This window comes from Pleurodeles waltl, chromosome 4_2 (genome assembly GCF_031143425.1).
Source record: "Pleurodeles waltl isolate 20211129_DDA chromosome 4_2, aPleWal1.hap1.20221129, whole genome shotgun sequence".
Lineage (NCBI taxonomy): Eukaryota > Metazoa > Chordata > Amphibia > Caudata > Salamandridae > Pleurodeles > Pleurodeles waltl.
In genome coordinates this window covers 612,729,749-612,873,927 of record NC_090443.1, presented here as the reverse complement: position 1 = coordinate 612,873,927, position 144,179 = coordinate 612,729,749, and positions in this window count along the sequence as shown.

Below are 144,179 nucleotides of genomic sequence, written 5' to 3'. Positions count from 1 at the left end.
AGCACTGGCCAATAGAGATAGGGAGGTCCGCTACCGCACCCTAGAAGACACGATCCAACGCCTCACCAAACAATACACTACTCAGCCGTCCCCAGCGCTGCGCCACTCCCTCGAACAAGCCCGAATGGCTCACAACGATCTTTACACAACGCAGGCAGAATATGCACTACAAAGATTACGTCACCGCCACTATGAACAAGGAGAAAAGGCCGGACGCCTCTTAGCGGCACAGCTCCGACAGAGAGATGCTGCCTCAGCTATCCCAGCTATAATGTCTCCCTCCGGAGCAGTATTGACCTGCCCGCAAGACATTGTGAATGAATTTGCTACATATTATCAACTCCTTTACACCCCCGAAACCCTGACCAACCAGGCATAGACAGAGGCATTTCTGACTGCGGCAAAATTGCCCTGCCTATCAGAAGCCGGCCGAGCTCTCCTTGAGGGCGATATAAGCAAGGAAGAAATTATACAGGTTATCACAAAATTCCCATACCATAAATCCCCGGGCGAAGATGGATTCCCAGCGGAATTTTACAGATGGTCAGGAGAGGAGACAACCACGGCAGTAGACGAGGCACTCATGGAGGCGTGCCAGGAGGGCTCTCTGGGTGCCCTGTCCAACAGGGCCACGATTGTCGTCCTGCCTAAACCTGGAAGGGACCCCCTACTTTGCAGTAGCTATCGCCCCATCTCCCTTTTAAACGGAGACGTTAAATTACTAGCTAGTGTCCTTGCAGCACGTCTATGCAAAGTCATACCGTCCCTAATCCATCATACCCAGGTGGGATTCGTACCGGGCCGCACTTCCAGAAACCATATGCGCACACTATGCCACACCCTGCTTGAATCGTTAAACCTACCAGAAGAAGCCTTGGCACTATCCCTCGACGCGGAGAAGGCATTCGACCGCATCGAATGGCCCTATCTATTCACCACCATGAAACATTTTGGTCTCGGAGATCAATTTATTTCTAAAGTCCGATTATTATACGATCACCCTACGGCACAAGTTAACTGTGGGGGCTTTCTGTCGGACCCATTCCCCATCGGAAGGGGCACTCGACAGGACTGCCCCTTGTCTCCGCTCTTATTCTTACTAGCAATGGAACCGCTGGCGGCAACTATAAGGATTTCTCAACCGATAACAGGTATCTCCTTACCAGGGGGTTCCTCCAAAATCTATCTATATGCAGACGATATTCTGTTAACCTTGTCTGACTTAGAGAGATCCATCCTATCCCTACTCTCTATCATAGAAAGCTTTGCACCCTTGTCCGGGTATCGAGTAGACTGGGACAAGAGTGAATCGTTGCCCCTATCTCGCGTAACAACGAGAGCTGCAATCCATGGCCGCCCATTCAAATGGACCCCAACCCACCTCAAATATCTGGGGACATATATTAACCGAGGCTTAGAACACATGGTCAGGGACAACCTAGACCCTCTTATATCCCGGATGAAACAGGACTTTGCCAAGTGGACCTTTCTCGGCCTATCTATGTGGGGCAGAACACAGGCGGTTAGGATGGTCACCCTCCCCCGCTTCACATATGTTTTAGGCATGCTCCCCCTACAGATTCCGCTCTCTCTTCTCCGAAGGATTGATACTTTGATAAGGTCCTTTGTCTGGGGTTCTATACGGCCAAGACTAAAACCGGGGACAATATTAGCGCGCAGACCCTATGGAGGACTAGGTCTACCCTCAGTAGAACAATACGCTCTAGCCCTACAACTATCACAACTAGCCTACACACTACCAGGCACTCCAGACCCCCCACAATGGACAATCACGGAGAAACACATACAGGGACAAGATTCCGAACTAGGCGGGATATACACCGACTACTCTCACTCGTCCAATCCTATCCTCACGGCCACAAATACAGCGTGGCGCAGAGCCCACCGGCTACTGGGAGTGCACCCTTCTCTACATGCTCAAGCCCCTTTAGCGGGAAACAAATGTATAAAAATAGGGGGAAGTACCCTAAGATAGCCCCAGTGGAATGACGCTGGTATCCACAACATAACTCAAATAATAGATGGCAATGATTTCCGGTCCTTTGAATCCCTACAGGAAGAGTTCGGAATCCACAAAAATCAGGAATGGAGGTACAGGCAACTCATGCACTGTATGCACAAGGCCCTAGGACCCCCCCGTGGACGATTAAAACCTCACCCGTTGTCAATTACCTACAGAAATGGGGCCGGCACAGAGGAGTTATGGCCGGTCTATACGAAGAGATTACAAACCATCTTTACTCGCAACCCCTCCTAGAACGACTGCGTCTCAGATGGCAAGATCGACTAGCGATAGCCTACACAGTAGAAGATTGGCAAGACATAATCGAAGCCCTAGACAGAGGGGTCTGCGAGGCCCGCCTGAAATTCTGACTCTTCAAAAACTTCCAGGACTGGTACTGGACCCCCACAAAACTCTTCAGGGCAGGTCTGATACCACATGCGAGGTGTTGGCGATGCGCAGAGCTCCATTGTGATCTACTTCATATTCTGTGCCACTGTCCGACGATACAGCCCCTATGGGAAGCTGTGTTCCAGACACTTAGGGATTTCATATCAATACCAAACCCGTCACCGATAACACTCATTATCTTACACGACATGTGCCCATACCCCTCCCTATCACGCCCCCATAAACGACTACTTCACACAGCAATTGCCACAGCGAAAATCTGTATTCTTTGACACTGGAGGTCTGCTGTTGCCCCAACACCAATGGAATGGATGACAGCCATGTTCCAAACAGCTACCCATGAGCGAGTCATTTATAACCTACAGGATCAAGCGGCCCTATTTACAGAAAGTTGGAGGCCCTTCCTGACAAGACCATGAGGTAGCTGACTGATGGTCAGTGGATGGCAGTTGACACCCCACCATCTTCCTTTCTCTCCTTCCCTCGCTTCCCTCCCTGCTCTCATACCCCTTTCCTCCACTCCAGAGACTATTCATCCCAGAGAACATCCTTTACACCATGCCATATCGACCCGCTTAAATACGTACTAGAAACTATCTTTCCTGGCTTTGCTCGATCAGAGGCTAACTGTCCAACATTAGTAGGCAAAACCGGATTCTTTATACATCTAATCCTGAATCCACACAGATACTCTCCCTTGTCTACCCTCCCCTGGAATGGCCCTCTCCCCCCCCATAAATATATCCTCTTGGCCCATCCTACAATACACGTTGATAAATGTATCACATGGCACAATCCTATAAGATCGTCAGCAAATGACGAGGAACAACTGGAATATCCATCTAATAACCCAGAAGCACGGAGCCAAAATATTTGCCTTTCCCCCCTTATATTCTACCTAACCCTCCTACTTCCCCGTTCTCCTCTCTATCACTCTTCTCTCTCCCCTGCTCCCCTCTATTACAATTTGACCCCCCAATAACCTCTACCCCCTTCCCCGCACCCTTCCTAATTTTCAAACCATAGTCTATGTCGAAGAATCAATGTACCTATTAGACAATGTACATTCAGATATCATTTGTAAAATTACCATCTGAACCACGGATTACTGAAAAATGTCAATGCATACTGTGTATCGTCTTATGTTTTTCTCTAATAAAAAAAATGTACAAACAGAAAAAAAAAAAAAAAATGGATATTTAATACATATTAAAATAGTTGTTTCATTATTTTCCCAGCTAGTCTCATTCCCAAGATATATTATTAGGATCTTCAAGCTGTACTCTGGTTTTCTATATAGGACAGGTCAGCATACCACAGTACAAAGTAGCTTTTGGGTATGAGTCATTGTAAGGAAATGTTAATGTAATGCCATAATGCCATGCACCCTGCCATGTGCACAACAAAGCCTATATAGGGGTTTTCTTTCTAATATTTAAAAAGGGAATATTTAACCTGTCAAAAGGGTTTATTTTGACAGCTCGAATGGCAAAACTTAAACTGCCACAGTCAGGCTAAAGTTGCAGGTATGAAGTAATTGTTTACACTGCCGCTGTAGTGGATGGCACAATAGGTGCTGCAGTCGTGCTAGTGACATTTAACTTCCAGGCCCTGGGTCCATATAGTGCCATACACTAGGGGGCTTATTTACTAGCCCTGTGGCGCAAGGCAGCACAACAAGTGATTTTGCTGTGTTGCCCTGCACCACAGGGAAAGGGCAGAAATGTGCTGTATCAACAGGAAATGGCACATTTCTGTGTTCACCTCCTTCACTGGTGCACAATGGTCTGCCTAACACCGACAAAGGGACCCTTGCACCATGGTGCAATGATGCCTGAGTCACCTGTGGCACCTTACTGTACAAAAACAATCCATGGAGGCTTTGTCTTCTTTCTATTCTGCAGCACACATAGAAAGAGGAAAAAACGAGGAGAAATAAAATGTTTCTGCTTGTTGTCCCTTCCCTGGGGAGGTATAAGATTTTGACGCATTTCCAGGTTTAAAGATTCTGGGAATGCATCAAAATACAAGGGTGTTTCATTGGAAAACCCACTGCAATGCCCATGGAATGCCTCGCTGATGCAGTGTAAGGCAACCCAGCGACTTGCGCTTTGCTGCATTGCACCATAATTACAAGGTCATGAAAATCCACACCGAGTGGCTTTGCTTGGCCATGTAGATAAGGGCATGTATAATGCACTGCCAGTGTGTCCCAAAAAGTGATGCACTGGTGGCCCACAGGGCAAGTTAAATATACCATTTAGGAATATGCCAAAGAAACCATGGTTTAAAGGGAGCACAGGCACTTTACCAATGGATAGCAGAGTTTTAAAGCTAACAAATATATAGAGTCCATCTAAAGGCGAAAAATAGAGGGTCACAGCACAAAATGGCAGATTTTCTACATTCCTTTTATATTTTCCTATAATACCGATGGCCCAAAATATCCCAGCGTGCTCGATGTAGTGACTACAAACATGACTAGTAGAAAGGAACCATGATGATAACATTGAATCACTTGACAGCTATGCATTTAGTGAAAGTTTGACGCAAGGTGTCTCTATCCATTTGTCTTTATTGTAAAGCATGCGAGGATCCCAAGAATCTATAGCACTTGATGGAAAGCCCATGTAAATACTTTCCGATTTAAACTGCCGTCCTTGTTGCTTCCTTTCAGCAATCTGTATATGTACTTAGACACACTGACCAGTTAATTTGGGTCAAGCAATTGCAAATAAGGAACACCATGTCACCAGGAGCCATGGCTCGCACAGCCACTGTTTAATAGATGATACACATTATGAAAGTAAAGGAAAGACAGGGGTGTGTGACAACAAGCCAAACACGACAATTAAACGGCCAAATACGTAATACTGTCTTATCAACTATTTACGTGAAAATACGGATGAACACACGGGAGCAGCAAGACAGGAAACAACATAGCTGGAGTTAAAGCACCGTGGGGATTGCAAAAGCAGCGAATCATGTCAAAGTTAAATGAAAGCCAATTTTTAGTACGGAGTGTGCCTCTTCTGTTTATTCTTGTAGCGGATGCTCTGCAAGGAATCATTAAAAATTGATGGCTTGAGCAAACAGTCCTGAAAGAGTAACAAGGCAAACAACGGATATTTGATAAAGGAATTAATTAGCGACTTCTCAAAAAATTCAAACATTTAAAACCAGTTAGTTCGACACATCCAAATAGCAAACTAAGTAAATCTCATAAAAATCAGTCACATTATTCGGCAGGTGTTCTGCACAGAGACAGAGTCACGGGCCAGTGCGCAGAGATTTTGAAATGAGAACAAATCTCCCTGCTAACATTCTGCGGATGCCTCTGACTTCAAATTTAATTTTGTCAATGTTTGCAAACTAGAGATTTAAGAGACAACTGATATAAAAATGCTATCTCGTACTAAACTGTCTGTTGTCTCTCGGGCACAATCAAGTTGATAGTGTTTTGCTAGTTTATTATCCTGCATTTCTCAAAGTTTCGAAATGTTGCAGCCCAAAAAATCATTGCAGTCACGTCATCTATAATGTTTTATGCAACACATTAATTTTAGGGATTTAGTCATCCACCAATCAAACTTGCAGCGAAAAAATAATAATAAATGTAATGCATGAATCTCTGGTGCACTTAGAAATCATTGTCAAGTATAGTTTACAAAGAGCACTGTTTGCATAAATTCAAGTAGAGGGAGTTCCTTTACTTGGTGTCACTCTTTCTTTGATCTTGACTACGGACTTTATTTAGTGTGATGGAAGGGATACTCCAACAAACCCCAACTGTTTGTTTTTCGGGGGCATTATTGTTTTTATTGTTTTGTTATTAGTATTTGAGTTTCAGTTACTGGACCCTCCACGTCGTTTGTGTTTTTCTACATTTTGAGCACTCAGACATTAACATATTCAGGAAAGCCAGGTTCAAAGATTAGGAAGTGGGTTTACTCATCTAGTAAGTTACAATTTACATTCATAGAATGATGGAGTGAGGAGATGAAGTGCATCCTTTCTAGGACTCGAAGCCTGTAGACCAATGTCGTCCTGGAAATGGAAAGTAAGGCTATCATGAATGACTCAACAAAAGTCACCTGTCACAGTATCTGGATCCAAGTGCTATACCTGCCAACAGATCACACGGTGATAGTAAGCATAAATAGGTTGCTCCAAAAGAACAGCCAAGAACAGCTAAGTGTTAAGTTGTCTTATCTTTTATGAGGTTGTCTTGTATTTTTTTGGCACACTTCAGGTATTGGTACTGCAATGTAGCTCAGTTTGAGTCCACAAAAATGGTGGTGTGAACTGTAGATTTAATCGTGATCAGTAGGGTTCTCGCAATTATCCTCAGGCAAGGGTGTTAATTTCAATTTGTGTGCGTGTGTGCCTTTTTGTATGGTGTCTTGTGTGTTCGCATTTCCAGTATTTAGTGTGCCTTTTGTTCCTGGTGTTTTGTGTGTGTCTGCATTTCCGGCATTCTGCATTTGTGCCTTTTATCCCTAGTGTGAGGTTGAGGCCCTCCTTCCCTGTATCTGTTGCCTATGTGTTTGTGTCTGCCGTTGGCATCTCTGGTTATCCTTGATCTAATTTCTTTCTCTGTCCTTTGTTATTATTATTTTTTATTCTATATTCTGATATCAAAAGTTTAAGGTACAAAATAGAGGCTCAACTGAGCAGTGTTTTGGGATATTGCAAAACACAACAGGGATCAATGTATTCAATACCCCAGCATTCCAAATTAAATATAGGGCCTGATTTAGATAGCGGATGAAATTGTCTGTCAGCTGTGTTACAAACTCCATAGGATTTAATGGGATTGTAACATGGCGGACAGGATATCTGTCACTATTGTGACAGAGTAGTCCCCTCCGCCAAGATTAAAATCAGGCCCATAATCTCTACGTAGAGGAAGAAAGGTAATGGCTGGGAGGGGGGATAGAAAAGAGGAAAAGAGGGGTTGGACAGACAGGAGGGGGTTTGTCGGCATACCTTCCACAGCAGGAATATAAATGGAAGGAGAAGGAGAAGTACAGGAGTGCATGGAGTCCCTTGGTACTTCTTCTCAGATGGGGGTGGGGTATGGGTTGTGTGTCCCGAGTCTGAGGCAAAAGTGAAGCTGTGAAAATATATGTGCAGAAGGTCTTGGAGGGCCTCCAGAGGAGTGTGATGAGGTGATGATTGCCCGATTGGAAAATAAGATTGGGATCTGAGGGCACCCAAGATCATCTTTGTTCCAGTTATGTGTCTTCAGTTAGGAATGGGGCCCACACCAGCTGGTGTGTAGATGAGCTTCTCAAAGGACACTGCTGTAAAATTTTGGTGAGTCATTCCACATGTGTGGGTAGGTGTTGGGAATGCTAATGCCATAGTATGCCCAGTTTGACCCCGGTTAATGCCATGGCAAAGGAACGGTGCTCATGATGTGTTTTCGGAGGAGTATACATCAAGTTGTGTGGAAAGACTGTTCGTAGAGATAATGGGGAGGGAAATTATAGCGTTTGGACTAACATGGCCTTCACCACCATCCATAACCCTCCAATGTCCTGGCAGTCGTACAGGATGTGTGACTTGTCGCATCCCGGGAGGTTACGTCGTCAACAGTGTAAGTGGTGTAAAGACCAGAACATTCTAATTCCGAGGGTGTCCAGTACCAACCCTCCAAAATTTCATCCTCGGCTCCCACACACCATGGTCCAGGTTTTCCAGGACCTCAGTCCAGTACCCTTCATCATGTTTTTCCTGCCAGTGCACTTGCCATGGTGTATGTAGTCAGCTCAACCGGGGAAGGGAGTATTTATGTTGCATCATAGGGTTGTACAGATGCACTGACATCAATCTGCGGTAACAGCCCCATACCCACAAATAGGTAACAACAGGAGAGAGTGCTATTTTCCATGGTGGCGCGTTCAGTTGAATGAAGGACATGTGCCCGCTTCTAGGTCAGAGCGTTAGCCCGGATCGAAGGGTTGGCAGAACATGCCTTGAGGGTGCAATACATATAGAGTAGTTTGAGGTTGGGTGGACTCTGAGATAAAGTTCCTTTCTATCAGGACCCAGAGAGGGATTGATTTTCCCCTTCAGCATGAAGACGACTTGCTCGAGTTAAAGCACTAGAGAGTAATGTTCAACCGAGGTAAGCCCCAGGTCACCATGGTTTCTATGGGGGGGATCAGCTTTGACACCACTAGCCATGGTTTCGTAGTGCCCCAGATAAAACCCCTGATAAGTCTGTCTATGGATTTGAACAGTAAGATTGGGATTTAAAGTGATAACATGCCTAAGACATACATGAGCCTTGGGAGGGTAACCATGTTAACTGTCTGCCCACGTCCCCAGAGTAAACGAGAAAAATGTGTCTATTTGGCAAAGTCCTCTCGAGTCTGTTGCAGCAAGGCTTCAGTATTGTCCTTCATCATGTGGTCCAGTACTCTGCTAACATAGACACAGAGGTTTTTGAAGTGAGGCAGGGTCAGGTGGAATTGGAGGTCCTGAATGGCGGCTGCCATTGAGGATAGAGAGAGAGAGGGGTAGTACTGCATTCTTCCCCCAATTAATCTTTATCCCACTGTAAGACCTGATAGCCTTAGGGTGGTCACCTCTAACCTTTTGCCTGCCTGCCTCCCTCCACCTTTTAGATACTGTTTTTGCTGGTTTTAAGACTCTGCGCACTTTACCATTGCTAACCAGTGCTAACATGCACATGCTCTCTCCCTTTAAACATGGTAACATTGGATCTTACCCAATTGGACTATTTAATTTACTTATAAGTCCCTAGTAGAGTGCACTATATGTGCCCAGGGCCTGTAGATTACATGCTACTAGTGGGCCTGCAGCACTGATTGTGCCAAGCACTTCAGTAGCCCCTTAACCTTGTTTCAGACCTGCAATTGGAAGGCCTGTGTGTGAAGTTTCAATGCCAATTCGACTTGGCATTTAAAAGTACGTGCAAAGCCTAAAACTCCCCTTTTTCATCATATATGATACCCCTAAGGTATGCCCTAGGTAACCCATAGGGCAGGGTGCTGCGTAGGTAAAAGGCAGGACATGTACCTATGTAGTTTACATGTCCTGGTAGTGTAAAACTCCTAAATTCGTTTTTACACTGCTGTGAGGCCTGCTCCCTTCATAGGCTAATATTTGGGCTGCCCTCATACATTGTTTGAGTGGTAGCTGCTGATCTGAAAGGAGTAGGAAGGTCATATTTAGTATGGCCCGAATGGTGAGATTAAATCCTGCTGACTGGTGAAGTTGGATTTAATATTACTATTTTAGAAATGCCACTTTTAGAAAGTGAGTATTTCTCTGCACCTAAATGTTTCTGTGCCTTACAATCCACGTCTGGCTGAGTTTAGTTGACAGCTCCTTGTGCATTCACTCAGACACACCCCAAACACAGGATACTCGGCCTCAATTGCATACATCTACATTTTGAATGGATCTTCCTGGGCTGGGAGGTTGGAGGGCCTGCCCTCACACAAAGGACTGCCACACCCCCTACTGGGACCCTGGCAGACAGGAATGAACTGAAAGGGGACCTGGTACACATCTAAGCCACTCTTTGAAGTCTCCCCCACTTCAAAGGCACATTTGGGTATATAAACAGGGCCCCTGCCCCTACCAACTCAGACACTTCCTGGAGAAGAAACTTGTAACCAGAACCTGCATCCTGCCAAGAAGAACTGCCTGGCTGCCCAAAGAATTCACCTCACTGCTTTCTGTGAAGGACTGCTGCCTTGCTGTTGCTCTGCTGCCTTGCTGCTCTCTGGCTGAGGTGAAGAAGTGCTCTCCAAGGGCTTGGATAGAGCTTTCCTCCTGTTCCCTGAAGTCTCAGGATCAAAAATACTTCATCTCTTCAAGAAGGAATCCTTGTACAGCAAAATTCGACACACATCCTGCCAGAAATGACGCACAGCCTGCACTGCAGTGAAAATTTCACCGCACACTGTACCGGAGCGACCAGCCCGACTTCGCTACGAAAAGATCGACGCAGCACCAATGCAGCGACCGGAAGTTCGACGCACGGCCCACTGGATCGACGCACAGCCGATCCGGAACGACGCAGCCCGACTTTCAGAGAGGAATCGACGGAGCACCTGCCATGCGGTAGAAAATTAAACGCAACAGCCACCGGATCTATGCAGCTCCTGTGACTTCAGGAAATCCACGCATTGTCCCCGTCTGAAAACCCTGCAACCCGAAGAGAATCCACGACCGAGCGCCGGAAATCGATGTACAACCATCCCTGCGTGAAAACTAAACGACGCATCGCTGTGTGCGGCCCGAGAAATCGACGCACACCCCTTTGTTTCCACATTTCTCCTCCTCTGCGGTTCTTTGCGGAGATTTTTCACGCAAACCAGGTACTTTATACTTGAAAGAGACTTTGTTTGCTATTTAAAGACTTAAGACACTTTATATCACTTTTCAGTGATATCCAACAATTGAATTTTGATCGTTTTGACCTGCATTTATCCAGATAAATATTATATATTTTTCTAAACACTGTGTGGTGTATTTTTGGTAGTGTTATATTGTGTTATTGTGTGATTTATTGCCCAAATACTTTACACATTGCCTTCTAAGTTAAGCCTGACTGCTCAGTGCCAAGTTACCAGAGGGTGGGCACAGGATAATTTGCATTGTGTGTGACTTACCCTGACTAGAGTGAGGGTCCTTGCTTGGACAGGGGATAACCTCACTGCTAACCAAAGACCCCATTTCTAACACCTACTATCTGTGCAAATCTGTCTGTGAGGGCCAGAAGGGTTGGGAGAGGTATAGCAAGGTCTTTGCAAGTCAACAAAATGTCATCTGCATAAAGGAAGACGGAGGAAGAACCTTCAAGGTTGCGATGTCCACAATCTCTGACGCTTGACTTATGACTGCAGCTAATGGTTCTAGGGGAAACAAGAACAGGGGTGCTGAGAGAGGGCATCACTGTTGCATTCTGCATTGGATTCGGAAGGGCAGACAGGAAGCCCCTGCAATTTACCTGTAATAAGGGGTTGTCATTTGGCCATTGGGCTCATGCTATGAAGTTATCTCTCAGACCAAATTTGGGAAGAACCAAAAAGAGGTAGCCTCATTTTCTACTGTGGGACACCTTTTCAGCATTGAGAGACAGGGCAATTGCTTCAACAAGCATGTCCCTAGCCAGCCAAAGGGCATGAGCTAGGGTTCTAAGGTGGCTCTGAGAAGTCTGGCCTGGGATGAAGCTGACCTGCATGGGGTTTGTGAGTGAAGGGATGCCTTTCCTGTGCCAAGTTGCCAAGAAACTGGCCGATATCTTGACATTCTTGTTGAAGTGTGATATATGTCAATAGCAGTCACAAGACAGTGGGTCTTTACCTGGTTTGGAGAGTACTGGTATGAGGGCCTTATTGGGGATCAGTCTCAAGCCACACATCTCCTCTGCCTCCTTGCAAACCACAACCTCCACGTCAGTTAAGGTCCATTTATCAAAATCTGTAGGAAAGCCATCTTCCCCAAGAGATTTGCTGTAAGGATCAGCAAAGATGGCCTGTGCAATCTTCTCTCTGGTGATCAAGCTAGAGAGTAGGGCTCACCCTTTATCATTCAAACTGAGAGATCAGTCAATCCTGGACTAGTCAGTGGTAAGTCTGGAGTGTAGAGGTTTCTGTATTGGCTATGCTTTGGGGTTGTACCATAGGATGGCCAGTTCGGTCTTTAATGGCCGGGAAAGTGAAGGCTGCCTGAGCTGTCAAATTCGAGCCTCAAGCACTCTGCCAGCTTTCTCACCCTGTTTGTAATGATGATATTTGAGTTTGTGAAGCACATATTCGATTTTAGAAGTGAAAAGGCCATGAAGGTCCTCTTTTGCCTTCTCCAGCTGTTAGCAATTGGAGGCTGTGAGATGTGAGCAATGCAGCCTTGTCAGGTTTTAAATTACCGATTCCAAGTATGGACTGTTGTACAACTCTTTGCTTATTATGGAGGGCTGCATCCTGCCTAAGCTGGCCCCTGTTAGTGGCCTTCATTGCCACCTAAATCATCCATGCTGATGCCACAGATCCCTTATTGTTGGCAAGATAGGTGGTAAAGGAAGACTGGAAGCACAAATGTTTTTCAGGCAACTTATAATAAGAGATGTTGAACCTCCAGGGCTTATGAATCAGTCATGTTTGTACGAGGTTTAGCAAAAGACTGATTGAAAAATGGTTGAAGAGTGAGTCTTCCACGATATGGGTATTAAACACCATCGGCATAAGGGACTGAAAGATAAGGAAGTAGTCCAGCTTAGAACTGGGTGTCATGTACTGGCAAAAATGCATATAGGGCATGTTGATAGGATAAATAAGGCGCTGGATACCTTGCAGAATAGTCCTGTCCCCATTGGCAGACCTGTCCAGTGGGACAGTTATATTAAGTACACCATCCATTTGCCATATTCCAGTCCCTGCCCAGCAAGACTGGTGTAGAGCCCAATTCCATAAGGATATGGTTGAGGTGGGGGAGGAAAGTTGCCTTGGTCCCTATGAGGGCATAGATTGACCCCACACACAGTCTCATCTAGGACCTTTAGGTGAGCAAAGATACATCTCCCTAGGGCCACCCACATCCTAAGAACCGGTGGTGGGAAGGGGTAGCCAAGAAGTGGAGAGGGGTGTGGGAAGGAGAAAGTGTGCAGGCCAGATGGGTCAGTGGGGGAGTAGTCTACACCTCTCATGGGGGCTGTGGGGTACAAGGGGGAGTGATATATTTTTAGTCAGCCTGGCTTAAAGCTACACGCAAACCAGGGCCCTGAATGCCATGGCCCCCAGGTTCATTTTGGCCCCAGGGATCCTGGCCAATTATTGTTAGGTGGAGGGGAGCTACATGGTCCCCCTCCAGTGGCCGATTTAGGACCCAGAGAACCTATCGCCCAAGGTCCGTCCAATTACTAAAAGGGGGAGAAAAGTCACACAGCCCTCCTCCCTGGACAGATATCAGCCTCAGTGACCCAATTCCACCGGGGTCCAGCCACTAGTGCCTGGGTGCCCTGGCCCAACCCTGTGTGCTTTATTAGGAACCGGGGGAGGATGAAGGCCCTTCTGGTCCCAGCCAGCTCCCCACCTCCTGTGGGAGCCGGCATTGCTGCTGCATGCAGGTAGATGCTAGAAATGCAGCTCCCTGCATGCAGGAGCAATAGTTTCATCTGTTTCCCTGCCCACATGACAACAGAAAGAAAAACACATAAAAACTCCCCTCCCACAGAGCGGGAACAGTTTTACAGCTCCCTCTTGCTGGGAGTGGAGTTAGTGTTTGCTCTTGCTTCGTGGGAGCTGTCACCGCTCCTAACAAGCAAAAGCAAACTGGGTGGGCACCTTGGGAGATAGCTGGGTCCACCCGCAGACCCAGGGACCACCATTTCTATAGGGCTAAACTTTATTGGGATGTGGGTGGGCCATGCAGCTCCCAAAAGCCCCTGGGAACACCACCTCCCCAGGGTCTTTAATCAATTAGAATGACAAGGCTGCACTCTTTACCCACAGCCCCCTGGACCTCTAACTCCCCAGGGCTAATAACTGATTGAATATGGGGGACTGCACTGCCAATGCCACCTCCCCGGGGCTTTGATCAAATAGAATGCGGGGCTGCATGGCCCCCCACAGCCCTGGGGACTGCACCTCCCCAGGGCTAATAACTAATTGAATGTGGGGGTGGCACCTGCCCCCGCAACTCCGGAGACCACCACCTCCCTGGGGTTGAACTAAAATAATGAAGGGGTATGTTAGAGAGCCCCTGACCTGGGGACCGCCACCTTCCAGTGGCTGTATAGGTTGGAGGGGAGTCACACGGCCTCCCTCGAGGAGCCAATGATGGCCCTGAGGACCATCCCCTCCAGTTCTGGCTCCTGCTATGTCGTGGGGTGCCCACTCCTGGGACACAGCTGATTGCTCTGACTGGGCAGAAGCTATGACAGCTCCCTCCAAGTCAGAGCAAAACTTAGTTCCAGCAAGTGAGATCTGTCAAACAGCTCTGATTTGCTGGTAAGTGGAGAATTCCACTGCTTCTCTGCCTGCAGAGATTCCAGCAGGGAAACAGAAGAAACATTGCGCTCACGGAGAGGGAGCTGCATGCAGCTCCCTCTCTGTAACCGCAGGAGGTGGGGAGCCACCTGGGACCACAGGGTCTTTCAGGCCCCCCCACAGTCCTCAACATTGAGATTGAGTGCACTGGGGCACTCAGGTGAAATGTCCAAGTTCCAGGGGATGGGGTCCCCTGGGCTGAGATCGGCAAGGGGAGGCCTGCCTCTTGGCCCGTCCCACCCATGAAACCATAATATATTTATTCTGGTCCCCAGGGGTAGGGTCCTTGGGGCCAAAATCAGCTGGGGATCGCCCTCCTCCGTTTATTGAAGGCCAGGCCCTGGGGGATGGTGTCCCCGGGGCCAAGATAGGCCTGGGGAGGGGGGTCAGGCACACCTGCAGCCAACTCCCACTGCGCATGGATGGTTAGGAAGCTGCCCGCAGAGCCTGGCCAAAGGCTGTGTGTGGTGCAAGGTTGGGCGGTTATAGGAGGCTGTCTAGTGCCTGGCCACAGACCAGGCCCTGAGGCTAACTGCCACTGCGCACGGCTGAAGGCCATTGGCCATGGTGGCTGGATTAATGTATAGTAATGAAGCTAATAGAAAATTACAAACCCATAGATCTCAACTGTTATAGTTATCTCAAATACCTCGTGCCGAGCTTCTGTGGAGCAATAAGAAAGTGCTTGTTTATAGGCACGGTGGCATGCATCATAAATGGGCACCACCGGTGTTTAGGAGCGGAGTGACCACGCTGCATGAGTGTTGATATGTATTGTCAAAGCCCAGCTCACCTGAGTTCTTGTTCAGTTCTGATGGAGGTTGAAGACAATCCGACCCCACCCTGAAACTGCTTGTTCCAGCACACTAGTTTTTAAAACAGTGCACTAAGAACAGAAGCTCAAGGGAAGGGGGGAAGTGGATAAAATAAAAAAGAGAGACAACACCGTTCTTGCGTTTCCACTGTTGAAGTGCTGCACAAATCTGCGGCCCTTTCTGACTTCTGTAGAAACTGGTGCCTAATGAAACATAAACAAAGAACAGATAAGTGCAACCTATTCCTAAATGGGTTCCTGACTATCCCTTTATTTATTAGAAATTCTCTTCTAAAAGTACCTCTTGGATCCTGGTCTCTAGTTTCCAGGTTTGGAATGTGTTACTGCTCTGGGATGTGTTTTCTATTACTGTAAAGCTTCTAAAACATTAAACAAATACCGTTATCAGAATTACCAATATCAAACATTCATCATAATATAACTAAAGCCTAAATTCCCAATAGCAGACTCATTTTTCCCATATTTCCAGAATCTTTTATAAAACAAATACTGTACTTTTACATCAAAATACAGCATGTAATTTGTGCAAGTCCTTGATTTACTGTTTGCCTTGCTGTTAATGGTTTCCACTGTTCGATTCTTAAAAGTTCCATGAGAAAAAACAATGTTTGCTTCACAAAGTTCTGCAAAATATTCTTGTAACAAAGAGTTTGAATCACAATGTTCGTGGAAGGTATTTTGTTTCAAATTGTCTATACACGAATCCAGAAATTGTTGTCAAAGTTCTTTCAGGTAATAAAAGGTTTTGCACTTACTTGTTGTTGGCAAGAGATACTGATCAGTCTAACCTTGTCTTCTTTCTCTTTTGCAGGTTACTCATAGGAGAGAGGCTGAAGCAAGGAGGAACCGGAAACCGGAAGAAGGAAGAGCCAGAAGCTGCGCCCATTGAAGTCAATGAAAGTCTGTAAAGAGCAGGAGTGCCAGCGCCGAGGGATCTGTTCTCAGGTAAGCGGGAGGTAGACGAGCACAAGCACTGGGTGAGGCTCGGGGGATGCCTTTTATAGACAGGGCTGGGTGTGGTTTGAAGGGCTGGGTGTGGTCCTCACATGCTGCACATGTTCTTGGAAGGTGTGCAGAGCTGGGTGTGGTTTGAAGAGCTGGGTGTGGTCCTTACATGCTGCACATGTTCTTGAAAGGTGTGCAGAGTTTCAGTTATTATACAAATGAGTTGGATTAACACATGGCCTAGGGAGGAGTATTTTAAAGAAGCCTTGGTAAAAGCAAGGCCCAATGTGTAAACAAAACAGCACATTAAACAACATACACAGAAGCCTAGGGGGGGGGGGAAGGTGAGATAACAAGAAAAGCATTCAATAGTAAGTTTAAAAGGGAGCTATTACAGAACCCACTAGTGCCGTGAGAGGGGACATGCTCTTTGCTGTGTACAAACCCTAACAATTGCCCCCCTCAAAGGCCCTCCTACAGGACGGGGTTTTCTTGGATTTTTAAATAAAACCGTCTAATCAGCTGTTGGGCATGTACATATGATACTGGTTCCCATGAATTCTCAGATTCATCATATCCTTTCCATTCTACTAAATAAAACAGACGTCCACTAATTCTTTTTGAGTCTTTTATGCTTTTCACTTCATATTCCAGATTTCCCCTAATTGGTATGGGTGGAGGTGGTGGTTCAGGTCGGGTTTTTGAGTTGTACGGCTTAAGCAAGGACACATGGAATGTAGTATGTACTGGACATTCTTTTGGTAAATCTAATTTTACTGTTACCGGGTTTACTATGGAAGTTATACTAAAGGGTCCAATGAAACGTGGTTGCAGCTTTCAGGATCCCTCTATGTTTAGGTTCTTTGTGGATAGCCATACCTTGTCACCAATTTTATACATTGGGGCCTCAGACCTGTGTTTGTCTGCTTGTCTTTTCCTGCTTTCCTTGTACTTTAATAAATGTTTCCTGGCTTTGTCTTGTATGTCACCTAACCTCGTTAGTCTATCCGTTACTGTAGGCAACAGGGAATCTTCTAACAAAATGGGTATAGCTCTTGGATGATACCCCTGCAAGAAATAGAATGGTGAGCAAAGTAGAGCTGAATGCTCAGTATTATTATAAACAAACTCTGCTACAGGGAGAGCTTCCAACCATTCACTAGAATAATCAGCCAATAAACAACGTAGCGTTTGAAGTAAGGTTTGGTTCAGTCGTTCAGTCTGTCCATCTGTCTCTGGGTGGAAAGCAGTGGATAAGGCCACATCTATTTTCAGTTTTTCACATAATTTTTTCCAAAATCTGGAGTTGAACTGGCTCCCTCGGTCTGACACCACTTTGCTTGGCAAACCATGTAAACGCACAATTTCCCTTATAAAAATATCGGCAAATTCTGCCGCCGTGGGTAATTTCCGTAATGGTACAAAACGTGCCATTTTAGATAAAAAATCCACTATAACCAACACTGTTGTGAAGGATTTTACAGGTGGTAAACCTACAATAAAGTCTACGCTCACAGTGTGCCAAGGTTGTTTGGGTGTTGGCATTGGTATTAACAAGCCGTCAGGAGCCTTATGAGAAGATTTATGTCTTGCACAAATTGGACAGGTAGTGACAAATTGCTTAATGTCCTTTCTTATAGTGTCCCACCAAAAGTGTTTTTGCACATTTTCCAGGGTTTTTACCCAACCAGGATGACCTGCCAACGGTGAGGCGTGATGCCAAATTATCACCTGTGTTTGTAATTCAGAGGTGGGCACTAACAGCATGTTGTCGTGATACAATAAACCTCGTTGTATTGTGTTATGGGAATCCTTTAACCCTTCCTGAGGTGCTATTTGCATGTGTGCATTATATAGATCTGTGATGAAATCCTTCTGTTGTACTGGTGCCAACAACTTTTGGGGAGGAATAATGGGTTCTCCTATTTTATCTTGTTTCATGTCTGAGGTATGTCCGTATCTAGATAACACATCAGATTGAATTTGTTGTGCACCTGGTCTATAGGTTATAACAAAGTCAAATGTGCTAAAAAAAATTAACCAGCGCATCTGACGTGGTGTTAGTGCTTTAAGTGATCCAAAAAACTGTAGGTTCTTATGGTCAGAAAAGATTGTAACTGGGTACTTGGCTCCCATTAAATGGTGCCTCCATTCTGAAAAGGCTACTTTGATAGCTAGTAGTTCCCTTTCAGCCACAGTGTAATTTTGTTCAGCTGGCAATAACTTTTTAGAATAGAAGGCTATAGGATGTAACTGGCCATCTACTGCATCTCGTTGAGAGAGAACTCCTCCTAAAGCTACTTGTGAAGCATCCGCTTCAACAAAAAAGGGCAAGTCAGGATCAGGATGTTTCAGAATTGGGGCTGAAGTGAACTTTTGTTTTAGGAGTTGAAAGGTGTGTGCCGCCTCATCAGTCCAAAGAAATCGTTGCCCTTTCCGCAACAAGGTAGTTATTGGGGCCGCAATGTCTGCAAAATGTGCAATAAACCTCCTATAAAAATTGGCGAAACCCAGAAATTTCTGAATATCTTTTACAGAGGATGGTTCTGGCCAATCAGCAATAGCACTGATTTTCTTTACATCCATAGTTATTCCTTGAGGTGACAGGCAGTATCCTAAAAAGTCCACCTTGTTGACATTAAAAGTACACTTTTCTAACTTAGCAAAAAGATTATTTTCTTTTAACTTTGATAATACTGCACGAACATGTTGGGTATGTTCTTCTGAGTTTTTAGAGTAAATGAGGATGTCGTCTATGTATACTATGACACAAACGTCCAGGAATTTGTGTAGGACCTCATTTATAAAGAACTGAAAGGCCGCAGGGGCATTACATAACCCAAAGGGCATTACTGTGTACTCAAATAAACCAAACTTTGTCTTGAAAGCTGTCTTCCACTCATCCCCCTCTTTTACTCGGACCAGGTGGTAAGCTCCCCGCAGATCTAGTTTAGTGTATACAGTAGAATGTCTTAATTGATCCAACAACACAGGTATTAGAGGAAGAGGATATTTATTCTTTATTGTAGCCTTATTTAGTCCTCTATAATCGATACACGCGCGCAGGGATTTATCCGGCTTCGGGATAAAAAAGAGTGGAGATGACACCGGAGATGTGGAATGACGGATGAACCCAGACTGTAGTAGGTCATCTAGGTAGGTTCTTAAGTATTTGGTTTCTTCGTCAGTCAAAGCATATACTCTGTTATTAGGTAAAGGGGCCCCTGGGATAAGATCTATACGGCAGTCATAAGACCGATGTGGGGGCAGCACACTAGCCTTTACTGGATCAAAGACGTCTTTAAAGTCAGAATATTCAGGAGGGAGACTTGGTTCATCTTGTGTAACACTAGCACAGTGTAATACTGTGCTCTGTTCTGTACCTGCTTCTTGATAGCAATTGGTTCTACAGAAAGAGGAATCCAAAGTAACAGTTCTATTCACCCAATCAATTTTTGGGTTATGAGTTGTTAACCAGGGTACCCCGAGAATCAAACCAAAATTAGGAGTATCTATCAGATCAAAGCTAATCACCTCTGTGTGCCCGTTCTGACAGACCATAACAAGTGGACTTGTTTGTTTTGTGATTAATCCAGAGGTCAATTCTGACCCATCCACTGCACATACTGCTTCTGGACAAGGCTTTAGGCACATAGGAAGTCCTAAGATTTCAGCTAACTTATTATCCACAAAATTTCCTGTCGCGCCTGAGTCCAGTAGGACAGGGAGAGAATGCCTCACTTGGGTAGTAACAATTAAAACGACCTGAATTATGAAATGTCTAGGTATGTGCGGTACCCTGAAGGCTGCAGCATTAGAGGTTTGATTAAGATGTTTTCTCGAACAAGTAACCTCTCCCCTTGTCGAGCTTAATCGTTTCCCGATTCAGTTGAGGAGGTGGAGGAAACAGCACCCTTTCGTGGAGTTTTAGGCTTTACTGGACATTCTCTGGCAAAGTGACCTGCCCTGCCACAATATAAACATAATTGAAATATTCTCCTTCTTTCTTTTTCCTCTGATGTGAGTGGACCTCTGAGTGTCCCTATTTGCATAGGCTCTGGTTCAGGGAGTTTATTATCTGTGTCTTTCTTCTCGTGTCTAATAAAAGTTAACCGTGATTCCAGTTTGTATTTATCTCCCTTTCTTTCTCCTAGTCTATGTTCTAATTTCACAACTAAATCTACAAAGTCCGAATTGTCTTTTGGCAAATCAACGATATGAGCCAGCGCGTCTTTTAACTCGTCTCTCAAACCTTTATAAAAAAGGGAGACACGCTTTTCTTCTGGCCACTGTGTCTCGGTGAGTAAACGATTAAAACTAGTGAGATAGGTCAATAAATCCTTGTTACCTTGTTTAAGATTTAAAAGCTCATTATCACTTGCCTGCATGAAAGTGTGTTTTGCAAAAAGGCTGGTCATGGTACGTTTAAATTGATTCCAATTATGGAGGATGGGATCATCTCTATCCACGAAAGGAATTGACCAATTGGCTGCTGTGCCACCCAAATAAGACAAGACGAATGCCACTTTCGTATCATCAGTAGGGAACTGTTGTGGCTTACAAATGAAGTGTAATTGACATTGATTGATAAAAACATGGAATTTGTTACTATCTCCATGAAAACGTTCAGGTGCTGCTAAGGGCACAACATTAGGAACATTAACAGTAACCTCAACTGGGGAAGGCAAAGTTGTATGTTTTGATGGCGCCCCTGTCTCTGAGGAGGTTTTAAACAAAGGCGTAGAAGCTGTGTTCCACTGAGATCCCCTAAATTTATACCTGCTTAAATCCTGTTTTAAAGAGGTATTCTCCATCTTTAATCTCTCTATTTCCTCTTGCATATGTTGCAAGATGCCAGACACTGATTCATTATGAGCCAAGTCCTCATTTAGGGCCTGCGCCATATCCGTGACGTCAATGCCCTCTATTTCTTCCCCGGTATTCATCGTCCACCAGAACTGAAATTTTTTAAGGCTTGTGCTTCTGTCAAAGCCCAACTCACCTGAGTTCTTGTTCAGTTCTGATGGAGGTTGAAGACAATCCGACCCCACCCTGAAACTGCTTGTTCCAGCACACTAGTTTTTAAAACAGTGCACTAAGAACAGAAGCTCAAGGGAAGGGGGGAAGTGGATAAAATAAAAAAGAGAGACAACACCGTTCTTGCGTTTCCACTGTTGAAGTGCTGCACAAATCTGTGGCCCTTTCTGACTTCTGTAGAAACTGGTGCCTAATGAAACATAAACAAAGAACAGATAAGTGCAAACTATTCCTAAATGGGTTCCTGACTATCCCTTTATTTATTAGAAATTCTCTTCTAAAAGTACCTCTTGGATCCTGGTCTCTAGTTTCCAGGTTTGGAATGTGTTACTGCTCTGGGATGTGTTTTCTATTACTGTAAAGCTTCTAAAACATTAAACAAATACCATTATCAGAATTACCAATATCAAACATTCATCATAATATAACTAAAGCCTAAATTCCCAATAGCAGACTCACTTTTCCCATATTTCCAGAATCTTTTATAAAACAAATACTGTACTTTTACATCAAAATACAGCATGTAATTTGTGCAAGTCCTTGATTTACTGTTTGCCTTGCTGTTAATGGTTTCCACTGTTCGATTCTTAAAAGTTCCATGAGAAAAAACAATGTTTGCTTCACAAAGTTCTGCAAAATATTCTTGTAACAAAGAGTTTGAATCACAATGTTCGTGGAAGGTATTTCGTTTCAAATTGTCTATACACGAATCCAGAAATTGTTGTCAAAGTTCTTTCAGGTAATAAAAGGTTTTGCACTTACTTGTTGCTGGCAAGAGATACTGATCAGTCTAACCTTGTCTTCTTTCTCTTTTGCAGGTTATTCATAGGAGAGAGGCTGAAGCAAGGAGGAACCGGAAACCGGAAGAAGGAAGAGCCAGAAGCTGCGCCCATTGAAGTCAATGAAAGTCTGTAAAGAGCAGGAGTGCCAGCGCCGAGGGATCTGTTCTCAGGTAAGCGGGAGGTAGACGAGCACAAGCACTGGGTGAGGCTCGGGGGATGCCTTTTATAGACAGGGCTGGGTGTGGTTTGAAGGGCTGGGTGTGGTCCTCACATGCTGCACATGTTCTTGGAAGGTGTGCAGAGCTGGGTGTGGTTTGAAGAGCTGGGTGTGGTCCTCACATGCTGCACATGTTCTTGAAAGGTGTGCAGAGTTTCAGTTATTATACAAATGAGTTGGATTAACACATGGCCTAGGGAGGAGTATTTTAAAGAAGCCTTGGTAAAAGCAAGGCCCAATGTGTAAACAAAACAGCACATTAAACAACATACACAGAAGCCTAGGGGGGGGGGGAAGGTGAGATAACAAGAAAGGCTTTCAATAGTAAGTTTAAAAGGGAGCTATTACAGAACCCACTAGTGCAGTGAGAGGGGACATGCTCTTTGCTGTGTACAAACCCTAACATGTATATATATATATATATATACGTATATATATATATATATATATGTACATATGTATTTGTGAGATGTTAGCAGTGATACAATATTTATATGTAAAAGAGATGTCATCAGTGATGTCACTAACCATGTCATGAGTGATGTAATATGTAAGGTCATAAGCAGTGCATAGTGAGGCATAAGTTATAGTTAGGTTTGGTAACTATAATTGCTGAATTTCTATGCTTTTTTGCAACTGAAATCTAAGCTAACTATAATGTCCCCGTAACCTTTGTTTTTTCATTGAATTTATGTTTTTTTAAGCCCTTTTGCTAACATTATCATCCCTGTAACCTTTGTTTTTCACAGAACTTCTATGTTTTTTAATATTCTATTTCCTAGCTATAACGTCCCTGTAACCTTTGTTCTGATTAATTGAATTTCTATTTTTTTATACTCTGTATCCTATTATAATAGCCCTTTATTAGTCAATGTACTGCAGATGACTGTTTTTTTATCAGAGAGCCATAGTATTGAATAATATTTGCAACATTTGAAAATAGTGACCTGTGTATGTTTAGTACTAATAGATTTCATTTTGTGATAGAAAGCCCTGTTACTATCGATTCAATCCTTTACACTTGCATTACTTACAATATGAAATAGGGTGCTACAAAATGGACAAAAATTGTTAAAGATATTGAGAAATACTATCATAATATATCTCCATGTCCTTGCCCTGCGGTCCAGCTCATTTCAACCATTGCAACACCTGTGACTTATGTTTACCTAGGCTAGTGGTCTCAAGTCCCTTTCAGCTGTGTACCCAAGGAGTTGATTTAGTGTTTTGCTTACTGTTTATTTCATTTAAAAAAAAATTATTTGCAAATTCTGTATGAAAAGTTGTGGTAATGTAGATTCTGGTAGTGCAATAATTGTGGATTAGGCGTGATTTTTAAAAGTGTAGAACACATATATACACAATTGTAATTAATGCTTTAGGTTTGTAGCTCACTAATATAATGCATAAACTGATATTTTATAAACAATTTTATTGTTAAACACTTTTCTATTCCATTCCCCATATTCACAGTGATGCTGGCATTCACGACGTCGGCAGGCACTCGGGAATATCACGTGACTACAAACCAAAGGGTTTTCCTTGAGCAAGACACTTTTCATCATTCTACAAAGGTAGTCCCCACCCAGTTTCTTCTTTTTCACACTTCCAGTTGAGCGATTGGAAGCACCTATTGAGCTATCTGTTATTTTCCAAGACTGGAAGGACATTTTGAGTTTTTTTTTTGTTTTAGTTCCTAAAATAAAATGGCATCTGGTGGCAGTGAACAGTATAAGCCAAACCCTGAAAAGGACCTCCAGCAAAGCAGCAATTTATTGTCTGGTATTTTTTTACTATGCCCTCTGAGGTACTGGTTTTTCAGAACCGGTACTGATCCGGTAACCCAGTGGTGCCAGGGTACACCCAAAGACCTCGGGTACTTTCCTGATTCAGACCACAGAAACTCAGAGTCTTCTAGGTGAAGTCAAAGATCGAATTTATTGGCTGCAACCAAGTAACAAGCATCCTAGAAGTACAACAGCACGGTTTGTATGTTCTCAGGAGACTGTGTTTCAATGCAAAGTCAGGTTTCCTTATATACAGTTTTTTAAGCTTCAGGCAAACATTCTTGACATTTTGGTTGGTCATTCACATGTTTTCACTACAAAGGAAAAAACAGTGTCATGATGAAACCTCATATTTCATGTCATCCAACCCATAATAAATTACCCGGCAAGGCCTAGTATTTTACATCAGATAAGTGTGGACCCCCAATAAAAACGGGCACCTCCCCCTCGTAAAGTAAGAAGAAGAAAAGAGCAGGTGCAGGTGTGAGCAAGATTAGGCAGGGTGTGTGAGCGATAATATGGGTTTTACGGCATGGTGTGCCTTGATGCTATCTGATTCGGCCACTGGGAGAGGGACTGACCAAACAGGTTTGGCCTGAGGCAATGGTTCCAGCTTGCCCAGGTCAGAGAAAAGTCAATCAAGGTGTACGTGTCCTTGGAATCAAATCTGACTGTATTATAAGCCTATGTGAGGGCAACTTTTAAAAATGGCTGCCGTGTATAAAATGGGAGCCACGAGTGCAGGACGAAAATGGCGATTTCGAGGTGAAAACGCTGCTGGAATTGAGCGAAAATGCTCATGCTTAGTGTACTAGTCATTATCGGTCTTTTGATACTAAAATCGTACTGCTGTGGCAAAGTAAATTACATGGGTCCAGAATTTTTAGAACCACAAACCCTCCTTTTGCCCTTACATAGGCAATAAACCTATTCTCATGCTAATCTGAGTCCAGGTCTATGTTTCTAAAGTCGTTGAGATGTTGCTGTAACATCATCCTAGTATTTAGCTTGTCTCTTGGTGCAGGTTTCCTTATGCATGATGTAACACAGAGGCCACATATCGCAGGAGCACACTGCACGCATAGACAGAACAGGAAAAGAATGGCCAAGATCATCCCAATGACCATCAGTATCTTCCATCCCCATGCTGATATCAGTTCCCAGAACCATCCCATTAATGACCAATCTCCTCTATCTAAATGAATAGATTCGGAAATTCTATGCAGTTTGGAGATGGCCTGGTATACTGTTTGAGCGTTATCTGGGACAAAAACACAGCAACTCGATTGGATCAATGTACATACTCCACCCCGGTCTGCAAGTATGACATCTAATGCGACCCTGTTCTGAAGGGTCATAAGACGATCCGACTGGAGCTCAGCAGTCAAGTTACCAAGGGCACCAGCGGTTTCAGCCACAGTGGATTCAACCACTCTTATCAATTGCCTTATGCTCCTGCTGTTACCTATTTGTCCCCAGAACGGCAGAAAACCCTTTACAAAGTCCCCAAATTCTTGTCCTGCAGTATCTTCTTCACTGAAGACGCCTCTAACTATCCTTGTCTTGTGGTAATCTGCTGCTGCTGTGTAGGTAGGGGCAACAGGAACGAAACGAAGCATGTGCCCGAAAAGTCAGGGGGCAACCATGTAAAGGCTCTATCATGGCAGATGAAATAGGTACCCTTAGCTGCCAAGAGCGGAGGGGAGGTCTGAGATGCGAAGACATATGTCTCAGTGCAGACGCTTTCCCCTAGCTGAGCTCTGGGATTCTTGCCAGTACCTTGCAGACACAGGTGACCCTGATGGGGTACAACCCAAATCAGGGAAGATATCTTAGCTTGCTGTTTCTCACTCATTGTGGCTTCATATCCGGTCATGTTCCATCCTATATATGCTATTGTCTCATCTCTGGGGATAGTCTCGTAGAAGATATTGTCCTTCATCATGTCTATAATACCTTTAACTAAAGCATTTTTCTTAGGGTTGTCTTCCGCAAAACGTAGGGGGTAGTGTGCATAGATGAATATCGTTCTGAATGCCCACACGGAACCATTGTGGCTGAAAGGCAGGATCAGATAAGGGATACCTTTATCTGCTGTGTGAGGCATAAGGCCACACACCCAACAGTTAGTTGTATTTATCACTAGTTGGTGATGGTGCAAAAGCTGGATGAAGGAGTTATTAATGAACTCTAGTCTCCTAGCAGATTCATGTTTAGGGAGGAGTTGAAAAGAATGTGGGGAAACAGTGGAAGGAGGAGGTGTAGATGAGGTAGTGGGTGCCAATATCACGTTAAAACAGAATAAAACATATCCTATAAAAACCATAAGTATACTAAATAACATAAAAATGCACAGCAGCAAAAACCGTTTCCTGGTTATCGTTTCACATATTCTCTTCTTGAAACTCAGTCTTTCAACATGTTCTCCATTTTGGAAAGATTCCATCCTCTAACCGTTGCCGTTCGTGGAGGTTGGTTTACTTCACTTAGGAGTGTTCTGAATGTTCCAGGCCGCCCTAGAACAAACCAGACCTGTAGACCTTGTGTCCACAGGCTACCCCCCTAAGTCTTTTCAGCCACGATCCTACAGCTGAACCCGGATGGAGGTTCGAAAAACACACAAAAAACAAAAAGTCATTCAAAAATAATTTTCCATATTGGAGAACTTTGCTAAAGGGAAGAAAAGTAAACTGTTTTATTTGTCCTTTATTCTTGGTCGTAGATTATAACGGTTAGTCCCAGGTATCGTGTGGTCCTGAAAAAGGAGTTCAGGTTCTGTAGTGTCCAATCGAACTGACGGTGATACTGCTGATTGTAAAATGTCATTACTTTCTTTCTCAGTGAGTGTTCCTTTTATTCGTGCATCGCAGAAAGGCAGAAAACGTGGCACGGTTTCAGTCTCTGAGTCGGCGACACCTTCCTGGACCCACCGGTCATATGGCAGAGGTAGGGGTACCCTTTTGCAATGGGTCCCATGGATCCAGTGTTTCTTCCCTTCTACTCGAACAGCTGATCTTGTGGAGAGAAGAACGAGGTGTGGTCCGGTCCACCTGGGCTGCTCGTTTTTGGTTCGCTGAAAGTTCTTTATTAAAACCCAGGATCCAGGCTCAATGGGATGATCTGGAGATTCAGAGACCGGAGGCAGGGTGTCGTGGACCTGTTGATGTAAAACACGCAATTTAGCCGTCAATTCATACAGATAGTCAAGCAAAACAGGATGCTCTATCTCGCTAAACTTCTTGGGCCTGGGCACTCCCCATATATTGACCGGGCGGCCAAAGACTATTCCATAAGGACTAAGTTTCACTCGTGAATGCACAGTCATTCTGGTTGATAGGAGTGCTAGGGGCAAAGCGTCAGGCCATTTAAGACCAGAGCTCGCTTGTATCTTGGCCAATTTTAGCTTTAGAGTGCCATTATAGCACTCCACTAATCCAGCTGATTGGGGGTGATTTGCAGCGTGAAACTTTTGGTTTATGCCTAGCCCTTCGCATACTTTCTTCATCACTTGACCCACAAATTCACTTCCATTGTCACTCCAGATCATTCTCGGCATTCCGAATCTAGGGAAGAACTCTTTCACAAGGGCTTTGGCTGTGGATAGCGCAGTATTGTCTTTTAGGGGATAGGCTTCCACCCATCTTGAAAAGGCACAAACAACAACGAGTACGTATTTTAAGTTGTTGCACCTCTCCATGTGGATGAAATCTAGCTGCAAAACCTCAAACGGATACGTAGGAGGTGCAAAATGACCAGCTGGAGTTGGGGTTCCTCTACCAGGGTTGTGTTTCAGGCATACCATGCAATTTTTAACCACATTTTCTGCGCACTTGGGAATTCCTGCATTTTGCCATACTGGGGCCAACAACTTACAAATCCCTTTCACACTGATGTGAGCCATTCCATGAGCCATTGTAACTACTGCAAGCACATACGCATCGGGTAGCAACCATCTTTGATGTTCTGACAACTCGACCCAACAACCATTCGCATCCAATTTACCCGTACTTTCTCTCCACACACTCAATTCTCTCTCTGTGGCTTCAGCTTGAATCGATTTCACGCTTTCTATCGTATCTTCACACATTCCAACATCACCAATCCATCTTGCAGGGCCCGCGACATACATTCGGCTCATCACATTCCTTGCCGGTTCTTTTGCGACCTCGTCAGCAAATGCATTCCCACGACCAACATCATCAGTCACCTTTTTATGTGCGCTACACTTCACAATCGCAACTTGCAACGGTAAAGTAAGTGAATCAAGGAGCTCATTTACCAACTGACCATGCTGTATTTTAGTTCCATGCGAGGTCAGGAACCCACGTTCCTTCCACAAACGCCCAAAACTATGGGCCACACCAAACGCATATTGGCTATCGGTATAGATAGTCACTTTCATTCCTTTTGATACTGTACATGCTCTTGTTAGGGCTATTAACTCAGCTGCTTGGGCTGAATTGTGTGGGATACGTGCAGCTTCAACAATCGTACACAAAGTTGTCACAGCATACGCCGCAGTCATGTCACCATTCGTGAGCTTAAAGCATGAACCATCCACCCACAAAGTACCATCACTCTTTGCAAGGGGAGTGTCCAGAAGGTCTATTCTCCCTTTCGTTTCTTCTTCTGTTCTATGGAGACAATCATGTTGTTCAGAAGTATCTAACTCCGTCACAATTGGCAATAACGTAGCTGGGTTAAGTGTAGTGCATCTTTTTATATGTACATGGCTTGCTAACAATGTCAACTCGTAACCTGACAATCGAGCACTAGTTAAATACTGTGTCTTGGTTCTGTTTAACAACGTGTCCACTGCATGTGGAACTATTACGATTAATGTGTTATTCATCACTAAACCAGCAGACTGTCGGATAGAAACAGCAGTTGCCGCTCTTAAGCAGCTTGGTAGTGCCTTAGCTACTGGGTCTAAGGTTGAAGAGAAATAGGCGCATGGACGCTCCCTGTCTCCAAACTGTTGTGTCAAAACTGCTAATGCACAACCTTCTTTCTCATGGACATACAATGTAAAAGGCTTGCTGTAGTTGGGGGTACCCAACACAGGAGCTGAACATAATGCATCACGTAATTCGACAAAACTTTTCTGACAATCTTCAGACCATGGGTCGGGATTTGATGTATCTTTACAAGTTAATGCCACCAAGGGTTTGGCTATTAACGAAAAATTAGGTATCCATTGTCTGCAATATGATGTAATACCCAAGAAAGCACGCACTTCTCTCTGTGTTCTTGGCACACTCATTGCTGCAACAGCCCTGATTCTCTCTGGGGTCAGTTGCCTTCCCTCCTTCGAAAAGAGATGACCTAAATAGGTCACTTCTTTTTGACAATACTGTAACTTTGAAAGGGACACTTTGTGGTGTAAATCAGACAAATGACGCAATAATGACAATGTTGCTTCTTTGCAGATCTCCTTAGTATCTGCAGCAACTAGCAAATCATCGACATATTGAATGAGAATGGCGCCATCAGGTAACATAAGAGTGTCAAGTTGTGCTTTCAAAGCCTGACTATAGATAGATGGACTTTCACAATAGCCTTGAGGAGCTCTCTTAAATCTGAAGCTTCGTCCTCCCAAATTGAAGCCAAAAATGTCCCTGCTCTCTTCTGCAATAGGGATGCTGAAGAAAGCATTTTTCAGGTCTATCACTGAAAACCAAGTGGCTGAAGCTGGAATCATTGTCAACAATGCAGTGATATCGGGGACGACTGGAAACTGTGGCACAACGATTTTGTTCACCTCTCTAAGATCAATTACAAACCTATAAACATGTGGCTGAGTAGGGTCAGTATGCTTCAAGACAGGCAAAACAGGACTATTGCAAACGTTGCCTCTTGTCTCTTCAATTACATCCTTCTCAATCAGATCACAAATAATTGCTAACAACGCTTTTTCCCCTTCACTAGAGATCTTGTATTGGGGAAAACGTGGCATTTTAACATTGGCTTTTAATGTTATCACATATGGCTGAATTTCCAAAAGACCTACATCATTAGGTCCAGTAGCCCAAAGAGTATTAGGAAGAGACAAAAATTCTGGTGGAAATCTGTCCTTTGACAAATACATTGGTGAAACCAATTTCTTACCCAATGTGAGTTGCACTCCAGAAGGAGAGCAATACAATGTCGCATACAATCTCTTTAACAGATCTAATCCTAACAAGTTCTCGCCACAACCTGTCGTCAAAATAAGGAGTGTTTAAATTTACAAGGTCCAACAGAAAGAGATATAGGGTTAGAAATCGGATTTCTAACTGGGGCGCCGGAAAACCCTACTGATACATTTGTTTCGCCAGACAAAGGTGCGCCAGGGAGTTTTGAGTGCATAATAGAACTCTTGGTAGCTCCAGTATCCAACAGAAAAGGTTCTGACACACCTGATGCAATCACCTTAACATAAGGCCCACTCTGATCTACTGGAACTGAAACAACTCCCTCTCTTTGTCTATGGCTATCCTAGAAATCATTACTGTCCAAATGCTCATCCTCTGTATAGTAATCATCAGTATAGTACTGAGCCGTCCTACCAGATGCATTAACCTGTTGATCAAATCTGTTCATTGAGTTTTGAGGGAGGAATGGGCGCGCGCTCTGGGGAACATATCCATGTCCTCTTCCTCTAGGTGCTTGTGGAACACCTCGACCTCTTAAACCAGAAGTACCATTTGCGCGCTGTAGCAAAGCAGGGCAACTATACTTGAAATGACCCTCTTCCTTGCAATATGAACACTGATTGGGACCTACTGGGATACGTGGTTGAGCATACTCGGCTCTTTGCGAGTTTCTCTGAAACGGTTGGGGCTGATAGTTATTCTGATAGTTGTTCTGATAGTTACTCTGTGCACCACTATTTTGACCACCATGTGGCGGGTACGCTTGTTGTAACAGAACCTTAGTTTTCAATTCTTTAGTTTTCTTCTCTACTCTATCTCTCTGATCTTTATCTCTATTTTCGTAGTACTGTGCAGTAGCCAATATCTGCGCTGAAGAGGAAACTGCCCAAGAACTTTCTGAATCTTTTAACTTTTTACACAACTCAGGAAGCAGATTATGCACAAATTTATCGACGAACAAACGTTGACCACCTTCCGTGCTCATATCTTGACCACTGTGGTCCACAAATGTTTCTTCAAACCTGGTGAAGAAATCTGATACCGTTTCTTCTTTCTTTTGCTTACATGCAGACAATTTATCCCAGTTTACACGCATCGCAGGCATTATAATTTTCATGTAATCAATAATCCTACAAGGAAGCTCTGTCACTAAAGGCTCAGGTTTAGCACCACCAATTTGTCGTGCATCTGCAGCAGCAATATTAGCCCATGTGTCACCTAACTCTTGAGCATGGTCTGTATGGCGAATCTTTCCCCATAAAGGCTGTGGAACAACATTCCCAAACAACATGTCTATGTCAGGTAAATTCATAATGCAAGACCCCGCAGTCTGTGACAATTCCTTGTAATACCCTGTAGGATTCTTACGGGGATCAGGCAATGTCTACTTAAGGGCTAAAACTTCAGCTCGCTTCCATGGAACGTGTACCCATACACGCTGGAAATGAGGCAGGACAGGTGGATTAGCATTTGGGTCCCCTTCCCTCCATTGTGGGGGAACTTCTCTCATGGGGTACTGTTTCCTTTTCTTTTTAACAGAAGAATCATATTTAAACAATAACCTGGAAACACCTTGAGTCCTAAACGACAATAACATCGCAACTGCTTTCTCGACATCTGAACCCACAATCAAACCTGTCGCAAAATCGAACCGTACACGATACAACTTAGGCAGATTGGGCTCCAAACCATTTTCCTCTAAATCCTCAGAAAGAAAAGTACACATTTTCTCAAAAACGTATCTCTGTTTCGGTTCTTCCCACTGATGGAAGACATCCATAACAGACTCTAGTTCATATCTCGCTGGTTCAGTAACCCATTTATGCGCCAAATAATTCAGTGTCTCTTTCTCCCTACCATCAGGCAATTGGCTATGCAATTGTTTACGCTCTGAAACTGGGGTCGTAGCTAATGACCCAAAGAGAGGGGATAAAAGACTAGTCACAGTGTTTGTCATTCTCTGACGGATAGAGGGAGAGGTTGACAAATGAACAGGAGGAAAAACAGAATGAGACAAGGCAGAGACAGAAGCAGTGTCAGAAACAATACCAGGAGTGGTATTCGCCATAGTAGTCAAAGTTGTAGGAAGTAAAGGCAGAGCAGATGTCAAAGCCGGTGGCCCTTGAGGAGGCTGCACCGGAGGAATAGGAACCAACTGAAGAATAGCTGGTGGGTGCTGTGGAGGAGCAGGAGGCAATGCAACCACTGGTTGTGCAACTAGAGGTTGCGGAGGTGCCGTGGCATTCTGCGCATAGGGTGGTGGCGAACTTAGCAAATGCGACATTAGGGGATCTTTTTCAGAGTCTTTTGCTGCATCTTGCTGAAGAGGCGGCAAAACTGGATAGCATTTATCTACTGTCATTTTATGTCGCCTATGCAACTGCTCATTCAACTGTTTTACTTCGTTATCTTTAAACTGTATAGCAGCTTGCATAATCGAAATACCTTTTTCTCTCTTATTTTTCTTAGCTAATTTAATTTCCTTTTGCTTGGCTTCCTTACGCCATAAGCGGAAAGAATCAAACATTGCCGGCCGGGCTTTCTTCTTAAAAAGTCTAACTTCGAGGTTATCTAAGATTTCTGTGTCAAAGCTACCATTTTGGGGCCATTTTAAAACACCATCTTTTCTGGTGTAACGGATCCATACTTCATTATCTGTGATGGGGCCTACTCCGTGCTTCACATATAGTTCATAGGTTGGAGTTCCAATCGGAGGAACCGGACATGAGTCCTCCAACCGGGAGTCCCTTTTACAACCAAGACAAAACAAATTTCCAAGTCTGCTAAGACCAGGCATCTTCGCTCACTAGTCTAGCTTCAAACTTCAAAGGATTATCGTTTACGATAGTCTCGTGAATACACGAGTCCTTCGGCTTTGGTACTTGCAAGTTCCAAATCAAAGTGATCCCGAAGGGATACCAAACCAAATGTCCAACTAAGGACCAAACCAAGTGTCCAACTAAGGACTGGGAGACGCTCCACTTATACTTAACTGAAAATATCGATGACGTCACCAGAAGATTCGTCTTATCGTTTCGCTCTACCAAACATCAAGGGTCCAAATCAGGGCGATAGCCAGGGCAGCAGTCCTTCGTAGCCGCCGGGAAGCGGGGAACCTCGCAGCAAAGACTTTCGGACCACGTCGACATGCAGGGGTCGATGAAGTGGCGGCCTTCCTCCAGAATTTTCACACGAAGCTCCTCACGGACCTCAGGCTTGGACCGGTACCGCTGGTATCGCCCCACGTTGGGCGCCAACTGAGGTACTGGGTTTTTCAGAACCGGTACTGATCCGGTAACCCAGTGGTGCCAGGGTACACCCAAAGACCTCGGGTACTTTCCTGATTCAGACCACAGAAACTCAGGATCTTCTAGGTGAAGTCAAAGATCGAATTTATTGGCTGCAACCAAGTAACAAGCGTCCTAGAAGTACAACAGCACGGTTTGTATGTTCTCAGGAGACTGTGTTTCAATGCAAAGTCAGGTTTCCTTATATACAGTTTTTTAAGCTTCAGGCAAACATTCTTGACATTTTGGTTGGTCATTCACATGTTTTCACTACAAAGGAAAAAACAGTGTCATGATGAAACCTCATATTTCATGTCATCCAACCCATAATAAATTACCCGGCAAGGCCTAGTATTTTACATCAGATAAGTGTGGACCCCCAATAAAAACGGGCACCTCCCCCTCGTAAAGTAAGAAGAAGAAAAGAGCAGGTGCAGGTGTGAGCAAGATTAGGCAGGGTGTGTGAGCGATAATAAGGGTTTTATGGCATGGTGTGCCTTGATGCTATCTGATTCGGCCACTGGGAGAGGGACTGACCAAACAGGTTTGGCCTGAGGCAATGGTTCCAGCTTGCCCAGGTCAGAGAAAAGTCAATCAAGGTGTACGTGTCCTTGGAATCAAATCTGACTGTATTATAAGCCTATGTGAGGGCAACTTTTAAAAAGGGCGATTTCGAGGTGAAAACGCTGCTGGAATTGAGCGAAAATGCTCATGCTTAGTGTACTAGTCATTATCGGTCTTTTGATACTAAAATCGTACTGCTGTGGCAAAGTAAATTACATGGGTCCAGAATTTTTAGAACCACACCTCTGGGGAAAACTAACAGTTGCCAAACTTTTGAAGTGCTCTGTGAGAAGACTCTATCAAGGGGGACATCTAAAAAATCCTCCTGTTGGACTACCAGTATGTTGACGCACCTGGAGACATTCCACAGCAAGCACCTGGCTGAATGCAGAGGGAGCACAGTACAGCAGAAGCATCTGCTTCAACTGCAACACTAATTACACTGGGAGAGACAATTCCCACTGAAGTAGAGCAACATCTCCCAGAGAAAGCCCTCAGGGATTAGAAGAATTTGGACATTTTGTTTGGACTGCAAAAAAGTCCTCACAATGGGGGAACAATTGGTACCGCATTTTTAGAGGCAGCAAAGAACCACAAGTGTTATTTTTTTCATTATGCATTATTCATTTATTGCATACATGATACTTGTTACCCCACTTTATTTATGAAAAAACAAAGAAAAATACAGAATGATGAAAACATTCCAAAAACTAACAAAAAAAGGCTCTTTCATGGTTTAAAAAAGATAAATTGCATGTATGTATATGTATAAGAAAGAGTACACGTTTGTGTAAAAATGATTAAGTTGGTGCATGAGTAATAAGCATATGTGTAAGTGTTCAATTGAGAGGGTAGTAAATGGTGTGACAGTGCATGCATGTGTTCCTTAATAAATGTGTGAATTTGTGTATTGGTACGTCAGTGGGTCCGTAAGAGGCTGTGTTGGTGAGTGAGTAGGTGTGTGAGTAGGTGTATGTGTGTGTGTGTGTGTGTGTGAGTGTGTGAATGGTGGATTGGTGAGTGACAGGGTGGGTGAGTGTCTGTATGAGTGAATGATTGGGTGTGGGCGTGATTGTATAGGTGACTGACTGGGTGTGTGAGGGCTGTACGAGTGACTAACTGGGTGTGTGAGTGGCTGTATGTGTGAGTGAGTGGGTGTGTGAGTGACTTTATCAGTGATTGAGTGCCTATGTGAGTTGCTGTTTGAGTGAGCGATATTGGGTGTGAGGGACTGTATGAGGAAGATACTGGGTATGAGTGGCTGTATGGTTGACTAAGTGGTAGTGTTAGTGGCAGTATGAGTGAGTGATTGGGTCAGTATGGATATGAGTGGCTGTATCAGTGATTGAGTGCCTGTGTGAGTGGCTGTATGAGTGAGTGACTAGCTGTGTGAGTGGCTGTATGAGTGAACAACTGGAGGCGTGAGCAGCTGTTTGATTGAGATACTGGGTGTGTGAGTGGCTGTATGGGTGACTGAGTAGATGTGTTAGTGACTGTGTGGGTGAGAGGCTGTATGAGTGAGACACTGAGTGTATAAGGCTCTATGGGTGAGTGAGTGACTGTGTGAATTGTTGTATAAGTGATTGTGTGGCTCTGTGAGTGACTGTATGAGAGAGTGAGTGGCTCTTTTGACTGGCTGTATGGGTTAGTAAGTGACTGGGTGAATGATGGTATGATTAATTTAGGGTGTGTGTAAGTGGCTAAATGCCTAAGTGAGTGGGTGTGTGAATAGCTGTATGGGTTAGTGAGTGTGTGTGTAAATGTTTGTATGGGTGAGTGGGATGACACATGAGTCTCTGTATGGGTGAGTCAGTGGGTGCATGAGTGGCTCTATAAGTGAGTGATTGTGTATTTGAGTAGCTGTGTGGTGAGTAAATGGCTTTGTCAGTGACTGTATAGGTGAGTAAGTAACTGTGTGAGTGCTTTTATGGGTATGTGAGTGTGTGTGTAAGTATCTGTATGGGTGGGAGAGTGGTTGTGTCAGTGTATTCATAATTGTGTGTCTGGGTGTGTCAGTTTCTATATTATTGTGTGCCTGAGTCTGATAGTGTGTACAGCAGTGTGTATCTAGGTATATCAATGTATGTATAGGTGTGTGCCTGGGTGTGCAGGGTATGTATCAGTGCATGCTTGGGTATGTTACTGTATGCATCAGTGAATGCCTGGATGTTTCAGTGTATGAATAAGTGTATTGCTTGATGTGTCACTGTATGCATTAGTGTGCGTGGGTGCGTTGGTGTATGCATTAAAGAGTGCCTGGATGTGTCAGTATATGCTTAAATGTGTTTCTGGATGAGTTAGTGTATGCATCAGTGTGTACCTGAATGTGTTAGTGTATGTACTAATATCTCTCTGGTTTTGTCAGCGTTTCCATCAGTGTGAGCCTGGCTGTGTAAGAGTATGGATCAGTGTGTGCCAGGTTGTGTTAGTGTAGTCATGACTGTGTGCTGTGGTGTCTTGGTATAATGAAGTAAATTAGACACATTCTGTCCATATATGCATAAGTTTATGCCTGTCTGCGTTAGTGTAAGGATCAGTGTATCCTTGAGTGTGTGCCTGGATGTGTCAATGTCCATGTCGGTGTGTGCCTAGGTGTGATACTGCACGTATTAGTGTGTGCCTGGGTATGTCATTGTATGCACCAGTTTCTGCATGGGTGTCTCCATATCTGCCAGTGTATGAATGAGTGTTTGAGTGTCTATAAATGTAAGTGACTGGGTGTGTTAATGGTTATAAATGGTGAATGAGGGGGTGCATGAGTGTGCATATAGGTGAGTGAATAGATGTGTGAGTATCTATATGGGTGAGTAAGTGGGTGTGTGTCTGTAACAGAGAGTAAGTGGGTGTGTGAGTGCCTCTGCTGGTGAGTGAGTGACTGAGTGACTGAGTCGGTGCCTGTATGTAATACTGAGTATGTATGACGCTAGCTGTATAAGTGATTGACTGGCTGTATTAGTAGCGTCACAGGTAAGTAAGTGACTATATACGTAACTGTTTAGAGGAGTGAGTAGATGTCTTTTTTGCTGCATGGGGGAGTGATTGGTTGTATCAGTTATTACATGGGAGAGTGACTAGGTGTGTTAGTGAAGGTATGCGCCAGTGAGTGGTTGTACGAGTGACTAGGAGGGTGAGAGAGTGCATGTGTTAGTACCTGTATTAGCAAGTTACTGAGTATCTGTTTGGGCAAGTGAGTGCATGTTGTAGTAGATGCATTCATAAGTGACTGAATATGCTACTGACTATATTGGTGACAGAGTAGGTATGTGAGTGGCTCAATGGGTAAGTGACTGTGTGTATGAGTGGCTCTATCAGTGTGTGTCTGGATGTCTCAGTGACTTTATGAAACATTACCTTAGTTCATACCTATACATTATTAGTTTATAGAACTACTGAGAAATACCTAATCAGGAAATTACTTTACTCCAATAGATGGTGCCAGTCATCTGTTTAAAAAGAAATTAAATATAAGTTAGAATTACTTTTTCAAAACTCCATGATATATTTGTTGTTTCTGCAATGCATAAGTTCATACTATCAATCAAGCACTAAACATTTATTATGGTGTAATAGTATTTCACATTAAATCAAAGCATTTACTTTTTCCCCTGTTTTACTGTTCTCAGATTTTGTACTTGTACACCATAATGAATGTACAGTATAAAGTTTCATCCTTGAATAGTGAGAAAAAAACAATCATGAAGATTGTAAAACAAACACTGTTCTCAATTCACCACCTGCTCTTTTCTTTTTCTCAATTAAATGTTGGTGTTTTTTCCATCATTTGCCAATAGAATGGCATCTGCTGGCACTGAGGATCATTTGCCACACCATGTTGAACACAATTCTTTGGAGGAGCAACCCCCAGCAAAGCGACAATAAATTACATGGGAGTTTTTCACCATCCTCTCCGGGCAAAGGAAAGTAATGGCAAAGCATGTGAAGTGCTCTTTGCATGTCAAGACCCTCTCCAGGGGTACCTCAAACAAATACTTGTATGGCACTACAAGTCTGTTGACACATCTGAAGAGGTATTACTTCAACCATTGTTGAAAAGGAAAAAGAACATAAATGTAAGTTAGTATTACATTTACAAAATTCCAGAAACAACCAGTGCATATTACTTATGGTAACACAGTATAACACAATATAGTAAAACATTTAATTTAAAAAAAAATCTGTTTTCAGCTTTTAAACTTATACAACTTAAATGTTGTTGTATTGTATAAATATTAATCATTAAACAGTGGGGAAAAACAATTGCATAGCTTGTACAAAAAAAACACAAAACTGCATAGTATATCACTACAAATAAGCAACACTTTTCATTGCACTTACTACAATTACTTAAATAATTGTTTTACCTACAATTACTAAACAAATCTTAACAAACATGTGCTAAAATAATTATGTTATTATACCTGGTACAATAGAATTAATAGATATAAAGGACACTTGACTTTTAGAGAGCTTTTTCAAGACATCACCCCTGGAGGGCTGAATGATGTCTAAAACACTGACGATCCATGTAGATGAAATATTTTTTCCAGAGATACTCCTTAGAACTTTGGTTGAAGAAAATGATAAGACATCCGTAGATTGAAAGGCAGGTTTTGTTTCAATTTAAAGTTGCTGTCATTGTATTCTGTCCATCCAGTTTCACTCTTTATTTAGACAGAGTAGTGTCCAGATGTTATAATAACTCCTTATTGAGAATAAAAGGACTCTTGAATTTGAGAGGCCTTTTTTAAGACATTCCCCGGTAGTCTGTTTGATGTTTAAAACACTAAGATCCACATAGTGGGAATACTGTACATTACTTTTTCCCAAAAATACTCCTTAGAACTGTGGTTGAAGTAACAAAAGGTAAGAATTTCATAATTTGAAAGGCATTTTTTGTTTGAATTTAAGATTGCTATAATTTATTCTGTCCATCCAGTTTCACTCTTTAAATGCACAATATAGTGTCCAGTTGTTATATTAAACCCTTTGTGGAAGATAATAGCTCAGGTAGTGAAGTTCTTCCAGAAATTGATGCTTGTCCAGCTTTGAAGTTTTTATTTTCAGTTTCCAATTCAGATCCATCTGTTATGCATTGTTGTAATATTACTGTAATGTATTTCCACTTCTTCACACAAGCAACGTAGGCATAACATCTGATCTACAATTTGGGCAGATCTTATTTTGGTTTGAATGTTTGATCAATCTGTCAAAAGGCACAGTTTTGCTCTGTGGTAGTGTTAAGTATAGAAACTGCTCTGAATTAATTTGAGTGGTTGATGTAAAACAGAAATCTTCACAGTCATGGTTCCATTTGTAAATCAGTCCAAATAACTCATCAATGTTTATTCCTTCTTTTACAACTCCAAAGGTCACCACTATAGTTTTTTGTGTGTCTTGTTGACTGTTGGGAGTTACTACTACAGATCCACTATATGTATCTAAAAGGTTGAATGCCTGAAGTAGAATGTATTAGATTCCGGACACTGAGTAAACGTTGGAGCAAATGATGCAGTGCAGAAAACGATCTGTTATCTCTTTTTTGTTGAATTCCATTTGCAAGATGTGTTAAATGAAAGAGTACATTGAGAATATTTGCACAGCAGTTGACACCTGAACTGTTTTCCAACAATAACTCGCTCATTTTCCATTTTTCTCTTTTTAACACCTTCTAGTTTGCCCTTTTTTTCTTCTTTTCATGAACATCCATCAACTCTTTTATAAGCTTCCACTTGTGGACAAATTATCTGTTTCTCATAAATAGGATACTGACCTAAATGAGGAACATATAGACTTCTTAACCGATTGTACTCTCTTACACAGCCTACATCAGCACTTACTTTCTTATCATTAAATTCCACCAAAAACAGACCGGACAATGTTCTAACTCGAGATAATGCCACATATGACATACCTTATTTAAATTCTGTACTTCCAACATTAATTAAAGCTGCATATACACTTAAACCTTGGGATTTATAGAAAGTTAGAACATACGTTAGAGAGAGTGGGAACTGCTGCAGCCGGAAATATAATCCATTTACAAGCAATAAACATACAGTACATCTGCCATTCTGCTTCACATCATCAATCTGATCACAATTTACAGCTATATGTTCGACCTTATCCCTATTTAGAAAATTTATGGAATCATTAACTTTACTCATAGCAACATTTACAAACCCTTCCTCAACATTTAAATTATGCTGCAAAATTACTTGACACTTTTTGCAAACACATAAACACTTTTCTAATCCTGCAGTCCTAGATGCAGATTCCTCCAAAGAATCCAATTTTAATTGTAGTTTTTCCGTTAGCAGTATTCTCACTCCCTGGTCTTCCATTTTATTGATAGCTGTTATTAATAGCTGTTATTTCCAAAATATCTTCTTTCTTGGTTGGAGCACTCTTGAAGTGTAGGTATTAAACAGACTATGGATTTCTCTTCTTAAATGACTTTGTACATTAGTTGTGATGCTGTGTTCTTAGATGGAAACAGTTTCTTGATAAGTTGACTTTCTGAAGTACATTTTCCCCTCCTTTGTCAGAACTCCTGCTCTAATGTCCTTCAGAATATGTCTATATATATATCAGATGCTTGATGCATATTCTTCACTAGTTCCTTATGTTGGAGGTTTAACCAAATGTTTACATTGCCAATACTTTTGAAAGAATGTAGTGTTTAATTTTGGAGATGTGTTGAGAAGACAGGCTGTCCTTTAAAAGGGGTGAGGTTCAGTAGGTTACTGAAGACAATAAGGGGCAGATTCAAGAGCCCCTAGCGCCTTCTTGTGCCACATAGCATCATCTTTTACGCTAACATGGCTGAACGAGACCAAAATCGCTGCACCCAATTTACAAAGTGGTGCAATGTATGCATTGTGTCACTTTGTAACTTTTGCGCCACATAATGCCTGTGCCAGATTTCTTTGCATAATTTTTTGGCATTTTTTTTTGCACTCAGACCAGGCATTAAAAGAGGTCATGTCATTGTTTTCAATGTTCCCCAATGTACTGTTAAGGGTTAGCTTCAAAATGTTTGTGCACAGTACATCAACAGAGCCAGAAATTCTGACGCTATTGCCCCTACCCTGCGCCATGGTGTGCTGTATTTTGAATACGTCGCACACATGGAGGTGGTAGGGGGGTGAAAGGGGCCACAAAAATAGTGGTGCTACATGTGACGTAACGCCACTTTTCTTAAATCTGGCCCTAAATATGTTCCTATGAACAGTTCATCAAACTCTGTTTTTAAAAGCTGCTACATTCTTAAGTGTATGAAGGCAAGCATTAAGTTTGAAACCATGCTCGCCTCATCGATGCTCAAAAGTTTCAGTTCCTTAAATACTCTTGACACCTCATGACAAGCTAGATAACATCTGGTATTCCGGTTTATAGTCATGTTCAACAGATAGAATAAGTAGTCAATGTAAAGTAATTCCTTTAATGTTGTGTGCAGCTAATCCAGTTGGTGATGTTACTACACATGATATGTTTGATTTGGTTGCCCTCTGTAGGTAAGCAGTGTGAACTTTAATGAAAAAGCTTTTCCTGGTGCCAGCTTGACCACTGATGTATAATAAGATTGGCTTAAACGAAGAACATTTACATTATTTCTTCTTGTGCAGTCATTCATTCTCTATTTTGTCTTTTACCTTAATATACATTTCTTTCTGTTCATCATTTAGTTGTGCAACCAAGTGTTTGAAATCAACACTTTCCTGTCTCATTTGTTCCATTGCACTTTCCATCTCCTTCCTGCTATTGCAGCTTCATTTTCAATAATTGGTTGTCCAAGAGGATCTTGACTCAGTATTCCAGAACATTAACTGCTTTGTGAACTCTCCTTAGCTAACTCATAGCAATGGTCTCCTATCGTTGAATCTCCTAATTTAACATTTGCAAGTAGTTTGCAAAGACTGAACACTGAATGCTGTCTTTCACAGCATTGAAATAATCTTCGTAGCAGTCATTGTCTCCAAGTTATTTGGGTTCAGCATCCGAATGATTGACGAGTTGTAGAAGTTCCAAATAGAAAAACTCTCTTTTGTCTGGAGTTTGGCAACTAAGTTTTGTGTGGTTAATTAGATTTCCTTTGGTATGTCTCAACAAACAACTATCACGTTCAACTACTATATAGTTCCCTTCTTCTAGGTTTTCTGTTACATTGCTTTTACATATGTAGTGTTGAAGTACTTTATAAAGTCACATGCTTTCTAGATGTGGACTCCTTCTCGGATATTATGTATCCAACATATTTGATTTGACAATGTCTGTACTTTTTAGATCGAACTCTGGCAGACACTGATGTTCCGAGAAAGACTTCAAAACTCTATTTTACATACTTGCAAGGCCTACACTTACCCAAAAGATTCGGTTTGACTTTGAGAACAAACTAGTCAAGTTCATCTGATCTGAGCACTCATGGGACCCTATCACTCTTTGGGAAAGCTTTTTCAAGCTGAAGGTATGCAATTTGTTGGTAAGATTGTTTTCTGCAGAAGTCTCCTCTCGCATCTCCTTCATCTCTCTCTTCTCAGAGTTTGTAATATGTGAAGTGAGTTAACGAGCAACAGCGATGGAGTTGTCTACAACAACCATTCCTTTTCTCATTCCACAATTTGAGACTGACAGGATTATAGTGATTAATATACTTGGAGGCCTCTGTTCTTCTCAGGTTGTATGTGCTTTTCGGTGATTCTTATGTTAGTGTATGCCTGACTGCAGATTAAAAGCTGTTTACCCTTCCTTGTGACTAGTCATGAGAATCCAAAATGACATCTTGGGTGCAATTTACCTTTGCATTTGTATTTTCAATGACAGTATTTTCCACATCTATACGTTTGAAAGCACAGAACTTGTTGTCTCAGGCCTTTTTCACCACCATCTTTTTTGATGGTGCATGCCACATAGTGTTCTATGAAAGAGAGGGCAGACTCATCACCTTCTGTTCCAACTTTTGGTGCAACTTTAATCCATAACAGCATGTGAATATGAGGAGCACCTCATGTGTGGAACTCTTTACGGCACAAGAAATTAGCTACTTCACCAAGAGAAATATTTGTTTTGTTGCAGATAAAAGACATCATGCCTTGAAACCTATAGTTAAAATATTCACAAACATTAGTAGGATCCAAGGAACAAAGTTCTTTAGCTGTCTTCACTTTGATGTCCTTAATGTTTGAGTTTGCTTCTCTCAAAAATTCAAGCAGGTCATCCCATGCACACTCAGCACAACTGAATGTCAGAAACCACGTAGGTACACCTAGGTTTCTCAGCATAAATTCAGCTCACACTGGCAACAGTACTAATTCCAATACTCAGTAGCATGCTGACATACCATCAAATTAATCAAATTGTATTCCAGCTTTTCATCCTTTCCTTAAACTTTGCCAATAAATTCCCTTGCAAAGAGATTTTGCAGATTCTCTCCTGTCTTTAGAATATGGTTTACTGCATAAGAGAGTCCTGACCAGTCAATCTCAAACAATAAATTGAATATATAGGGAATACACTGGTGACATCTAGAGTCTTCTGAATATAGCCTAGTTGATTTGTACTCAGCTGATAGTATTTGTACATGCCAGCCATCATAACAACCACCCTCTCCATTGGGAAACAGTTGTGGAAAACAGCGAGCCTCTACACATTTCTTCCACATACTCATAGGAACTCCTTTGCTTGTTTCATTTGAAACAAATCAAAAGCATCACCAATAACATCTTTAGAATTCAGAGGATGGATGTAGTAGTGTTCATAAGTTTCTTATGATCTAGATTGATCCACCTTTTCAATAAGACCTCTTGAAGGTAATGTTTCATCCTCCATCTGTGTTATATATTGACCAACATCAACATTTTTATAATAAGTATTATTGTGTGCCAGGTATGATGTTTCTTTTTTTTACTTTCTTAACATCCACTAACGTTTGCCATTTTTTTTGTTCTTGATAGGGACCATTTACTAAAATAATAAGCTGTTCATCAAAATATCTCTGCACCCCTACAGTTTCAATATTCTGTATGAAATCTAATGGCAAGTATACAACTCTACCTTTAAGCCCTTTCTGTACCACCTCCCTGGGGCTAAAATACAATAATGAGGATGGTCTGTTTCAGACCACCTCCATGGGGCAATACTCATTGGAGATGGGGGCACATGGCCCCTCTGGGAGCCAATGATGACCCTAGGGACCACCACCCCCTGGCTGGCTCCTGCTATGTCCTTGCGTGCTCACCTCCAGGACATAGCTTTTTGCTTTGCTTGGTGGGAGCTGACAGCATCATGGGGTTGGGTGGTTAGGAGAGTTGGCCACAGGTCCTGGCCACACTCAAGCCCTAAGATTACCATAACTCACGCCCTCGCCATGAACTGCTTATTACCCCACAAATTATAGCACTCATGACATCATTGGTAACATCATTAATAATATTAATGTAATATTTGCAGTAAAATGTTTGATGAAGAAAATTGTGCATGGCGGTGGCACGAGTTATAGTTACCTCACGGCATGAGTAATATTTACTTGAGATAACTATAGCAGGTGAATTTCCATGGTTTTGTAAATTTAAAATGTGAGCCTAACTATAATGTCCCTGTAACCTTTGTTTTTTTAAGTGAATTTATACACACACACACATATATATATATATTGATATACATGTCTGTATGTATATATAAATATGTATATGCATATAAATATATATATATATATATATATAGTGATATATATGGATATATATATGTATATAATATATATGTATATATCTATATATGAATATATATATGTTTCTGCCACTTTCAATATATTCATGTATTTATATATAGCGATATATACATTTATTTATATATATATATATATAAATATATATATATATTCACTAAAAAAACAAAGCTTACATAGATGTTATAGTTATGTTCAGATTTTATACGCACAAAACCATAGAAATTCAGCTGTTACACTTAGAGGTATTTCAGGTATCTATAACACGCGCCCTCGCCATGCACAGTTTTCTCATCAATAATTTTGCTGCAGATGTTATAGTTATATTATTAATAATGTCATAGATGATGTCATGAGTAATGTGATATCTGGCGTATAATTACTAATGCATGGTGAGGGCACAAGTAATAGTTACCTTAGGACATGAGTTACAGTGAATTTCTAGTTTTTTTTTTTTTTTAACATTAAGTAAAATTCCCATCCCAATGCATGGTGAGTGGTGGATTGGACGCAGGGCCTAGACTGGCTTTGTGCTACTACCCACCAAAATTGTAGCTCCTTCCCTCTACATCCTTGCCATCCATTACCCAAGTCCGTGCCCCTGCTCCCTCATTAAAGTCCTGTGTGGCTGTTGTTCTACCACTGTCACTCCATCCTTCCCTGAATAGTTAGGTTGCTGCCCCATCCACCACCTCCCTTCCCTCTGTTTTCCATGCATTAGCTCCCTCCTTCCTGCCTTGCAGGGTCTGATGGGCTGCCACTGCCCTACATTTAGCTTGCTATCCCTTCCTACTCCTCTTTCCCTCTGTTGCCCAATTCTATGCACCATCTTTACACTCCTGCTTAGCCTCTGTGCTCAGCGTGAAGTCTCTACCCTCCTTCCCCCAGCCCTCTATGTGCATACACCTGCTCCCTCCTTTTTGCCCACCATGTTCCATGGACCTGTCACTTCCCCTCCTATCTGAGTGTTCTGTTGAGCTGCCAGTGCCACTACCTAGCATGATCAGATGTCTGCCGCCAGCCCCAGCCACCTCCACCTTGCCTATCCAAGTTCTATGCCCTATTCCCTCCCTCCTGTCCTCCAGCATACATTTTGGTGCCACTCCCTTCTGCCCTCCATGCTGTGTTGTGCTGTAACTGCTCATCCAGCCTGCCCAGCATGGTCTGTTGTGAAGCCCCTATCCTTGCCCTCTCTTGTCTGTGTCCAGCCCCTACACCTCCCTTCAGTCCTCTATGGTCTTTCGTGCATGCCCCACCCCCTCCCTCTTGTCCACCTGGTCTTCTGTGCTGCCATAGCCACTTTCATCAGCCCTGTGTGGTCAGCTTGCGACCTCTGTCCCACTCCCACCTTCCCTCGGTTGTCTGTGTGTATGCCAATATAGGCTCACTGTTGCTCTCCATGGTGTGTTTTGACTCCTAGGCCCATCCTGCCTGCCCTCCATGGTCAGCTTGCTGCACCTTCCCTGTCCTCTTGTCCCCTGTCCTCCATTTTCTATATTTGAAGGCCCCTATGCCCTCCCTCCTGCCCTGTCTGGTCCGTTGTTGTGCTCCTGCCCTTCATGGTCTGTTATGTTGCAACTGTCCCTCCTATCTGTCTGATAAGATCAGCTTGCTGCCGTTGCTTCTTTTGGACCTGCTCTGTCCTGTCTATGTGCCTAGCTCTGCCTCCCCCCTATTGCTTTCCATGGTCCATTATGCTGCACTGCTGTCCCGCTTGTCCTGTGTTGTGTATTGTGCTGCAACCCCTGACACCTGCCCCGTAAGGTGAGTTTGGTGTCCCTGCCCATCTTCTTCCTGCCTTCTGTCATCTGAGTGCCTGTCCCTATCCCATTCCTCCTGTACTCCATGATCCAATGTACCAAACATGTCTACATGTTGAACTTGGTAAGAGGGAGATTTTGAAAAAATCAAAACTGGGGAATGGATTTTCCCCTCTGGCTTACATTGAAAAAGTGGACATTTTAAGCAGTAGACATAAAATAAAGCCCTTTTGAGCTGAAAAACATTGGGAGTCTCCTGCTTGAATCGGGTCTGTTGGCATGTACGGTTGCACTGCCACAGTAGCTTCCTTCTGCCCAAAATGGTCAGTTATTTTGCCAAAGCCTCTCTTGCCAGTCCTGAATGGTTGTTTTGTTCCCCCTGCCTCTCTTTCTCCTGTCCTCCATGCTCGGTTGTGCTGCCACTGCCCCTCCTGCCTGCCCAGCATGATCAACTTGTTGCCTTCATATTATTGCCCCTGCTCTCAGTTATCTGAGTACATGCCCTTGACCTCTGCCTCCCCACAGTATTCTAATGAACAACTAGATTTCTAACATTCTTTATTTGTTACAAAAGCATGGCACACATGGCTGTACTTTACAAAGCTGCAAAAAAAAAAAAATGAAGGGCCAGATTGAAGAAAAGTGGTGCTACATTACATGTAGTGCCACATTTCTTGTGGCCCCTTGCTCCCCCCTACCGCCACCATATTTAAAGGATGGCACACCATGGCAGAGGGTAGGAGGCAACAGCATCAGAATATTGAAAACAATGGCATGCCCCTGTTAACAGCTGTTCTGAGCAGGCATAAAAATGCTGAAAAAATGATGCAAAGAAATCTTTTAGATTTCTTTGCCCCATTTTTTGCCCCTCTCCTCCCCCCATCAGGGGTAAGCCTCCCTTGCATACATTATGCCTGGTGCAAGCATCATGTGGCGCAAGGGATTACAAAGGGGTGCAATGCATGCATTGTGCCACTTTGTAAATTTGGCCTGGTAATTCTGGTCTCATTGGGCCACATTAGTGTAAAAAGAAATTATGTTAATGTGGTGCAAGGAGGGGCTAGGGGCTCTTAAATATGCTCCCAAATCTGTTTAATGTGAACAGAAATACCAATGTGCACACCTTTGTCCTTGGGCTATACTTGGGATACATTTGGGTGATATTTGTGCTACATTTGAGGTATATTTTCTTTGGTGGGCAACTTGGGAGATTTATTTGTTATATGTGAGAAAACAGGGCTGACTCCAGAGGCCCCTTAACTTTTTGCCCCAATTTCCAATTTTTGGATGGGATTTTCCTGACTCTGATGGTGTCCTCGGCAGTGATAACCAGTCATAGGGTCTGTGTTCTTTGTACAATGAGGATGCAAATTAGGCTAATTATAATTGGCTATGTCACCCTACCTACGAGTCCCTAGTACATGGTGGGGCATGTATGTTTTGGGACCCCCAGCATAGGTGGTGCACCCATAGGTGCAATGCTGGAGTGCCTGGGATCATTTTAAACACAGGCCTGCCTTGCTGGCTGTTTTCAAATTAAAGATACATACAAATTCGACTTTGCAATTAAAAGTACTTCCAAAGTCCTAAACTACCTTATTTTTACATATATCACCCCTAAGGAGTGCCCTAAATGCCTGTAGGGTTGGGGCGCCATGTAACTATAAGCAGGGACCTTATTAAAATAGTTTTATAAGCCCTGGTGAGGTAAAATAGCCAAATTCATTTTTCCCTCACTATAGTGAATCACTTCCATAGGTAAAATAGGGAGACTTTATTTTAATTGACAAAGTCCCCATAAGTGAGAGATACTTTGAGTTTGGTATCAAATTATGTATTATAATAAACCCCACAACTTGCCAGTGTTGGATTTACTATAACTAGTTCAGATAAAGAGTTTTAAAACTCTACCTAAAAGTTGCTAACTACAGCTCCGTAGTGCCCTTCACTGATTGGCCAGCTCCTGGCAGCCTGGCCAGACTGCCTTGATGATGGTGAAGTGGCCTGGGCTGAAAACAAAGTATGTGCCTGGGGTAGGGGGGGGGATCTGCCTCAGCAGATGGGGAAGCAGGATGGGGGAAGAGCAGCCAAACTGGTCTACACAGGCAGGGAAGGACGTTTGAAACAGCTCAGGACCTCACCCATTTCCTGCAACTCCAGACAATTGGGTGCCCTCTGATTAGATTAGGAGAGGGCAGGAGAGGTGTGCGTTTAAGATTTTTAGCCACAAAAGTGGGTGGACTCAGACAGATCTTTCCTCTAAAAATCAGTTTCAACCATGTTGGATTTTTTAAGCTTGTTCCCTCTGAGATTGATTTTTGCCATACTTCAAAAGAAGTGGTCATCAAAAGGGGAAGGGGCCTGCCTGTGACTGGACAGTCAGGCCCTCTGCTTTTCACCCCGGGAGTAAGGATAATATATGGCAGAGCTGCACCCACACTTCAGAGCTCTACAAGGAACAAGACAAAGAAGAAGAAGGACTGCACTGCTGGACACCTGCCCTGCACCTGGACACTGCACTCTGAAGGACTGCACCAGCTGCACACTTAGGCTTCACCACTAAAAGGACTTTGCCTGTATTCTCCTGCTTCAAGAAGGGATTCCCTGTTTGTTACAGGTACAAAGGAGCTGCCCAGAGTCCCCTGCATCAAGTCCTGCAAGAAGAGGCCAGCTGACCAGCGTCCAGTGGCCATTTGAAGATTCTGACTAGGTGCATTCTGGGAATTATCGTCCCAGCTCCCAAGGAGCAACTCAGAGCTTCTAGAACTTTTGGATCAAGCTATGGACACCTCAAGGACCCAAAAAGGACCTCTGGGAGAAGGTCCAGAAGTTTGGAGATGTTTAAAAACAAAATCATAAGTTGAAGAGATGCATTCTGGAAGTTGTAGTTCCAGACCCCAAGAGGCAAACCAGAGCCTCTGAGCCATTGAATGGTACTGTGGAACACTTTCCTAACTCAAGAAACACTTCTGAAAGTAACTGTAACAGTGGTACCTCGTGGGTGGCCTGAACTCTGGACTTTGTCTCTGTCCAGTGTGACCTTTTTTAACCCTGTGAGAGCTAGTTGCTTCTATGCTCTAAAAAACATTAATTCTTTTAAAATTCATATCGCCGGTTCCCTTTATCCAATTGCAATTGTTTTGGATTTTTCTTGTGTTTTGTGTTTTACTTATTTACTGTTTTGTGATTTTTAAATGCTTTACACAATTGTCTTCTAAGTTAAACCTTATCGCTCGTTGCCAAGCTACCAAGGGTTGAGCTGGGTTTAATTTATTGAGACCTAACTGGACCTAAGTGGGGGTTAGTGGCCTATTACTAGGTGTAGGTAAATACCTGCTCTTATCAATAATCCCCTTTCCAACATTATGAGGCTCTCTAATATCCTCATTTACTATAACATCCTCAGTAAAAAATGCTTTCAGTTGTCCACTTCTTTTCCATCAAGATGGCATTCAGATGTGCCACACTTTTGGAATGAATTCCGAATGATAGGACACTAGTTGCTCATTAGAAAACTTTAGGAAACCTTCTGTTCAACAGGGAGTAAACTGGCAGTCTGATGCTGAAAGTACATTAATCACACCCCCATGATATACCTCTGTAAAAACATTGTTGTCCAGAAATTTTCATTTTGGCTTGTGTAGAAATTGCTGATCTGGGCCAAATTTGTTCTGGACCACATTTTTTAAAATGGCAGATGTGTTTCAGTAGTGATGTAATATTTCAGAACCATGAGACCTATCTACTTCATTTTGATATCAATCATTGGTTGAGGGGGTTAAGTAGTCTTATAGAGACAGAAGATAACTTCACAGAACAACTCTTCTGTCATTTTCCAAATTGGGGGCTAGAATACAAGAAGAATAGACATGTATGGAAATTAAACACATGTTAATGTTTTTTAATAATTGTATGTATACACCAAACAATGTGTATGATCTGAATATGAAAAATAATGTTTAGACACATTTTCAGAGTTCACTTTATTTATTTGTTTCAGCAATCACTCATGGTACATTAGCAGAATGCTGAACATTTGAAAAGAGCATTTCAACAGGGACATCTTTTTGAAGTACTGGTTTTGCATGTACATGTACGTGTACATTCTGTGGGTAGAGGCTTTAGAAATGTCCTAAGTTTTAGCACTCCATTGATATCTTCCCAAACAAATGTATACCAATCTTTCTCTACTTGTGCATGATCCAAAACATTTACCCTTCTTCTGATCAAGCAGAATTATATTTTAATGTATTCACAAACAGAATATGATGTTGATGAAAGGTCACTTGGCGGGACTCTCTTGAACTCACTTTTCCAAAGATCATCAAAAGGGTGAAAGTCAGAACTTATTTTTGACACACTCACAAGGTATTTTTTTATGTCTTTAAAGCTACATTCTTCTCCTGTCATAGCAAATCATTTAAAAAACTTCACAGTTTCAACAGTTAAAGCTCCAAGCTTTGTTGAAATTTGGCTCATAATGTCATCACCCATAACAACATTTGCCTTGATAAGAACACTGGGCAGCTCTGTATCAAGTTTGTCGCACAGAATATAAAGCAGGATTAAGTACCTTTTCTCGCCTGTTCGATAATGTATCTGTAACTCTGAAAATCTTTGACTTGTGGACATTGCAAGTAGCACAATAATATCATCTGTGTCATTTGATAGCACAAATAGATTGGAACCATTTCTAACAGCGCACTCAACATGTGGCACAACACGAAGGTCAGCTTCCTCCAATTTGCTGTTAAGTTCTCCAGGGTCATCTTGTTTGATAATGATGATCAGAATGTATTAAGTTGCACAGGTACAGCTGTCAAACATTTGATGCAGACAAGGTCAATTGTTCCCCTTGTAGACATTTGTCTGATTCTCTCACATTCTTTGACAGATAGTTTAAGATAACTGCCAAAGACAATGTGCAGTTCTTGCAAGGTGCACACTGACTTAGATATTTGTAGAACAGTCTATAACAAGCCTCCGAAGTTTTGCATGGACGAAATCTTGACCATTCGCAATTGTGACATATAGGTGGTCAATATGACACTGGTGGTGAGTGATAAAGTGGCAGAAATATTGCCAACAGGATGGTGGTAATTTCCGTCAAATTATGACCATGGCGGAGAGAACTCCCATAGATAGCCAATGTACCACACTATCCACCAGGTACCGCCCACCATATTATGACACAGTACAACGCAACAATTTCCGGGTCGATTCATGGGATTGTCTTTCACTTCTTTGCTTAGAACTTCAAAGCCCGCATCAATGTTGTCAGCTTCATTTCCAAACCCTAGAACTTTAGTTTGTTGGAATATTGCTTTGATGATATTAAACAGTGAAGTAAAAAAATGTTAAGACAACATCAAGCATTCTTGACTCCCATGATTTGGGGAACTCTGGGGCATCACAAAATTTGTCATTAAGTGCAAAATCTAAATCTTTGAGGACATGCCATAAAATGGTTCCTGCTGATTTTACTCCACCCTGTGATCCTTGTTTTTGGCAGCAAGAACCTTAGGGGTCAAATCAGCTGAGAACACCACAAGTGGCTCATTCTTTTTGTTAGACTGACAAAAAATGAATCCTGTCATTGTACGTTCTCTCCAGAAAAAATCTTAATTTCATTATTATGGATCAATAGAGTATCATCAATGTTGACCGTTATTTCCCTGGGTGTGAACCCGTAGACAGCACTCAGAAAGAGTGGCTTTAAAACTTCATGTGCTTTTTCAAAGAGTGCAAACTTAACTGAAGGCAGGCAGTTATTCTACTGCTGGGAGCTCATTTTACATTCATATTTTTGAGTTTATGCAAACATGGGGGTCAGGTGGGCATGCAAATCTGCAAATATATTCACCTTGCAGTTTAGATCAGCTACTTGCCTGAAATTTCATGTTGGAGGAAACTAGCTGAATATAAAAGCATGTTTGCTCATTAAGACTCACATACTCTGTACTTTGTTCTTTCATTAATCCCCTTTTTTGCTAAACCATAGATAACACATTGAAGGTCCTCTGCTTTCTGATTAGTTGTTGGAGGTGGGATGAGGGGTAGCCATCGATCTTCTAAGTGGATGGGCATTGGGTTTGGTCGTCATCACTTCCTGAGAAGACTCATATTTGTGTGGTGAATCACTGATTTCTGCTATTTTTTGACTATTTTTTCCAGACTTTTCCATTGGATACAACTTGTAGAACTTGTTGCTACAATGACAAAATATTTGATCCTCTTCACCCATTAGTTTTAATCTTTTGTGAACTCCGTCTTTACGTATTCCTGCAGCATCTCAAACTCTCTTTTGTCCAGCCATAGTTGATGTTAACTTTTCTTTCCGATTATTTTGGCATTTGACAAATTTTTCTTTGCTGATGGAGCCCTCAGATTTTGTAGCAAGCGGCTCTCTGTAAGAAGGTAAAGATCCTCTGCTACCACCTGCTTCATTCATGTTTATGAATTTGAATCAACTGAAAACCTAAAAAAACAATATGAAATTAAATAACCAATACGATGGCTAAAACACATCAGTATAGTGCTGCCATTTTGGAAAATGGCTGAAGGGTTGCTCTGAGGAGTTATTTTCTGTCTATATAGGACAACTTGACAACAAAATTGATGTATATAGGTCTTGTGGTTCCTGAAATATTATATCATCACTGCAACACATCTGCCATTTTTAAAAATGGAGTCCAGAAATATTTGGCCAAGGTTAGCAATGCCTACCCGGGCTAAATTACTTGTCTAATGATACAAAAACACATATAAAAAATAAAAATCTCTGAACAACAATTTTTTTATGGCGGTATATCAATGTACCAGGACTACTTGTTTTAGTCTGCATGTCAGAATGTTTTAATGAAATAGAAGAGGAAGATATTTGAGAAATCACTTAAAACATGTTCCAATTTTTCTTTCTACAGCACCAACCATAATTCCTTTGACAAAATAAACCCCCTTCTTCTGTTTCTTTCTAAATTAAATGTTTTAAGTTTTACCAGTTTGATTCAATCAAGATTGCTTGAGGTGTGAGAATATTTTTGGCATAAGTACGACTGTTAGTGCTCTATTCGTTCTTTAGAACACTCTGAGAGGATGCAGTAGAACACAAGGGAATCAATTGACAGGCTGCTCCTGTTGGAAGTACATGTTTTACTGAGAATATCAGAGTTCATTCTCATATGGCCAAGAAAGATAGTGTGAATTTACAGAAAATACGATCTCATTTTAGATTCTGGAGCACCTTCTACCACCTCTATGGCAAAAATCATGAGAAAACAGTTTTCTCTCAAACAAGATTTATGAAATCTAAGCAGAAGACTTATTCGCAGGGTAAAAGCATCTTACTACACACCACAATTCCAAAAACTACCAAGGTTCCATTAACAAATGATTCATATAGTAACTAAAGTCTATTATCACCCTTTAAAAGTTCTCCTTTTTGTAACCCTCAAAACCCACCATGCACTACAATGCATTTCATTGGGGTGCTACCATGTATATTGGTCCTACGATGGCTGCCAGCACTTCCTGGTTAAAGTGCTGACAGCCAATCAGATCTCATCATAAGATCTGTGCTTATATTCTTCCCAGATAGCTATATTTATTTTTCTTTTAATAACTCCAAAAACTACTGAATGGATTTACACCAAGTACCAAAAAATGTATCTGCGCTCCAAGATCTGGCTTCCTGACAAATTTGGTGTAATTCTTTTGAGCAGTTTGGGCTGTAGTCGTGTCTAAAGACCGTATTGGTAGTATCATGGGAAATGCACTTTTTTAACCCCTTTTTCCCTGCCCTACCTTGACGAATCACCCCATAACATCCCATGTGCAATAAGACACAGTAGGACACTTTTTATGGCAAATTTTGTGAAGATTCGTCAAAAGACTCCAAAGTTATAGGAAAGACCAAAAACTCTTTACCTATGGAAACAAGTTCCTAACTATAACTACCTACTGGTGACCGTCAGTAAGTAATACATACCTATGTATTTACCTCAGCCCCTGCTTGACAGTTCACCCAAAAAAATTCCAGTTCATACTTAGAGTTATTTCAAGTAACTATAACTCGCCGTCTAAAGTAACTATAACTCATGCCCCTCCATGCACAGTTTATTCTTCAATAATTTGACTGCTAATGTTTCATTTATATTTTTGTTGATGTTATAAAAGTTGTCATGTGTGCTGTAGTATCTGGGGTAGTTGGCAGTGCGTGGTGAGTGCACGAGTTATAGTTACTTAAGGCTGCAAGCTATAGCTACTTGAAATAACTCTAACTGTAACTGATGAATTTCTCTGGTTTTATGTGAGTAAATTCAGAGCTTAACTATAACATCCCTGCAACCTTTGCTTTTTGTGTGAATTTCTAGGGCTTTTTTAATTGTATTTCCTAACTATAATGTCCCTACAACCTATAGATTTTTCAGTGAACTTCTAAGTTTTTTTTTAGTTTTATTTCCTAACTGGAACCACTAACCTTTGACAGTAAATGTGTTTGGAAGTACATAAGTGTCTCAGTCGGTCTGTGAGTGGGTGTGAGAGTGTCTAAGTGTGTATGTCAGTGGGTGTGTGAGTATCTGAGTAAGTCTGTGAGTAGATGCATGAGTCTCAGAGTGGTTCTGTGAGCGGGAGTGGAAGTGTCTAAGTGGGCCTGTGGGTGGGTGTGTAAGTGTCTGAGTAGGTCTGTGAGTGTGTACATGAGTCTCTGAGTGTGTCTGTGAGTGACTGCATGAGTTTCTGAGTTGGTCTGTGAATGAGTACATGAGTCTGAGTAGGTCTGTGAGTAGGTGCGTGAGCCTGTGAGTAGGTGCATGAGTGTCTACAAGGGTCTATGAGTGCATGCATGAGTGTTTTAATGGGTCTATGAGCGAATATATGAATCTCTGAGTGAGTTTGTGAGTTAGTGCATGAGTGTATGAGTGCATCCATGACTGGGTGTGTGAGTGTGATGAGAACCCCTCCCCGGACCCTTCGTTACCTGAGGTATCCTTGGATCAAGTCTCAACCTTTTCTCATATCGTCAGCATTGATCCAAAACTAAGAGAGAAAATCGACTCCAATTACGACGAGACAGCAACAACGTTAACAAAGGACTTTTGTTTCTTGGGACGGGACCCGTAAGCACTTCCTCAGAGTTCAACACGCATTGGAGGGAAATCCAAAAGGGGCAGGCCAATGGGGAAAAAACATCTGGATCAGGGGATGCAAGGGAGAGCACCAGGGCAGCTGATGAGGAAAGGCATGCCAGTCAAAGACACAGGGAGAATTCAGAGGAGATGGAACTTCTCATCTCAGGGATGGAGCGTCAGGGCGAGAAAAGTGAAGCAAGAGACACCAATGAGACAGAGGAGGCCAAAACATGGATGGAAGAATGGTGGCATCCAGGGCCATCAAAGAAACACTAACACCAGCCACAACTCATAGAGTTGTGGCAGAAGCGGTGAGTGTATGGGGGACTGACAGCATGGCTGTGTTTTCCTTATTTGTTTTTTTTTTCTTTGCCTTTTGTTCCAGTAAGAAGGGAAACAGATGATGGGGAGGTAGGACAAAGGAGTTATCATCAATTTAAAAGTCAGTCTAAACGGAGTACGGGCTGAAAGGACTGATCCCAAGTGTCTGCTAGATATTTTCTTTGGTTCCTTGTGTTTTTGTTGTGCACAATAAATAAGACCGTCCCTTTCCAACTAAAATGAACCCATACCTCACAAAAGCTAGTATGGTCCAGCACTAGTTACCACTTAACTGGGTGGTGGTTTGAGAACGCAAAAAGAGAATAAACTACTTACTGCGTCGTCGCCTTCTTCCGAGCATGTTGGTGGGTGAAGCTTGGGTACCTGTAAGGAGGAAAAGAATAAGAAGAGTGTTTCCATTCCAGTGTCATCCTACTAAGGGAGAAATCAAATGGAAAAGATTAACTCATTATCAAGATACTCAACAGTGTGCTTTTTATGTATATACATATGTATAATAAATGACAAAATTCACCATAAACTAAATCCTCCCAAGTCTCATTTCCGCCTCACCCTCAGACAGTGGTGTCAGAAGTGGGATCAGAGGAAATGTGGTACTAGAAAGTGGTGGCCCCTGTAACATACAAAATAGAGATAAACGCAGAAAGAAAAGAAAGTCAAAACTATCATGTCAGCCTAATAAAAATGGGAGGGCGAGTGGGAGGGAGGGCCACCCCTGTCCTTTGTATAACTCGCAAGGAAGAAGCAAATCATATGACCGATTGTATATCAACGACCCTAGATAGGAATATGAAAAAGGAACTTCTTGACCATTTATCCCCATATTTGCCTGTTGTCTGCACCATCCCAGGGAGGACCAGTATTATCAACCATTCCATTCACACCCCTTCAGGAAGGGCAGTCCGTCTTAAACCTTATCAAATCCCCGAAGCAAGAAGGCAGACTATAAAAGAAGAGGTGCAAACAATTCTAAACTTAGGGATCATAGAACCTTCAGTAAGTGAATGAATCTCACTTATAGTTTTAGTATCCAAACCAGATGGTTCTGTTTGCTTCACCATTGATTTTCATGAAGTAAACAAAATCTCTAAATTTAATTCTTATCCCTTAACTCAGCACCTCAGACCTTTGTAGAGGGTATTGCAAGGTCCCTCTGACTCCAGCTGATAAAGAAAAAAAACCTTTTCTCAACTTTTGAAGAACTTTTTCAGTTTACCTTTCTCTCCTTTGGCCTACATGGGGCACCGGCTACATTTCAGTGAATGATGAATGCATTGTTAGTACCCCATCATTAATTTGCAGCTGCTGATATAGACAATATCATTATCTTTAGTCCCACTTCGAGAGATCATCTACAACAAGTGGGTAATGTATTACAAGCTTTTGATGCATTAGGGCTAAAGGTCGATCCCCAGAAAAGCCGTCCAAAGGACCCCCATGTTATAATTATAGTATTTTGGGAGAGTCTGTGGTCCTCGGAAAGTGGGTGTCTGAGTGAGTTTGTAAGTGAGTACACAAGACTCTGAGTGGATCTATGAGTGGCTGCATAAGTGTTTGAGTGTGTCTGTGAGTCGGTTTGGGAGTGTCTGTGTGGGTGTGTCAATAGCTGTGTGAGTGACACAGCCACAAAGGAACCACTGCTGCACGTTTATCCAACAAGAGTCCACAGTTTTACAGAAAATGTTTACCCAAATGAAGTACTTTCTACTGGTTAGTTAGTAAGTGCTACTTCGTGGGTAAATGTCCAGTGTGTATTGTAAACTACTGCTACATAAAGGACCACAAGGAAATGTCTCCAGCTACCTTGTGTGTGTTTTGAAATGTGATTGTTCCTCGTGCATCTTCCTCTATAATTCTGTGATAACAAGAATCTCCCTGTAGAGTGGCCAACCAGATTACAAAGAAGTAAATTTCCAAGCAAAACAGGGTCCGTTATCTCATCTACATGACGTAAGTGCTTCTTTGCTTTATGGAGATGTCCTCATCTTCCTCAGTATCATGAAAGTGCCACTAAACTTGGTGAGAAATGCACTGGGGTGGCCTCTTGGTAAGCTGTACATCATACTGGCAAAAGGCAGTAATACATATGCATACAACTACTGTGGGTAGGGAAGCACCAGGGCCCACCACAATTCAATGGGGGAAGGGGGGCATGTCGCCCGTCCCTCCATGGGAGGGCACCCAGTGTGCTATAGGACTGTGGGGTAGCCTCAAGGCCCCCACAGTCCCAGGGAACTCCCTGTCTCCTGCAGGAGCCAGCATTACTACTGTACACAGGGAGCTGCTAAACATGCAGCTCCCTGTGTGCAAAGCAATAGCTTCATCACTTTCCCTACCCTCATGTCTGTGGGCAGGAAAAGAGATGAAACCTCCGCTTCCAGCGGGCCGAAGCACTTTGACAGTTCTCGCCCACTAGAACTTGAGTGTATGCTTTGGCTTGGTGGGAGCTGTCAAAGCTCCCACCAAGCAAAAGCAAACAGCTATGTTCTGGGAGTGGGCACTCATGGACAAAGCAGGAGCCAGTCCCGGGGGTGGTGGTTCCCCCCTTTTCTCACCCCCACTAGATGGATCACCCAGAAACTTTCAGAACTTGAGAAGCATACAGGCACACTCTCTTTTGAAAATTTTGTGAAGATTCATCAAAGGGTACCAAAGATATAGGCAAGACAAAAAACGCTGTCCCTATGGAATCATGGTCCTAACTAAAACTACCTTCTTGCGACTGGTATATATATATATATATATAGCCTACTGCAAGTCGACAGAAGGTAGAAAGAAACAAGGAAAAGGGGCCAGGGTAGGGACTCCCTGACCCTTAGCTCTGGTGCCTGGGTCCCAGAGGGAACCCGCCAGGGCTAAAAACACACTTTACCAAAGAACAACAATGTTGCCGCAAATTTGCAATATCCTGAATATGTGATGTTTTCTTTTTTTTTAAACAAGAACTGGCTCCCAAACTAGTTTTAATGGAGCCTCTGGGTTGGCTAGGTCCCTGGGGGCATGTTAAAATAAGGGAGGGGATGCACAGGGCCTGCTCCTAGGGCGTTCTTTTGCCATAGGGAGTGCTACCTACCTAGGGACTATTAATTTTATAATACAGACAGGCCTGCTGTCCTCACCCGCAACCCTGGGGCTAAATGCACTGTGAATGCAGGAGTGCGGCATGCCCCTCACAGCCCTGGGGACTGCCACATCCACTGGGCCAAACAAATTATGTGTATGGTGTAGCCATGCGTCACCCATGCAGCACCGAGGACTGTCACGTCCCCGGGGCTATTCATCTTAACTAAGGGGGACGTGCCCCCCTCCGCAGTCCTGGGAACAGCCACTTCCCCGGAATTGATTTAAACCAAGAAGGGGGTCGTTTTCTGGTCCCCGGGGACCACCACCTCCTCGTAGCTGTTTAAGTTGGAGGGGGGCATGCATTCCCCCTTGAGGAGCTATAGATGGCCCTGAGCACCACTACCCTACCAGGGCCAGCTTCTGCTATGTCTTGGGGTGCCCACCCCAGGACATAGCTATTTGCCATGACCTGGCAGGAGCTCCGTCAGTTCTTGCCAATTCAGAGCAAACACTTCCAGCAAGTGAGAGCTGTCAGCTGGTATTGGAAGCTTTCTTTGTTTCCCTGCCTGTAGACATGCAAGCAAGGAAACAGAGGAAGCAATTGCTCTCACAGAAAGGGAGCTGCATTTTTAGCAACTTCCTCTCTCTGACAGGAGTACCGGCTCCCACAAAAGGTGGTAAGCCAGCTGGGAATGCGGGGGACTTCGGGCTCCCCCTGCGGTCCTCAACCACTTGGACATAGCCCGGGATGGGAAATGGGCCCGCCGGAACTGAGATCATCCTGGGTACAAACTGCTGCCTATCACCAATGCAGGCACCCTTGCAACATTATTGTTTATGTGCAGGAAGGGACACCTTTCTGCACATAAACAATCATTAAGGGCATGTTCCTCTTGGAATTGAGGACCTTAATTTTTATGCCGTTTCTGCAGTTTTATATAGCGCGGACTTGACCCAAAGGTATTGGAGTGCTTTGCATGAGCAGCAATTACATTACATTAGACAAGGACACATTCATTTTGGTTTTAGGCATCAGGACATTAAGGCCCTCATTACAACCCTGGCGGTCGGTGTTAAAGTGGTGGTAATACCGCCAACAGGGCGGCGGTAAAAAAAATGGGATTTGGACCCTGGCGGTTACCGTCATCCAACACCACCACTTTAACACACCAACCGCCAGGCCACCAACGGCCACTGGGCTGGAGACTTCAGTCTCCAGCCCGGGGGCAGTCACATTCCCACCCTCGGGATTACGACCTGGCCTACCGCCTTGGTTTTCGTGGTTTTTGTACTGACACGAAAACCATGGCGGTAGGCACTATCAGTGGCAGGGAATTCCTTCCCTGTACTGATAGGGGTCTCCCCTGCCCCCAACCCCCTCCCCAAAGTCCTCCCCCAACCTCCCTACCCGCTCCTGCCCACGAACATATACACACCCACACACGCACCCATATACACACATGCACACACGCATACCCACCTCAACCCACGCATGCACACATACATACCCACACACTAGAACACACACCAACATACCTTGTCACACACATGCATCCACAACACACAACACTCATAATCACTCATTCATGCATGCACCTAATGCGACTCACACCCGCATGCATGCATCCCAAAACATACACACACACCCCATACACACAACACCCTCACCCCCTCTCCGGTCAGAGAACCTGACTTACCTGCTTGCAGGAGGTCCCCCGGCTGGAGACGGTCCGCGGCGCTGCTGTCACCAGCAGCATCTGTCAGCAAAACACCGCCAGGCCATATCATTGCTCATGATACTGTCGGCGGTGTTTTGCTGGTGCAGATTTCTGGCGGAATACCGTCGGCGGGCATGATACGCGTTGCCAGCTGGCAGCCATGGCAGCGGTATGTTGGCGGCCGTCGCCGTGGCAGTAGGCGGTCAATACTGCCAATGTTGAAATGAGGGCCTAAATGATTTGACCAGAATAACATGATGTCAAGCTGACACCGAAACTCAAACTTGGTTCCCCGGTTTCATAGTCTACAGCTCTGGCTATAAAGCCACATCCTCTGCCCTAAGTGTAAGTGTAACAAATGACCAAGTGATCCATAATATCTATGAGAGTAAGACCCCCTCTTTTTTATATTTTTGAAAGGAAATGCTTTAGGTATTACAGTTTTGATGGGTACTAGAAGCACAACACAACACGGAGAGCAAAAGTAAGACTATGATGGCATACACACAGGAGGGAAGAAGTGAGGCAGAAAACTGACCACACAGGACAGGTGAGAAAGGAAGGCAGCACAGAAGGCCATGCATGGTAGGCGGAAGGGTTAGTGGCAGCACCACATCCATGGTGTGCAAGAGGGAAAGGGCAGGAGCATGCACAAAGGACCATGAAGGACACAAATGATGGGTAGCGGCTGGACACAGACAAGAGAGGGAAAAGGAAGAGGCTTCACAACAGACCACATAGGGTAGGCAGGAGGACCAGTTGTAGCATAACAGGGCATGGAGGGCAGGAGGGAGTGACAGCAAAATGGAGGACAGGACATAAGGGACAGGAAGATGGAACTTGAACAGTCAGGGTGGAGGTGGCAGAGACAGGTGGCAGTCATCTGAACATGCTAGGAAGGTGGGAGGGGCAGTGGTTCCTCAACACAACACTCAGAGTACATAGGAGGGGCAGTGGCAAGTCCATGGAACATGGGGGGCAAAAAGGAGAGTGCAGGGGCAAGCACACAGACATCAGAGGGTAAGGGTAGGGAGGGTAGGGAAGAAAGCTAAGCACAGAGGGACAGCGATGAAGGGGCATAGAATTGGGCAGGCAGGAGGGGTGCAGGAGCAGGAAGTTTAGCTGGAGGTAGCTCAATGCTCGGCCAGGCATTGTGTCCAACCCCTTTCCCACCATGTACCATGTTGGACATCGTACTTAACATTTTAAAAAAAATAGAAATTCACTGAAAAACCCAAAGGTTACAGTGATGTTATAGTTAGGAAACAGAATGAAAAAACCTTAGAAATTAGCTAAAAAACAAAAGGTTACTGGGACGTTATAGTTGGGTTCAGATTCTACATGCACAAAACTATAGAAATTCATTTGTTATAGTTAGAGTTAACTTCTACTGAAGAAGGAGCTAAATCTACTCAAAAATATGTTTTCAAGTTGATATTCTACTCCAACAACCTTTCAAGTTGTTTTTAGTGCAAGAAATCTTTTTTTATTTTACCTTTTGTTTCCAACAGGAAAGAAGTGCCCCAGGGACAGACTCCAACTTCCTGTCCCTGTCCAGAAGACTCCTCCAAGTGCTTAGTCTATCTCCTGGTAACATTTCTCTTGGATTTCGGGGTGGAAGGATCACTCTGTTTGCCCACCATATGTTTACCATTGGATTTTATTTGCTTTGACCCTGATATATACTTTTTGGCGCAAACTTGAGCTATCACATATGTGCATAAAAAAGTATATTGCTGGCTTGCGCCATTCTTGGACATCAGCCGGGCACCATATTTACGGAATAGAACAATCTGGTGCAAAGGGTGAGCTAGCGTAAAAAGAATTGGCGTTAGCCGGGTGGGGAGGCAGTATAGGAGATGGGTGTTTAGCCCCAAAAAATGACGCTAGGCTGGTTAGAATTAACAATATGACTCTAACCAGATTAGTATCATTTAATGGTGCTAAACTTACCATGCCACATGACTCCTGGCTCAGAGAGGCAGGAGTCATGCCCACCACCCCAATGGCCATTACAGGACACAGGGGTGTCCTGGGCATGGCCGTTGCACCCTGTGCCATGTATGGGGGCCCATATCTGGACCCCTTATGGCATTTTAAAAAAAAAGGTAAATACTTACCTTACTTACCTGGGATGGGGTCCTCCATTCTCCGCTGTCCCTCTGGTGTGGGTGTCCCTGGGGCCTGGGGAGGGCACCAGTGGACTCATTCCACACCATGGAAATGAGCTCACAGGTCCCCCATAGCCTGCCCTGACCCAGGCATTAAATAATGGCGCTAAGCAAGCTTAGTGCCATTATTCAGGCCCGCCTCCCTCCCATGCACAATTTTTGCACGGGAGAATAAATAAGGTGCAAGGGCTTTCGAGTCATTCTTTGCCTGGAAACACCTACCTTGCATTTCATTGATGCAAGGTAGTTTTCCGCAGGCAAAAAATTATTTTAACTCCAATATTTTTATGCTAGACCGGTCTATCATCAAAATATAAATATGGGGTTAGGTTTGCGCTGAAATAGCGTAAAGAATGATTTCAGCACAGAGTATAAATATGCCCCTTTGTTTTTGTGATATCATGAGTAAGTTCAGAAACCACTGTATAAAGGTGTTGTTTGTTTGCTAGATGGCATGTACCACTATTTTTTTTACTTTTATTTAATTTCTAAATTTGATTGTGATTATGGTGGGTGGCCTGTAGTTTCAGTGGAGGCCTAGTTCTTTTTCTGCATTTCATTTTTCATCTTTTGTAATGGAAAAATGTTACATAGTCCCGTACATTTTCTACATGTTTGTTACATCCGCAACATTCATTTATTATACTATGTGGTCTATTCTGCCAACAGGCAGTTTAGCCAGCAGGCCCAGTAGTAGTCATCAGTGTGGGAAAGAACTGTTTTCATGGTATATGATGTTTTAATTACATTTATACAGAGGGAATTAGGCTAAAATGTTAGCACTGGACATCCTCCCTTTTTCTTTTGTGGAAGGAGTGGGAGTTTTAGAATTTGTGGTGGCCATCTTCTCGAGATGGGAGCTTTCCAGTCTGACCTGTTTCCCAGAGTTGCTCTTCTAGTGCTCCATCATGATGTGCTGCAATTGCTTTGACAAGCTTTGCAGCAGAGTGCTGTTTGCACTATCCACCTGAGGGAAGACATGTGAACCAGTTGTCAAGCAACCGATTAGAAGTGTATAAATGCACACTGTATCTCTTTTGCAGGGTTAGGCAACAGCCATCTACAGGTCTAAGTGCTGAAGATACTTTTAAGGATGTTCAGTGGTATGCAACAGTAGCCATGTTCACCATGGAGAAATCCCTTACAGCTACAAACTCTTTAACACCAAGGTGTTTGAATGGCTGCAGCCAGAGGTCTCAGAATTGGATTTGTTGCCATAGACAACTGCAGTAAGGCCATTGCAGATGATGGCTATTTCAGTGTCCTGTTTTGCACATTGCATCAAGCTGGATGTGCAGGACCTTCTCAAAAAAGAAGACATAGGGTCTGATTAGAACTTGGTGGATGGTATTCAGATTTCAGTGGATGGGACATCCGTTGTCGTTGTGGCAGAGTAACCAGTCCACCAAGTTCTGAATCAGGCCCATTGTCAGCAACATACTGACCATCTGCCAAATAATCTGTGCTCATTTCAGCAATTGTTTTAAAGACCAGAAGCTGCTGAGAATCATTCAGCATGCTAATAGAGTACCAGCTAAAGCCTTTATGTAGGAGGTGCAATGTTGCAACTCACCCTATTACATGGTGCAACGTCTGTTTGAGCAGTACATATAAATCAATGGGTATGTCATTCAAAGCGAAAGGGATGCAATTGGGAAGAACATGAACATAGATGTGCCACATTAGGGCCTAATCAAAGGAAATGCCTTCCTTTTGAGGTTTTCACATGGGGAGTCAGGAAGGAGGACAATACAATGGGCAAAGCAAGCCTGTTGTTGCATCTGGTACAGGGCCAGTTAAAAAGGTCTTGCAAGGTTTGCAAGTGAGAACACAAATGCAGAGGTGCGTGCCTGAGAGCTTAATTCTTCACTTGACTGATATTACAAGGCAACAAAGAGACATCATGTTGTCCAGAGAGTACATCTGTGTCACAATACTAGATCGACAATAGAAATGAAATACTGGCCACTTTCATTTCTTTTTTCAGAAGGGGATGTTTTACAATACACGATGTAGATTGCTTGGCAAGTCAGAGACCTGGATGAAGAACAGAGAGTCCTAATCCTGGGCAGACGTTCTGGGGTGTCATCTTATACTTCGAGAGAGGGCAGTCCTGTTGTCTCACAGTACCCAACACCAACAACAAGAAAACTGGCAACAACAGAAACAATAGAATCAGATGGATTGGCCCCAACCTCTGATTTGTCTTTGTCTTAAGTCTAGTGCACAGCCAAAGGAAATGGAGGATGAACAAGAGGAAGCACTAATGATCATTTACAGGATGTTCCAGAAGTATCTGGATGACCAAAAAGAGTTATATGTGGATCAAACCTCATTAGTGCATTGGTATGGGAAGATGTGCCAATGGCCAGAGCATTAGCAGGCTGGCAATAAAGTATCTGGCTTTTCTGATGGCCAGAGTATCTGCTGAGCATTTGATCAGTGCAGCTGGTGCAATTTCTACAGTGAGAAGGACCAGTCTCTCCCCTCAAAATGTGGAGAGATTAACCATGATCAAAATGAACCAACACTCCATACAACACAATTATACTGTTCCTGAAATACCACAAAGGGATGAGGTTGAGGATAATTTGTCAGACTCAAGTGTGTTAGCTGACCAATTTCTGGGTGAACCACCTGAGCTTGAGGACAAACTCTACTTCACTAACTGAGAAGGCCACCATAGAACTTTTCCATTATATTTTGCCAAACTGCTTTGACAGCAAAAAAAGGATATAGCTAATGGTACTTTATATTTGTGTCAAACCTGTGCAGCCTCCCCACCATTTCTAGCTACAAGTATAGCCAGATTGGAGTTGACCAATGTGCATTGAAGAAGCCACCCTATTCCCTTCAGGACATTTTAGACAATGCCTGCCTCTCTCCCATGCCTAGCCTACTTTTTTTCATCATTTTGCAGGGCTGCCCCAGAATATCATTTGATTTACAAGACTGCCAAATTTTAATGTGTTTCTTCCACCGTGGTTACATTGGAAGAGGTAATTATTGCACCAAAGAGTGACAATATAATATTGAGCGATTATGAGGCATGATTGTTGTAGTGGCAGACAGTGAGGAAAGAAATTCACCAAATTTTTTAACTTGATTTTGATGATTTACAATGTATGGGACCTGATAGGTGATCCTTTTTCCTGAAGGTGATTGGCCCATTCACACTTAGCAAAATGTACTTGCAGGTTCAATTCCTTTTTTCTGGTTCTTCAGAGACCAGAGCAGTCAGCGTAGTTAATAAAACACAAAATACTCCAATTCTGTTTCTCTTCTTGTTCTTCAATAGCAGTGTACTACAGTTCTATCTCACTAGGGATGGATATGGACTCATTTATTACTCACAGTTAGTAGGAGGATTGAAGGACATAGGGTGGCACTACCTTAGCAGCCAGAAAAACAAAGTTATGGACTTCAAAGGGAAACAATGATGATGATGACTCTGAAGCCTACTCAACTCTGTGGATTAGAAAAAGGTGCGTTGATTTGGGAAATGCTGTTGAGTGTAAGTGTGTCACTGCTAGCTCAAATGTGAAGCTCCTCTCTTGTGGTTATGATCGGGGGGCTGTTGCTTACAAATGGAGCCAGACTTGTAATGCCACATCATTGCATAATGTACTCATTTGAATAAATGTTATGATGATGACAGTTGTGAGATTGATCAGCCCAGTACATGCAGCTAGGGTATCCGTGATTGGTTGTAAATTTCTCCCACTTCTCAGTTAATCGATCACACATGACATGAGTTATAAAATGAAACAAATAACTGCAGCAGTCTAAGGTCTTGCTCTGCCTCTGAGTCTTCTAGCTACACTCCTCATAAAGCTTACCTTCTATCCTTCGACTTGACTGTACAATATAATTTCTGTTTACAATCTGCAGGCCTTCTCTTCTCTTGAACGAAATTTGAATGCTTTGTAACAGTCCTGCTTACCTTACCGGAATGGTTCAGCTAGGCACCCAAGACATTCTGAGAAGAATGCAAAAGCATCACCCAATTTGGCAACACAGTAACATTTTTCTTTTAACAATCATAATTTTTAGAACTAGGTAGGTTCACTTCACTTCTCCAAAATTTGGATTTTTTAAACTTAGATGACATAATATTAAGATATATAATAATAACTTGGGTCTCTTGGATTTAAGGACTGTTTGCAATGCATTTAAATGAACTGTGTCATACTCATTCCTTCATTTCCTTCCACAAAAGATTGATGATGATGCTCTGCTCATTGTCCTGATGAATATTGTTGTTATGATGTGTTGTTTTTGTCTTTGTCACTCCTTTCCCCAAATTGCCTTTCCCATCCATTCACCAACGCCCTAACCGTCTTCACTCAGGCTGTGTGATTTATTGAGATGTGACTCCATATACAACATCATTGGATCACACACTTGGTGAGGTGGATGTTGTGAAAGCAATCCTAACTCACTGTAGGATCATCTATTACCTTAGCAATAGCCCACACCAGCCCCACTTGCCCACTCATACATGAAAAGATTTATCTTTTGATATAGAACATCATTCTTCATCATTCGTCAACATCGTCATTCAAGTCTTGTGTTGCATAAACACTTAACCTTTTTGAATCCATTCCTGACTCTTACTCCACTTCTTCTGACTCAAGGATTTAGAACTTTGTGACATGGTGGTAGTAGTCTAGTCTCAGTCTTTGTAAAGCTGTGATATAGATATATAACTGACTAACTCTGTATTTTTCTTTCAATTTAGTTGTCTGTGAGGGATAATGCTTTTGATTAATCCTACAGTTGGCGCTCACCTAGGTGGGAGTGAGACCTCTCATTTTGTTAATGTTATGTCTTCCTTGATAGTGCACTAGCCTTCAACTACTGCTACCACCATTAATAAGTAACCTTGGGAAACCCTGCAATAAGTTTTGAAAGATTGAGAGAGGTAGTAACCATTGCTTCATCTATTTAGGTAAGGGAACTATAGAGTGAAGTGAACTAGTTTAGTTAGTAACTAACGTCTACTGCAGTGCAGACAAGTACTTTGATTTCCCTTGTTTATCTACATTGTGGTAGGCAATATAGGCAATGGCAGCATATCCTACACACCTAATTGTCAATAATATATTTAAACAGGGTAGTAGGATATGGTTATAACTTACTATAACTAACCATACATACAATTTGGCAAGCAGATTTTAAAAACAGACTGCATGAAAAGGCAGCAGTGCAAAGTAAAAGCAAAACACAAACAAAGCTACTTCAGAATTTTTTTACCGAGACGTGCCTCACATAAAAGCACTGACTGCCTGAAAGGAATTGAGGCAGAATAATAGCACACCATGTTAGAAAAAACAGGGTTTATTTTCATTTAAAGGATTTCCTAGTTAAAAAAAGCAACAGACCCAATGGGCTGATTAAGGCCCTCATTTTGAACACAGCAGGAATTCCCGCCGTATTCAGGCTGGCGGTCTTTTCATCGACCTCCAGCCCCCTGGAAAACCAGCCTGCCGTAATATGTTTTCCCCGCCAGGCCGGTGGGCGGAGACAGTGTCTCCGACCACCGGCCTGGCGGGGAACACAGCCGTAACATTGAGGGCGTCTCCATTAGGAGCCGCCGTCGATGTTGGTGTGCGGCGGGTGCAGCTGCACCCGTCGCGCATGTCACTGCCCGTAATTTGGGCAGTGACATGCGCGATGGGGGCCACCAGGGGTGCCCTGAGGCACCCCCTCTGCCAGCCTTTTCCTGGCAAGATATACCACCAGGAAAAGGCTGGCGGCATATGAAGCATTATCCGCAGGGTAGCGCAGCTACCCTGGTGGATGGTGTTTCATCCCACCGCCAGGCTGCCTGGTGGTGTGAGCATGGCGGTGGGTGACGGCTGCCGCTGGCGGCCATCAACCAGTTCATTATGTGGCAGTTCGGCCCGCCATGCCGTCTGGCGGCTTCAGCCGCCACTGCCGGCATGGCGGGCCGAACCACCAGGTTCATAATGACCCCCTTAGAGTTTGGCAGACGGAAACACCCGTCCACCAAACTCTCGCTGGGATGGTCACCACCATGCCGGCGACCTCCCCGCTCGCCCAAATATGACTTTCCCACAGCAGACAGTGTGCATTTCAAGGGTTCTGGTTATTTTAAACATACAAAACCATGGGAATTCAGCAGCAGAACTTTCAAGCAACTATAACTCCTGCCTTAAGGTAACTAAAACTCGTTCCCTCGCCATGCACAGTTATCTCATCAATAGTTTTACTGCAAATGTTACTTCAATAATTTAAAAAAAGATGTCATGAGTGATGTAATTGTTAACATTAAGTGATGCAATTGTTCATATTGGAAAAGTCAATGTTGAAATGCACCATGATACGTTCACATATAGCAATGAAATCACATCACTATTAGCAACTTCACTAATCATGACCTTTCCATCAATCCTGATTCCAAAATATGTGGTCAAGCAGGCTCTGAGACCTCACCCCTAGGTTGCTGATTGATAGGTCACATGTGGGGTAGCACGTAGCTAGCAGACAAACGTGTGAACAGGAAACTCGGTGAACTCAGATCAATCTCACAGATAAATGCAGTGACACAACAATGGTCCCATGAGACTGGCCCGGATAAACACACATGGCCATAGGGGTGTGCATCTTCCCAAACACAACAAAGTCAGATGCCACATGAAGTTAGGAGCCAATCATAAAAGAACACGCACAGTAACACGAAGCAATCTGGCCCCATTGTGTCCATGCAAGATAGAGGCCCAACTGCATTTGTTATCAGGATCGCATTGATGACTCCAATACAACGGCTCACATTCTTTACCCAAAAAGGAATTTTGTAATTGTTTTATGGTACCCAGAGAAATGTATAAAACACCACACAGATAATTTGTACCTTGAGTCAGTCCGTATACACCGTTTCTGTTACTGTTCTCCTGGCTGTGAAGTTTAATTAAACATGTATTTGTTTTGCCAAAATGCCTGTTGTCTTTTGTTTTATAAAGGTAAATTCCGGTGGAGCAACATAATATCTGGGTTAATTAGCAGTGCATGGTGAGGGCACACGTTATAGTTATCCTTAGGGCACAAATTATAGCTACTTGAAATAACTCTAACTATAACTTCTGAATTTCTATGGTTTTGTTCATTTAAAATATGAGCCTTTATTTTTTCCAGTAAATTTCTATGCCCTTTTAATGTAAAGTAATATTATTTACTGTACGCAAGGCCAACCCACCATAACCACCCAACGCGCACCACACACAGCCTTCAGTCATATATATTACTATCTGATCACTAATTGTACTGCAGATGAAACAGTGCCATTATCAAATATGTCATGAGTGCTGTAATTTGTGGGGTAATCTTGCCGAGGGCGCAAGTTAAAGTTAATTTAGGGCATGGCTTATAGTGCATGAGGGTCTGAGTGGGTCTGTGGGTGGGTGCATCAGTGTCTGAGTGGGTCTGTGAATGGGTGTATCGGTGTTTGAGTGAGTAGGCTGATCTGCCCCCAAGGGAGGCAGAAGCAACTAGTAATTAGGGATTGTTTTTTTGTGTTTTTTTTTGGTGGGGGGTGGCCCCTTCGGCAGTCGTCGATCCCCAAAGGGGAAAAATTACTATTTGGCACTTCTGCTCCCCTTGGGGGCAGATCTGCCTATTTTAGTTAGGCCCGCACAGAAGCCACTTAGCGCCAGAGATATTGTGTGTGTGTTTGTTGTATGTGGAGTGACCCGTCGGGCAAGGGTTGCACCCCCAAGAAGGCAATATATTTTACACCATTTCTGCCCCCCTTGAGGGCAGATCAGCCTCTTATTTTTAGACCGATGGGGCAGAAGCCACTAGAAACCAGGGATTGTTTTTTGTGTTTTTTTGTGTAGGGGGCGGCCCTTTTGGCAAGGGTTCCCCCCCCAATTGGGACAAAGCACTGCTGGGCAGTTTTGCCCCCCTTGGGGGAAGATCGGCCTATTTTTTAGGCCCATCTGCCTCCAAGGGGGGCGGTAACCACGTAGCGCCAGGGATATTGTGTATGTGTGTTTTTTGTGTGGGAGTGGCCCCTTGGGCAAGGGTCGTCCTCCCAAAGGGGGCAGTGTATTTTATGCCATTTCTGCCCCCCTTAGGGGCAGGTTGGCCTATTTATTTTAGGCCGATCTGCCCCCAATGGGGGCAGAGGCCACTGGAAGGCAGGGATTGTTTTTGACTTTGTTTTTTTTGTGTGGGGGCACGGCACCTTGGGCAGGGGCCGTCCCCCCAAAGGAGGCAAAGCACTGTTTGGCAGTTCTGCCCCTGGACCATCTGCCCCCAAAAGGCGCAGAATCCACTCAGCACCAGGGATCTTGTGTGTGTGTGCTTTGTTTGGGGGGTGGCCTCCTGGGCAAGGGTCGACCCCTAAAGGGGGAAATACATTTTATGCCATTTCTGCCCCACTTGGGGGCAGATTGGCCTAATTTTGTAAGCCCATCTGCAGAAGCCATCTAGATGCCAGGGTTTTTTTTCTTTATTTTTTTTCGTGTTGGTGGAGCGCCCCCTTTGGCAAGGATCCCCGCCCCCAAAGGAGGGCAAAGAACTGTTGGGCAGTTTTGCCCCTCTTGGGGGCAGAGCGGCCTATTTTTTTTTAGGTCCATCTGCCCCCAAGGGGGACAGAATCCACTTCGCACCAGGGATCTTGTGTGTGCTTTTTGTTGGGAGGCCTTTGGCAAGGGTCACTCCCCAAGGGTGGGCCAATAATATTTACACCACTTCTGCGCCCCTTGGGGGCATCTCGGCCTATTATTTTTAGGCCTATCTGCCCTCAAGGAGGGCAGAAGCCACTAAGGTGCCAGGGATTTTATTAGTTTTTTTTTCTTTTGTGTGGGAAGCGGCCCCTTGGGCAAGTGATTCAGCACAGTACTGGTGCCCATTGCTGCTCCCCTTGGGGACAAATCTGCCTAGTTTTTTTAGGCCCATCTACCCCGAGGGGTACAGAGACCACTAGACACCAGGGAAAATGTCTAAATGTTTGGTGGCGGGATGTTTATCAACTGGCGAAGTGTTTGCATTTGTAATGATAACAGTTTTTTTCTATTTCTCTTTTTTGTTATAGTTCAAAGCTTTTGCTTCCTTTGCTGTGGCTCATTGCGGTTTTGTCAGTGGTTGACCTGCAGTTTGCATAGTTGCATGTTTTAGGTAAGTAAAAACAATTTACTCCAAATGACTATTTTTGCCATGCATGAATGACATTTTGTAAGTGGTGTACTAAATGCAGGATTGTGTGTGAAATTGTCATTAGATTAGTGCACAATGATATTTGTGTTGTCCTATGTGTAATTTTCCTTTCATTTTTCTTTTTAGCGGGATTTGTCCAGTTACTTTTCTTAGGAAGGATCATGGCTAGCCATAAGATGACCGCTCAGCAGGTTGTTGGTGTGCTTTTGAGTCGTCTTCTGATCTTGATTATGAGACTGACTATGCATCTGAGGCTGAGGATGAAGTGCAAGATTCTGGAAGTGAATTTTCTATCAGAGAGGAATTGTCTGATGCACTCTCAGTGCTGATGAAGTGCCTGTTTTAGAGGAGGACACTGATGTGCCAGTGGTGCAGCACCCAGCAGCTGAAAGGCTTCCCATTGGAAGACCTGAGCTCTCAGTTGCCTCAAACATGGAGCAGCCACAGTTGCCTGCCTTTACTAGTCTCCCAGGGTATAGAGTGAATACGGAAAACTTTTTGCCTGTCAATTTATTTCAGTTGTTAATGGAGGATGTATTTTGTGAAGAGATTGTTCAGCAGACGAATTTGAATGCAGAGCAGTATTTGAGGGACAACGCTGCCAGACTTAGGCCACACTCTAGAGCTAGTCAGTGAATTTCCACAAATCTGGAGGAGTTGAAAAGGTTCTTGGGTTTAACTTTTTTTGATGGGGCTGATAAGGAAGCCATCACTGTCTTCAAATTGGTCTACTAGTCCCTTGGTGGCAACTGCTATATTTCCTGCAACCATGAATCGTAACCCCTATGAGCTTCTTCTTCGGATGCTGCATTTTGTTGATAATGCTTTAGCCTTGCCACAAGATCACCCTGATTCTGAACGTCTTTTTATGATTAGACCTGTCCTTGATCATTTTGTAGATCGGTTTTCAGAGGTCTATGTTCCAGGTAAAGACATATCTGTAGATGAGTCTTTGGTCCTGTTCAAGGGACATTTGGTTTTTGGGCAGTACATTCCCAGCAAGAGGGCACAGTATGGAATGAAATTGTATATGCTGTCTGAAAGTAGTGCAGGATATGTTTATAAATTCTGGGTCTACACTGGTAGGGATTCCAATATTAACCCCTCTGGTTATCCGCCACTTTTGGAGTTAGTGAGAAAATTGTGTGGGAACTTGGTAGACAACTGTTTAACAAAGGTCACAATTTGTATGTAGATAACTTCTCCACTGGAGTTCAGTTGTTTAAGGAGTTGTTCAGAGTGGACACTGTTGCTTGTGGCACAATCCGCTCTAACCGGAAAGGCTATCCAAGGGAGCTTGTCTGTAAAAAACTTGAGAAGGGACAGTGCAGTACCTTGTGGAATGATGAGCTGCTAGCTCTGAAATTTGCAGACAGGAGGGATGTCTACATGCTAACTACTATCCAAGATGAGAGTACTTCACCTGTGGCTGTTTGGAGTCAAGTTGCTGAAGTGCGCAAACCTGTGTGCATTTTAGACTACAATAAGCACATGGGTGGTGTTGATAGAGTAGATCAGAGGTTGGAACCTCACATTGCTGCTCATAAGGCTTATGTTTTGTACAAGAAATTAGCGGTTCAGCTGATCCACTTGCCAACTTTTAATGCTTTTGTCGTGCTCGAGAATAGTTCTCTAGAGTCAAGGATGACATTTGTGAAATTTCAGGAGTCTGTCATAGCGAGCCTTTTTGTGCTGGAACAGTCAAGAATTCTGAGAGAAGCAGAGGTGGAGGATGTGGCTAGGTTGAAAGATCGCCACTTTTCTGAGCACATTCCCCCCACTGACAAAAAAGACTTTCCTACTAAGAGATGCAGAGTCTGTGCTCGATGAGGTATCCGGAAGGAGACTAGGATGTACTGCAGGGATTGTCCTTCAAAGCCTGGCCTGTGTGTGGGTGGTTGTTTGAGGAGTTTTCACACTCAAAATATTATTGGGAACTATTGTGAGTGCAAACTGCCAGTTTCATATTTTTATATGTTCAGTTTCACAGTTGGCATTACTGTAATGTATTTAGTTAGAGCTTGTAGTTTTGTACTTATTTCTAATTATTTAGTGGTTTCTTTGTTGTAAAAAAATATAAGTGATGGCGGTGTGCATGGAGTGGCGCTTGGCTGGCAGTGTGCGTGGAGTGACGCTTGGCTGGCAGTGTGCGTGGAGTGGCGTGTAGCTGGCGGTGTGCGTGGAGTGGCGCTTGGCTGGTGGTGTGTGTGGAGTGGCACTTGGCTGGCGGTGTGCATGGAGTGGCGCTTGGCTGGCGGTGTAAAGAGTGATTTGCTATTGGCCACTGCAACACACTGCTAACCAAACGCCAGTCCACACACTCCCATCAGCTGTTGTGATTGCTGTGTCAGGCATGTGGATGCATAAAATAAGTGGGCCCTTTTATGGCGCTGTCTGTTGATGAGAGTGTTGTAATGTGCTGGGCCCGCGGCGTGAATGGTCTTGTGTATGTCATGTATGAAAGGTGTGTGAATGAACTGTAAACCGGTTGGTGCCTTGTCGCAGCTTTACAGCTCACAAGCTGTGAGTCATTGGTTCAGTTCTTTGGCCTTTCAGTTATTAACAGTGCATTTCATTTTTGTGAAATCTCAGGTTAATTAAATTTGATCTACTGAACCAATACTCACCCTCGTGCCTAATCCAACGAGTATGTGTGGTAAAAATGAAAAAAACTGCTCCTCTGTAATCAGGCGTCGCAGCACACCCGTGACATTCAAGGTGTCTTGAGTGGGACCCAGATGATAAAGTATGCCACCAACTTGGTTGGTGGGTGAGGGGTCTTTTTTAACAGAACCTAAGTGCATTTCTTTTCACAATTTTAGTGTTTGGAACATCACAGAAGGATGTGAACAAATCAAACTGATCTATTACAAAACTACCTGTGTTTCCGGGGGAGACTGCGTTTTTGGTCCTCGGTGCGACCTGCATCCAGGGAAACCTACCAAACCCTGACATTTTTTAAAACTAGACAGTGGAAGGAGTCCAAGGAGGTGTGGCTTCCATGGATCCCCCAAAATATTCTTACCAAGAATCCTCTGTAAACCTCACAATTTGCTTAAAAAGCATATTTTCCACAGTTCTCTTTGTAGGATCATCATGCCACAAAAAAGTTCCTACCGCCCAGCATTTCCCTCAGTCTCCCAAATAAAATGATGCCTCACTTGTGTGGATCCCCAAAGCAGAGTTTGCCTAAAAATGTATAAAAGAAAAAATTGTGCTTATCAACTCGCTGTGCTATCCCCTCAATCTCTACATGTTTTTGTCCTTTTCCTGTTGCAGGAGGTACCACTTTTATTGAGAGATTGGAGAAATGCTGGGTGAAAGGAAATTTGTGGCTCCACTCAAATTCAAGAACTTTCTATCACGAAATGTTAGGAAAAAGTGTTTTTTGCTAAATTTGGAGGTTTGCAAAGGAGTCTGGGTAACAGAACCTGGTGAGATCCCCACAAATCACCCCATCTTGGAAGCCTCTAGGTGGAAGCCCCTAGGTGTCTAGCTGAAAAAAATGCACAGGTTTAGTAGGTTTTCCTAGGTGCCGGCTGAGCTAGAGGCCAAAATCCACAGCTAGGCACTTTGCAAAAAACAGGTCTGTTTTCTTTGGGAAAATGTGATGTGTCCATGTTGTGTTTTGGGGCATTTCCTGTCGTGGTCAATAGGCCTACCCACACAAGTGAGGTACCATTTTTATCAGGAGACTTGGGGTAATGCTGGGTAGAAGGAAATTTGTGGCTTCTCTCAGATTCCTGAACTTTCTATCACCGAAATGTGAGGAAAAAGTGTTTTGTTGCCACACTTTGAAGTTTACAAAGGATTCTGGGTCACAGAACCTGGCGAGAGCCCCACAAGTCATCCCATTCTGAAATGCCCTGGGTGTCTACTTTTCAAAAACATATAGGTTTACTAGGTTTCCCTAGTTGCCGGCTGATCTAGAGGTCAAAATCCACAGCTAGACACTTTGCAAAAAACAGGTCATTTTTCTTTGGGGAAATGTGATGTGTCCATGTTGTGTTTTGGGGCATTTCCTGTCACAGGCACTAGGCCTACCCACACAAGTGAGGCACCATTTGTATTCAGAGCCTTAGAGGAACACTGGGTGGAAGGAAATGTATGGCTTCTCTCAGATTCCAGAACTTTCTATGACCGAAATGTGAGTAAAAAAAATTTTTTGGCCAAATTTTGAGGTTTGCAAAGGATTCTGGGCAACAGATCCTGGTGAAAGCCCGACAAGTCATCCCATTTTAAATTCCCCTGGGTGTCAAATTTTCGAAAATTCACAGGTTTGGCTAGTTTCCCTAGGTGCCGGCTGAGCTAGAGGCCAAAATGCACAGCTAGGCACTTTGCAAAAAACAGGTCAGTTTTCCTTGTGGAAATGTGATGTTTCCATATTGTGTTTTAGGGCATTTCCTGTTGCAGGCACTAGGCCTATCCACACAAGTGAGGTACCATTTTTATCAAGAGACTTCGGGGAACGCTGGGTGGAAGGAAATTTGTGTCTCCTCTCAGATTCCAGATCTTTCCAGCACTTAAATGTGAGAAAAAGTGTTTTTTTTGCCACATTTTGAGGTTTGCAAAGGATTCTGGGTAACAGAACCTGGTGAGAGCCCTAAACGTTACCCCATACTGGATTCCCCTAGTTAGTTAGTTTTGAAAAAGGCACAGGTTTGGTAGGTTTCCCTAGGTGACGGCTGAGCTAAAGGCCAAAATCCAGAGCTAGGCACTTTCCAAAAAACATGTCAGATTTCAATGTAAAAATGTGATGTGTCTATGTTGCATTTTCTGTCGTGGGCATTACGCCTACCCACGCAAGTGAGGTACCATTTTTATCAGGAGACTTGGGGGAAGACAGTATAGAAGCCTACGTGTTATTGCCCTTTGTCTTTCTCTACATTTTTCCTTCCAAATGTAAGACAGTGTGTAAAAAAGACGTCTATTTGAGAAATGTCCTGTATTTCACATGAGATGTGCAAATAACCACTGCTTCTCAACACTTCATCTTGTGCCCATTTTGGAAATATAAAGGTTTTTGACTCTTTACATTTCACCAAATGAATTGCTGTATACTAGGTATACAATGAAAAAACATTGCAAGGTGCAGCTCATTTTATGGCTTTGGGTACCTAGGGTTCTTGATATCCCCGCAACCAGAAGAGTCCCAGCAGACGTAACATTATGTTGCTTTTGAAAATCTGACATTGCAGGAAAAAGTTACAGAGTAAAACATGGAGAAAAATGGCTGTTTTTGTACCTCAATTTCAATATTTTATTTATTTCAGCTGTTATTTTCTGTAGGAACATTTTGTAGGATCTACACAAATGACCCCTTGCTGAATTAAGAATTTTGTCTACTTCTTAGAAATGTTTAGCTGTCTGGGATCCAGCACTGGTTTCACACCTATCTCTGTCACTAACTGGAAGGAGGCTAAAAGCACAAAAAGTAGTAAAAATGGGTTATGTCCCAATAAAATGCCAAATTGTGTTGAAAAATGTGGTTTTATGATTCAAGTCTGCCTGTTCCTGAAAGCTGGGGAGATGGTGATTTTAGCACCGCAAATCCTTCGTTGATGCCATTTTAAGGGGAAAAAACACGAGGCTTTTACTACAGCCCCTTTTCATATCTGTTATTTAAAAACAAAATGTTTGCTTTATTTTGGCTAAATTCTTGGTCTCCTCCAGGGGATCCCACAAACTCTGGGTACCTCTTGAATCCCTAGGATGTTGTTATAAAAAAGGAGGCAAATTTGGCGTGGGTAGCTTATGCGGACAAAAAGTTATGAGGGCCTAATCGTGAACTGCCCAAACAGCCAAAAAAAGGCTCCACCTGAGGGCGGAAAGGCCTGGCAGGGAAGGGGGTTATACACTGCTTGGTTTATTTATACCTGCTTATATTTTTTGTGTTTCATGTGTTTTAATATTGATGTGAACATTTTATGGCAATTGGCAAATAAAAGTTTTTGACGGACTGACTGGCTGATAAGGAAGGAATATAATTGTGTAAGGCAGAGAATACAAGGCGTAGCACAAATGTGCACCTGCACCGGACACCTTCTACCTCACTATACTTTTATGAACTTAAAAACTGTGATTTTTAGAACTTTGGTAGACACACTAGGATAATCAGAAACCTTCAAAAGTGTATTTTATACCGTAAGTTGGTAGTTCATAGTGTTGTTAGACATTATTTAAACACTGCATTCCTTTTTACAACTTTTGTTTTTATAGTGCCTGGAGTTTTGGCACTACAAAACAACTCGGCCTCAACGGTCTGGCCCAATGTCATACAAGCACCTAACTTTCTTTAATGAAATCAGTTTCCCCATCCTTGTTGTTCATCATTACTGACCACCACCTTCTTCATTCTCGCTTTTGTGAGAGGAGAACATACATAAGGGTGAAGTAAACAAAATACGGAGAAGCAAAGAAGAGGAATGCTGAGCAGTATGGTACTAGAAGGTAAAATAAATTCATTTGGGAAATGAAATAAAAGAAGAGGAGAAGAAAAGCGAGTAAAGAAAAAGTCATAGATTACATATGAAACAAAATGACAGGGTATGAAGCATAGGATAAAGGAGAAATTAACATAGACATACATTGGACCTCACCTACCTCTCTACATTTTTAATTTCCTCACTGGGAAAGCCAATGTAAGCATATTAATAACCTCTCATTTTATATCTAATACTTTAACTAAATAATGTAGTATCATTCTATACTACTAACAGCAGATGCATTTAGTGACTTTACCTAGCGTGGTTAGTGTTTTGTCACTATGGAGTAACTTCTTTTCAAGGGGCTGGGTGACATAACCAGTGAATTTTGACGTATAAAACCACTTTCTCCCATGCTTAATATACACTTGTGGTGAGTAGTTACTTCTTCATACTTACTTTTCTATCAAATAAGTAGTACCTTCTGCTTACTTAATCTTCTACCAAATAAACACAGAAACAGGTGAGGTGAGGTGAAGGCAGTACAGAAAGCACAGTGGAGTAAAAACGATGAATACAGTTGTAGAATGTAAGGAAGGTGATTTCACTAAGTAAAAATAAAGAAGAGAATATAAGAAGGAACGGGGAACATTTTATATTGTGAATTAAAATGAATGGGAGTGGGTAACAAAGACAGTATAGGATACAGGAAAGATGTGGATATCTACTGGAAACGAATATTACTATATCTTTAGCACCTTTTTAATCTAAGACACACTAAAGTAACCACAAATGTTCCATGTTATACGTTATATTGTAAGTCAATATTATATACTGTCAGAGGACACTGAATACAGCAGTCCTTTCATATCTGTTTGGAGTCAAGATATGATGCATGTATCAACTTTTAAATAACAAAGCTATTTTTCCTTACCTTCACCTGCATCATTATCCGTACCATGCTGCAAATACATGCCTTCGACATACAGAAAAAAGTACTGAGTACCTCTCTAACTTTCATTAATTCAGCCTAACTATACCATGTTAAATAACATTATTGCACAAAGAAATTGGGCTAACTTTCATACTCCCACACAAATCATATTCGGTAGGGGTATACATAACTCATACAATTGCCTCTAGAGTAGTTCTACATAGTTACTGCAAAATTATGCATAGTTACTCGTAATTACACGAGACGAGTAATCCAGCATTTAGCACTATTTTCTTAGTGAAAAAATACACCTTCATGTCAGAAACAGGCAAGAGTATGCATTTTTGCCCAAAGAAAATTGCAGTAGATGCAACAGGACATGAACAGCAGCAGCCGGTAGCCACTCATACTCTAAGTTCGTTGTTGCTGTGCTCCTGAGTTAGGCATTTTGCTCTAAATGACTCTTAATTACTCAAGTGGTCATAATCACATACTTTCTGTATTTTCACATCACAAGAGTAATGCAAAATTACCAAAATTACTCTGAATCCTCTCGTGTAATTATAATTAGTCCCAGGCATGATAATCAGTACCACACTGCTATAAAGAGAAAGGAGGGGCATTTAAATTGACACGAAGTGCTACCAGGCAGCGGCAAGCTTAACACTGCTGCAGGTGACTACGGGCCAGATGTATCAATTTTACCAATAGCGATTACCAAATTGTGATTTTTTGTGAAGCGCAATTAAGTAATCGCTATTGGAATTTATGAAACTCCAGGAGTTTTATATAGCGATTTACAAGGGCTCACAAAAGGACCTACCTCTTTATTATTCATGAGGAAGGTCACAATTTGCGACCCATTGCGAATGGCTACAATCACAGGGATGGTGGCCTGTTGTACTCAGCAGACCACCATATCTGTGATTGCTTTTAAATAAAGCAATCTTTTTTTTTTTTTAATGCATCCAGTTTTCCTTAAAGGAAAACGGGTTGGGTTTAAAAAAGAAAAATGAAAAGTTTTCTTTTCATTTTTTAAGATTAGGCAGTGGTCCGTGGGATCACTGCCTTCTCCTAAAAAATGTTTTTGCATGCATTTACAAAGGGGGAGGGGTCCCTTGCGGACCCCTTCCTTTTAGAGAAATGGATTACCACCTATTTTCAATGGATGGTAAAATGTGAATGTTTTGCAACCATTCATACATACCTCTGTGATTCGGTATTAGGAAGGGACACCCTTAATACGCCACCTTCCTAATACTGAACCGGTAGAAAGTCGCAAATCCAATTTGAGATTCAGTAACAAGTTACTGAATAGCAAATTGGACATGATACATACCAAAATGCATTTATGTGATCGCAAACAGCCCAACGCAAAAATGTTTGAAACATCTGGCCCTACATATCCTGACATACTTTGGTGCCAGCAACCTTTAACCAGAGCTATAAAAGCATGTTGAGGCCCGCTGCCTTGGTGGCATTGAAATTGACACAAAGTGGTGCCAGGGAGCTGCTAGCCTAATGCAGCAGCAGGGGACTACACATCTTGACATCCTTTGCCACCAGAAACCTTCAACCAGTTCTATAAAAGTGCAATACACGCCTGCTGCCTTGGGGCATTTTAATTTACACACAGTGCTGCAGGGGAGCCATGAACCTAATGCTGCCACAGGGAGCTAAATATACCGATGTCCTTTGCCACCAGCAACCTTAGAACAGTGCTATAAAGAGACAACACAGCCCTGTTGTCTTAGGTGAGCCGCAAGCCTTATGCCACCGCAGGATTCTACATATCCTGACATCCTTTGCTTCCAGCAACCTTCAACCAGCTATACAAGTGCATCACAGCTCAGCTGCCTTAAAGGCATTGAAATTGATACAAACTGCTGCCAGAAAGACTAAGTCCCATATTTATACTTTTTTACGCAGCATGGTAGCCCCATTGCCTTTGGGGGAATTGAAATTGACATAAAGTGCTGTCTGGGAGCCATGACCCCAACTCCACCACAGTGGACTAAGTATTCCAACATTCTTTGCCACCAGCAACCTTCAACCAGCGCTATAAAAGTGTGTCATAGCCCCACTGCCTTGGGGCATTGGAATTGACATAAAGTGTTGCAGGGGAGGCACTATGTCAGGAAAACAGGCTTCAATTATGCTTCTCTTTCTATGCTTTTAATTTTTAGCAGCCAATTAGAAAACAAAACAAAACATCACTTTCTATGACATGGTATGACATGACCGCCAAAAAGCCTAGCCCTATATAAACCCCTTAAGGATATAACTCCTCCTCTTTCTTTGCTGCTCTGCAGCCGGTTGAGTGTCTCTTATACTATTTGAATGTGTATTTTGCTACAGGATGCGCGTCATATTCGAGCGATTTTGTGTTTTCATTTTTGCTCGCCCGCTGGCGCTCCTGTTTCAATTTTGTGCTTTTACGATCGGACGCTTCTGATCCTTATCGCGTGTTCCTTGCGCGCGTCCTTGATGGTAGCATTTTCCTCCCGGCGAGGGTTTCCTTAACCCTCGCCTTTCATCATCAGTGGAGCCGGAGTGAGGTGATCGAAGAGAGCACGTCTTGCTTAACGCACTGTCCTCTTTTTATTTTTGGTGTACCTGCTTCGCTCACATGACTCAGTCGGCTCATTCCCCTGGGGCTTGGAACACGAGGGAGACGATTGTTTCGTCTCTTGCAGGTTTCACCACAGATCTCCGTCTTATGCCCAATTGTCGGTCACTTTTGGGCTGTAATAATAATTATTAGGCTTTGCCTTGCTGGAATGCCACTTTATTAGTGGAACGTTTTCTGTTTAAGCAGGCCTCCCTCCACATTTTACTACTGACTTGGGGCCCTCCCTGAGCATATTAGCCTGCTTTAAAGTTGTCAGCTTTACTCCCCACTTCTTTTGAAGTTCCTATTGTCAATTCCTATTGTCAGTTTCCTCTGCCCATTTTAAAATTCCCACTGCTTGTGACCTGATATTTTACGCCATGGCTGGTTATGAAGAAGAATCTGGGGAAGGTACCTTATATGATGACTCTGTGGGGTTCTTTGAACAAGACTTTGTCTATGCCCTCAATGCTGGTGTTCGGCACACTGTCAACATGGCCTTAGCCCAAACTATTCAGCCGATTAAGCATTACTTATTGGGTTTCGCTGAGCAGCAGGGCTGGGTCCTACATTCTAGCAGCCAGGAAGAACTGCTGTTTTTGCAAGCTCCTACCACCTCAAGTTCTGTTGTGAACACTCACCAAGCTGAATTTGAACAACTTGTACAATCCTTAACTAAGGAGCATGGCTACTCATCCTCATAGTCGCTTCATCTAAGAGATGAGAGTGAGGAGGATTCAGATTCATCGCCTTCCTCTAAAAACCTGAATAGGGACTCTGGTTCTCCTCCTCATAAGCGTAAAGCCACATCCCGGCATACTCAAGCGTCTTCTCAACTTTTGAAAGCACCTACTTTAGAACTGGAAGATATCGTTCACCCTAGATCTTCTTCCTAGACTCCACCTTCAGAAGTGTCCAAATACGTTCAGGCACACATTCTCCATTGTTTTGATAAAGATGTCAGGTCTCGGCTGAGATCTCAATGTCCTAGTCCTGATTTTCCCTCAAAAGTTACTGAGACTCTGGAGATAGACCCCACCCTGGTAACCTATCTTGAGAAATTCTCCAAAGACCCTAAAAAGGGAATTGATCGTGCCTGGCGAGGTTTTAATCAAGATGGATCCCAAACTAACTGAACTGGCCTTGTTTGAATCACTTCCTTTGGCACAGGGACTGCTTTTTGAATCTCCTTTTCTCAAGGAACTTTCGAAGTTTGCCTCCACTTATGCTAACCTTGACAATGCCCAAGGCTCATGAAAAAGGTTCTTCTCCCACTTTTTACCAAGGCCGGACGCTACAGAGGGTGAGCCTTCGGCCACAATTATTATCAAGGCCCCCGCGAGGTACCTATCAACACCCCAGGTGGGTGATATCAGAATTCCTCCTCCACCTTCCACCCCACCAGGTCCTGTGGAGGTTGCAATCGATCCTACACCACCTCTCAGGAGCCCAATACTACGTGTGAGACATTTTGTTTTCAGAAGTAATTCTGGGGGGCAGGACAACTTTGTTTGTTCACAATTGGCAAAAGATCACACAGGACCCCTGGGTCCTAGAGTCTCTCCAGGGTTTCAAACTGGAATTTACGATTCCCATGCTCAGGGGGTATTTCCTCCAGAAATGTTCTTTTCCCTACAAATATTGGAAGTTCATCTCATTGGAAGTCACGGCTCTTCTATCTAAAGGGGCCATAGTGACCTCCTACCCTCATCCTCATGGTTTTCTCAGTCCAATTTTTCGGGTAGAAAAGAAGGGCAGCGGTTTCTGTCTGGTCCTAAATCTAAAAGATGGAGGGCATGCACTTACTAAGGGACATCCTAATAGAGAAAAAGATTGGATGGTCCACATAGACTTAAAAGATGGCTACTTGACCATTCCGATTTTTCCTCCTCATCGGAGATTTCTGCAGTGCCTACGGCAAGGCTGTTTTTATGAATACAAGGTTCTTCCTTTTGGCCTGTCTTCAGCGCCTTGGGCCTTCATGAAGGTGATGCGCCCAGTTGTGAAACACCTTCCGATCAAAGGGGTTCGTCTGATCATATATCTCGACGACCTTATCAACATGTCTCAGTGCCCTCTTCTTCTGATAACTCATCTGGAGGGGGCGATTTCCTTCCTTCAGGATTTGGGTTTTGTCATCAACAGCCAGAAGTCCATCTTGGTTCCTTCCCAGAGATTGGAGTTTCTAGGCTTTCATGTGGACTCTGTCCTAGCTCAATGGATCCTTCCTCCTTCCAAAGTTGCAACATAAAGGTTGTTGCCCAAACAGATGGTATCTTTAAGATGCCTAGCTCGGACAGTGGCCTCCTTTCCTCGTCCATTCAGGCTTCATTATCAGGGACCTTCAACATCTGAACATCTCTTATCTCTTATCTCCAAAAGGGCCTCAGCTATTCTGCCCTAGTTCCCCCTCTCATTCTAGGCCAGGACAGAGATCCATTGGTGGCTCAATCATACGAATGCTTGGAATGGAAGAGCGATCCTTGGCTTTTTCCGGAGATCGTGATCGCATCTGATGTCAGACGCTGGGGCTGGGGAGCCCACTGTGGCTCGATAGTTACAGGGGATCATTGGTCAAGGGCGGAGATGGACCCTCATATCAATTGCTTTGAATGCTTGGCAGGTTCCTTTGCAATTCGCAGCCTCTACCCGGAGAGGTCGAATTGTTGCATCCTTCTCTGGATGGACAACATTTCGGCACTCTGTTATGTCAACAGGCTGGGAAGGACAAGATCTCGCCTCCTAGTGGAGATTGTCAAGGATTTTTGGCACTTGTTCCTTCAATGTCGGATTTCAGTAGTAGCAGAGTATCTCCCGGATCAGAGCAATACAGTGGCTGATTGGCAGTTTCGTTACCTTCAGCACTTCAGCGATTGGAGACTCCACCAAGAATATTTCATTCTCTCCACCGCCTGTGGGGCTCGTTTACAATAGACCTCTTTGCGTCTCGCTTCAACCAGCAGTTGGATTGCTTTTTCAGTTGGCGTCCGGTTCCGGAGGCTCAGACAACCAATGCATTTCTGCAGAACTGGCCCCAGTTCCTGGGATATGCTTTTTCTCCATTCATGACTCAGATTCGTCATCAGAGCAGAGCTGGTACTTGTGACTCCCCTCTAGAGGACTCAAGCCTGGTTCCATGTAGTTCAGGAGATTGCCTGCTCTCCTCCAGTTATACTTCTGCATCGTTGGAACCTATTACTAGACCCGCTGGCTCTTCCCCATCCTCTAGTAGAATCGCAATCCCTGACTCTGGTGGTGTGGAGAATTTCAGGGAACGATGGTCTCTCCCAGGCCTTCCACGTGAATCTCATGATTTCATCACAAGATCCTGGGTCCCTAAGACTCACAAGAGTTACGAATACGCTTGGAAGCACTGGCGTTCTTGGTGCAGTGAACGATGTTTGTTCTTTGATACTCAATTTCTTATCTCATTTGGCTACTTCGGGTATGGCCTACAGATCTGTTAATAATTACAGATCGGCCATCTCAGAAGGTCATGTTCCTATCATGGGGAAGCCTATTGGTGAGCTTCTGATTGTGTGTAAACTTCTTCAAGGGATTTGTTTTTCTAATCCTCCTCAACCACGCTATTCTATCCTTTGGGATGTTAACATTGTTTTACGTTTTTTAGAATCTTGGCCAGCCAATAAACACCTTTCCAGGACGCAGCTCTCTGCTAAACTTACTATGTTGTTGTGTTTGGTATCATGCAAATGAGTTTCTGATGTAAGGGCTTTAGGCTTGTCAAGCAGAGTTTCTTCTCCTGAGGGAGTATCTTTTACTATTTCTCGCCATATCAAATGTAATACTAGGTCTGAGTTTTTTTCTAGTTTCTAAGATAATTCTCAGGTGTGTGTCGTACAATGTTGAAAAGATTATGAGGTAAGTACAGCCGAATTTCGCTCTGACATGGGTGGTCAGTTATCAATTTCTTTGTTAAAGCCTTTCTGCCCTGTATCTTCAGTCACCTTGGCTAGATGGATGCAGTGGCTTATGAGTGAGGCGGGCATTGATATCACTTGGTTTGGGACTCACTCTGCGAGGGGCACCATGGCTTCTAAGGCGTTTTCTTTAGGATCTCGTCTGGAGTAAATTTTGAGAGCAACTGACTAATTGTCTGACTCTACCTTTAAAGCTTTTTACTACAAGCTTATCTTAGACATCGGAACAATTGTTCTCGATCAGCTTTAAACTAGCATAATCTGAGCCTCCTCTCCTGACATAGAATAAAACAAATTCTAGCTGTTGCATCAAGAAATTTTCAATTCTATTAAGGATATGGAGGCGAGGATTATCCCTCCTTTAGAAAAGTGTTTTTGTATAATTATGTCACACATGTTATTGATATGTCTTAATTTCATGTTGTGCTCCTTTTCTTACCCTCCCCTTTTTAAATGATGTTATGTAAGATCAAAGGGTATAGTCCAGTGTTTATGGCTTGATTTTTCTTTTTGTATTGCTAGGCAATGCAGACAAGTGACTCCGGATTCTTCTGAGTTGATGTCTTTCCTGTCATCAGAGATCTCCGCCTTGGATCTAGTCAGTTGGTCCCATTGTTGATTGTACCTTCGGTGGAACGTTGTAGTCCTGTGTGGCTTGCAGTTTCTTACTCCTGTTGGGGTTGTTCTTGAGACTTTTTACGGTTATTGGACTCTCGCAAAGAAAGAGGAGGAGTTGTATCCCTAAGGGATTTACATAGGGCTAGGCTCTATGGTGGTCATGTGATACTGTGTCACAGGAAGTGGTTTTGTGTGATTTCTAATTGGATGCTAAAAATTAAAAGCATAGAAAGAGAAGCATAATCCTTGCCTCCGTGTCCTTAGTAGAATTGAAAAATTATTGACGCAACAGCTAGAATTTTTTGTAGCCTAACGCAGCCGTAAGGGACCACATATCCCAACATCCTTTGCTGCCAGGAACCTTCAACCAGAGCTATAAAAGTGTGTTGCAGACCCGTAACGTGGGAGGTGCCCGGGCCAATGACTGGCCTGTCTTTCACCCATCAGAGCACAGAGGAAGCTGGTCTGGGCCACCCCCTTGATTTTTCCACTCTTTTATCTTACTAAGGTACTGTTCTCCTATTTTCTCCTGGTCGTAGCCCTCCTGGTTGTACACCTTCTAAACTAGGTTAGCTCCGGCCCCTCACCGACTGGGCCTGTGACTTATTGGAGCACTCTATGTTAATTTTCATTAGTGTTGCAAAATCCTTTAGCACAAACCTTCAGAAGTCAAATTGCAGTTTCTCGTTACAAATTTAAGGCTTGATTTTGTTTAGAATTACAGCCCTCTTAGGAGCACTTGCTATTTCATCCTTATAAACTGTGGGGGGTTTTCAGCTTTTCTTCTCTACCTGGTTCTCCCTTTTAACTTTGGCTCAAAGTGAAAAGGGCTTTTCTTTTGCAGATTTGTCACAACCTATTTTTGCTGGTTGTGTTCGATTCCTTACATAGGTGTGGCCTGCCCTCTAAGACTCCTCATCCTGATCATGGGGATTCACAAGGCTTCTGAACCTGTGCACAGCATCATGAAACACAACAAGGCATATAGCCAAACCAAGAATTGCACTCTAAAAGAGATTGACCTACTAATAGAAGAGGTCAAATCCATTATAGGTACAAATTCTGCGCCTCAAGCTGCCCACACGGGCAAATCTACAAAAGATGCTTTAACTCTTCCCAATTATTTCAAAAGGAAGGATGTTGGAAAATCAATACTCAAGTCCCATTCCCTACCACACTGATGGCTTTGCTCGACTGACAAGCCTACTACTAATGAGCCAACATGTATCACCCCCTCCAGTTGTCTCACCCTTTAGTAACCATTTTCTGCCCTGGCTTGAGTTGCCAGGGGAAGAAGCATCCATTGAGGTCCTGTGTGAGGCTAATGTCCTTATCGCTCCATTAGTCTCCCAGACCTGTGATACTGCTAGACACATAGCACAAGTTAAGGAACTAAGGGAGTAGGTAAGGGAATTAAAGCTTCTATTAACACATTTAACTAACATGATGAACTCATTTCTCTCTGCCAAGGAGGTAAATATGTCAAGAGCCCATGAAGCACCATTTACCCAGAAAGTTAGGCTCAAAGGGCATCCATTTAGGCTAACCAGGGGTTACCTTACATAAGGTATATCCAAAGAGAAGTGTGTAAGCCAACACAGGGATATTCCCTGTGTATCTATGAGATCTGAGCCCGCCAAATAATCTAGATTATCTAGAAACATAGGCACATGCCATCAAGCTAACGGCGCAAGTGACTACTAGTGAGCTAGGCCCGCAGGCTGCCCTTACTTCAACTGGCCTTTGCATAATAATAGCTATTTGCCCTGTCTATGATAGGAGTTCCTCGACCACTAGTTTGATCTACTTAGTCAACATACCAAAACTTGCTTCTCATGTGAGATATGAAGGTGAGGACTCTTTGAAAAAATAAGCCATCCACTGCATTAGACATGTGAGGGGCTGTCACTCAGTCATTCAGGAAGATTTGGATCTGATCATTGATTACTTAGGCATCAAGTGCATTTGTGCCTTCGAGCAATACTGGGACATAACTGCTCCAAGGACAGGAAGGATTACTATAAATTTAGGTCAGGTACATTACCATTAAAAGCTTTCACTTGTAAATGGGCACTTGTTCAAACCACATCCTCTTTATGCCCAGTGTGCAATATTGTGAATGAATCTGTGTCCAATGTACTATTTGCTGTCCAGCTTATGCTCATCCTCATCATATATGGCTTATGCCCATCTGTATACAGCTGGGCACACGTAGCCATAGTGCTGCACTTACCCCCATATTTATACTTGCTTTGTGCCAAATTTGCGTAATTGTTACACAAAGGAGGTGCAAAGCTAACTCCAAATTTATACTTTGGCGCTAGACCCATCTAGCTTCAAAGTTTTGGAGTTAACGTCATTTTTTGCTTGCAGGAAGCTACCTTGCGTCAATGAGATGCAAGGTAAGCATTCCCATGCAAAATATTTATCCCCCGATGCTTAAATGACGCATGGGGGATGGGAGCCTTATATAATGGTGCTAAGGTTGCTTAGCACCATCATATAACGCCTGGGTCTGGGCAGGCGTTAGGAGACCTGTGGGCCTATTTCCATGGTCAGAGACCATGGAATGGACCCACAGGTGCCTTTCCCTAGCCCGAGGGACACCCCCACCCCACAGGGATGCCAGAGGATAGGGGGACCCCATCCCAAGTAAGTAAAGTAAGTACAGGTATGTATTTTTCATTGTTTTGCAAACTGCCATGGGGGGTCTAACTTGGGCAGCACTACATGGCACTGGGCCCAATGGCCATGCCCAGGGGACGCATGTCCCCTGGGCATGGCCATTGGGGTGGTGGGCATGACTCCTGTATTTACTAAGAAAGGAGTCATGTCCATGGGGGATTTTCATCAAAAAATGATGCTAGTCTGGTTAGAGGCATTTTTTATGCCTCTGCCCATACTAGCATCATCCTTTGACGCACAACCTCTTTTTCCCACTACACATCCCCACCCAGCTATTGTCCTTTTTTATAATATTAGCAGGCCTTACCGCCGGCTACTGTCATTCCATTAATATGATGCCCAGCCGGCGGCTTGGAATGGCGCTAGCCGGCGGTATACTTTTTCACACAAAACTGCATCAGGGCAGTTTTGTGTGAAAAAGTATAAATATGCCCCTTAGAATCTTAAGATCTGATTCTCGTTCACTCTCTGCTTGCTAAACTCCTAGTCCACATGAGCTTTTTAAGACAAAAGGCTATGCCTTCCCATTAAGCAGTGTGGGTAGATGATCGCTGGAGCCTCTATATTTACTTTACATTTAACAATGTAATTTCTGTAACCTGTTACATTTATTTTGAATTGTTTCCCTCTTACAATTTGACAAGTTGCCACGAGGACTTGATTTTTTTGTATTCTGTCATTGACTGATAAGAGATCACATCAGTATTCAGAGTTCTCCTGGTTTGTTTACAAACTAAGGGCCATATTTATAATACCCTAGCACCACTTTATGCCACATGAATGTAATTATTTTTGGCTTTAATGCGGACTAACGAGGCCGGAATTGCCAGGCCGTATTTACATGGTGGCGCAATGCCTGCATTGCGGCACTCTGTAACCCTTTGCTCTACATTATGCCTGTGCCAGGCATAATGTATGCAAAGGGGGTGTTAACGCATCCCTTTATGATAATTTATTACACATCAGGACTCGTTTTAGGCCAATGAATCTTTTGACCCAGTTGAGAGACACCTTAGGACGAGATAACTAATCAATATGTCAATCTATACGTTAATAATGTCGTCAATATTTATCACAACAATACATTTCACTTTAGTCAAAGTCATTAATCAATTCAAGACACCACCATGACTTTGCAGTCATGAATAACCACACCAGTTTAGTAAAATGTTATGAGTTTTATTCCCTATTAGTTACAATTCTAAAAGCAGGTGTGTTAATCTCAAAACCAAGAAACACAATAACATAGTCACAATATGGTAACTTTGATAAGATTTCATTAAGGCAAGAATCACAAACATCAAAACATAACACGGCGTGAACATAGATCAGTTTAGCAGAGTGTCAATAACGCATCAGTTCAACAAAGCATAGATTCAGTCGTTTGTCTATTTGCGTCAATTTAGTGAACACCTGTCCTAACCATTAATTAGCATTGGCATGTTGGGCTTCATGCAAAACAATTTTGTACACCAATTTGGAAAACATCTAGCTATGGTTTCTGTCAAAAGTAAGCAGTTGGTACCTAGAAAGCAAAAGCAAACAGAGAAATCACAATATCATTGTCATAGTTATTTAGGTCAGCACTCAGGTTCAGTCTTCGTCTTCAGGACATCAGTCTAATCGCCATCAATCAAAATTCAGCTCTAGGGCAAAAGCGGCACTACCCTCATTAGGAGGTAAAGTGCAAAATGGGCAATCTAAGGAAAGGATGGTTTAAGTAAAACCAAAGTAAGTCACCAAACAGAGTGACAAAGTTTCTGGATAAAATCAATAGCATTCCCTACCTAATTCTAAATGGCTCCCCGTGTCATGGGTTTTTATCCCTTTTTCGTTGTACATTCCCCTAAACTTTTATTGGATCTTAATTATACCCCACTATCTTTACCCAATTAGGAAATGGATTATGTCATTAATCTTTCACCCCATGTTATTTTACAAGCTTTTTATTGGTCCACATGATAGACGTCGTCGGAGGTAGCACGTCCGGTATGATTTCATCCTTCTGTAATTCTTTCAACATCTTTTGGTCAGTAGCTCCATTGTCTTCACCGGTCTGAACGACCTTGTACACTTCATTAATCTACACTGTTGCATTTTGTCCAATATTTTCTACAAGCAATGTGGATTTCGTGAGAACGGATCTACTATGGTTACATTCAGCTTCTAGTTTGAAAAAAACAACAAGGGGTCATGTACTTTTGCGAGTCAGCGCACTGCAAGATAGGAAAATACATTTGAGAGCCAAGCAGCTAAACTTCGGCTCATGCTAACTTAAGGCCTACGAGGATTTCAGCACAAATTCAATAACGCAATCATTAATAATTAGTATAAACTTATTTTTTATATCAATTCATAACGTTAGTCATTTTTATTAGTCCATGTATACATTGGCGACCACTCCCCGTGGTCACATTTCAAGTGCACGTTTAAGCGAAAAATCATTACTACAGTTTCTATGCGGCATTATCACACATTAATTCATAAACATTTCATGTTAATATAGATTATATAAGCTACGCTCTCTCTGTCCCTCCTCTGATGAAGTTCGTCATCACACAAACCTTTCCCTTTCAACCATTCACGTTTAATTTTTCACCTTGCGCATAATGCGCATTTCAGCATCTTGTCCCTTGTGTGAACTTTCCCAAATTTGATTGAACATTTTCTCCCTTTCACTTTCCTCATTCCTCTTGTTTCTCTTCGTCCAATTTCTTTTAATTTTGTTAATAAATTTTGCATGCTCCCCATAAACCTAATAAACAGACCAGAACAATTAATAGACTCCCTAGTATTTTTGCAAGAACCCTATTCCAAATGTTGCTAAACCAGCTCCCTACTCTGGCAATTCCTTTTCCCACTTTCTCCCACACTCCCGGTTCCTTCAAATCTTTCAAATCTGCACTATCTCTAGTTAAGATAGTAAGCATACCTTTTTACTATTGTCGAGTTTAAATGAGCAACAATGACGCTCGTTGAGCATCTTGCAGACTCCGCCGCTCTTTGCTAAAAGAATGTCTAAAGCAAGCCGATTTTGAAGAGTCATAGCTCTTTCCGCAGCAAGTTCAGTATCCATCAGGAGTATAGCCCCTGTAAAATTTGTCAGCATGTTATCCCCAATAGTAGACAACTTTTGAATCTTTATGGAGTTTAGAATAACCCCTACTTAAGGAATTATGGCTCCAAATATGTCACCAATGACAGCAGCCGCTGTCTCTCGTTTTTATCTTGCATGTTGGAATTCAGACGCTTTAGGTATTTGCTTTAAGTCATCAATCTGGTAAATCTTTGGGAAAACTATCACCAAATAACATCTCCCATACCATCCCTTAGGGAGACGGTAATAAGCATTAAGTCCATAGATAAAATAGATCCCAGGGATCGCTGGATCCTGTCCATTTAACATGAATGTCCATTTACTCTGAAACAAAAACACATGCCTGCATTCACTCGTTCCCACAAATATAGTGTCATGATCAGATTTTTGGTCTATATATGCAGAGCCTTCCTACATGTAATGCATCTATAGCCAATTTGCCTTGTGTCTTTATTGCAGTGTAAGCACAATCATTTGCATATGTGCGTTTCTCTAGCCCCTTTTCTAGTCTCTCTTTCAATGCTTTGTGTCTATCATCAGTATGATCTAAGAAGATTTTCTCTACAGGTGTTAATAAGCAAGTCAGATTGTTGCGGTGTGCATAAGCTGTCCCAAATGTAAGTGATGGTTCAAAGAAACCTCTAACTAATTTTATACTATGCTCCTTAGCTAGTTTATTCAGAAACTCAATCACTGGCACAAAGGAAAACACCACATCCAAATTTGAGTAAAAATATTGTACATGCTCCTGGTCATAACATCTTGTTAGTAGCAAGCTACAACCTATCCCGTATGTTAGTGGAAGACTATGATAGGTGACCCCTTCTTGTACGGATGAAGGAATCATTGTGCACACATAACAGTTTTTTGCATTCATGGTTTCAACATACTCATTCAGCAAGCGATAGAAGACGTTAGTGGAGAGTTCCCCTTTCAAATTAGTTCCCTCATGCAAGTGTTTTGTATCCTGCTCAAACTTTTCCCATGGTGTTAGCGTTGTAGTCTCAGGTTTTGAAGCATTGTTAGTCGCTTTCTTATCTAACCACGGTATTCCCACAATCACACCTACAATTATTATCGCACACACAATACCAAATATAATACTTAACCAACCACACACTTTACCCTTCTTGCTACTACCTCTATTATGAGCCATGGTCTGTAAAAAATCAGATAGCAGAATAACTCAAAGCAAACAATCAACTTGAGGACAATTTAAAAGCTCTCTTTTTTTTTTCTTCTTCTTGATGCAAAGTCTCTCTCTCTCTGCATGATTGATTTCAGGTACCGTAGTATTGGCCTGGTACTTCTCGATCAAAACAGAACACCAAGAATTCTTGTTGCCATTCAGATGTTGTTGCATATGTCCATTCGGGACCTGCGTACCTTCTATTTGCGGTTCTTTTTCTTTTCAACCTGCGTTCACTTTGCAAGTCTCCTTCACTTAGATCCTCTTCTCGGGTTGTATCGATTTCTTCCGCTATTGTTTCACCTGATACAACCTTTTCTTTCGCAGCCTGCTTCTCTGGCCAGTATCACCTTTATGCGTCTTCTTCCTGCTTGTCCTTTCTGGATGCTGAACAGCACCCTCCTCTTGTGCTATGGTGTTTTCTCTTGACGGACCTGCAACTGGCTCAGGGGATGCCGGTGTGCTTTGACCTCTCTCTACTATTTCCCCTTCTTCTTCTTATAGATCTGTAACAGGTTCAAGCTCGAACCCGTACCCGTCTACTTCTGGGAGAACCTCTCCTTGACTTAGTTCTCCTGCTGCCTCTACTGAGATAGGCTCACTGTCACCTCTCTTGAACCCGTTTACTGTTTGAGGGACTAGGCTGTTCTCAGTGGGCTCTCCTGCAGTCTCAGTTCCCCACTGGCTATTTTCTGGCCCTGAGACTTCCTTTTCTTGAATTGCTGAGTCGGAAACTTCAAGTTCCTCTTCAGTAGGACATGTTACCTTCTTTGTTTGACTGGCATGTATCCAGTTTGGAACGCCTGCACATTTCACAGCAGTGGTTGTTGTCAGTATTACTTGATATGGCCCCTTCCAGCTCGGCTCCAAACACGACTTTCTCACGTGCTTCTTGACAACCACCCAGTCACCGGTTTGCAGGGTGTGACCTGGATCACTGATCGGTGGCAATGTGTTGGCTTCCACCTGGTGGGAAAAAGAGCGAACGACATCAGCCAAACCTTTGCAGTAGTCCAACACCATATCATCCTTGATATTCACAAGAGCATTTGTGAGTTCTGTGGGTAGCCTCATAGCTCTGCCCATGAGGATCTCATGGGGTGACAGTCCTGTCTTCTGATCAGGGGTGTTTCTCATCGACATCAGCACTAAGGGCAATGCATCTGGCCATTTCATATTGGTAGCTGCACACATTTTTGCCATTCTCGACTTCAAGGTACCATTCATTTGTTCTACTAGTCCTGATGCTTCAGGGTGGTAGCTACAATGCCGCTTCTGTTCAATGTCTAACGCAGCACACAAGAGCTTAATCACCTCATTGTCGAAGTGTCTGCCCCTATCTGATTCTAAAGAGACCGGAAAAGCGAACCTGGGTATTAGCTCTCTAAGCAACAGCTTAGCAACTGTGAGACTGTCATTCCTACATGTGGGGTAAGCTTCAATCCAGTGCCTGAAAACACACACAATCACCAACACATACCTCAATCCTCCGCAAACAGGCATCTCAATGAAATCCATTTGCATCTTGCTCTGTGTGGCTCAAAGTTACCACAGTCCCTTTTCCTGCATTCATCTGTTGACAGATGAAGCACCTGTGACAAGTAACCTCTGCGGCTTGTCTGAATTTCAGGTTAAAGCAGTCAATTTTGAATAACCTGATCATTGCATCTCTCCCAAGATGTGCCTGTCCATGATAAAGCCTTGCAAATTGTGACAGAAGACTGTTTGACAAAACCAGCTTCCCCTCCTCTGAGACCCACAAGTCGTCAGCCCTCTGTACACATTGCATTCTCTGCCAGGAGCATTTTTCCTCTCTGCTAGCACGACCCTGTAGTGATTTTAACTCATCTAGTGTGTCAACCACCCTTAATGCAAAGTTCAAGCATGTTTCATTTTCAGTTTGCGGTAACAATTCCCACTGATCCTTGAACGATATACAGTTCCATACGCAAAACCTTGCGACCTGATCTGCATAGCCGTTTCCCATTGACACAAAGGGGGTTATTACAACTTTGGAGGAGGTGTTAATCCGTCCCAAATGTGATGGATATACCACCAGCCGTATTACGAGTTCCATAGGATATAATGAACTCGTAATACAGCTGGTGGTATATCCGTCACTTTACCTTCACTTTTGGGACGGATTAACACCTCCTCCAAAGTTGTAATAACCCCCAAAGTCTTGTGATTTAACATGAGCAGTGCATTTCACCATGGCAATTTCAAGAGGTAACTGAATCGCATGTAACAAATCCTTAATCTGTTCGCAATTTTTAACTGGAGAACCAGAAGAGGTCATGAAACCCCTCTGTTACCATAATTGGCCAAAATCATGTATAATTCCAAATCCGTATCTGCTGTCAGTATAGATAGTGACTTTCAGGTTTTCAGCTGCGTGGCATGCCTTAGTAAGGGCAATTAATTCTGCCACTTGTGCGGAATACACTCTCTCGAGCCAGGAAGCTTCAATAATACCAGCTATTGTACATACAGCATAACCGGCTCTCAGTATTCCGACTGAGTCTCTCAAACAGGATCCATCAACAAACATAATGCAGTCATTTTCTTTTAACTGCGTATCCTGAATGTCAGGTAAGGACTTGGTACATAGTTCTGTTACCTCAAGACAATCATGCTCCACTTCCTCTTCATTATTAATCTCAGTACTTTCAACAGGAAGTAGAGTTGCCAGGTTCAATACAGCACATCTCTTTAAGGAGACATTTGGCGACCCCAAAATAATTGTCTCATATCGGGTGAGTCGGGCATTTGTCATGTGCTGAGTCTTAGTTCGGGTCAACAGAATTTCAACTGAATGTGGAACCATTACTGTTAAGGGATGTCCCATCACTATGCCTTCACACTGCGTGAGGCTCTGACCAACTGCTGTAACTGCGCGCAAACAACCCAGTAAGGCTGCTGCGACTGGGTCCAAGGTAACTGAAAAATGCGCTACAGGACGGTTTGCACCTCCATTGACCTGTGTCAAGACAGACAAAGAACAAGCATCACGTTTATGACAAAACAGTAGAAAAGGCTTTGTGTAATCACGCATACCTAAAGCTGGTGCCCTGCACATGCACTCCCTCAATTCCATGAATGACTCAAGCTCTTCCTTGGACAGAGTTATGGTATACGGGTCATCCTTAGTTTCTTTGCCTATCAGTTTTATCTATGGTTTAGAGATAATTGAAAAATTGGGTATCCACTGGTGACAATAGCCCACCATTCCCAAAAACATCCTGACATCTCTCTTTGTTTACGGGGGGGTAATCTGCAGAATAGCCGTCACCCTTTCCTTTGATATTCTCCTGAACACTCTCTCAATCAAGAGTCCTAAGTATTTCACCTCTTTCTGACAGTACTGCAGCTTCTTTGGAGACACTTTATGTCCGTACTTTCCCAAATGGTTCAGTAAAGCAATTGTGTCATACCTGCAATCATCTTTTGTTCTGGACGCAATCAGTAAGTCATCAATGTATTGCACTAGAGTTGAACTGAAAGGCAGTTCTAATGACTTCAAGCCCTTCTTCAATATATGATTGAAGATGGACGGTGACTCAGAAAACCCTTGAGGAATTCTGCACCAACTGTACACCTTGTCCAGGAATTTGAAACTGAATAAAAATTGGCTGTTCACATGAAGAGGCACCAAAAAGAACGCTTGTGACAAGTCAACAACGGTAAACCATTCTGCATCACACGGAACCTGAAATATAATCACTGCTGGGTTCGGCACTGTAGGGCAACATTTTACCACAATCTGGTTTATTTTCCTCAAGTCCTGCACAATTCGAACCTTCCCAAAAGGCTTTTTCAGACCCATTATTGGTGAATTACATGGGCTGCTCAACACTTTCAAAACTCCTTGCTTTACAAAATCCGTAATTATTTGCGACACCTAGATAAGGACATCTTGTGCCATGTGGTACTGTGGCACCTGGGGAAACACTGAATTTGGCTTCACTTGTACTTTAACTGGTTCCACTCCTTTAACAGCCCCACTTCCTTTCCTGTCAAATCCCACACTTTTTCTGTTACTGTTCCCTGTAACTCAGCAGGTAAGTCAGTTATTGTAAGCATCGGGAATAAGGTTATCAAAGGGTAATCTTCATTCGCGGTTTCTGTCTCTAACTCTGAAAACTGACCATCATCCCCTTCATCATCGATGTTTGCCTGCATCTCAATTCCATCATTGGAACAAGTAATTGCACATTTTATTTCGCACAGTAAGTCTCTTCCCAGTAGGGACACAGGACTTGAATCGCAGACTACAAACTTATGCAGTCCCTGAAAGTTGCAATCTCAACTTGCACCGGATCTGTGATCGGATTTGTCAAGTACTGGTTTGCTACTCCTACCACTCCTATGGTACGCCCTGAAAGTGGCAATTTCTGAACCTCTGCACTTCTGACTGTAGAGCGTGTAGCTCCGGTGTCAACCAAGAATGAAACCTTGTGACCCATCACCTTTCCCTCTACATAGGGTCCCCTCTGGTCTACTATTAGGGACGCTACAAGCCTGCACTCTTCATTGTCTGAACTCCCATCCGACCATTCATCATTCATTCCATCTTCACCACGTAATGGGAACTGCTGTATTGTATTATTTTGACTTACTACCTGACCTGTGACCTGCTGAGGAAGCATCACCTGTTGCTGTCCCATTGGAGCTAAGGGTAATTGCGTTTGCCGTCTAGGTACCATGGGAACCTGCTGTTGTACCTGTGTTCTGCTTTCCCTCTTATCTCATAACCAAGCTTACAGAACCTCTCTGGAATGCACTTCTGAGTTTAAAGAAGACATTTATTGTTATTAATTCATCACCACGAGGTTCCTGAGGGACGAAATTAGTAGATTGGAAGCACACGTTCAAAAGTAGTCGCAGCAATGAAAGCAAAATATATCAAGGTACTTCTCAGTTGCAAGGTACACAGCAAATATAGGTGATTGTATTATAGCATAACTTCAAAGCAAAGCATAAAAGTCCAAATTCATCACCGTAGGGCCTATAGATCAGCTTCATCTTTCTGGGGACTCCGGTCATCTGCGAGAAAGAGATTCTCTACCCAAACGGGAGACAGACAACTGACGTCTAGCTCCTGTCTGAAGTCAAAGCAGATTCAATCTACCTCTCTGTAGCCTAGAATCATCCTTAAAAGCAAACTCAGTGTAAGAGCCGAAGAACCTTGGAGAGTGGCCAATTCTCCCGAGCCCCCGAGCTCTCGGTCTGGATTGCAAGGTAAACACAAAATCTACGTGCTCTTATCAGCTAAGGTCTGGTGTGAAGAAAACAGCTTGGTCCATCTTGTGGAAAAACACAGCTTGGAAAAACACAGCTCATCTGCAATGTCTCAGCTGCAATGTCTAACCCCACGTTAAAGCTAATAGGCAGCTAACCTAAATAGCAAATGTAATGTCTAATGTCATGTCAAAGCCAATAGGCAGCTAAACTGAATACATAATGTAATGGCTAATGCCATGTCAAAGCCAATAGGCAGCTAAACTGAATACAGAATGTAATGGCTAATGCCATGTCAAAGCCAATAGGCAGCTAAACTGAACAAAACATATAGGGGGTCATTACAACATTGGCGGTAAAAGGCGCTTACCGCCATGCAGAAGACCGCCAATACACCGCCGCGGAATTCCGCCACGGCTATTATGACACACATCGCGGAATCCGCCGAAATTCAGACACCCACACAAGTCCGCCACACCAAAGGTCAGTGTTAAACTGGCGGAAACAAAACCTCCACCTCCATGCCAACAGAAACAAGCCCATGCTATTACGACCCACGAATCCACGCAGCGGTCTTTCAACCGCGGTATTCCATTGGCGGTACACACCGCTGCGCTCAAAATACACACACATCTCCAAAACACCGCCACATTGGACAATTCAAAATACACACACCTGATACACATACAAACAACACTCCCACACACCCAACACTATATAAAACACACACCCACATCACCCACAACCCCCTACGACCAAAAAATAGAGACGAAGGCCAGAGAGAGAGCACAGAATAGACAACCCCACCACACAGACACACACAACACCATCACCCACACAACATCCACGAACAAAACACCACACACCACTATACATCACCACACTCATCACCACATACACCACCCCACACATCACCTACACCACCCCATGTCACGCCAAAGACACCCCCAGTTTTCCGAGGAGGAGCTCGGGGTCATGGTGGAAGAAATCCTACGGGTAGAGCCACAGCTATTTGGCTCACAGGTGCAGCACACATCCATAGCCAGGAAGATGGAGCTATGGCGCAGAATAGTGGACATGGTCAACGCTGTGGGACAGCAACCAAGAAATCAGGAGGACATCAAGAAGAGGTGGAACGACCTACGGGGGAAGGTGCGTTCAGCGGTCTCCAGGCACAACATCGCGATTCAGCGGACTGGCGGCGGACCCCCACCTCCTCCCCCACAACTAACTACATGGGAGGAGCAAGTCTTGACCATCATGCATCCAGTGGGCCTCGGAGGAGTCGGTGGAGGAATGGACACTGGTAAGTCAAATATTAACTATCAGATCCCCCACCCTGCCTGCATGCTATCACACACCCCCACCCTCACCCCCTCCCCTCCCCTATCACTCCAACTCCTCACTAATGTACTAATAACACAAACCACACATCCCAACACCAAGCCCTCCATGACACAACTAAGCATGGTCACCCCTCACCAAAGCATGCTCACTGCACATACCCAGAACACCCCCAACCATCATCACACAAGCCCCCCCACAGGAATGCTTGCACTGGTGTACACGGTGAGCCACCCATTGCACACCATGACACACACACATGCAATAATCATGCACTTATGCCCCTGCAGGATCACGAAGGACCGTCACCACACCGGAGGGTCCAGACAACTCCACTCCACCCACAGAAAAGGCCCACAGTGACGATAGCAGCTCTGCCCTACTGGATCCTGATGACCAGCCCGGACCATCGTGGGCCTCGGGACAGTCGGTTCCCCTTGCACAGGCACAGCCCAAAACTGACCTTCCACCCTCTGGTAACACCAGCACAGCACCCACCCAGCGGGCCCATACCTCCGCACCCAGGACACGTCAATCAGCGGTGTGTCCATCACTACAGGGAACCCAGGATAACCCAACACCCCAACAACAACAGGGACCTGGGGGCAGTGGTAGTGGGCACACGGTCCAGGGGACGGAGGCACAGGAACACAGGGGAACTGGGAGGGCTGCTGTGTGACAGGGGGTGGACAGGCCAAGGGAACCCACTCTCCACGAGGCCCTCTTCTCCATCATGGGAGCATACCACCACTCCCAGGAGACGATGGCGACGGTCCTGGCCAAGTTTCAGGACACCCAGCGCCTGCAGGAGGAGCAGTATTTGGGGTTCAGGGAGGAGCTCAGGACCATTAGCTCCGCCCTGGGCACCATCGTAGGGGTGCTGAAGGACATACAGCAGACCTTGTGGGACACCGTGGCACTCCAAGGGGCCCCTGACACTAGCCTGGACGATGAACTGCCCACCACCTCCGCCGGCGCTAGTGGACAGGACGCCCCGCCACAGGACCACCACACCAGCACCCCACCCCCTGCAGACGGACAACCACCACGCAAGCGGTCCCTGAGATCCAGGAACAGGACAGAGCAAGATGGCAAGACCCCCGCCAGGGAATGAGACCACCCTGATTGTCCTCCCACTGTCCCACTTTGTTACCCTGTCCATACTTTAACTGCCCCAGCTCCACTTCCTTTGCCCATATGGCCAGTGCACCTGTGTGACCAATGGACTGGACTCTGCCATGGACATTCCTCCACCGTCCCCCATCACTATATTACAACCCCCCTCCATTTTTGAGCACTGAAATAAACACCCTTGAACCACAAAGCAATCTGGAGATAGGCTGTGATTTGGTAAAATGTATTATCAATGACAGTGTCAAAATGCGTTTCTAGTTGTAAAGCCAACATACCTATGTCACACATCACAAGTCCTTGAAGGATGCAAGCAGATAACACACGTTGGTAACCACACCTGTGAAACCGTAATGGAAAGGTACAACTCAGTTACCAAATAATGCTATGAAATTACACACAGGATAGAGGAAGACGTGTGACAGTGAATGTAATGGTAAAAATGCAAATGTTCTCACCTGTGTGTCACTGGAAATATTGCTGTATGACAGACTCCCTGTTGTCGTTGTCTTCTTCCTCAGCTTCCTCCTCATCACTGTCCACAGGCTCCACAGGCTCCACAGCCGCCACAACACCGTCATCTGGACCATCCTCCTGCAGAAAAGGCACCTGGCGTCGCAAAGCAAGATTGTGAAGCATCGAGCAGGCGATGATGATCTGGCACACCTTCTTTGGTGAGTAGAATAGGGATCCACCTGTCATATGGAGGCACCTGAACCTGGCCTTCAGGAGGCCGAAGGTGCGTTCGGTCACCCTCCTAGTCCGCCCATGGGCCTCATTGTAGCGTTCCTCTGCCCTGGTCCTGGGATTCCTCACTGGGGTCAATAGCCAGGAAAGGTTGGGGTAACCAGAGTCCCCTAATAGCCACACACGGTGCCTCTGGAGTTGATCCATCATTTAAGGGACGCTGCTATGCCGCAGGATGTAGGCGTCATGCACTGAGCCAGGGAACATAGCATTTACCTGGGAGATGTACTGGTCTGCCAAACATACCATCTGTACATTCATGGAATGATAACTCTTCCGGTTCCTGCACACCTGTTCACTCCTGTGGGGGGGACCAGAGCTACATGGGTGCTATCAATAGCACCTATGATGTTGGGGATATGTCCAAGGGCATAGAAGTCACCTTTGACTGTAGCCAAATCCTCCACCTCAGGGAAAATTATATACCTCCTTACGTGTTTCAGCAGGGCAGCCAACACTCTGGATAACACGTTGGAAAACATAGGCTGGGACATCCCTGATGCCATGGCCACTGTTGTCTGAAAAGACCCACTTGCAAGGAAATGGAGCACTGACAGCACCTGCACGTCAGGGGGGATTACAGTGGGATGGCGGATTGGTGACATCAGGTCTGGCTCCAACTGGGTACATAGTTCCTGGATAGTGGCACGGTCAAACCTGTAGGTGACGAGTAAATGTCGCTCCTCCATTGTCAACAGGTCCACCAGCAGTCGGTACACCGGAGGATTCCGCCATCTTCTCAATTGTCCCAGCTGACGGTGCCTAGGAAGGATAACAGCGACCACAGAGTCAACAAATTCCCAGGTATGTACCCACAGATACACAGAACACGACACCAAACACAAAACCCTTCCTGTCTGTGTGTTGAGTGTAGGCCTAGCTATGTGTGATGCAGAAGTAAATGAAGCCATGTGGGCCACTGAAATGGCGGCTGCCTGACCTCTAAACTGGGACAATGGGAATGTGAGGTAACTGCGCTGGCGTTGCACAACATCGCAGTAGACAGTGGTGGACTGCGGCGCAATGCTGCATTGGTTAACATTAGACCCTATGGGTCCGAGGAGCCAATGAATAAGTGCGCCGGCGGTGATGATACGCACCGCCGCGGACGTCACCGCCGCAGACGTCACCGCCATTTTCTATCTGTTCAATCACTCAATACCTGATCTTCGACAGGAGAGGACCTACACTGGCAGTGCTGCTGTGACCTCGGTCTGGAAGCGACGATGGCTGCTGCGTCTGGGGAAAGGGCCCCTGCCTTCACTGCTCAGGAGTTGGAGAAACTAGTAGACGGGGTCCTCCCCCAGTACACGCTACTCTCTGGTCCTCCAGACCAACAGGTAAGTACACAGGGAGCACGTTGTATGGGCTAGGCCTGGGTGGAGAGGGCTGGTTGTAAGAGGGAAGGTGGCAGAGTTCAGGGAACATGAATGCATGTGAATGCATGTGCCACATGGCAAGGGTAGGGAGGGGGGACACTTACATCGGCGGTACAGTTGGTAATGACTTCTCTTCTTCCCCTGTGCATGTCATGTAGATCAGAGCCCACCAGAAGTAGGACATTTGGCGTGCCATCGCCAAGGAAGTCTGGACCCTGGGGGCCCACCAGAGACGGGGCATTCACTGCCGGAAAAGAAGGGAGGACATTCGCCACTATAGCAAGAAGACGGCGGAGGCTCAGCTGGGGATGGCCTCCCAACGTGGGAGGGGTGCCTGTTGCACCATGACCCCCCTGATGTTCCGGATCCTGGCGGTGGCCTACCCTGAGTTGGATGGGCGCTTGAGGGCATCACAGCAGACACAAGGGGGTGAGTACAACCTCATTCTGGGTACTTGGCGTGCAGTTGAGGGGCTAGCTGAGGGAGGAGTGCTGTGGGTGTACCTAGGCCAGGCAGAAATACGTAGGCTATGCCCCTCCGTAATGCAGGGCATGTGGCACTCCACCCCACCTCAGTAGTGGCCCAAGTACAGGTATAGATGCCCCTGTGGCATCCATGTGTGCAGATGTCCACCATAGGCATGTAGCCAGATCGGAGGATTTGCTTCTGTAGAGGCAAAGAGCACGGTGTAGTGCAGGGGGCTGCTGTGTCTGTATTGTCAGCCAATGGTAGTGGTGAGCCATGCACTCAACCTGTCTTTCTTCTGTCGTCCCCTCCCCCTTTTTCTGCTCTCCCTGTTCTTATGTGCATCAGCATCATCAGGCGGAGGAACAGTGGCACCGGGGCACGAGGGAGCTGCATCCCACATGGCCATGGAGGGCTACACCACGGACTCTGTATGCACCAGTGGGAAGGAGGGCGAGGGGAGCTACACGTCGGTCACCGGATCACCAACCAGCGACACGGACTCGTCCGCCGATGGGAGCTCCCTTGTGGTGGCGGCACCATCTGTGCCCCCCACGTCTACAGGTACAGCCGCCCCCTCCCCTACCAGCACCGCCCTCCCAGCAGCCGCTCAGTGTTCGCCCCGTGCCCGCTCACCCAGGAGGGTGGGCATCACCTTCGCCCCAGGCCCCTTAGGCCCTGCCCCAGTCACCCCTGCTGCCCTCAGTGAGGAGGCCATTGACCTCCTCAGGTCACTCACTGTTGGGCAGTCTACCATTGTGAATGCCATCCAGGGTGTAGAAAGGCAGTTGCAACACACTAATGCATTCCTGGAGGGCATTCATTCTGGTCAGGCTGCCCATCATCGAACCCTGCAATCTCTGGCCTCAGCACTGATGGCAGCCGTTGTCCTTGTCTCCAGACTCCCCCTTCCAACTTCCTCCACCCAGACCCAATCCCCTGTACCCCAGCCTGTCCCAAGCACACCATCAGACAAGCATGCATACACCTCAGCACACAAAAGTAGCTCAGGCAAACATAGGCACTACACAACCCACAGGCACAAACACAAGCATCACACACATGCAGACACACCAACATCCACTGCCTCCACTGTGTCCCACTCCTCGTCGTCTGCCTCCTCCCTCCTAGTCTCGTCTACACTCTCACCTGCATGCACTACATCTACAAGCACCAGGACTCGCACCAGAACACCCAGCACCACACCCCGCTCACCTGCACTCACCACCTCCACTCCCATTTACACGTCCCCTGTGTCCTCTCCCAGTGTGTCTGTGATGCCCCCTCCCAAAGTACACAAATGCGGGCACACACACACCCAACATCCATCCACCCCACGACAGCCTCCAGTACCTGCACCCAAAACACCTAAAGTGACACCTCCTACAACCACCTCCTCTTCCTCCACTCCCAGACCCCCTCCAGCTACCCATCCCAGTGTTCGTCAGAAACTGTCCCTCTGCAAAGTTGACCTTTTTGCCCCACCCCCACCCCTCCAATTCATCAGTCCCGTCGTAGCGCCTCAGCCAAAAAGCCTCCAGTACCAGTGGTGCGTGTTCAAGGTGTGTGGAGTGCACCGGCCACCAGGGCAGGCAGTGTGACACGTAGCCAAGGCTCTGCCAGTCCACCCCCTGTAAAGGCTCTGAAGTTGGAAAGTGGCCGACGAGACCGGGTGAAGACTCCTGGAGGAAAAACTACTCAGGCATTGCCCAGGAGGGCCCAAGTATTGTCACTGGTCAGGAGACCACCGCCAGAGTAATTGCCCAGGAGGGCACAAGTATCGTCACTGGTCAGGAGACCACCGCCAGAGTTATTGCCCAAGAGGGCACAAGTATCATCACTGGTCAGGAGATCACCGCCAGAGTCATTGCCCAGGAGGGCCCTGGCAGCCACAGCCCCACTGGGCAATGAGGGACCGTCATGCCACACACCAGTGCCCAGTCCAGAGACCGCCATGGTGAAGCACTGCTGAACAGGGCATGCACTGCTGAACAGGGCATGCACCGCTGAACAGGGAAAACTCCGCTGAACAGTCTAGAGACCACCATGGGAAAGCACTGCTGAACAGTCGAGAGACCACCATGGCAAAGCACCGCTGAACAGTCCAGAGACCGCCATGGCAGAGCATCGCTGAATAGTCCAGAGACCGCCATGACGAAGCACCGCTGAACAGGGCATGCACCACTGAACAGGGCAAGGACCGCTGAACAGTCCAGAGACCGCCATGGCAAAGCACCACTGAATAGTCCAGAGACCGCCATGGCAAAGCACCGCTGAACAGGGCATGCACCGCTGAACAGGGCAAGCACCGCTGAACAGTCCAGAGACCGCCATGGCAAAGCACCTCTGAACAGTCCAGAGACTGCCATGTCGAAACACCGCTGAACAGGGCATGCACCGCTGAACAGGGCAAGCACCGCTGAACAGTCCAGAGACCGCCATGGCAAAGCACCGCCGAACAGTCCAGAGACCGCCATGGCAAAGCACCGCTGAACAGGGCATGCACCGCTGAACAGGGCATGCACCGCTGAAGAAGGAAAAGACCGCCACATCAAGCATCGTTATCCCATGTGCAGCTGGGACAGTGACGGACAGGAACTGTCACAGGGAGACTAATCCAGTCTGGGCACCATTCCCCCTCCAGAACCAGTGGAGAGATCCATCCACTACCTCTGTCCTTCACAGGATGAAGCACTCTGGGCACCAGTCCCCCTCCAGAACCAGTGGAGACTGTCATCCACTACCTCTGTCCTTCACAGGATGAAGCACTCTTGGCACCAGTCCCCCTCCAGAACCAGTGGATGTTGTTATCTACTTGTGAGACTGTGGCTTTGCACTCCCCAGGATTGAACAGTGGGCAACCCACCCACTGTAGAGACTTTTGAGACTGTGGTTTTGCACTCGCCAGGATGGTACAGTGGGCAACCCACCCACTGTAGAGACTTGTGAGACTGTGGCTTTGCACTCCCTAGGATGGTACAGTGGGCAACCCACCCACTGTAGAGACTTGTGAGACTGTGGCTTTGCACTCCCCAGGATTGAACAGTGGGCAAACTACCCACTGTAGAGACTTTTTAGACTGTGGCTTTGCACTCCCCAGGATACATCAATGGGCATGGAGCCCCGTCGTGGATGTGGCGTGGTGCTGTAATCCGGCTGAGGTGCCCCCCCTTCCCTTCCCCCTGAGGTGCCTGTTGTTTGTCTCTCTGATGCCCCAGCATTGTTCTCTCCGTTTGTGGACAGGTATCTTGTGTGGGCCTCGCCCATGCATTTTTGGCCTAGTGGTGCATGGACATTGAGATGTGCATATCTTGCATTCTTCCGGGGGGGTTGTGGGTTGTTACTATGCTGTTTGTAAATGCATTGGTGTGTGTGTTGTAATATGCAAGGGTGGGGGTGGGGGTGTTTCGTATGTGTCACCCTGACTTTTGCCTCCCCCCTCCCCTATGTCGTAGGTGCAATACTCACCGTTGTCTTCGCCGCCGCCGGTGCTGGTCTTCGTAGATGAGTAGGAAGAGAAGGGCAGGTAGGATTTCTAATTCCGGCTCCATGGTGTCTCCTTCCTCGTGGGATGTGTTAAGGTGAGCGTTTTCCCATTGCAGAAACTGTTTCCGCCGTGTTTTTATCCACGTTGAATCCGCCCCGGAAAAGGTGGCAGATTGGCGGGTTGTGATACTATGGGCGGTACATTGTCTTCCGCCTGTCTGTTGGCGGTGACCGCCGCACTGCTTGTCTGTACCGCCGTGGCAGGCGAAGTGTTAAAGTGGCTGTCTTTGTTGGCAGTTTCCGCCACGGTCATGATTCGCTTTTTTTGTCCGCAAGCCTGTTTGCAGTATTAGCGCACCTTTAACACCGTCCGCCAGGGTTGTAATGACCCCCATAATGTGCTACTGGTGAACATTGAGCAACTAATATGCGCAGTGGTGAAACACAAAGTCATTGGTCAAACACAATTAATAGCATCACAACCTGCTGCATTTGTGCTGGTTGAACACGCGGCATATGCATTTGCTGCATGGGCTGTAACCCCTGCATCTGGACCATGTTATTTTGAAAGTTCTGATTTTGACCTCTCATTTTTGGACCTCTCACATTTTGAAATGTACCGACATCAGTGCTTTATTGAACAACACCATCATGCACCGCATTTGGACATTCCCGCTTCCAATGCCCCACACCCCGCACGCGTGACATGGTGACATCTTTTTCATCCCTCGCGTGTCATTTTGAACCACAACAGTATTCAAGTCTGGACCATGATTCACAAAACCTCAACCTCGGCCTCTCGGTTGTGCCTGAAACACACCATTCCCTTGCAGTTGCTGCTGTACCATCTGCTGGATTCCATTCCCTTGCATACTTGCCTGCGCTGCCCTCATCTGCATCACCATCACTTTCTCCTTCAATTTTCTCTGCTTCAACTCAATCTCATCACTGCAGTATTTTGCATACTGCAACACCTCATCAATCGGCTTTGCTTGCCAACAGATCAAATGATTCTTAATCATCTGGCTAACCTTGGTTTCAGCCCTTCAACGAACCTGAACACAAGATGGTTCATGTATTTAGGCTCAATAGTCTCACTACCACTATAATGTTTGAACGCTTTCAATAACCTCTCATAGTAAGCATGGATTGACTCTTTAAACTCCTGTGAGGTCCGGTCGATTTTCTGCCAATCTGTCACCTTGGCAACACCTTTTGCTTCAAAAACTCAATCACTTTATGATAATACTTCATCACCTCCTCAGATGGTGCTCCGGTCGCCTTATCCCTTGCCGGCTCCTGTGTCGGCCAGTCTACACCTCTCTTGCACTCAAGCCATAAGTCGGGTAGAACAATAATCTCAAACAAGGTATTTAAGTCTCTTCCCAGAGACATTTAGCAAGCTTCACAAACCTATCCGTCTGCTGATACCACTCTATCGGTTTCTCCCTCAACCTGGGATAATCATTTGTAAATGACAAAATGTCTCTTCTAGTCCACGGTACATGAACTAGGACCCCTTCAGCTGTTTCTCTCATTGGTAGTATCTTTACTGTCCCAGTGTCTGGTGAGGCTTTAGTCAGACTTGATCCCGGACTGTCACTTTTCTCCTTACCTCTTTTCTTTGCCCATCTGCCTTCCCATTTTTCTAAGGCTCCCCAGATCTGAACACTTTGCAGTATTTCTTTAAGATGCACCCTTATTCCGGCCGACCTCATGTGATCAAAATCTTTAGAGTCGAAGTCTAGTCTGTAACTTCTTTTCAAATGCTTAGTATTCTCAATGTCAATATTGTATTTGTCTGCCAGGTTCGCCAACCTCTGATGCACCTTGCCCACTTCTTTAGTAATCTTGGGGCACAGATACCTTAACTCCGCTTCTGTGTATGACTTTAATCTGTTTACCCCTATTGTCCCTTCCACTAGTTCAGCAGCTTCCACACCCAGTCTCAAAAAGTTTAGGTATTCATCTTTTTCTGACTTTTCTGGCTTCTCTGCAGTTACTGCAGACTTTTGTGAAGCGCAAGTTTTTTTCTAACCACTCATTCAATTGCTGCACCGTAAAACCTTGCAGCGAAATATTCCCTGCATGCATCATTGGGGACTGCAAAGCATTCATACTCATTGTCTGTGGGGTTAGCACACCTAGCCTTGCCTGTCTCATTGCTTCCAAAGGTGCTTCAACCGGGCTAAGGTCTAGCAAGGACCTTGGTCTTTCAACTGATTGCTCTCCCGGGGCCATTAACTGGGGAGTTCCTAAGGACCCTCCTCTTGTTACATCTTGGGTCATTACTCCCTGATCATACATGCCAGGCTTGCCTTGCGCATACAATGGCACCGGTGGACTGACAGTAATTGGTAATGATATTGCAGCTGGTGTCTGGCCTGGTCCCAAACCCCGCGGAGCAGTAACTCCCAGAGCTTGACTCACTGAATCTGGGGCAGGTACTAATGGAGGTCCTGCTGCTGGACTATACCCTGGTATCAGCTGTTGCTGCGGCTGGGGCAGCAATTGCGGAGTTGGCTCAATCTGCACTAACCTTGATTTTGTATATATCGGGTCGGGCAGCGCTATCAGATTCGTAGTAGTCTCTAGTACTGGGATGTCTGGATAGATCCTCTGGGGCATATTTATACTCTGTTTGCACCGGAATTGCGTCGTTTTTTTTACGCAATTCCGACGCAAATCTAACTCCATATTTATACTTTGGCGTTAGACGCGTCTAGCGCCAAAGTCCATGGAGTTTGCGTCATTTTTTAGTGTGGACACCTACTTTGCGTTAATGATATGCAAGGTAGGCGTTCCCGTCTAAAAAATTGACTCAGAGGCATGTGCGCCGTATTTACACTCCCGGGCAAAATTCACGCCCGGGAGTGGGCGGGTCAAAAAAAATGACACCCGGACGCTTTTGCGCCGTTTTTTAGCGCCTGGTCAGGGCAGGCGTTAAGGGACCTGTGGGCTCGGAAGGAGCCCAGAGGTGCCCTCCCAAGCCCCCAGGGACACCCCCTGCCACCCTTGCCCACCCCAGGAGGACACCCAAGGCTGGAGGGACCCATCCCAGGGACATTAAGGTAAGTTCAGGTAAGTTTTATTTTTTTTTTTTTTTGTGGCATAGGGGGGCCTGATTTGTGCCCCCCTACATGCCACTATGCCCAATGACCATGCCCAGGGGACAGAAGTCCCCTGGGCAGGGCCATTGGGCAAGGGGGCATGACTCCTGTCTTTGCTAAGACAGGAGTCATTTCAATGGGGGTTGGGAGTCGAAATAAATGGCGCAAATCGGGTTGAGGCGAAAAATTTGCCTCAGCCTGACTTGCCCCATTTTTTGGCGCCCAAGCTCCATATCCCCCTACGCTGGCGCTGCCTGGTGTACGTGTTTTTTTTTCACGCACACCAGGCAGCGCCGGCGGCTAATGCCGGTTAACGTCATTGAATAAATAAGGCGCCCGCATGGTGCTTCAGAATGGCGTTAGCCGGCGCTAATTTTTTTGACGCAAAATTGCGTTAGCGCAGTTTTGCGTCAAAAAGTATAAATATGGCCCTCTGTATCTGCGGTGGAGGTTGCAACTGTCTCTGCATGTCTGGCGCAGTGGGTACACTGACACCATTCTGTATCAAACCTGTATCACTAGTCTTTACTGTATCAGTAACTCCCTTCTCCTGTGTCTGGTTCCCAGGACCCGCACTGGTGCTTGGGACATTGTCGTCTACTGCATAAGGTGGTGGTCGATCATGTAATAACTGATTAAGAATCTCTTCATCGTCTGAGTCATCTTCCTCTATCCAAGACCTCTTAGTCTCTTTAGGCTTATTAGAGTCCTTGTCTGTCTTAAAGGTGGCTTTCTTCCCCTGCGTCTCGTCTCCCTGTGTTATTGCTGGAAACAATTTGAGTCCGTCAACTATTCCCCATCTCCACATTTTGTTCTCATTGTCCCATCTAGCCTCAGCTAAAGTCTTTTCTGCCCTTTTCATTCTCCTCTCGAATTTCTGTTGTCTCTGTTTAATAGCCATTAAATCCCAGACTGCTAATGCCTCATACTGATCTGGCCTCAGAGGTGGCTTTTGTACACTTAACATCCACCTCAAATTCTCTAAAATTCTCGTATTGAACGTTCCGTTCTCCGGAAACGCCAAACATCCCTCCTTCTCTGTCAGTTTGCACCATTGTTTCATCCATAAGCAAGGCGTGACACCCTTTTCCTCCATGACTATATAAGCTGGAGTACCCTCAGGTGGTGTAGGCTCCCCGTCACTCGCCATAATGTATGTGTCTCCTTTGCATCTTTTCTTTTGTTTTGTATTTAATCAGGAAGTGACTTTACTTCCCAGGACACTCTTCACCCACCTTTCTCAACCTATTGCCTCTCACGGACGGCAGCCAATCCCTGCGCGACCCTTCTCGGAAAACTGACCTATCTCAGCGCGTCACCATTGACATCACACTCACACACTGCAGCTGACAAAGTCTTGCAGCTCGTCCGCCCCTCACTAGATTCACACCAAACTAATGCAAAATTACTGCAAGCACCTTTAACAACAACAACCGCTCAAATTTGCCGGTTTACTATAGGAAGGGTACACATTCGCTTCAGAACTTTACAGAGATTTCACTTGAAGCCTCGGCCGCTACTCTCTCCTTCTCAGTTCCCACACCCGCAAGCAGAATTCGAGCCGCAAATCCTACTCTCGACTTGTCAATGGTTTGTCCTAGTGCACTTCAGAACTTGCCAAATCTCCATCAAAGGTTTCACCCATACAATTTTGACTCAAACTTGATTTGTCAACCACGCCCGATTGACCTAATTAAACCGCACAAATTACAACATAAACCCAAGTGTCTCCTACACTTGTCAGTATACTCCGGAGTCTTAGACCGCGACGGGTCCGTACAGTAACAACCAACCACGTGGATAATTTTGAGCACAAAGTGCCACACTCATATGAAGTTCGCCGACTTCCCTACTCTCATACTGTGGAGTACGCCCACTCCTACCAAAACAACATCACCTGGCCTAAATGCACACAAACTTCACAAATCACCTGCAAGATGCATAAGCTGAGCAAGCGCAAATCCTACACCACACATGCTAAAACGGCAAGAACATCCCCAACTCACTTAGGCAGGCTCCGAGATCCCGGGAAAGTCATGGTGAATTTAGAAACACATCATACCTCCAAGTTGCATTATCTCAGAAAAACAATCTAAACAATAATTCTCCGTCCAAGGGCCCCAAAGGGCCAAACCGTCGCTCTGCTACCAGAACTGTTAACGCGTCCCTTTGTGATAATTTATTACACATCAGGACTCGTTTTAGGCCAATTAATCTTTTGAACCAGTTGAGAGACACCTTAGGACGAGATAACTAATCAATATGTTAATCAATACGTTAATAATGTCGTCAATATTTATCACAACAATACATTTCACTTTAGTTAAAGTCATTAATCAATTCAAGACACCACCATGTCCTTGCAGTCATGAATAACCACACCAGTTTAGTAAAATTTTATGAGTTTTATTCCCTATTAGTTACAATTCTAAAAGCAGGTGTGTTAATCTCAAAACCAAGAAACACAATAACATAGTCACGATATGGCAACTTTGATAAGATTTCATTAAGGCAAGAATCACAAACATCAAAACATAACACGGCGTGAACATAGATCAGTTTAGCAGAGTGTCAATAACGCATCAGTTCAAGAAAGCATAGATGCAGTCGTTTGTCTATTTGCGTCAATTTAGTGAACACCTGTCCTAACCACTAATTAGCATTGGCATGTTGGGCTTCATGCAAAACAATTTTGAACACCAATTTGGAAAACATCTAGCTATGGTCTCTGTCAAAAGTAAGCAGTTGGTACCTGGAAAGGAAAAGCAAACAGACAAATCACAATATCATTGTCATAGTTAACCTCCAAGGTTTAGGTCAGCACTCAGGTTCAGTCTTCTTCTTCAGGACATCACTCTAATCGCCATCAATCAGAATTCAGCTCCAGGGCAAAAGCGGCACTTCCCTCATAAGGAGGTAAAGTGCAAAATGGGCAATCTAAGGAAAGGATGGTTTAAGTAAAACCAAAGTAAGTCACCAAACAGAGTGTCAAAGTTTCTGGATAAAACCAATAGCATTCCCTACCTAATTCTAAATGGCTCCCTGTGTCATGGGTTTTTATCCCTTTTTCGTTGTACATTCCCCTAAAATTTTATTGGATCTTAGTTATACCCCACTATCTTTACCCAATTAGGAAATGGATTATGTCATTAATCTTTCACCCCATACGACCTTGTACACTACATTAATCTACACTGTTGCATTTTGTCTAATATTTTCTACAAGCAATGTGGATTTCGTGAGAACGGATCTACTATGGTTACATTTAGCTTCTAGTTTGAAGAAAACAACAAGGGGTCATGTCCTTTTGCGAGTCAGCACACTACAAGATAGGAAAATACGTTTAATATGAGAGCCAAGCTGCTAAGCTTCGGCTCATGCTAACTTAAGGTCTACGAGGATTTCAGCACAAATTCAATAACGCAATCATTAATAATTAGTATAAACTTATTTTGTATATCAATTCATAACGTTAGTCATTTTTATTAGTCCATGCATACATTGGCGGCAACTCCCTGTGGTCACATTTCAAGTGCACGTTTAAGCGAAAAATCATTACTACAGTTTCTATGCGGCATTATCACACATTAATTCATAAACATTTCATGTTAATATAGATTATATAAGCTACGCTTTCTCAGGGGCGTTCCCTCATAAGGGGAGCTGGAAAAATGGTGTAAGCAAATCTATGAGATTAAGGCACTTTTAACACCTGCTCAAGAGCAGACTTATATATAGTTACACTACTATTCTTAATAAGAAAAAGCAAACTATTAATTTATACCTAATTTTATAATATATTTTTAACAATGGAAGACTAAATATTTCTTAACAGCACACACACAATCTTCACTGATAGTACAGCTTCTCGCAATAGCTATAGGTAAAAATAAAGTTAATTAAATTCTGTAAAGCACACCCACCACACGTCAGCTCTGAGGATCAGAAATAGAAAGAGATTTCAGCTCATACCTCCAAGCCTGCCAGAGATAAACTTCACTTTCAAGGGTTATAAAGGCATATATCTATCCTGAAGCTTAGGGCTCTGACCCAAAACGTGTAAAGCCTTTTCAAATATATTTGGGAAATGTCAGCAATTGGTTGAATTTACTGAACCTTTGATCACTGTTCCAGAAAAGCTCTATCAACTGCAGCATGGTGGCAGTGGATACCATAGCACATTCTATTCCCTGTATGCTGCAACCAAAAGTACACAGCATTTTAAATACATTACATAGAAGACTCTAAGTACATATTTGAATACAATATGGTACAAATAACTTTTCTAAAGCATATACCAAATATCACAAAGTAAGTTTCTTCAGATTGGGTGAATTAAATAACACAATATAATACCCCAATTAACTTTTCAAGCACAAGTACACACACACACACACACACAAACACGTGCTTTACTAGTATATGGTATTGCCAAACTTGCCATGGTAAAGCTTGTTTGTTTTCTCCAAAATAGTTCAATGTTAAGTTCATTTTTTAATGAGGTTACTGAAGTAGTACTGCAAAACCCCATTTTGGCAAACTTTTTCTGGGGTAGCTCGTTTAGCAGAACTGCAGTAGTAGCACCGCTGTAGTCAATCGATCGATCAGTCAATCAAAGAACTTTATTTCGGTTACAGTAGCAACCATAAAAATGCATCACAATGACGTCATAATACACTCAAATCATTCAATTAAACAAAATACATCATGAAAACAAGAGTATTTAAAAACAGCAAGACCACAGCAGGGCTTGGGCACTATAAGAAAAATATTAATGAGAAACCTCATGAGTTCAGCAGCATAAGGCGCTAAAATAGAATGGGATTTTCTTTTGGCGAAAGCACATTTTAAAAAGGAGCAAATATTTGCACATAGGGAAGGGGAATTTAGCTTTTGCACGTAGACAAAGCAGCACCACATCTTCATATTCCACTCGCTCTTATGGCTGGAATTAAAAACTTTTGGTGTAGACAGAGTAAAACTGACCGAAAAAAGAAAAAATTAAGCTAACTCTGGTGAGAAATGTTGTCACATGGGCATATTAAAACTTTATATGAATCAAAGTGATCAAGGCTGAAACCGAGGGGCACTGGGAGTATTAGAAAACACCAAAGGTAAGTAAGAGAACCCACCCTAGAGCCCAGGAAAGCAGGAGTAAATCACAGTAACTTTCCTGGAACACACAAGAATACGAGAAAGAAGATAATGAAAGAACCAGACGAGATCACCATACACCAGCGGTGGATTCCTGGACCTGAAGACCTGTGGATGAAGGACCAAGTCCAAGAAGCACAGAAGAGTCCAGGGAGAACAGAAGCTTCTGCTAACCCGGATGAAGGTGCAAAAGAAGAACCACTGGTGAAGAAGAACACTCACTACTGCACCCAAGAAGACGGTGCAGGTTCCTGGTTGATGCAGATGATTTCCCACGCCGGATGGATGATTGCAGTCGGTTTGTGTCACTGAAATTTGCCAACAAGCCTTGGCACATGCTAAGCTCACGGTTAGTGGAAAATGGCGCTGCCCGAGACCAGGAGGGACCTGGTAGACTTTACCAAGGAAAGGGAGTCAGACGGGGTTCTCAGCAACTCGGAGAGCCCTCAGAAGACCAGACAGCATGCACAGGAGTCCCACAACACGGCGACAAAGAAGGTGCAAAAGGAGGCCCACGCAGCACTACAGCAAAGGATCCCACACTGCCAGAGAACCACTCAGAAAGCTGTGGATCACAGGAAAGAGTGCTGGGGGCCGGAGCTGCACGGTGCATGAAGAACTTTGTGGAAGGATGCCAACAAGCTTTGGCAAATGCAAAACGGGTGGTGCATTGGGGTACTGTCTTGCGTGGGAAGGCAAGCTCTTACCTCCACTAAAGTTGGACAGTTGGATGTCAGGACCATCTGAACCATTTCAGTCCACCACTTATGATGCAGGATCCACGCAACTCATCAGGCTAGGGGACCTATGTAGCCAGTCGTCGATGCAGAGAGGTGCCTGCAGAAGCAGGGGAGTGAGTCCTTCCATCCAAGGAAGATTCCTTCGTTCTTCTGGTGCAGGCTGAAGACAGGCTCTCCTCTGAGGATGCACAACTGGGAAATAGTTGCAGTTGCTGGCAGGAGCTGAAGATGCAATGTTGCAGAAGTTGTCTTTGCTTCTTTGTTGCAGTTTGTAGATTTCCTGGAGGGTCCATATGCAGTTTCTTTAGTAAGAAGGTGAAGTAAATGATGCAGAGGATTCCTGCTGGAGTCTTGCAATCCGAATTTGAAGAAACACCCAAAAGAGAAACCCTAAATAGCACTGAAAGGGGGATTGGTCAGCTAAACAGGTAAGCACCTATCATGGGAGGGCTCTAACGTCACCTGTTGGCGCTGGCCATTCAGATGCTCCCATAGTTCTCTGCCAAATTGGAATCCCAGATGGCTAAATCCAGAGCTCTGCGCACCACCCCTGTGGTAGTGATGGACAGGGGAGTGGTCACTCTCCTTTCCTTTGTCCAGTTTCATGCCAGAGCAGGGAATGGTGGGTCTCTGAACCAATATGGACAGGTTTAGGCACAGAGGGCATCAAATGTGCTGTTCAAAGCAAACCAGTGGCATGGGGAGGCTACCCCTCCCAAGCCAGTCACACCCATTTCCAAAGGAAGAGGGTGTTACCTCCCTCTCCCAAAGGAAATAATTTGTTCTGCCATCCTGGGCTTGATCAGAACCAGCAGCAGGAGGGCAGAAACATGTCTGAGGAATGTCAGCAGATGGGCTGCCCGGAAAACCCTGTAAGACTGGTGGTAGCAATGCTGGGGGTCCTCTAAGGATCCCCCAGAGTGCATGGAAACTGGGGGATATGATTCTGGCATGTTTGATTCCAAATATGCCCAGGATCGGAGTGACCATTATGTATCTGGAGAGAGGTAGTGACCTATGTCCAGTACATGTGTAAAATGGTGTCCCCACACTCACAAAGTCCAGGAAAATGGATCTGGAGTTTGTGGGGGCACCTCTGCTAGTGCAGGGGTGCCCTCACACACAGGTACCTGCACCCTGCCCTCTGGGCTCAGCGGGCCTATGGCGGTACGGAGACCCATATTATGACTGCAGCGGTAGCGCCGCGGTCGCACCGCTGGGGCCGGCGGTTTCCCGCCGTTTTAGCCCCAGCGGTGATAATCCGCCAGGGCAGCGCTGCAAGCAGCACTGCCCTGGGGATTATGACTCCCCTACCGCCAGCCTGTTTCTGGCGGTTTGCACCGCCAGGAAGAGGCTGGCGGTAAGGGGAGTCCTGGGGCCCCCTAACAGGGCCCCGTGCAGCTTTTCACTGTCTGCATAGCAGACAATGAAAAGTGCGACGGGTGCAACTGCACCCGTCGCACGGCCGCAACACCGCCGGCTCCATTTGGAGCTGGCTCCTATGTTGCGGCCGCATCCCCGTTGGGCCGGCGGATGTAAACTAGGTTTGTGCCCGCCGGCCCAGCGGGGATGTTGTAATGGGCACCGCAGGAGTGTGGCCGCATTGGCGGCCGCATGGCGGTTACAGCTTATGTTGTAATGACCCCCATAGTGTCTGGTGTAGTGACTTGTAGTGAAAATGGGTGCATGCACCCGTTTTATGACGGCTGCAGTGGCAGGCCTGCAGAACCATTTTCATGGGTTCCCTATGGGTGGCTGAATAACTGCTGCAGCCAATAGGGATCCCCTGGACCCCCAATACCCTGGGTACATAGGCACCATATACTAGGGAATTACATAGGGGGGCCACTATGCCAATTGTGGGAAGATAAAGGTACAATTTAGAGGAGAGAGCAAAACTACTGGGGTCCTGGTTAGCAGGAACCCAATAGACACAGTCAAACATACTGACAACAGGCAGAAAATGGGGGTAACCATGCCAAGAAAGAGAGTACTTTCCTATACCTACTACCATGTCTAGAGTGCTAACTTTGGAGTTGGCCATTGTAGGGCAATCATTGTTGGCTATATCCACTGTTGGCCACAAACCAGATAACCTACTCTAGGCCTAGACACAGCTCAGACATCTGGTTTGGTGCCATGTCAAACATTTTCAGCCATACCTCCCAGGTTTGCAAAGTGATTCTGTGCATAGATATTATAGAGGAGTGGCTGGAATGACTTAAGACCATAAGAGCCCACCCTAAATTTAGGGTGTCTAACTACATCCCTAGAAAAATAACCAAGAGGCAAGATCTTAATATTGCCAAGCTTATATTGACCTTGGAGGGAAGCCCTAATCAGATTACCTGCAATTTTTGGATTTTTGAAGGTAACAATGACATAGTCAGCCATGAGTTCTTTATGCATTCTACCCGACCATTGACTTTGTTTAATGCACAGTTTCCCACCTTAAACCCTGTGCTGGTCTTCTCTATCTGACTATGAATTACATACAGACCTATTTTAGAAAGCAGGGGCAACTTACTTCATTTAACTTTAGATTTTCCATTATCACCTACTTCACTCATTATGCATACCACATAAAGATTCCTTTTAGAGGTGATTATACATTAAATGATTTTCAGTTTTCTGGCCTAATTTCAAACTTTGTTGCACATGTTTTCACATCGTTCTAAAGGATTAATCCACCCCTTCTCCAGGAAATAAACTGCTATTGCTATTTCTCCAGATGTAGTAATTGTCAACCACAGTTATGTTCAATGGACGGATAAGGTGCGAAGTATGTATTCAATCCACTTTCTAAATTGGCATCTCACCTATTTGATAGGCCTAGCAGCAGCCCACTTTTGAACTCTTTAAGAACAGTGTTCCCAAGGGGTGCCACATACACTCAGCTCTAATTTGTTTTCCAGGATATGAGAGCAAAGTAAAGATGTCTCTACATGCAATACTTCAGAGCTGCCTCACATCCAAGTCCAAAGCATGCTTACAATGTAAAATGTACACTACCCCAACTAAAACCTATGCTGCCTTCTCCGTTAATCTCCAATTTCATTCTTAGGAAATAAGATAAGAATGTAAATATGGGCCTGGATGTGAGATATTGAAGCTTCATTGGACCCAACTATAAACAATGCTCAATTTCTAGGATGTACAGGTTCTCTCCTTAATGCATATGCTGATGTGCTCTATTTGTTTATGAATTTTTTTAAGGATTTGTTAGATAGCAGGGCCAATTACTTCAGTTAGAATCTTGATTTTCCTTTGTCATGTACTCCAGTTATCATGCTTCCCAATAACTTAAGGCTCCAGAGGTGTTCGAATTTTAAATGATGTTCAGTACTTTTTAGCCTTAGTTTAGTTAACTAGTTAAACTAAACTAGTTAGCAAGTTTAGTTAGTTAATTTGCATATGTACATATGTATAAGTATATGTATGTATCTGTGTGTATGTATATATATATATACATATATATATATGTATATATATATATATATATATATATATATATATATATATATATATATATATATATATATACTTATGTATACATGTATAAACTCATGCCCAAAGGTATATATAACTCGCACCCCTGCCATGCAGTTTTTTCATCAAAAATGTTACTGCAAATATTACATTGATATTATCAACAATGGTATTAAAGTTGTAATGAGATAGGAGGCTCGGGAGACACGGGGCACATGGAGGTCAGCCAGTCGTGCTGACCGTGGGTCTCCGCCCTCCCACTCGCTCACCGCTTGCTCTCCTACCTCCTCAGATAGCCTTTCGCATGAGTCTGCACTCCGCCTGAGAGCACCTGCATCGGATGGGTGTCCCAAGGCAGGGGGATCCCTCCGGACAGGCAAAGACATCACCGTGCTTTCCTTCCCTGTTCCTCTCATGCTGGCTCCAGGCAATTTGGCTTATCCGTAGGAACAGAGTTGCAGCGGCCAGGCTGTGCTTCCAGGGCAGCCGGGGCAGAGTCAGCATAGGTTCAGTCCTGGCTCTGCCTTGGCTGGAACAGAAGTTGGGAGGGGATCTGCTTCCAGAGCCCCTCTTTACCAGTGACTTTACCAATGACAGGATTATTTTTTATACACCAGGCTGCCCAGGTTGAACATCTCTGCATAACACCCAGGCGTCCATCGGGGCCTGGGGCCAGGACACAGCAGCAGGGGCAGAAATTACTTCTACCCAAGTCCGGTTTGGACCATCTGGGCCCCCCATTAGCCTCAGCTCACCTATTGTTAGGCACAGGGCCAAAGAATAAGTGAGTTGTTAAAGGTAAGCCCCCCAACTTATCCTTATCACCACCATTACTTTATGAGGGAGGGGTGCCTTTTCAACATAACCAAGCTCCACTAACTAAAAATATTAAAGAAATAGGAGACATAGTAGGAATTAATACCAGGAGAATTCAAATCAATCCCTCGCTTAGGTCCTTTTTTAAGGTACAAGACCATATCAACCCCCCTACTCAACAGAGTATGTCTATCTCCGTAGCAAACATAGAAGCCATTATGGCAGGAGCATCATCCACCGCTTCGGACTCACTGAAAAGCTCAGTCACCCAGGAGATGTGACAAGGCATAGTTGAAGGGGCCCCCACATTACCACAGGAGGCAGAGGTTTTACGAAGCAGCATAGTCCACACGGATACTTTACTTCAGTCATTACTGCAAGAGATAAGAGGCAAGTTCTCTGTATCAGAGTCTAACTAGGCTAAAATTCATGGGGTTTGCGATAGTCTTGACACAAAAATTACCAACCTGACGGAGAGATTTGGGACCATAGAGTCCACTATTGGTGTGTTACAAGCAGAGGTGGAGTCTAATAGACATGAAGTTCAAGCTTTAAAACAAAGCGAGAAAGATCTGACGGATAAATTAGAATCCTTGGAGAATCACTGCAGGTGGAATAACCTTAGATTTTTGAATATTCCAGAGGGTGTTAAAGGGGACAAAATTAAAGGTCTTATTATAACATTAATTAAAGAACATATCCCCACGATAGCCTCCATCGACCTCGACTCCTTTAAGAGAAACCCTAATAGGGATAAACACAGGAAGGTGCTGGTTAATTTTGCCTCATATCAAGTGAAGGCGCATATCCTAATAGAAACTCTTAAAGATCAGGGCTTCAAGCATGGGGTTTGGACTTTCTAAATAAGATCCGACATGTCCAGGGTAATACAAGATCTACGATGGGAGCTGGTGAAATGCATGCAGGAGCTTAAGACCTTGGGTGCTACTCCACAACTGAGGTTCCCTGCAACCCTGATGGTAATGTGGAGAAATGAAATGTACAATATGAGAGATCCCCAAGAAGTCATGGCATTAATTGAACAGATGAAAGGGGAGAGCTAGCGGGCTGAGGAGTGGCGGTCTCAAGGGTAGGATGCAGCACCCATTATGGTTAAAAGGAGGGTTCCCTAGGGAGGGTCGAGGGAAGGGTAGTTTTGGGATGTCACGTAGTAAAATGATTTGGTTACGTTTTCACTGGGTGGGAAGTAGATGGGAGAAAATAAAAAAATAGAGTCCTTATACTTAAATATAATTATCGGGTTGGACAGGAGACAGCCACTTGAATTAGAACAGAAAGATGGGGTCCGACTTCACTTTTAAACTTAGAATCCTTACCTGGAAGATAAATGGACTCAAAGCAAGCAGCAGGAGAAGTAGAATGTGGATGAACATTCTTAAGGCGCAAAGATGGATCACTCAGTTTGCTTGTACTAATCAATCTTGCAATGTGAAAGGGGTGGCAATTATTGTAAAGAACAAGGTTCAGGGTAATTTGACCGATGTAAGTGCTGACCCTAGGGGGAGATGGGGGTTGGCGAACATCAAGCTAGAAGGGGTCGAGTGTACCCTGGCCTCCTATTATGGACCTAACGTGGATGACTCAGGCCCACTTATGGATCTTTATGAGCAGTTGTCAGAAAGAACTAAGAACCTGATAATAGTTGGAGGGGACTTTAATGTTTTGCTCAACCCCACTTTAGATAGCACAACCCCCAGACCAACTGTCAGTAAAATGAGGATGGGAAATTGTTTGCACAACATAATGAAGAATGTCGGCTTGATTGACCCTTGGCAAACTAGAATGGGCTAGACTAAGGAGTTCACCTTCTGGAACAAAAAATATGGTCATGCATCTAGAATTGACTTTTTACTGGTAGATGCAAGACTTCGAAATAATCTAGTGGAAGCCTCCCAACAGCCAAATCATCTTTCGGATCATTCAGCCACACAGCTAGATATAACTTTCAATGGTCCTCGTGCATATCCCAGATGGACACTTGATAGATCTCTTCTGGTGGAAGAAGAGATTGTACAAAAGTTGAAAAGGGATTCCAAATACTTTTTTTTAGATCAATTTAGATTCAGCATCAATAACCACAGTTTGGGAAGTCTATAAGGGCTTTATTCATGGGAAATTGATTAGTTATGCAGCTTACAGGGCTAAGAGAACTAAAGCCACTGTAGAGACCCTGGAGGCTAAATTCTGCAAATTGCAAGCCCGGATGGACATCTCTAAGGATGCAACAACATAAGTTGACTTTCAGAACCTAATCCAGGAAGTTAAAAATTAACTTTAGGTTTTCTTGGAATCAATACTGAAGAGTAAATGGGAAGCTAGTAAACTAGCACACTTTGCGTATGGCAAAGGTTGTGTGAGGTTATTAGCTTGGAAAACCAGGTCTCATAAAATTAGGGATACCATTAAAAGTATAATGATGGATGTGTCGAGCAGAATGTCTTCCGAAGATCAAGATATTGCAGGAGGATTTGTACATTTTTTCTCTGAATTACACAGGGAAGACACTGGGGCTTCGACAGAGGGAATTGAAAACTGGCTGAGGGGAGATGCCCTCCCTAGGCTAAAACTAGATAAAAAATCAGACTCTTAATCAATCTTTTCAATCTGGCGAGGGAGATAACGTTATTGAGGGGTTGCAAAATGGGAAGGCTTCTTGTCCAGACGGAATATCAGCCGAAGTATACAACTCCTGAAAAAAGAACTTTTGCCAGGTCTAACTCAGTTGATGAATTTGATATTCATAGAGTCCACCCTGGTTCTGACTTCATGGAATGAAGCTATTATAACTTTAGTATTAAAGTTGCAGAAAGATGCTAGGAGATGTGACTCGTATGGACCCATCTCATTGCTAAATAATGACTGTAAAATTTTTGCACAAGTACTTGCCAGGAGACTGGATAATGCTACTGGTGACCTGGTACACAACAATCAGAAAGGCTTTTTGAGAAATCAGCACTTAGGGGATCTGATTCATGATTTAGTTTCCGCAATTGATATAGCCACTACCACTAATATTCTCCTTGCCATATTAACAATCAATGCAGCAAAGGCGTTTGACAGGGTGAGCTGGGTTTTCCTGCAGGCAGGAATGGAACTCAATCCTCACGGCAATCAAAGCTATTTATAAAGCACTTACATTCTCACAGCAATCAAAGCTATTTATAAAACACCTACAACCAGGGCTCTGGTTAATGGTAACTTATCCCCACATTTTAAAATTGAACAAGAAACATGACAGGCATGTCCTCTTTCTCCTCCTCTTCTCAATCTATATGTTGAACCTTTGACTAGGAGAATTAGACTAGATCAGAGAATAATACCCTTTTGGTATCAAGGATGGGTTCCGAAGGAAGCCTTAAATGCAGATGACCTCCTGGTATATACGCAGAATCCTCAAAGTTCCTTTCTGGCACTTTTTGAAACTATAGCAGGTTTGGGGAAATCTCAGACTACTTAGTTAATACTGATAAATCGGAGGAAATGACCTGGAATGGTCCACAGGACAGTATTACAGAAAGATTAAATTTGTTATCTAGGGGTAAAAGTGGTCAGATATTTGGCAGAGATGGCCCAGGAGAATTTTTAAAATCTTTTTATGAAAACAAAAAGGCTTCTCCTCCAAAGGTCGCATTTACAAATCTCTATTCTAGGTAGAACTAATTTAATAAAAATTGTGATATTGCCAAAATTCACTTTCATCTTTAACGCTCTCCCCTTATTTTTTAAAGTTGACTGGCTGTGGAAATTGGAAGGGGAAGTAGTTAGTTTCATTTGGTCCTATAAAAATCCAAGAATAGCCTTGGAAGAAATTGAGGAAGAAGAAGCTAGATGGAGGAATTGCACTTCCAGATTTCCCACCTTACTATTGGGCATTTCAACTGAAAAATATTAGACCACTATTCTCTAAAGAATATATATCTTCCCCGTTTCGGGCACTAACAGGCAGCCTACGGGAGCAGGGCATACATTTTCTCTATAAATTTGGCCATCCTAGGTGATACAAAAAGTAAGATTGAAGTTCTTAACACTGCTTGTTGGATATGGTTTGCAGTGAGAACGAGATTAGGAATCCGGTACTACAGTGAGCTGGCTCCAATTTGAGATTCACCCGGTACACTGATATGTCTACAAGATGCACTAGCTACTCCATTGATAGAGGGAGGAATTGTACGATGGGGACCAATAGTTAGTCGGGGGCTCAGCGATCCCATGGGAGTCCCTATCTGATGCAACAAATGCTAAGCTATCCAGGTTCAAATATATACAAACTAAAAGCTGGATACAAGGAGAGCCTGAGGCCGGGCTTGTCATGGGTTGGGAAAGTGAAATTATAGGTACCCAGAGATTAAAGAAAGACATTTCAAGGGCGTACTGGGTAATACCACAGGCCAAGGATGCCTCTCTTCAATTACCCGTAGAGGGTTGGAAATCTGATTTCCCAGCACTTGACCTCCCTAATCTTTGGCAGGTATCTATGAATATACCATGGTGTGTGGTAAAATCCCCCCCCTTAATTAGGAATCACTTGTTCACTATGTACAGGGTCTACTGGACTTCCGGAACGCTAGCTAGAATAGGACTTCAAAGGAAGAGCAACTGCCCGAGTGTGATTTAGAGGGTGCAGATGATATACACTTTTGGTGGCGGTGTCTGGGAATTCAAACCTTCTGGGAAAAAGTAGGCAAGATGATTTTATCCATCATAAATAGACGAGTAGAGATAAGCCTACCAATGATCATATTTGGACTATACAATAGTTTTGGGAGGAACATACACGATAAATTGGAGAAACCTCTGGTGCACCTTTTTTTTTACTTTATGTTTATAGCACAGCAGGAAAAATGTATTAAGTGGATATCTAATTCCCCCCCCCACTAATACTGATTGGCTATTGTCGGTGAAGAGAATCTCTGACCTGGATTGAAGTAATGGCTCGGTGAAGTGTCAGAGAATGTGGAAACCTTTTCTGGCTTTCTACAGAGCTATTTTTTCTCGTTCTTAGTCTGGGGAGACATAATACGAATAAACTTTTAGCATTTGAATGTGGTAAGAGTCCAATGATTAATTATTAGGATGCAACAGAGAGGAGGTGAGGATGTGGTCTGTTCTTCTCCCCTCCCCTCTTACCTCCTCTCCTCAGGTTGATGGATACTGCCCTTTTGGTGTCAACTCTTGGGTTAGGGATCTGACCAGAGTCAGGACACATTACGGTTTCTCCTATCTTTTGTTATAAATGAGGACTTTTGAAAATTTAAAAAAAAATTAAAATAGTTGCCTTGAGTGCCGTAATGTGTGGGGTAATTAGCAGTGCATGGCAAGGGCGCAAGTTACCTTAGGGCACGAGTTGTAGTTACTTGAGATAATTCTAACTATAGCTGGTAAATTTCTATGGTTTGGTACGTTTCAAACATGAGACTAACTTTGCTGTAACCATTGGATTTTTAAGTGAATTTCTATGTGTTTTTTAATTCTATTTCCTAACTATAACATCCTTGTAACCTTTGTTTTTTCCAATTAATTTCTATGATTTTTGTTAACTTATAGTAATTTTCATCACTATACGTTAATGTAACCACCACCATGGATGGCATTCATCCGTGTGCGGCTGCAGTTCGTCGCAGGGCCTGGATGTAGAGAGAGATATATATATATCCATTTCCACTCCAATGGAGGTGTGCTGTGTAGCTGGTGTGAGTACAGAGGCAGATCGCTGGCCTCAAATCAATACATAACTCCAAACAATTGCTCAGCACTCTGCTGCTGACACATTTCGACCCTCACGTTCTTTTTCACGGTACCATGAAAAAGACTGTTATGGTCCAAATGCATCAGTATAGTTGTGACATGGACAAATAAACTCTAATTACATAGGTTCTCCGAGTGCAGAGAAAGATTCCAGCTGGGCAAAGATTCTACGTACTAGGAACTACGTAATAAGTACTGTAAGCAGCCTTGCGTTATTAGAAAGAATCATCTCAGAACGACAATTTCTACTTAACATAAAAGACTTTGTCCATGAGATATTAAGCTAGGTACATGTGCTAGTTTTGCTCCAGAACATGGGCTCACTGCAAGGTTTTTTGCCACAGTATGAAGGGTACCTTCAGGCGTTGCTTATTTTACGTGAATAGTGTCTCTTTTGCCTATTGTTGCATAGAGTGCACATTGTTCTTAGTAGATACTTTTTAATACTCTGGAGTGTATTTCTCATGAGAGTTTCACTGTCTCCAAACAGTCTGGTACAGGGCTATCTCTTTCCATGGAGACTACATATGTCAACTTCATTTCTCAATGTAAGTTTGGTAACTGTCAGGGGTCTGACACAAATAAAAGCTGTCCATAGTAGGGCATTCCTTTTGGACAAAACATCCAGGCCCTCATTATGACATTGGCAGTAATACTCGCCCACCGACGTGGCGACGGACGCCAAAACACCGTAGACGCGGCTACCTACCGTTCACCATATAATGACCGTAGCCAGAATTCCGCCAGAAGGCTGCCAGTATTACGGCTATGGTCATGGCGGCGGACGGTGGTAAGGTGGCGATGCTGCCAGCAGCAGCGCCATGCTAGTAGACCATTGCAAACCGTATCATGACCCGTGATACAGCCTGGCGGTGTTCTACTGGCGGACGCTGCTGCTGGCAGCAGCTCCATGTCCCGTCTCCTGCTGGAGGACCCCCTGCAAGCAGGTAAGTCAGGTACTCCAACAGGTACTCCAACAGGGGAGAGAGGGTGAGGGGTGTTGTGTGTGTGTATGTGGGGTGTGGGTGTATGTTTGTGTGTGCGTGCGTGCATGCGGGTGTGTGGCGTGTGGAATGTGTGTGTGAATGAAAGGGTGCAAGTGTGCCTGTATTGTGTGTTCTGTGAATGCTTGTGTGCTTGTATGTATGTCAGTAGTGTGTGTGGATTTGTGTGTGTGTGAATGTATGTTTGCATGTGTGGGTGAATATGGGTATGAGTGTGTGTATGCGTGTGTATGTTGGTGCGTGAATGTGCGTGTCGGGGGATCAGGAAGGTAAGGCGGAGGGCGGGGGAGGACTCTGAGGAAGGGGAGAGGGGCGGGGAGACCCCTATCAGTGTCAGGTTGGAATTCCCTGGCACTGATAGTGCCTACCACCATGGTTTTTGTGGCATAGGAATGCCACAAAAACCATGGTGGTAGGTGTGGTCATAATCCTGCGGGTGGGACAGTGACGGCCACCTGCCAGGAGACTGAAGTCTCTAGCCCTGCGGCTGTTACCGCCCTGGCAGACGGAGTGCTACATTGCCGCTTTGGCTTGAGCCACACCGCTAATGTCATATTTTGGGGAAAGGTACCGCCAGCCTGTTGGCAGTACCTTTCTCTAAAATACTGCCGTCCGCTAGGGTCGTAATGTGGGCCTCATTTATTTTAGGAACTTGGCTTTCTCTGAACAGTTGATAAACTTGGAAGACCGTATACAATGATGGTTTCCCCTATATTTGTCGTTGATTGTTAATATGAACTCTGCTACCCATGAAGTGTATGGTGTAGGGTCAATGAGGCACATAACTCATGCTTTCTATACTAAGGGAGCTGTTTCTGCCAGGCCCTGTGGCTAACCCATTTGGATGATGCCAACTCCGCGCAGGCAGCCAAGCCCATGCTGCGTAAGGCCTCTTGTTGCTCATGGCATGGGGTTTACCACAGGCAGCCCTCAGTGGCAGCCAACCCCAGACCTCGCACAGACTTTGGCTGAATGTGGTATGGTGCTAGCCGCAGGGTCTGTCTCATAGCCATTCTCTGCTTGCAACTTCCAACTTCCAACAGTCAACCAAACTCATGCAACGCACATCCTTTGTCCATGTGCATTCTGGGTCTGGCCATAGGGCTTGGCCCGCTGCTAGACCCTGTGGCCAAACCCAAGCATGCTACCAACCCCACACCGAGCAAGCATTTGGTGTGCCCAGCATAGGGGTGTCCTTCAGGGTCCAAGGACTGCATCCCCTGCCAAAATATATATAAGGGGAAGTGGCATGCAACCGCCTCCTGACCCTAAATTGACCCGGGGGACCCCGTCCCCCTGCTTTTACCCATGTGTGCCAGGCCTGAAGTCATCTTGATGGGATCAAAACTGTAAAACTTAAAGCATTTCCTTTGGAAATGATAAAAATGAGGGTGTATTTTTAAATATAAATTATGGTTAGTGCTCCAAAAAACTAAAATTAGAACACTTTCTTAGTTCTCAAATAGCAGCAAATCACTTTTAAATGATTAGATATCTTTAGGTTTATTTTTTCCAGTTGATCACTTGACTATTTGTTGCAGTTAGTTGAGAGGATGTGTTGTTAAGGCTAGAGCTGCTGACATTGTAACTGGGGAATGAGGTTCAAGTTTTGGCATTGCATTTGTGAAAGTTTTCATTATAATAAAACTAAATAAAAACTTCATTAACTTGTATGAGTGAAGCAGGGCCCCCGAAAAAATTGCTTTTCGTAATCGTGCACTTAAACCTATTACATTTTTCAATTCTATCCTTTGCATGGCTTATGCATGTTACCAAACTTCTTTTACCCTAACAATGAAAGCTGCATTATATTTAATTTATTTGGCTTTCTGACCTGCTGTGGAATGCAACAGTTTGCACAGTTCATCTTTTAAATGTCATCTTTTATGAATAGGCTTACATTGAGAAACCTGTGTGAAAGGAGATGATGAAAAAAACGTATGCATGTATTTTTTTTTTTTAAGAAACAAGGCATGCACGGGAACATAATGTTATGTTGCTGCTGCCTTCTCTGAGCTCAAGTTGATCTTTGTGTGAGAAGTTCTGTTCCTTGTAAGATCATGCTACAATTATGAAACAAATTATAAACGAATGTATCCAATGAATTATAATATAAAATGTGCCAGAGGGAAAGAGAGCTTTGCTTCTCTAGCAATCTGTAGAGAGAGAGATTAACAGGAGTAGTGCTAGAGAATCCAGTATGAGTGAAGCTCCCTTTGCTTGAGAGAGAAGTGGCAGGACCAGTTGTTACAGAGTAAAGAAAAAACAGAGTATAATGAACCAATAAGGAATAAGGCATGTGTTATCATACCTAACTTGCTTGCAAGCAGCCCTGTATTCTTGCTACTCGCAGTCAAGATAAGTATAATCCCTCTTGCTTACTTTATATTTTTAATAGCAACTTTATACTTTCATAATTTTCATACACATACCGTTACAGCCTTTGTAACTGGATATTTTGTCAATTTCAATCGTTTTCTCACTTTGACGTGCGCTCACATGCGGTTTCCCCTTCTCTTATTCCATTGTGGTTGCATCCGTTTTTCTGGTATGGTGCACATGTTAATTTGACGATTGGGGCCTCTCTTCTGTCCTTTGAAAACCCCACTTCACAGTATCGGTTAAGCCTCCCATTTTTGTGGCCTTATCTCATCAGTGACCTGATCGTTCAGCAGGGCTTACCGACTCCAACAAGCCTTAGAGGCACTTCTTTATCCTTCAGCTCTGTCTCCTCTCCTGTGCATTCTGAAGCCTTTGCTCTAAAGGACACTCCTCAGGAGCGTGGCTTTCAGTCATAGCCACGCCCTCTCCTTCAACCTCTTTAGAATATCACCGCCTACAGGGGGGTGCTGTGGGAACCTTTAATTTTTAACCCCTTGTTGACATTCATTGTTTATGGTAAATGCAGATTATAATTTTCTTATAATTATAAATATCTTTTTTAAGACTTTTTCAAATGGAATCCAATAACCCACTATTTTCTGAGGAAAATAATGATAATGAAGAGGATTATAGGAACAATTTGAGCAATTTTATTCAATTCTCTGTTGCTCAAGCTGCTTCTATGACCAAAATCTCTAAACAATTTGAAAACACTGTTCTGAATTGGATGTCACAATCCCAGATGGCCCTATCTGCGGGGAAAAGCAGAAAGCGCAAAGCTATGGAAGCCCTTACTTCAAATATTAAACTCAAAAAGAGGTCTTGGCTAGGGAATAGTGAGCATGTCTCACAGGTGATTTTGGACGATGTTCCTCCTAGGACTCCTTCTAAGGAGGGGAACTCTTCATCTACATCTGGTGGCAAGTCTAAGACAAAAACTGAAATTATACAGAACAGTAACAAAAAGACTGTAATTGACAATATTCAGGACACAGATCATGATATGGGTGACACTAGCACCGATAATGATCTTGATACAGGAGATAATTCGGATTTTTGGATGGGATCTAATCCAAAAAAGTCTAGGTTTTCCCTGTCCTCCCATGACCCTTTAATTTCCAAAGCAATCCTAGATACTGAGAGAAATTACATATTTGATCCCAAACGTTTTCACCATCCAAATTCTACAGAATGGCTTCCCTCAGCTCATGTGGGTGAATAAATTGCAGCTAAACTCTGTCTTCCTCTGAAAGAACAGTTTAGAGCTAAACTAAGCTCAGAATACCCCAGACCCTCCTTACCTTTCCATATCACTTCCACCCCTTCTGTAGATTCAAACATGTTGACTTTCTTTTCAAAGTTTGGAAAAGATCCTCACAAGGGTGTGACAAAGTTTGGTCCACGTGTCAAGATAAATTACTTGATATAGTTGGTCCCTGAACACGTATATTTGACATTGCTGAGACGGCGAGACTGGAGAAAGTGGATATTTCGAGGTTGAAGAGCTTTCCATGTGGGTCCAAAAAGCCTTCTACTTACTAGGAACTGCTAACTCAGCTATTACTCATGAAAGTTGCAAAGACTTACTCCCAAAATGTGATTCTAAGCTGGCAAACCTGGCTTCAATGGACCCTGGCCTCAAAGCAGATGCTGCTTTTATTTGGTGACTCTTTTATTAAGGAATTAAGCAAGTATGTCACAGCTTTCTCTTCTCTAGACAAAGCCCAACAATCTCTAAGAAAAGTTTTCTCCAATATGGTTTTTGCCAGGGCCGGTAGAGGCAGGTACCCCTTTACTGGCTGATATAAAGGGATATAGAGGTTCCTCAGCAACAACCTATTGGTCCCCAATTCTACCCGCAATGTTCAAGAGGTATCCGAGTCGCCATCAAAGAAACTCGAGATTCTTTCAACCTGCAAGTAAGTCTGTTTTCTGGCCCTCCTTCCATAGGGGGGCATCTACAGTTGCTTCAGTCTGATCTCCAAGATGCCTATCTTACCATTCCTATTCACCATTCTTAGGAAATTCCTCCAATTTCAATGGCAAGGGAAAACCTATCAGTTTTCCTCTCTTCCTTTTGGCCTATCTTCTGCACCTTGGTGTTTTACCAAACTTATGAAACCAGTTGTAGCTTTCCTCAGAGCTCAAGGTATAGGACTAATCATTTACCCGGACGACATCCTACTGATGTTCCAGAATCTTCAAATCTTCAAACTCTTCAGACTCAAATTCTCATCACTTCTTCTCTCCTTACGGATCTTGGTTTTCTCAGAAACAAAGTCAAGTCTGTTCTGGTTCCAGCGCAGCGATTGGAATTCCTCGGTTTCTTCATAAATTTGTTAGGCGCCACTCTTCATGTACCCCAGTCCAAAGTATCCTTCACACTATGGGACTCCCCCATATTTCCCTCAGATCTCCTGCAAGGATTGTCGGTCTGCTTTCCTCATCATTTCAGGCCATTTTTCAAGGGCCACTGCATTATCGAGCGCTGAAGATTTGCCATCTCTGCAAAGGTCTTTCTTATTCAGCCTCCGGTCCTCTAGACCAAGGCGGTCATTCTGACCGCGGCGGTCGGCGGTCGCCGCCCGCCATGCGGTTACCGCCGAATGACCGCACCGCGGTCAAAAGTCAGCGGCGGTCATTCCAACTTTCCCGCTGGCCTGGCGGGCGACCGCCAAAAGGCCGTCCGCCGGCCCAGCGGGAAAGCCCCTGCAACGAGGAAGCCGGCTCCGAATGGAGCCGGCAGAGTTGCAGGGGTGCGACGGGTGCAGTGGCACCCGTCGGGATTTTCAAAAATCTTTGTGGGGCCCTGTTAGGGGGCCCCTGCACTGCCCATGCCAATGGCATGGGCAGTGCAGGGGCCCCCAGGGGCCCCACGGCACCCGTTCCTGCCATCCTGGTTCTGGCGGTGGACATCGCCAGAAACAGGCTGGCGGGAAGGGGGTCGGAATCCCCATGGCGGTGCTGCAAGCAGCGCCGCCATGGTGGATTCCCTGGGCCAGGGGAAAACCGGCGGGAAACCGCCGGTTCCCCTTTTCTGACCGCAGCTTTACCGCCGCGGTCAGAATAGCCCAGGAAGCACCGCCAGCCTGTTGGCGGTGCTTCCGCCGCCCTCCGCCATGGCAGTCATGGACCGCCAGGGTCGGAATGACCCCCCAAGTGTCCAAATTGGAGCTTCAGTGGTGGCTAGACCATTTAGATGCCTGGAACGGAAGAACTATTTTCGCTTCAGGCCAAGATCTTGCATTAGAATCCAATGCAAGCCTCACAGGTTGGGTCACCCAATGTCGTCCAATGTTGATTGGTGGAACATGGTCTCTTAAGGAGAACTCATTGCAAATCAATTGTTTAGAGATGCTTGCAGGCTCTTTTGCCATAAAATGTTTCACAAAAAAATTAATCCAATGTTCCATTCTTCTCAGATTGGACAATTTATCAGGGATCCGTCACATAATTCACGTAGGTGGAACCAAATCAAAGCCCTTAGTGGACCTAGCAAAGAGTTTTTGGGAGTTCTGTCTCCTTCACAAACTGTCAGTTAGTGCTGAATATTTAGGGGGCTCTCTCAATTCTATTGCAGATTGGCACTCTCGACATCTTCACGATTACAAAGATTGAAAACTTCATAATTCAGTTTTCTATTTTCTGCTGCATGAATTAGGTTCTTTTCAAATAGATCTCTTTGCTTCCCACCTCAACTGCCAACTTCCCCAGTTCTTCAGTTGGCATCCAGATCCTTTAGCCTTAGCGACAAACGCTCTCCTTCAAGAATGGTGCAGTCACTCAATCATGCCTTTCCCTTTTTCATAAAGATCAATAGAGTCCTAGCTCATATTTGCTGCCAAAAAGCCTTGGTGATCCTTGTAGTACCATTTTGGCAGTCCGAAGTATGGTTTCCTCCCCTTATAGAGTTGTCAACAGATTTCTCTCTTCTCCTTCCATTGTTCCCAGACCTTCTTCTCAGTCCGGAGGGACACAGACACAAATTGATCCTCAATACCACCCTAACCCTAACAGCCTGGAGAGTTTTGGGTATTCCCTCTCTTATCCAGGAATTTCAGCAGAAGCTCCTGACTATATCAGTAAATCTTGGGCCCCAAGCACTACCAAGGCCTATAAATCAACCTGGTCTCTTTTGTCTAGCTGGTGCCTGGGAAAATCAGTTAATCCCTTTTCAACAGATATATCCTTCATAGTGAACGTTCTCGCTTTCCAAGCAGGTACAGGTCAGAAGTATCGTACAATAAACCTCTATTGCTCTGCAATTTCCATCAACCACAGATACATCAATGGGAAACAAATAAGAGAATATCCTCTAATCTGTCACCTATTAAAGGGAGTAACATTTTCTAATCCTCCTGCTCCAAAGTATAGTCAAGTGTGGGACATCAATCTGGTTCTGTAATTGTTTATTTCATGGCCGACAAATAATATGCTTTCTCTGGAAATGCTTTCAGCCAAGTTAACAATGCTATTGTGTTTAGTTTCTATTAAACGTTTATCTCATGTTAAAGCTTTAGATATTTCCTCATGTTTTTTCACTCCCACAGTCATTCTTTTTAACACTCCCAGACGTACCAAAACAAATTTGTCTTCAGTGTTTTATCCTTACTTTCCTTCTTAACCAAACCTCTGGGTTGGCAATTGTCTTAAGGTGTATGAGCAAAGATCAACACATCTCAGAACGTCTTCTCACTCTCAGCTCCTTATTTCTGTTCGAACACCCGTTTCTCCATTCTCACCCCCTACTCTTGTCCATTGTGTTCAATGGGTCATTTTCCTTACCAGTATTGATACTTCCATTTTCAGGGCCCATTCTGCCTGTTCTGCTATGGGCTTAAAAGCATTTTGGGAAGGTTCCCATTTAGAGGACATTCTGAGATCTGCTGATTGGTCTAATGATACTACATTCAGAACTTTAGATTGTAAACCTATTGTAACTCACTCAAGTTCTTGCAGCGCTTATGTATCTGCAGCTCCTACCCAATGAGCATGTTTTATTTGCTGTTTCATGCTGTTTACATGCTGCCATGAGATCAAGACAATCTAATCCTGACTGATCTTGTTTTGTTAATGGGGACATTTTTAATCTAATGTATTATCAATACTGCTTTTCTTTTACTTGTTTTTTAGGGTTTTTATAATATTATGTGTTTAATTGTACAGTTTTATGAAATCCATATAATGTATTTTTTTGCTTTTCTTATGGATATACTGATAACCGAAAAAGATTTATATAAGATATGATAAAAAAGAGGTACTCCTTTAAAAAAAAAAAATATGTCTTTGTATTTAGGTTTATTGTTTGCTGTGTTTAGCACTGTATATGTTTTAAACATATATTTACTTAGGGAGACAGTGAGGACAATGTGATTAACATGGCATTTAGGTGCTTCTATACAAATACATTACTAACAGTTGATAATTTGTTATGAGAGTTTAGTTGCATTCTGATTAAATCTACTTGCTTTCTATTGTGTTGTGATCCCTTTGTTTCAATTGGTATTAAAGTGTTAACATTTCTAAAATTGACAGACACAGATTATACCAAATAAGTTGCTTTTAATCACACATCTTTTGTTGAACCACACTTCAGGGCAGTTTGGTGGTCTTTTGGGAAGACAGCCACAGAAGCGAATGCCAAAAGACCACCATGTTGGTGATAATCCGACTGCCGTATTGAGAGTTACACTGTGAAGTCCACCAAAAAGCAGCCAAATTTTTGAAACTGGCAGGACAATAGAGGACATAAAAGAGGTGGTTCCACCACCACCACTGCCATCCCGACTAATATCTTCCCTTCAGATTACGATCCACAAATCACAACAGCTGTTCTTCTATGGCGGAAAACCATTGGCAGTGTGAATGGCGGCAGTCTCAAATCACATCACTCTGAACATAACACCACATTGGATAGTTTACAAATCCCATACCTGACATACATCTACACACGTGACACACCTACACACTTCACTTTGTAACACACCCCTACATAACCTATAATCCTTTGCAAACAAAATGCCACACACAGCCACAGAGGAGTAATAACCAATGCAGATTTCCTAAAACAACTTTGGGCACCTATACATATTTCACCACACATACATCACACATGTGCACAACACACAATTTACTTTAACACACAACAACTGGCACCCACTCACATCACAGCACCTACACCTCATCACTTAGTTTTTTTCAGCCTTTTTTTAACACTACCTCACCGTCTTTAATACTTCTACAATGTCCCCACAAAAAAACACTAAAATTTCACTGATGATGAGTTGAGGGTCATGGTGGATGAAAATGTCAGGGTAGAGCCATACTTGTTTGGAGCACAGGTCCATAAAACTTAAATAGCTAGGAAAATGGATTTGTTGCAAAGAATAGTCAGCAGGATCAATGCAGTAGGCACTTATACACACACAAGGGAGGACAGCAGGAAGAGGTGGAACAAACTCCAGTACAAGGTCTGTTTCATAGCATCCAGGCACAAGCTGGCAGTACTGAAGACTGATGGTGGGCCCTCACCTCCCCCCCTACTTTCATATCTTGGGAGGAGAAGGTCTTGGACATACTGCATCCTGAGGGCCTGACAGGAATACCTGGGGGAGTGGAGTCTGATAAGTGCCCACAACATTCATGTCACCCAATTGTTTTGTCCTGCATTCTCCCTCACCACCTTACCCCACCTCAAATAACAAACCACCCACCATGCCTCTGTCCAAATTTCCTAATACCCCTTTCTGGCATGCCACATGTCCACTAAACTCCTCTGGCACCACAGCCCTTGGGAATGGCATTGAAGTACTGGGAACTGATAGCACTACAACTTCCAGAAGGCAATATCCCACCATTATGAAAACCTAAACATAGCACCAAGAGTGAGATATCATGCATGTGTAACTAACTATCAATCTACCCGCACATGAATGTCCAACTGTAAAACAGTTTATGGCAATGACAGCAATGTAAACGCCCACTCCCGCTATCATTACAAGCAAAACACACCTACAGCTGAGTGCCCCATCAAACTGCCCCTAGAAAAAAGATTCCTAAGATTGAAACTCACTCACCTGGGATGGAAATCTAGATGCCAAGGCGGATGCAAATACAGTACATCCAGATGGAGGTCAATGTCTATAGCCTACTCCCATACTGTGTCCCTACTCTGACACAATTGTGCATTGTCAAGCTTTTTTGTACCATTTCTCATGCCAGACACTTCACTAGGCAACAAAGGTGAACACCTATGTCAATAGTCAGATAAGAGAAGATGGTACAGCAGTCTAATGACTACCAAACCTGTGGCCCAAGGACTGATTCATTCATTGTGTGCCCCCCAGTACAGGTACCTGAGTCTCACCTTGTCACCTTGTGTACCAGAAATACACACTGTTCACTGTTCTGCAACCTAACTCCATTTCCTGTGGTGCAAGGACACAGGATGTGTGTTTCCTTAGCAGCTACCCTGATGATTTCAGCCACCATGACTCAATCCTTCACTGTTTAATTTGTGTTTTTTGGTTACTATTCACACATTCTGTTTTGCACTCCCTAAGAAATAACACTTTAACACTGGTCCTATGTAAGTGTCATTTATCAACCATGTACAACTGTCATGTATGCCAACTCTAGTATCAATTTGTCCCTCTGTATTGTACAACCTTTGTTCTGGACATCACACGTGTACTCTATCACCAGGAAACTCATTACATTGGGATTGTTACATAGACAGAAGCAAAAACGACTGTTCTCTACATCTCCACACATTTATTTCTAGATTTGTAAACAGCAGATAAAATAGTACTGCTAGTAATTTATGATTCTCAGCTTAGGTATCATACACTACTAACTCACAGGATAGAGAAGTTAGGGACATGCATGCCAGTCTTTCAACAAACCAGGAGGCATACAGATCGGTCCTTTGTAACACCATGCAAAGCCTTATCACATACCCATACATTAGCTTCCTAATAGTCATACCCCATGATACAGAATGAGATCAGTATTGATGTCCCCAATCCAGGAACCTTTCACTTCCATTTGTCACATACCTGTAGGCTTGCCACTCACGTATGTCAGTCCACAACAACATGCACATTGTTCTGCAAAGTAGGAACACACTGACAGCTGTGCTACAGGTAGGTCAACTACAACAGAAACAATTATGATGATAGAGGCTCTGGCTCAATATTTTCACGCATGTCAGATACATATGGACACACACATGATACCACTTGACTACCTCAAGTACCAAACAGGTCTTCTTGGTGGGAAAACACATTTCCATCCCAGTGTCTTGATAGTCTGGGCATATTAGTTACGCTCCACATACTCACGCCAATTAGTACCTGGTTTCATCCATGCCCACTTCTCATGTCTGTCTGCAATTCCCATCTGCCTCTGACACTGTCTGTGACTTGCCAATGATAAAGAGCCACACAGAAAATCAGGAAGTCTGTGATTGACAGAGACAAGGGATGGGACATAGCTGTAAACATACATCAATTCTGGTAAGTCATTTTCACAAGTGTGACTTTACATGTGAAGTAACAAATCAGGACACTGTATACCACTCTGTTCTGAACACAATACCACATTACAAACTACATGCACAACTGACATATTGGCATTGGAGCTACCTAAGACCTCATAGGTGATGGTAAATAGGAGGGGAAATGCCGGCCATAAATTCTTAGTGACAAAATGAATTCTCACCATTAACAAGACATCACATACCTTGAGTCAGTTGAAGTACTGATGATGAGATCTGCCCTGAAGTCTCCAGCATCTGGCTCATCTTCACTTGGCAAATCTGCATTTCTACCCACAGGTTCTGCTGCATCCCCCTCATCTGGTTTGAATGGTATCTGATGTCTCAGGACAAGGTTGTGGAGCATACAGCAGGCAACAGTTATTTGACATGCCTTGTTGTGTGAGGAGAGGAGGGCTACTCCAGATCTGTCCAGGCAGTGAAATCTTGCCTTCAGGCGCTCAAAAGTCCACTCAATTACATGTTGTGTCCTTCCGTGGGCCTCTTTGTAGCATAATTCCCCTGGCATGTTTGGGTACCTCACTGGTGTCAACAGCCAAGGACAGTTTGGATAGCCTGAGTCCCCTGTAAGGAATCGGTATAACAACACAAACATATATCTACAACATTAAATTTGTGATAGAAAGAGATACACTCTGAAAACACACATGTCAAATGTGACTTACCAACCAGCCAGGCTCTCTTTGTGTGGAGTCACGTCATCTGCAGTGGGATATTGCTGTTGCGCATGATGAAGGAATCATGGACTGATCCTGGATACTTCACATAGACTTGTGAAATGCTCTGGTCAGCCAAACACACCACTTCGACTTTGATGGAGTGGTAGTTTTTCCTGTTCCTGTACACCTCTTCATTGGCACTGGAGGCCATCTATGGCTCCAACCACATGTGAAATATGTCCCATAGCATAAAACTCTGCCTTCACAAAGGTCATATCCGCACGTTGGGGAAACCTGATGCAGCTGTCCAGGTGTTTCAACAAGGCACACAGTACATCCTTCAAAACTAGACTGAACATGAGCTGAGACATACCTGCAGTTAGGGCCACTGTATTCTGAAAGGACCCACTGGCCAGAAAGTGTAACATTGACATGACTTGAACGATGGGAGGTATGCTATTGGGACTGCGAATGGCAGGCATCAGATCTGGCTCCAACTGATCACAAAGATCCATGATTGTCTGCCTATTCAGGCTATAGATCTGTATTATATGTCTGTCCTCCATGGTGTGCAGGTCTACTATTTGACGGTACATTGGAGGTTGTCTTCCTCTCCTCATGCGAGGGTAAAGATGTGGAAAAACAAATAGATTGTAGGTGACTTTTACAATGTGCGCATTAGGAATATGTTCATATGCAAGTCAGACATATCTGCTGTTGATGTCAGATACAACATATGGCATCTAAAGTACAGCATCTTGCTATGCATCCTATGACACTCCCCTTGGTTCACATTCCCTGAATCCTCTAATGTACTATACATGGCTATTTATTTGCAACTGTCAGTGTTTGATAGTCCAATTTACTTTACATGTGAAACATATTTGTTGCACCTATGCTACATTACCAACACATATAAGACATTGAGAATAGGTGGACATTTCCATTTCCACCAATCCCACTGTTACACAACTTTTACTACTTAAATGCACAATTAGACTACTAAACATGTAGGCAGCACTTACTGTTATTTCGCCCAATAAAGGGAATCATTAATGATGCAGATTCCAATACTTTTCCATACATATAATTGCATCAAATTGATAGCTGCCTGACCTACTATACTGTACATGAGGAAGTGACCTAACTCTACCGGCGGCAGTCGTCATGGTGGTAGGCGGTTACAACTGCAGTGGACATTTCCATTGGAACACATTGCTGCCTTTGGTGGACTTGGGCCAATGACGATGTCTGCCAGCGGTGACAGTCCTATACGCGGCGGATGTGACCGCCATCTTCTGCAGAACTGCTCACTTGACTCCTGACACTGCTGCCAGCAAGACCACCACTACCTGAGCTGCTATGTACTGCCTCTGGGAGCTTTCATGCCACATCCTTCAGGTGATAGGGCCCCGGCCTTCACCCCAGAACAGCTGAACAAGCTTGTGGAGGAGGTCGTCCCCCTGTTTGAACAGCTATATGGTGCACCAGAGGAGCAGGTGAGCCCAGTGGTATACCAATATGTGAAAGGTGGAGTGTATGATGGTGTACATGAAATGTGAAACAGTGAAGGTTTCGCAACTCATGTCTGGGTGTATGGAAATGTGTACATGTGCATAGGCAGACATACAGTAGTGTCACATGGTAGATGGTGTGTAGTCTAACTTCCTTCATACACAGCATAGATTGCAGCATGGGCAACAATGATGGTGTGAGAAATACTTTTGCAGAGCCTCCGTGTTATGGACAATTATGTGGCCTGGTCATATGTGTGTAGTCAATACCAGGTACTGATCATGCATGTTATATTGGACACTCCACTTCACACATGGGCTGCCTGCAGATGCTAAATTGTGAAGGAGTTTGAACTTAGAGGATGGGAATGTTTGCCTACTTGCTGTGACTGAAGTGTTCTGACCATTCTGGTATGGTGCATGTGGACATACATAAAAAAAAAGACAACCTGGCATGCCATCAGCAACAAAGTGCGGGTCCTGGGGTCCACAGCCAGTGAAGCATCTGCTGTAGGAAGTGGTGGGAGGACCTGAGACGCTGGGCCCAGAAGACCGCAGAGGCCCAGCCGGGGATGTCCTCCCAACGAGGGAGGGGTACCCATTGGACATTGACCTTGGACCTTAACCCCCCTAATAGCCCACATTTTGGTGGTGGCCTACCCTGAGTTGGATGGGCATTGCAGCCACAAGGGGGTAAGTACTGACTACACACATTTAAATCCCTCTGACAGTTCAGTGTGTTATATGTAAGCATCTAAACTGTAAAAATGTGGTAAGTGCTAAAGGTAAAGGGTCTCCTCGGAACTCATAGAAGTGCAGTTGCTACTATTGATACACAGGTGTGGACCTGGTATTGTGCATATGGAACTATTACTCAACTATATTGAGCCTATTGTATAACAGCGTGTGGTGATGCACATGTGACTGTAATATGTGTACCTCTACAGTGCTATACATATGTGTAATTTGCTATGTCATCCTTCCCACCTATTGATCCATAGTCCAGATATCCTGTTGGTAAGTTGTCCAGCTCTTTGGTCTCAGTCCCTTCCTATTCCACTGGATCTAGCTCTATATGTAGCATAGGGTCTCATAGGTGACAAATAGGCCAAATATTCCTGAGTTGAAATAGTTGTAAACGTCATGTGAGGGTGTTATCTCAATCAGAAATGTCACATGGCATACTTGCTACACTTACTCAGAGTTGTGAAGAGGTGTCCCCATTGTTAAGTGTGGACTGTACATTGGCAAATGTGGTGTTTGATCAGGGTGGACATCTTACATGATGAAAATCTTAATACATTCCTAGTGCAAGACAAATCATAGACATGTGAGTTCAGACTATCTGTACCATGTACATGTTATTGTGATGGTAAGTGGATAGCCTGTTATCACTTTGCCAATTTCTGTTGCCCATGCTACATAGGGCAGGACATCTCCTATATAGGTACAACATACACTGTTTGCCAACCTCATGTGTATGTTGGTACTTCATGTCATTTTTATGATTAAAGATTAAGGTTTGACATACTTACTTCTGCTACTCTGATTTGTTTTGAAGTATTTTAGTGTAGATAAGCTCATTTAACCATGACTTCACAGTGTTTTAGGTGTTGTAGTTGACAGTTACATGTTGGTGAGATGATATATGTTGTCATGTCAAATTGTTGGACTCTTGTGTATGTGTCAATCATGGTTACTTTAGAAATGGTTTATGCCAGTATAACTGTACTCCAAAGATGTAAGGTGACTCATGTCAGAAGGGCTGCTAGTTATGTTGGTCATTTGATCTTGTTATTTTGAGGTTGCTGCTCAGCATGATCAGTGGAATTGTATGTGGCCTTCATGCACACCACAGATGTCCATTGTTTTGAAGGTGTTGGTATGCTCTCTATGGTTGCCTGTATGTGTATCCTGTGTGCTAAGTAGGGCCCTGTTGCTGTACATTACTTTGTTTTCTATGTGAGATTGACTAAGGTGAGTAGGTCTAGAATGTCTATAGAATCCTAGGTAAAAACACAGTCAATATAGGCGTTGCTGAAATGGACTAGGCATTTAAAATATTTCAAAATTGGATATGCAAAATGGAGTAAATGCGTATGAGTTTTTTGCCATTGTGAATGTTATAGACACAGTTACATTTCACAGATGTGATAGATAAGCAACATGCTGTGTTGTGATTGGAATGTGATGAGTTAACTTTCACAGAACATGATATCTGGCAATAGACAGATCAAGTGTGGATTTGGAGTAGGTATGAATTTGAAATCAAAGTTAACACTGATTTCCATTGATGGATTGCTGTTTCACAGTGATGTTCTGTATAGGGGGACACATTTTATGTTGACAAATCATCTTGTGCAGGAATAGTTCATGTTGTGGCTGTACTGATAGGATGGTGATGTTGTGGTCATATAGTAGGCTTATGTTGAGTGTGACAGTGTTGTAATATGAGGTTGTGGAATGTATTTGGTGACCTATGTCCAGTACACGAGTAAAATGCCGTCCCCGCACTCACGAAGTCTAGGAAAATGGTCCTGGAGGTTGTCGGGGCACCTCTGCTAGTACAGAAGTGCCCTTACACACAGGTACTCTGCCCCCTGCCCTCAGGGCTGGAGGGCCTGCTATAGGGGTGACTCATAAGTGACCAGGTGCAGTGTATATGGCAGTGAAAGGGTGCATGCACCTTTTCACGCAGGATGCAATGGCAGTCCAGCAGAAGCCATTGCATGGGCTCCCTATGGGTGGTGAAAGAAATACTGCAGCCCCAATGTCCTGGGTACCTAGGTATCATATACTAGGGACTTATAAAAGGGCACCTGTATGCCAATTTTGGGTGGAATACTGGATTACCAGTATGGAATAACCACAATTTAACCCCTTCTGTTGCGGGGACGTAATGGTTACGTCCACCGGAACAGTGCTACTGTGCCAAGGACGTACCATTACGTCCTCGGCAGTGAGCTCAGAGGGAGCGTAAAGGCAGGGATGGGAGGGGAAGCCCTTCCACCCTCGACCCCCGTCCCCCCGTGACGTCTGATGATGTCAGCACGCATTCGCGCTCTGACCTCATCAGAGGCCACTTTCCCATGCGATCGGAAGAGAAATGCAAAGCATTTCTCTTCCGATCATGTGATGGGGGCGTCAGAGGGTTTAAAGGGAAGGAAAGGAATTTCCTTCCCTTTGAAGTCTCTCGGAGCATTTCAGAAGCCTGATCGTAAAGCGATCCGGCTTCTGAAATGCCCACTAGACACCAGGGATTTATTTTTTAAATGGAAATTGGCATGAGGGAAGCGACCCCTTGGGCAAGGGTCGCTCTCCAGGGGGGAATACTTTTCAAGGACTTTTCTGCCCCCCCGGGGGCAGATCGGCCTATTATTGTTACCCCTAGGAGCCAAGGATAATTTTTTTTTGTGTTTTATTTTATTTTTAAGAGTTGGGGAGTGACCCCTTAGGCAAGGGTCGCTCCCCTAGGGGGAAAACTATATTTAGGCCATTTCTGCCCCCCCGGTGGCAGATCGGCCTACTGTTATTAGGCTGATCTGCCCCCAGGGGG